Source organism: Dicentrarchus labrax, unplaced genomic scaffold (genome assembly GCF_905237075.1).
Source record: "Dicentrarchus labrax unplaced genomic scaffold, dlabrax2021, whole genome shotgun sequence".
Lineage (NCBI taxonomy): Eukaryota > Metazoa > Chordata > Actinopteri > Moronidae > Dicentrarchus > Dicentrarchus labrax.
Window position 1 is genome coordinate 23152274 of NW_026136708.1, and position 144179 is coordinate 23296452.

The 144179-nt window shown below is 40.8% G+C and overlaps 9 protein-coding genes and 2 long non-coding RNA genes across 58 annotated transcripts in view; 6 read left to right on the forward strand and 5 right to left on the reverse strand.

The window, feature by feature from the left end:
- The window catches only part of cdc42bpb (CDC42 binding protein kinase beta (DMPK-like)), a 46299-nt gene extending 42862 nt beyond the window's left edge, over positions 1-3437 (reverse strand). For 2 of the 4 annotated variants that reach the window (XM_051408969.1, XM_051408967.1), the window contains exon 1: positions 2971-3437. The gene's annotated coding sequence lies outside the window, so the exon portion shown is untranslated. The remainder of the gene's footprint in view (positions 1-2970) is intronic. The other 2 variants (XM_051408971.1, XM_051408970.1) reach the window with 1 other exon arrangement.
- Positions 1-27309, forward strand: part of LOC127368340 (NACHT, LRR and PYD domains-containing protein 3) — a 78039-nt gene extending 50730 nt beyond the window's left edge. Inside the window, exons 1-9 of one of the 6 annotated variants that reach the window (XM_051409021.1) lie at positions 16928-17068; positions 19075-19928; positions 20897-21194; positions 21359-23150; positions 23261-23434; positions 23688-23861; positions 24404-24577; positions 24670-24716; positions 25256-27309. In XM_051409021.1, coding sequence (XP_051264981.1) covers positions 19854-19928; positions 20897-21194; positions 21359-23150; positions 23261-23434; positions 23688-23861; positions 24404-24577; positions 24670-24716; positions 25256-25845 — 3324 coding nt within the window. In that variant the 5' untranslated portion in view covers positions 16928-17068; positions 19075-19853 and the 3' untranslated portion in view covers positions 25846-27309. Of the gene's footprint in view, positions 1-16927; positions 17069-19074; positions 19929-20336; positions 21195-21358; positions 23151-23260; positions 23435-23687; positions 23862-24403; positions 24578-24669; positions 24717-25255 lie in introns of those variants that run through there. The other 5 variants (XM_051409022.1, XM_051409024.1, XM_051409025.1 and 2 more) reach the window with 5 other exon arrangements.
- LOC127368425 (uncharacterized) lies at positions 9593-12914 on the reverse strand. The gene is made up of 2 exons (XR_007885770.1): positions 11778-12914; positions 9593-9932 (listed from the first exon to the last, which is right to left on the reverse strand). It is a non-coding gene; the product is annotated as an uncharacterized LOC127368425 (long non-coding RNA).
- A 1080-nt stretch (positions 27310-28389) lies between the features above and the next one.
- LOC127368388 (photoreceptor outer segment membrane glycoprotein 2-like) lies at positions 28390-35832 on the forward strand. The gene is made up of 4 exons (XM_051409214.1): positions 28390-28589; positions 29708-30712; positions 32149-32395; positions 35158-35832. Exons 2-4 carry the CDS (start codon positions 30132-30134, stop codon positions 35401-35403), a joined length of 1074 nt encoding a protein of 357 aa, XP_051265174.1. The 5' UTR covers positions 28390-28589; positions 29708-30131; the 3' UTR covers positions 35404-35832.
- Positions 35833-52063: 16231 nt separating this feature from the next.
- Positions 52064-59921, forward strand: LOC127368380 (creatine kinase B-type). Its single transcript, XM_051409193.1, has 8 exons — positions 52064-52180; positions 54476-54681; positions 56209-56363; positions 56484-56616; positions 58057-58228; positions 58752-58875; positions 58972-59161; positions 59517-59921. Exons 2-8 carry the CDS (start codon positions 54489-54491, stop codon positions 59693-59695), a joined length of 1146 nt encoding a protein of 381 aa, XP_051265153.1. The 5' UTR covers positions 52064-52180; positions 54476-54488; the 3' UTR covers positions 59696-59921.
- Positions 59922-61746: 1825 nt separating this feature from the next.
- Positions 61747-80540, reverse strand: LOC127368348 (MAP/microtubule affinity-regulating kinase 3). 25 transcript variants are annotated; one of them, XM_051409073.1, is made up of 20 exons: positions 79988-80525; positions 78367-78552; positions 78209-78262; positions 75055-75103; positions 73453-73518; positions 73247-73317; positions 73074-73151; positions 72618-72752; positions 71415-71516; positions 68391-68510; positions 67270-67369; positions 67064-67176; positions 66765-66981; positions 66456-66655; positions 64747-64844; positions 63999-64271; positions 63862-63906; positions 62453-62856; positions 62304-62411; positions 62004-62053 (listed from the first exon to the last, which is right to left on the reverse strand). In XM_051409073.1, exons 1-18 carry the CDS (start codon positions 80036-80038, stop codon positions 62490-62492), a joined length of 2325 nt encoding a protein of 774 aa, XP_051265033.1. In that variant the 5' UTR covers positions 80039-80525; the 3' UTR covers positions 62004-62053; positions 62304-62411; positions 62453-62489. The 25 variants fall into 25 exon arrangements, with proteins under 25 accessions (XP_051265021.1, XP_051265023.1, XP_051265019.1 ...); XM_051409054.1 differs by having other exon boundaries at positions 62022-62111; positions 62168-62411; XM_051409072.1 differs by lacking the exon at positions 62004-62053 and adding an exon at positions 62068-62192.
- LOC127368445 (uncharacterized) lies at positions 64271-64794 on the forward strand. 2 transcript variants are annotated; one of them, XR_007885833.1, is made up of 3 exons: positions 64271-64410; positions 64471-64580; positions 64711-64794. It is a non-coding gene; the product is annotated as an uncharacterized LOC127368445 (long non-coding RNA). The 2 variants fall into 2 exon arrangements; XR_007885834.1 differs by having other exon boundaries at positions 64471-64560; positions 64661-64749.
- Positions 80541-83727: 3187 nt separating the features above from the next.
- LOC127368414 (tumor necrosis factor alpha-induced protein 2-like) lies at positions 83728-96929 on the reverse strand. Its single transcript, XM_051409253.1, has 13 exons — positions 96775-96929; positions 92975-93064; positions 91335-91780; positions 90912-91123; positions 90717-90831; positions 89822-89944; positions 88244-88338; positions 88048-88140; positions 87763-87889; positions 87562-87687; positions 87317-87466; positions 86336-86460; positions 83728-85397 (listed from the first exon to the last, which is right to left on the reverse strand). Exons 1-13 carry the CDS (start codon positions 96818-96820, stop codon positions 85220-85222), a joined length of 1926 nt encoding a protein of 641 aa, XP_051265213.1. The 5' UTR covers positions 96821-96929; the 3' UTR covers positions 83728-85219.
- A 1797-nt stretch (positions 96930-98726) lies between these two features.
- LOC127368411 (protein LBH-like) lies at positions 98727-106834 on the forward strand. Of its 6 annotated transcripts, none has more exons than XM_051409245.1 (4): positions 98727-98869; positions 106084-106178; positions 106279-106438; positions 106525-106834. In XM_051409245.1, exons 2-4 carry the CDS (start codon positions 106128-106130, stop codon positions 106581-106583), a joined length of 270 nt encoding a protein of 89 aa, XP_051265205.1. In that variant the 5' UTR covers positions 98727-98869; positions 106084-106127; the 3' UTR covers positions 106584-106834. The 6 variants fall into 6 exon arrangements, with proteins under 6 accessions (XP_051265205.1, XP_051265204.1, XP_051265210.1 ...); XM_051409244.1 differs by having other exon boundaries at positions 98727-98865; XM_051409250.1 differs by having other exon boundaries at positions 98727-98865; positions 106531-106834.
- Positions 106835-107570: 736 nt separating this feature from the next.
- Positions 107571-117372, forward strand: LOC127367954 (neuroglobin-like). The gene is made up of 5 exons (XM_051408276.1): positions 107571-107761; positions 113733-113840; positions 114008-114128; positions 114725-114805; positions 116781-117372. Exons 1-5 carry the CDS (start codon positions 107571-107573, stop codon positions 116853-116855), a joined length of 576 nt encoding a protein of 191 aa, XP_051264236.1. The 3' UTR covers positions 116856-117372.
- Positions 117373-127000: 9628 nt separating this feature from the next.
- cep170bb (centrosomal protein 170Bb) overlaps positions 127001-144179 on the reverse strand; it is a 26310-nt gene continuing 9131 nt past the window's right edge. For 5 of the 10 annotated variants that reach the window (XM_051408973.1, XM_051408977.1, XM_051408972.1 and 2 more), the window contains 13 exons: positions 144114-144179; positions 142700-143805; positions 141767-141943; positions 141475-141592; positions 138737-140467; positions 135591-135834; positions 135313-135469; positions 134683-134724; positions 133071-133208; positions 132156-132244; positions 131367-131460; positions 131238-131289; positions 127001-131094 (listed from right to left, as the gene is read on the reverse strand). The exon at positions 144114-144179 is cut by the window's right edge. In XM_051408973.1, the coding sequence (XP_051264933.1) occupies positions 130898-131094; positions 131238-131289; positions 131367-131460; positions 132156-132244; positions 133071-133208; positions 134683-134724; positions 135313-135469; positions 135591-135834; positions 138737-140467; positions 141475-141592; positions 141767-141943; positions 142700-143805; positions 144114-144179 (4211 nt within the window). In that variant the 3' untranslated portion in view covers positions 127001-130897. Of the gene's footprint in view, positions 131095-131237; positions 131290-131366; positions 131461-132155; positions 132245-133007; positions 133209-134682; positions 134725-135312; positions 135470-135590; positions 135835-138736; positions 140468-141474; positions 141593-141766; positions 141944-142699; positions 143806-144113 lie in introns of those variants that run through there. The other 5 variants (XM_051408980.1, XM_051408974.1, XM_051408979.1 and 2 more) reach the window with 5 other exon arrangements.

Consider the following 144179-nt stretch of genomic DNA (forward strand, 5'->3'; position numbering starts at 1 on the left):
ATTTGACATTTTGGGAATTTAATAAATATTGACATGACAATCAATTTGAAACCCTTACAGTTGCATATTTGTTTTCAGGATAGGATTTTTCCTGTTAACAGGATTTCCTGTTTTTCTGACTTCCTTTTCTGACCTTATACTTACCTCAAGTTTCCTTTTGGGACATACATGCATACATACGTACAGATCATACTTGCCTGTTGAGGAGTTTATTCATACTATCTCATATAAAATCAACAATAATGATAATAATAATATTAAAGAAAACAGATCTCTGGTATCGGAATAGTATCGGTATCGGCCGATATCCAAATTCAGGTATCGGGATCGGATCAGAAGTGAAAAAATGTGGATCGGTGCATCCCTAGTATAATGTATATAATGTGTATAAGGTGTATAATGTGTACGTGTATAATGTATATAATGTGAATGTGTATAATGTATATAATGTGCATAAAGTGAATAATGTCTATGTATATAATAATGTGTATAATGTGAATAATGTGTATAATGTGTATAATGTGCATCATGTGTATAAATGTGTATAATGTATACAATGTATATAATGTATATAATAATGTGTATGATGTGTATAATAATATGTATAATGTATATGTGTATAATGTGAATAATGTGTATAATAATAATGTGTATAATGTATATATATATGTTATGTATATAATGTGTTTAATGTGCATCATGTGTATAATAATATGTATAATGTGTATAATGTATATAATGTGAAAAATGTGTATAATAATAATGTATATAATGTGAATAATGTGTATAATGTGCATCATGTGTATAAATGTGTATAATGTATACAATGTATATAATGTATATAATAATGTGTATGATGTGTATAATGTGAAAAATGTGTATAATGTGTATAATGTGCATCATGTGTATAAATGTGTATAAATGTGTATAATGTATACAATGTATATAATGTATATAATAATGTGTATAATGTATATGTGTATAATGTGAATAATGTGTATAATGTGCATCATGTGTATAAATGTGTATAATGTATACAATGTATATAATGTATATAATAATGTGTATAATGTATATGTGTATAATGTGAATAATGTGTATAATGTGCATCATGTGTATAAATGTGTATAATGTATACAATGTATATAATGTATATAATAATGTGTATGATGTGTATAATATGTATAATGTATATGTGTATAATGTGAATGTGTATAATAATAATGTGTTTAATGTGTATAATGTATATAATGTGAAAAATGTGTATAATAATAATGTATATAATGTGAATAATGTGTATAATGTGAATAATATATATAATAATAAGGTGTATAAAGTATATGTAAACATTAGCATTAACTGTAACAAACCTAAGACACTTCATCATCAACATGCAGCATTAAACTGCAGGAACATGTCTGATCTTTAATAAGAATAATAATAAGAATAATAATAAGAATAATAATAATAATAATAATACAGTATTGATTTTATCTGTTAGGATCAATAATCCTCTGTGCAGTGACAAACAATGCTGTTGATAAACTTTCACACATTTTAAAGCATCACTTATGGATTAATCCAAAATACCTACAAACTAGTAACAATGTTCCTAGAAATAACCCTAACCCTTATATTTTAAATAAGGACACAGTGGTTGATGAGTAAACGAACATAATTCTTCTCTTAGTCAGTAAAAGAAGTTTACAGTGTTTGCTGAACATACAGTTAACATCACTGTGTGTTTATTACCAACAGCTAGACCTTTTCCCTGGACTGAAATCTGCTCACAGCTCCAGTAAAAATAGACTCAACATCAGAAAGGTTGTTCCACGTCTGATGAACCTGCTTTGTGTCATACTGCACAGTCAAATACTTTTAAAATGTTCCAGGACAACACAGATTATTTCACATTACCATGACTGCAAAACTAGTCTCTACATTTCCAGGTTCTCCAGGATGCATGAAAGAAGAAAACAGGAAGGTTTATCTCCACTTTCTGTTACCTTCTGCTGTTTACAAGCTTCATTATTAGAAGGTAGGTCAGCTCAGTTTATGGGAATTATTAAGGTTCAAATCCCCTCTGCTCCACACTGTCACACCAAACTCCATTCAAAAAACGGCTGTTTTAAGGAAGTAAAACCTTTATTTCCACCATCAGTGAGACTCTGATTCTCTTCAGTCTACAGACACAATCTGCTCACATTGACTCAGTAACATCATTAACTAACCTGTGAGGAAGAGTTGGACACAGACACACACTCACTGACTGTCTGTCATTAACTAACCTGTGAGGAAGAGTTGGACACAGACACACTCACTGACTGTCTGTCATTAACTAACCTGTGAGGAAGAGTTGGACACAGACACACTCACTGACTGTCTGTCATTAACTAACCTGTGAGGAAGAGTTGGACACAGACACACTCACTGACTGTCTGTCATTAACTAACCTGTGAGGAAGAGTTGGACACAGACACACTCACTGACTGTCTACAGAAGTTCCTCTGCTGGCGGAGTCCGCCATGTTGAACCACCATGTTTCTACAGTAGCCCAGAATGGACAAACCCAACACTGGATCTAGAAAGAGACTGTACTGTAGGTTCTACTATAAATGGCCTGTACAAACGCGAGAGGTGTTCAGTTGGTTCCTGCCCATATACAGCGGCTCCCAATGGAGAGAGATGGCGGACACTGGGAACTTTTAAAAGGGGCGTGACCGTTCTGAAGACAGGAAGTGACATATGCTTTCATGTATATCCCAGAACTGTTAAAAAATGTATCCCCTGGATCAATAAAGTATATTAATAGTTATCAGTTTCACGCTTAAGTAAGTTTATACGTCAGAAATTTAATACAATGAATATAAATTAGGTATATTTTGTCTGTTTCAGTAATAATTACTCTTAAATCTATTTTTATTGATAAATCGTGATCGATATCGGATCGTGAGTATCGTTAGTTCTTACCCGCCACACAGCGTATCCCTCCGCCCAGCCTCCGAGTGCCGCCGAGTGCCGCCGAGTGCTGCCGAGCTCACCGCGGCTAGGTCGTTAGCTCCGGGAGAACATTCCCGACATTCAGCGCAGAGAGGCGGTCGGTGTGTCGGTGTGTGTCGGTGAGTGTCCGCCGGTTACCGTCGCTCCGTCCTGTTGAGAGCCGTCGGTCCGTCCGTCCTCTACATCGGCAGTTAATCCCGGTAAATCTGGACTTTCCTCTCAGGAACCGTCGACTCCGTCCGGTGGTCCTCAGCTCGGTGTATCAACTCGGTAACATGACCGGGAGCTCCGGGCCGGACTCGGGTCGGACCGCAGCGGCCGTTAGCACCGTGTTCGCCGGTCGGAGAACGGGTTTTCGGTAGTTTGGGGCTGTCTGCCGGTGTGGCTGCTCTTTGGGAATATGGCTGATTCCAGAACGGATCGTCCACAGCGGGCTGGACACTATAAACACATTTCCGCTCACACAGAGTTTCACAATAAAACACCACACACACTGTTTCACATGGTCCTGGCAGGATGTCTCTGATCCATTCAAAATATTACAAATAATTATTATTATAATACTAAATATTTACTTCAGGATTTATAAGCTCGAATAATGTTCATTTAAAATGCTATAAATATTAGTATTTATTTTAGGATTTATAACCATAATCTGATATTTTATTGGTTAATGTAACTGAGACAGCACGATCCATCTAAAATAATACATTACTATTCTTATTCTTATTATTATTATTATTATTCTTATAATTATTATTATTATTATTATTATTATTATTATATTACCATTATTACTATTATTATAATTATTATTATTGTTTTTCATTGTTGAAATTCAGCTTTGTTTTTAAAACATAAAATCATCACTCAAAACACATTACACATCTTCATATTATCGTAGTATATACAGTACATATATATATTTACTGTAGTATAAACAGTGTATATATTTACTGTAGTATAAACAGTATATATATTTACTGTAGTATAAACAGTGTATATATTTACTGTAGTATAAACAGTGTATATATTTACTGTAGTATAAACAGTATATATATTTACTGTAGTATAAACAGTGTATATATTTACTGTAGTATAAACAGTATATATATTTACTGTAGTATAAACAGTGTATATATTTACTGTAATATAAACAGTGTATATATTTACTGTAATATAAACAGTATATATATTTACTGTAGTATAAACAGTATATATATTTACTGTAGTATAAACAGTGTATATATTTACTGTAGTATAAACAGTATATATATTTACTGTACTATAAACAGTATATATATTTACTGTAATATAAACAGTATATATTTACTGTAATATAAACAGTGTATATATTTACTGTACTATAAACAGTATATATATATTGTACTATAAACAATGTATATATTTACTGTAGTATAAACAGTGTATATATTTACTGTACTATAAACAGTATATATATATTGTACTATAAACAATGTATATATTTACTGTAGTATAAACAGTGTATATATTTACTGTAGTATAAACAGTATATATATTTACTGTAATATAAACAGTGTATATATTTACTGTAGTATAAACAGTGTATATATTTACTGTACTATAAACAATATATATATTTACTGTATTATAAACAATGTATATATTTACTGTAGTATAAACAGTATATATATTTACTGTAATATAAACAGTGTATATATTTACTGTACTATAAACAATATATATATTTACTGTATTATAAACAATGTATATATTTACTGTAGTATAAACAGTATATATATTTACTGTAATATAAACAGTATATAAATTTACTGTAATATAAACAGTGTATATATTTACTGTAGTATAAACAGTATATATATTTACTGTAATATAAACAGTATATATATTTACTGTACTATAAACAGTATATATATTTACTGTAATATAAACAGTGTATATATTTACTGTAATATAAACAGTATATATATTTACTGTACTATAAACAGTATATATATTTACTGTAATATAAACAGTGTATATATTTACTGTAGTATAAACAGTATATATATTTACTGTAATATAAACAGTATATATATTTACTGTAAACAGTGTATATATTTACTGTAGTATAAACAGTATATATATTTACTGTAATATAAACAGTGTATATATTTACTGTAGTATAAACAGTATATATATTTACTGTAATATAAACAGTGTATATATTTACTGTACTATAAACAGTATATATATATTGTACTATAAACAATGTATATATTTACTGTAATATAAACAGTGTATATATTTACTGTAGTATAATTTACTGTTTATATTTACTGTAATATAAACAGTGTATATATTTACTGTAATATAAACAGTATATATATTTACTGTACTATAAACAGTATATATATTTACTGTAATATAAACAGTGTATATATTTACTGTAGTATAAACAGTATATATATTTACTGTAATATAAACAGTATATATATTTACTGTAAACAGTGTATATATTTACTGTAGTATAAACAGTATATATATTTACTGTAATATAAACAGTGTATATATTTACTGTAGTATAAACAGTATATATATTTACTGTAATATAAACAGTGTATATATTTACTGTACTATAAACAGTATATATATATTGTACTATAAACAATGTATATATTTACTGTAATATAAACAGTGTATATATTTACTGTAGTATAATTTACTGTTTATATTTACTGTAATATAAACAGTGTATATATTTACTGTTATATAAACAGTGTATATATTTACTGTACTATAAACAGTATATATATTGTACTATAAACAATGTATATATTTACTGTAATATAAACAGTGTATATATTTACTGTAGTATAATTTACTGTTTATATTTACTGTAATATAAACAGTATATATATTTACTGTAATATAAACAGTGTATATATTTACTGTAATATAAACAGTAAATATATTTACTGTAATATAAACAGTGTCTATATTTACTGTAATATAAACAGTGTATATATTTACTGTAGTATAAACAGTATATATATATTTACTGTAATATAAACAGTGTATATATATATTCACTGTAGTATAAACAGTATATTTACAGTAATATAAACAGTATATATATATTTACTGTAATATAAACAGTATATATATATATTACTGTAATATAAACAGTATATATTTACCATAATATAAACAGTATGTATATTTACTGTAGTATAAACAGTATACATATTTACAGTAACCATATACATTGTTTTTACTGTAATATATACAGGATACTGTGATATCCACCGACCTCATGTACAGAAAACAATAATGAGAAGTTTAAGGTTTCTGTCTGAAGTTGAAATCAGAATCAGAATCAGAAATACTTTAATAATCCCAGGGGGAAATTACCTAAACTCAAAGGTTGGAGCAACGTAACAGGCAGCAAGCAGCTTTCGCGCATGCGCACTTAAGATCAGTAATCAATTAATCAATTTGTTGATGAACTGATCATTAATCCCCTGACTGTAATATTAGTTCATTGTTGTCTAAAATTCAGTTTTACAATCATTTTAATATGTAAACAAACAATCGATCAGTTCATTATGAAAATAATTGATCAAATTGATTAGTAGTATAATTATTATAAGAGTTCAAGATTTATTTATAAAAACCTAAAATGATCATATTCAAATAATATTGATTTTAAAATTCAGATTTTCCTTCCAAATGAGAAGAAAATAAAGGATTGAATTATTAATTAATTAACAACAAACTCTGTAATAATAATAATAATAATAATAATAATAATAATAAACATGTTAAAACGTTTAAAGACAAAAACTCATTCAAACAAACAAAAATCTAACAGTTAAGAATCACACTTTTATTTTGAAGGCTGACGTCCTGGTACCGGAAGTGTGTTCCTGGTGCTGAGTGCTGACCTGACTCACCTGTCTGTCTCTCCCACAGGAACACCGAGGCCCCGCCTTCCTGCACCGGAAACGCTCTGGACACATGACGTCAGGCCGTGATTGACAGGAGCCGGGAGAGACTGGTACCGCCCCTCCAACCGGTGACATCATCAGTGACATCATCACAGAATACTAAAGAGTCTGTTTACTGAAACATATTGATTATAAGGTGGAATCGATCAATAAAGATATATTAACATATTGATTATTGATTGATTCCACCTTATAAAGATATATAAACATATTGATTATTGATCGATTCTACAAACAGATTTATTTATTAAAAAGATATATAAACATATTGATTATTGATCGATTCTACAAACAGATTTATTTATTATAAAGGTAAATAAACATATTGATTATTGATCGATTCCACCAACAGATTTATTTATTATAAAGATAAATAAACATATTGATTATTGATCGATTCTACAAACAGATTTATTTATCAAAAAGATATATAAACATATTGATTATTGATCGATTCTACAAACAGATTTATTTATTATAAAGGTAAATAAACATATTGATTATTGATCGATTCCACCAACAGATTTATTTATTATAAAGATAAATAAACATATTGATTATTGATCGATTCTACAAACAGATTTATTTATTATAAAGGTAAATAAACATATTGATTATTGATCGATTCTACAAACAGATTTATTTATTATAAAGGTAAATAAACATATTGATTATTGATCGATTCTACAAACAGATTTATTTATTATAAAGGTAAATAAACATATTGATTATTGATCGATTCCACCAACAGATTTATTTATTATAAAGATAAATAAACATATTGATTATTGATCGATTCCACAAACAGATTTATTTCTGTATTTCTGTGTCTGAGTGTAACTGAGGTTGAACAGTATGAATACTTTATTCGAAATATTGATTTATTGACAAAAAATAATAATAATCCTGTCTGTGTAATAATGTAAATATAATATCTGTCAGCATTATTTTGTGCAGCTGCTGCTTTCGACCACATGGTGGCGCTCATATGTTAATAAACTTCCTGACTGTTTAAATTGTGGAGTCACAACATTAATGAATGATACTTTTTATTAAAATCATTTCCTCATTATGAACATTAAAATATTGGAAATATAATCAATTATGATATTAATAAAACTGTAATAATAATAATAATAATAACAGTGAACAATAACAATGCATTTTAAATGATAAAAGTTTAATTGAAGTCACATTTCAAATAACGGATATTTACTTGCAGTATATTGTGGTATTACTTCTTTTTATTATTTAAAGTATTGATCACCTCCTCCTCCTCCTCCTCCTCCTCCTCCTTTTCCTCCTGTAATGGCAATTTTTAAGAACCTATACAACCTTTGACCTGGTCATTGTAAAACCATATGCAACTGTTAAAGAGGATATTATATGCATATAACCTTTAGCCCTGTTTCTACCTACACTCTATGTCCAGGTAAACAGCGGGATGTTGAGACTTCACTAAGAAGGACATGATCATCTCACCACACTATCTGTCTGTTTACTGTCCCACAACTCAGGAATGTGTCTCTGTGTTAGAGTGACGCTCCAGCAGGGATAAAACCATACTGCTTCTGCCAATCGGGGCTCTTCGGACTTTCACATACGAGAGTGTGTGACGGTTGCATTGAGACCATTCATGGATGACTTGAATAAAACCTTACAGAAAGACAAGATCATACTTTGCATACTTTTTTAAACAAATTGCCACCACATTCCTCCTCCAGGTCTGTCTGTTGTCAGTCTTCATTCCTTCTTCAGATCAGGTTTCAGATGAACTTCCACTGAAATCTGTGACAAGAATCTCCTCAGGGAAAACGACACAGTAAGGAGCTGTTAACAGATTTTATTGATAAATAAAGAGCCGCCATCTTTAATACCCACAATCCATCACCTGAAATCGAACCAAACACCAAATTGTCATCAACTAGTAGAACATATATTTGTCATATTTAAAGCTTATGTATGTAACATTGAACTGTAGCTAACAGCGCCACCAGTGGCCGTTCAGTGAACTGCAGTCAGCATCCTGTTGCATCATCCTGGGCATCGGCCAACAGAGACAAACACTGAACGCTGTAAAATAACTGACAATCATATTTAGAATAACGTTTCTATCTGCAATGTTCCTATATTTTATTTGGACCGTTAGCTCCATGCTAATAACTAGCTCGCCGTTTACAAATCAGCCAACACCACGAAGCAACCAACACCAGACCACACCGCACAGCCAAGATACAGTTGGACAACCCCAGTTAGCTTAGCTACATTAGCTAGCTGGATGCACCTGCCTCACATCATTCTTGGCTAGTAGAAAGCTATCGTTAGGTTTGTATTGTATTGTACATAATTTAACATTAGCAAGCAAGCTAACGTTACTCAGCTAACAGCACAATATGTTCCACATGCTTAGCAGTAATGTAAGCTTTGACTTTGGACTCTATGTTGTGGTGGGTGTCGGTTGTTTGTAGACGTTAGCGGACTCCATTTATAAGCTAACGTTAGCTAGCGTTGCCCACTGTTGGCACTGTAGGGAACCTTTGACCCTCATCCCTACATAGAAACACATAGAAATCAGTCCACAGGCAGCAGAGGAACAAAGCTATGCTACAATACACGTTTTATTGGACACTATGATACAGATATCCTTCATACCTGCGACAGATCCTCTCAGGTAACAGAACATAATCAACTTTATATTCAGTTCAGGTGTTTGCTGAATATGTAATATTCAACACAGTTATAGGTCAGACTGAGGCAGGTATAACATCATCCAGGTGAACATTTGATCAAACATGTTTCAGGTCACAAAAACATGTCTCAAGACACAGATATGTTCTATATGTTATGCAGATGATACCCAGTTATATCTATCGATCAAGCCCAATGAAATCAATTATCTAAATTACAAACATGTCTTAAGGACATAAAATCCTGGATGAGCTGCAAATTTCTGATGTTCAAAGAAAACTCTTCTTGTACTTGGCCCCAAACACCTTAGAGACTCATTGTCTAAAGATATAGTCACTCTAGATGGCATTAACTTGGCCTCTAGCACCACTGTCAGGAATCTTGGAGTTATCTTTGATCAGGATTTGTCTTTTAACTCCCACATAAAGCAGACCTCTAGGACTGCCTTCTTTCATTTACGTAATATTACAAAAATTAGACACATACTATCACAGACAGATGCAGAAAAACTAATCCATGCATTTGTTACTTCAAGGCTGGATCACTGCAACTCTTTATTATCAGGTTGCCCCAATTAGTCCATTAAAACGCTCCAATTAATTCAGAACGCTGCAGCACGAGTACTGACAGGAACTAGAAAAAGAGATCACATCTCTCCTGTACTAGCTTCTCTGCACTGGCTCCCTGTAAAATGTAGAATAGAATTTAAAATCCTCCTCCTCACCTATAAAGCTCTTCATGGTCAGGCCCCTTCATATCTTAAAGAGCTCATAGTACCCTATTACCCCTCTAGAACACTACGTTCTCTGAATGCTGGGCTACTTGTGGTTCCTATAGTCTCTAAAAGTAGAACAGGAGTCGGGGTCTGTCCGAGGTTTCTGCCTCTTAAAAGGAAGTTTTTCCTTGCCACAAGGTCTTGCTCATGGTGGTACTGTTGGGTCTCTGTAATTAATGTTTTAAAGAGTTCGATCTAGACCTGCTCTATTTGAAAAGTGTCCTGAAATAACTTCTGTTATGAAAAATAAAACAGAATTGAATATGAAGATATTTATTGTGAGGTTGTGGATGTGTTTGTCATTAATGCGGTTTCTGTCGGTCCGGTTCCTCCACTCTGTCTGATCTCTGCAGATAGTTCACTTCGTTTTCCACTGAATTACCTCCAGACAGGAAGTCGCCTCCTCTTTTATTTCTCAGGAACTTCTGTCTTAAAACACATCAGCGCCCAACCGATCAATCAGCACTACTGGCTCCTGTTTGTTCACACAACCAACATATATATATATATATATATATATATATATATATATATAATAGTTTAATAATCTGGATTATAATAAGAAGTTAGGTCTAGACCTGCTCCATTTCAAAAGTGTCCTGAGATAACTTCTGTTATGAATTGGCGCTATACAAATAAAACGGAATTGAATTTGAATTTAATTTAATTAAGATTACATTCTCAATCAATAATCTGGATTAAGATCAACCTCCATTCTCAGTAGTGTTAAGTTTTTTTATTGCCATGCATTTTGCAAGGTAAGAGAACTCCCAAGGTGCACTGAGGGTCAAGAACACATTTTCAATCAATAATCTGGATTAAGATCAACCTCCATTCTCAATCAATAATCTGGATTAAGAACACATTCTCAATCAATAATCAGGATTAAGATCGACCCCCATTCCCAATCAGTAATCCAGATTAAGATCAGCCTCCATTCTCGATCAATAATCTGGATTAAGATCAACCTCGATTCCCAATCAGTAATCCAGATTAAGATCAACCTCCATTCTCAATCAATAATCTGGATTAAGATCAACCTCCATTCCCAATCAGTAATCCGGATCAAGATCACATTCTCAATCAATAATCTGGATTAAGATCACATTCAAAGTTAGTCATGGAGTTCCACAAGGTTCTGTACTTGGACCAATACTATTTACTTTATATATGCTCCCTTTAGGCAACATTATTAGGAATCACTCCATTAACTTTCACTGTTATGCAGATGATACGCAGTTATATCTATCAATCAAACCCAATGAAATTAATCAATTATCTAAATTACAAACATGTCTTAAGGACATAAAATCCTGGATGACCTGCAATTTTCTGATGTTAAACTCAGAAAAAACCGAAATTCTTGTTCTTGGCCCCAAAAACCTTAGAGACTCATTGTCTAAAGATATAGTCACTCTAGATGGCATTAACTTGGCCTCTAGCACCACTGTCAGGAATCTTGGAGTTATCTTTGATCAGGATTTGTCATTTAACTCCCACATAAAGCAGACCTCTAGGACTGCCTTCTTTCATTTACGTAATATTAGAAAAATTAGACACATACTATCACAGACAGATGCAGAAAAACTAATCCATGCATTTGTTACTTCAAGGCTGGATTACTGCAACTCTTTATTATCAGGTTGCCCCAATAAGTCCATTAAAACGCTCCAATTAATTCAGAACGCTGCAGCACGAGTACTGACAGGAACTAGAAAAAGAGATCACATCTCTCCTGTACTAGCTACTCTGCATTGGCTCCCTATTAAATGTAGAATTGAATTTAAAATACTCCTCCTCACCTATAAAGCTCTTCATGGTCAGGCCCCTTCATATCTTAAAGAGCTCATAGTACCCTATTACCCCACTAGAACACTATGTTCTCTGAATGCTGGGCTACTTGTGGTTCCTATAGTCTCTAAAAGTAGAACAGGAGCCAGAGCCTTCAGTTACCAAGCTCCTCTCCTGTGGAACCAGCTTCCAGTTGTGGTTTGGGAGGCAGACACCCTCACCACATTCAAGAGTAGGCTTAAGACATTCCTCTTTGATAAAGCTTATAGTTAGGGCTGGATCAGGTGAGTCCTGAACCATCCCTTAGTTATGCTGCTATAGGCCTAGACTATCGGGGGATTTCCCATGGTGCACTGAGCTCCTCTCTTCCTCTCTCTTTCTGCACTCATTCATGTCCCATTAATGCATGTTACTAACTCCACTTCTTCCCCGGAGTTCTTGTGCTTTCTCGTCTCGCAGGTTCTCATGGATCCTGGTGGAGCCTCCTGCCATGGTCCTGCTTGACTGCCATTGCCAATACTGTTGTTGCTGTGCACCTGTCTGTCTGTCTGTCGCTCTCTCTCTCTCTCTCTCTCTCTCTCTCTCTCTCTCTCACCCCAACTGGTCGAGACAGACAACCACCCACCTAGAGCCGGAGGATCTGTCCTAGGTTTCTGCCTTTTAACAGGCAGTTTTTCCCTTGCCCTTGTCGCCAAGTGCTTGCTCATGGTGGTACTGTTGGGTCTCTGTAATTAATGTTAAAGAGTTCGGTCTAGACCTGCTCTATTTGAAAAGTGTCCTGAGATAACTTCTGTTATGAATTGGCGCTATACAAATAAAATTGAATTGAATTGAATTCTCAATCAGTAAATGTTGGTATAAAGCAGCAGTTCCCAACCTGAGACCCCATTACAGGTACAAGAGCAGTACTCAGTAGTATTCAATTCAATAAAATTGTATTTGTATAGCAAGACAGACAGAGAGACAGACAGAGAGGGAGAGACAGAGAGAGAAACAGAGAGAGACAGACAGACAGACAGACAGACAGACAGACAGACAGACAGACAGGCAGGCAGACAGGTGCACAGCAACAACAGTAGCAACAACTGCGCTAATAGTAGTGACTGATGATTCAATTCAATTCAATTCACTTTTATTTGTATAGCGCTAATTCATAACAGAAGTTATCTCAGGACACTTTTCAAATAGAGCAGGTCTAGACCGAACTCTTTAAAACATTAATTACAGAGACCCAACAGTACCACCATGAGCAAGACCTTGGAGACAACGGCAAGGAAACACTGCCTGTTAAAAGGCAGAAACCTAGGACAGATCCTCCGGCTCTAGGTGGGTGGTCGTCTGTCTCGACCAGTTGGGGTAGAGAGAGAGAGAGAGAGAGAGAGAGAGAGCGAGAGACAGACAGACAGACAGGTGCACAGCAACAACAGTATTGGCAATGGCAATCTAGCAGGACCATGGCAGGAGGCTCCACCAGGATCCATGAGAACCTGCGAGACGAGAAAGCACAAGAACTCCGGGGAAGAAGTGAAGTTAGTAACATGCATTAATGGAACATGAATGAGTGCAGAAAGAGAGAGGAAGAGAGGAGCTCAGTGCACCATGGGAAATCCCCCGATAGTCTAGGCCTATAGCAGCATAACTAAGGGATGGTTCAGGACTCACCTGATCCAGCCCTAACTATAAGCTTTATCAAAGAGGAATGTCTTAAGCCTACTCTTGAATGTGGAGAGGGTGTCTGCCTCCCGAACCACAACTGGAAGCTGGTTCCACAGGAGAGGAGCTTGGTAACTGAAGGCTCTGGCTCCTGTTCTACTTTTAGAGACTATAGGAACCACAAGTAGCCCAGCATTCAGAGAACGTAGTGTTCTAGAGGGGTAATAGGGTGATGATGAACATGAAAAAAATGACGATGACGACAACGATGGGGGACAATGAGCAGTGACAATAATAATAATAGTATCTGTAATAATTGAGCATAGCGTTAGTTCAGGCAGGGCACGAAGTCAGGCTTAGCTTTCAGTTACAGCTATATCATACAAGCACAGCTAGTCATAAATATACATCAGCTGATTCCTCTAAGCTTCCCATTGGATACCATACACAGTCAGCTGACAGCTCACCTGATTTCCTCAAGCATCCAATTGGCAAACATCATGCACGGCGCCTTATTTAAGCTTCTTTAGCCTGCCTGCCTATCTCTGCTGCTCCCTCTACAAGCCTTTTGCACCCACCTCCACCCCAGCTCCTCCTTTTTATGTTGTTTCTAATTAATCAATGTCATTTTCTGATTGCCATTGATGCTGCTCTGTTCTGTACCCTGGGGGGTCTCTGCTGCCGCTCTCCTTGTCTTAAACTTTTCCATGTATGCACATGGAAGGGCAGGGAGGTGTGCTCTCCCTGCCTTAAGGTTTTCCACGTAGGCACGCGGAAGGACAAGGAGGTCCCAGAACAGAGCCATACCGCCAAATGTAAATTCTGCTTGGGATATAAGATATTTTGACGAAAGTGGTCCTGACTGAAATAATAATAGTAATATATATATAAATTGTGAGTTAGGGTTAGGGTTTATTATCGAGTGAGTGGGTGAGTAAGTGAGTGAGTGGGTGAGTGTAGAGTGCAGTATTATAAGTAGTATTAGTACATTCAGGTTTTCCAGCTGTGGATCAGAAACTCGTCTGACTGGTTGAAATTTGATCGTCTGATTCTTCAGAAGCGACTGCAGGAAGTTACACAGTGAAAAATAAACTCTTTGTCCTTTAATAACCTCATTGATTGAGTGATTGATTCATTGATGGTTTAGACCGTGTATGATTCCATATTTCAGAGTGGACAGTACCACTGACACACACTGACAGCAGTGCTGATATCTGATCACTGATCAATAACAGTCTGACAACAGAAAGAAAGGTAATGGAGAGAGAGGGAGAGAGGAGAGAGAGAGGGAGAGAGAGAGGGAGGGAGAGAGAGGGAGGGAGAGAGAGACAGAGAGAAAGAAGGAAAGAGAGAGAGAGAGGGAGAGTCTGTTACTGTCTGTAGCTGTCTGTTACTCTCTGTAACTGTCTGTACCTGTCTGTTACTGTCTGTAGCTGTCTGTAACTGTCTGTAGCTGTCTGTAACTGTCTGTAGCTGTCTGTTACTCTCTGTAACTGTCTGTTACTGTCTGTAACTGTCTGTTACTATCTGTAACTGTCTGTACCTGTCTGTTACTGTCTGTAGCTGTCTGTTACTCTCTGTAACTGTCTGTACCTGTCTGTTACTGTCTGTAGCTGTCTGTAACTGTCTGTAGCTGTCTGTAACTGTCTGTAGCTGTCTGTTACTCTCTGTAACTGTCTGTTACTGTCTGTAACTGTCTGTTACTATCTGTAACTGTCTGTACCTGTCTGTTACTGTCTGTAGCTGTCTGTAACTGTCTGTAGCTGTCTGTTACTCTCTGTAACTGTCTGTTACTGTCTGTAACTGTCTGTAACTGTCTGTTACTCTCTCTAACTGTCTGTTACTGTCTGTAACTGTCTGTAGCTGTCTGTTACTGTCTGTAACTGTCTGTTACTGTCTGTTACTGTCTTTAACTGTCTGTAACTGTCTGTTACTGTCTGTAACTGTCTGTTACTGTCTGTTACTGTCTGTAGCTGTCTGTTACTGTCTGTTACTGTCTGTAACTGTCTGTAGCTGTCTGTTACTGTCTGTTACTGTCTGTAGCTGTCTGTAGCTGTCTGTTACTTTCTGTTACGGTCTGTTACTGTCTGTAACTGTCTGTTACTATCTGTAACTGTCTGTAGCTGTCTGTTGCTGTCTGTTACTGTCTGTAACTGTCTGTAGCTGTCTGTTACTGTCTGTTGCTGTCTGTAGCTGTCTGTAACTGTCTGTAGCTGTCTGTTACTGTCTGTTACTGTCTGTAGCTGTCTGTTACTGTCTGTTACTGTCTGTAGCTGTCTGTAGCTGTCTGTTACTGTCTGTAGCTGTCTGTAGCTGTCTGTTACTGTCTGTAACTGTCTGTAGCTGTCTGTTACTGTCTGTAACTGTCTGTAGCTGTCTGTTACTGTCTGTAGCTGTCTGTAGCTGTCTGTTACTGTCTGTTACTGTCTGTAGCTGTCTGTAACTGTCTGTAGCTGTCTGTTACTGTCTGTTACTGTCTGTAGCTGTCTGTAACTGTCTGTAGCTGTCTGTTACTGTCTGTTACTGTCTGTAACTGTCTGTTACTGTCTGTTACTGTCTGTAACTGTCTGTTACTGTCTGTTACTGTCTGTAGCTGTCTGTTACTGTCTGTTACTGTCTGTAACTGTCTGTAGCTGTCTGTTACTGTCTGTTACTGTCTGTAGCTGTCTGTAACTGTCTGTAGCTGTCTGTTACTGTCTGTTACTGTCTGTAACTGTCTGTTACTGTCTGTTACTGTCTGTAGCTGTCTGTTACTGTCTGTTACTGTCTGTAACTGTCTGTTACTCTCTGTAACTGTAACGGCTGTTACAATAATAAATGATTACAGACCGCAGTAGACAGGTAGAATAACTCTGCTCTGGCTCCCTCACTGGTTTCTGGTAAAACAATGTACACATTTTCTAAATGAGACCAAACTGCATCTAGCAGCAGCAAACTCATAATCAATCAATAATAAATCAATAATAAATCAATAATGAATCAATAATGAATGAAATGTTTTTGCTCTGATTCCACAGAAGGATTCTCATTACAGGAAGTTAAATCAACCTCTACTCACATTGAAGCCCCGCCTCCTGCTCAGACCCTCCGTTGGGTTCCAACAGGTGAGCAGACGTCAGACAGACTGAGAGCTTCAGAGAGTCAGTGATTCCTGCAGAGGAGCACAAAGGTAAGAACTGCTCACCTGTACACCTGTATGCCACCTATATACCTATATACCTATACACCTGTACACCTATATACCGTTATACCTATACACCTGTACACCTATATACCGTTATACCTATACACCTGTACACCTGTACACCTATATACCTATACACCTGTACACCTATATACCGTTATACCTATATCCCTGTACACCTGTACACCTGTATACCTGTATACCTGTATGCCTCTGTACACCTGTATACCGATGTACCTGTATACCTGTATGAAAGGATCAGTCAGAAAGCTGAAACATAAACAACTATTATTGTAAGTTTAAGTCTTTCATCCAGAATCAGAATCTGGTTTTCACAATAAAAGCACAAATATAAAACTATAAAACTGATGTAGAAATCAGACGTAGAAGATAAATATGTTAAATATGTGGAACATGAGGAAGCCGTTGTTGCTCTGAGGCTGTTTGTGTTGGCGTTCATTCAATCTGATAAAATCACTGAGAATATTTCTGCTCCTTTAGTTTGAATCAACAACCATAAATGACTCCAGTCCCTATTATTCTATTCTATTAGGGTGAGTTCATGAACTGCATTAGACTGTGGGACATTTTAACAACATCAAAGATGATAAATATTAATAAGAATAAAAGAGTAAAAGAGTAAATACGAACAAACTCTTATTCCACATCTTACATTTGTCTGTCTTAAGTCCACAGTTGGTTTCTTGCTCAGTCTGACTGATTATGTTCACTCCACTGTGATAGCCATTTAAGAGACAGATATTTGTACCATATTATAATACAGTTCACAGTGAGAACAGCAGATTTTACTGAAGGTAAAGCAGACATTTAAAGATAAATCACAACTTCCTCATCAGTGAAATAATACACATTTGAAATACTTTATCAGAATCAGAATACTTATTAATCCTAGCGGGAAACTGGTTGCGTTCAGTTGCTCAGGTTGCTAAACAAAGACATAAGAATAGAAATAATAATAAGAACCTTAAAATATGTACATTATATTAAAATATATTACAAAAACATATATATAAAATAGAAACGTAGAACATAAGAGGGTGTAAAAATATACAGGTATATTTATGTAAATAATTTATCTCCTGTTCTGAGCTGTCAGTCTGTGGGAGAGAAACCGGCCTCTGGTAAACGTTCCCTATGCATCCAGTGCAGCTCGATGGCTCCACCCAATGGCCTCCTGCTGTCACTGTCTGCTTCTGTATGGTAGCAGTCTTTATTTAACATGATTTGTTTTATTTCAGCTTCCTATCAAATATGTTCAAATGTATTTAACTAAAACAGGAGAAAAGTACAGAAAACAACTTACTGAGCATTGTATCAGTCAGTGTGTGTGAGATTATTTACAGCATCCTGCTGGAAGTGGACCAATCAATGCCAGGAACCAGAGTCCACTTCAACACTTCCTGTTTCCTGCTTTGTGTTTGTTTGTTCCACGCCTACATTGAAATATGGGATGTGTTTTTGTGGTGTCGAGTGGCTCTGATGGAGCGTACTGAAATCATAATACGTTCACGATAACAATCACTGTGGAAGGCGGATGAATGATGATGGTTTTCTGATTGTTATTCTCTCTCCTCTGTACACATCAGCACATGCCAATTGCGCTACAACAACATTAAAGAAAAAATGCAAAAATGATTATTTGTAGAAGAGAGTTGTGGGCATACCTTATTTAAAAAGGCCGCTCACATCGACCTCCTTTCTGTGACGCAAACAGGTTAATCACCATGTCAAACTCCACACTGCTGTACCTCACCATCAGCTCACCTTTCAGTTTCTCCCTGCAGATCACTGGCTAATGTGCACATGCAAAGACAACAAGTGCCTGGCTTTCCCAAAGCGCACTGTGCGGCTACTGACACATTATCAGAGCGCTGCATCCTGCGCGGCGTTACAGCGGCTGCAGTGGCTGCAGCTGTGTCTCGTTTTGAGAGAATCTAAGACTTGTACTTTGCAACCTGTGTGTTTGACAGGTAATCGGCTGATTGACTGTCTAAAAGAGAGAACTGGTCACCGCTGGAGTGAAGTGGGAGATTCATCGGACCCCACAGGGCGAGCTCATGTCCCCCACAAAATGTAATACAGTCAACAATCCATGATAGTGAATGCCTGTTTTTCCTTACCAGCTCATTGTGTCTCTGTACAGGATGCAGTGACTCTCATTAAGCCGACAGGGGATGTTCACTTTACCCAGCAATGACAACTTTACACTATTTCCAATGTGGCTCATGCTGCATTCCTAATTTTGTCGGATAAATGTTTCAAATCCACAATTCCTTGTTGGGTCCAAGCCGTGTCTCCTCCAAAAAGCAAACATGGGAAACAGAAAAGTGAATTCCTAGCTACACTTGCTGTTAGCCAGTCCGTTAGCTGAAACCACGTAACACAAAATTACGTCATTACGTTTGTCCTTTTGTGTTATTTGAACATCGTTTGGATGATGTGTTCCAATCTCTGTACTTCCAATTTTTCCTCCAAAGACTTCAAAGAAAATTGATTAGAAAGTAAATAATCCACCTTGTTCATGTTCATGCTAACAACAACAGTACAGCAACAACAGTAGCAACAACTACACTAATAGTAGTGACTGATGATGATGAACATGAAGAAGATGATGATGATGACGATGACAACAACGATGGGGGACAATGAGCAGTGACAATAGTAATAATAGTATCTGTTGTAATAATAATAGAAACAATAATAATAACAATAACATCAGTGATATTAGCAATGGCAGTCAAGCAGGACCATGGCAGGAGGCTCCACCAGGATCGATAAGAACCTGCGAGGCGAGAAAGCACAAGAACTCCGGGGAAGAAGTGAAGTTAGTAACATGCATTAATGGGACATGAATGAGTGCAGAAAGAGATAGAGGAAGAGAGGAGCTCAGTGCACCATGGGAAATCCCCCAATAGTCTAGGCCTATAGCAGTATAACTAAGGGATGGTTCAGGACTCACCTGATCCAGCCCTAACTATAAGCTTTATCAAAGAGGAATGTCTTAAGCCTACTCTTGAATGTGGTGAGGGTGTCTGCCTCCCGAACCACAACTGGAAGCTGGTTCCACAGGAGAGGAGCTTGGTAACTGAGGGCTCTGGCTCCTGTTCTACTTTTAGAGACTATAGGAACCACAAGTAGCCCAGCATTCAGAGAACGTAGTGTTCTAGAGGGGTAATAGGGTACTATGAGCTCTTTAAGATATGAAGGGGCCTGACCATGAAGAGCTTTATAGGTGAGGAGGAGGATTATAAATTCTATTCTAAATTTTACAGGGAGCCAGTGCAGAGAAGCTAATACAGGAGAGATGTGATCTCTTTTCCTAGTTCCTGTCAGTACTTTACTATACTTTACTATACTATACTATACTGTGTTGTGCTGTGCTGTACTAAACTATACTATACAGTACAGTCTTGGGAGATTTTTTGGGATTGTTGCAGCCTAAAATGCCTGATTTCACAGCACACAACATTTTTTACAATGAAGTTGAAAATGAATTTTTTTTGTATATTTCATTACAAATCAAAGGTAACTTGTTCCTGTGAGAATACAATTGCTAGATTAGAGGAGAAATGTGAAGCATTTTCATCACAACAAGAAACAAAGTAGTGAGTTTGGTGAAAGTGAAAGAATTGCAATGTCACGCAGAATTTACGGGGATTGGTTAAATTTGTGATCGCAACTTCCTGGAGGCACTATGTATAGATCAAAAAAGTAATGTGAGACAGTCAAAAAACAGTAGTGTGAGAAAGAAAAGATGATGATGAGACATTCTCAGATTTTCTTTGATTTTAGCAGGAATATAAGATGTCTACACCGACACGTGAAGAGCAGCTCCTGAGAGCACTGAAGGATCTAGGAGATGATGAGCTAAAAGAGTTCAAGTGGTACCTGCAAAAGTCGGAGGTCCTGGAACGCTTCCCAATAATCCCAAGGAGCCGTCTAGATAAAGCAGACCGGCCAGATACAGTTGATCAGATGCTACAGACCTACTGTGAGAACACTCTGGAAGTGACCAAAAAGGTTTTAAGGAAGCTAGACAGGAATGATCTAGTGCGGATTTTATCAGACCCAAACTCAGAACCAGTAACAGGTAAGTCGTGGGATGATTAAATCAACAACAATCTTCATGTAAGATAGATAGATAGATAGATAGATACTTTATTTATCCCGATGGAAATTCAAGAAGAATATTAGTCACGGAGGATTTACCGAAAGCATCCTCTCACAAATGTCATATGTTCTTTGTTCTTTCAGAGGAATTTGCTGAGTGCCAGAAAAATCTAAAATCCAACCTGATGAAAAAGTTTGAGAGTTCATCTGAGAACCTTAAAAAAAGAGGAAAATCTAAAGTTCAAGATGATATCTACACAGAAATCTACCTGACAATAGAAGACAGTACAGAGGTCAACATGGTACATGAGATCATACAAATTGAAACAGCATCCAGGAAACCAGTCAGAACAGACAAAATGATGAGATATGAAGACATCTTTAAAGCTTCACCTGGAAGAGATGAACCAATCAGAACAGTGATGACAAAGGGAGTGGCTGGCATTGGGAAAACAGTCTTAACACAGAAGTTCACTCTGGACTGGGCTGAAGACAAAGCCAACCAGGACATACAGTTCATATTTCCATTCACTTTCAGAGAGCTGAATGTGCTGAAAGAGAAAAAGTACAGCTTGGTGGAACTTGTTCATCTCTTCTTTACTGAAACCAAAGAAGCAGGAATCTGCAGGTTTGAAGAGTTCCAGGTTGTGTTCATCTTTGACGGTCTGGATGAGTGTCGACTTCCTCTGGACTTCCACAACACTGAGATCCTGACTGATGTTACAGAGTCCACCTCAGTGGATGTGCTGCTGACAAACCTCATTAGGGGGAAACTGCTTCCCTCTGCTCGCCTCTGGATAACCACACGACCTGCAGCAGCCAATCAGATCCCTCCTGAGTGTGTTGAAAAGCTGACAGAAGTCAGAGGGTTCACTGATCCTCAAAAACTGGACTATTTTCAAAAGAAATGCAAAGATGAGAAGCTTGTCGGCAGAATCATCTCCAACATCAAGACATCACAAAGCCTCCACATCATGTGCCACATCCCAGTCTTCTGCTGGATCACTGCTACAGTTTTGGAGGATGTGTTCAAAACCAGAGAAGGAGGAGAGCTGCCCAAGACCCTGACTGAGATGTACATCCACTTCCTGTTTGTGCAGTCCAAACTGAAGAACATCAAGTATAACAAAGGAGCTGAGACAGAGCCACAGTGGAATCCAGCAAACAAGGAGATGATTCAGTCACTGGGAAAACTGGCTTTTGAGCAGCTGCAGAAAGGCAACCTCATCTTCTATGAATCAGACCTGACAGAGTGTGGCATCAATATCAGAGCTGCCTCAGTGTACTCAGGAGTGTTCACACAGATCTTTAAAGAGGAGAGAGGACTGTACCAGGACAAGGTCTTCTGCTTCGTCCATCTGAGTGTTCAGGAGTTTCTGGCTGCTCTTTATGTCCATCTGACATTCATCAACTCTGGAGTCAATCTGCTGGCAGAAGAACAAACAACATCATGGATGTCTAAACTATCGCGGCGGAAATCAAATCTCTACCAGAGTGCTGTGGACAAGGCCTTACAGAGTCGAACTGGACACCTGGACTTGTTCCTCCGCTTCCTCCTGGGTCTTTCACTGGAGACCAATCAGACTCTCCTACGAGGTCTGCTGACACAGACAGGAAGTAGCTCACAGATCAATCAGGAAACAGTCCAGTACATCAAGAAGAAAATGAGCGAGAATCTGTCTCCAGAGAGCACCATCAATCTGTTCCACTGTCTGAATGAACTGAATGATCGTTCTCTAGTGGAGGAGATCCAACAGTCCCTGAGTTCAGGACGTCTCTCCACAGATAATCTCTCTCCTGCTCAGTGGTCAGCTCTGGCCTTCATCTTACTGTCATCAGAAGAAGATCTAGACGTGTTTGACCTGAAGAAATACTCTGCTTCAGAGGAGTCTCTTCTGAGACTGCTGCTAGTGGTCAAAGCCTCCAACAAAGCTGTGTAAGTGGATGGATCACTAGATTCCTAGTTACTACTTATGTACTAATTGAGTTTTAAAATACTTTTTAATAACTTTAAGATAAGAAATTAACCTTTATTTTTTGTTTCAGGCTGAGCTTCTGTAACCTCTCAGAGAGAACCTGTAAAGTTCTGTCTTCAGTTCTCAGTTCCCAATCCTCTAGTCTGAGAGAGCTGGACCTGAGTAACAATGACTTGCAGGATTCAGGAGTAAAGCTGCTTTCTGCTGGACTTGAGAATCCACACTGTACTCTGGAACATCTCAGGTCAGGTCCATCTGAGTGTTCATAAATTGTTTGTAAATTGTGATGCTCTAAACGCTTGTCCTGTTTGCCACTAGTCCACTTGCATTAAATATCATATTTAGCTTAAGTCGAACTTGAGTGTGAACTTGGTGGCTCACTCTGTAGCTGATGTGGGTTTGAAGGGTTTGCACAGATCTCTCTCTTTACGCTGACTTTCAAATAGATTTCCAGCAACGTATTCTTCTTTTAACATATTACTGATCTTTGTCTTCAGGCTGAGCGGCTGTAACTTGTCATGGAGAAGCTGTGAAACTCTGTCTTCAGTTCTCAGCTGCAAGACCTCCAGTCTCAGACAGCTGGATGTGAGTAACAATGAACTGCAGGATTCAGGAGTTCAGCTTCTATCTGCTGGACTGGAAAGTCTACAGTGTACACTGGAAACTCTCAGGTCAGTAATGATGATGATGATAATGTTAATCCTGTATTATCTTTATATTATTATCAGCAAATCCCACAAAGAGACCAGAATCAACCTACGCTTATTCTACTGTCTTTGTACCCACAGAAAGGGTATCTATAGAGTACACTTTTTCAGTTTGGGTAACATATTCCTCATGTAACAATTTAAACACTGTTCACTGCTTAAGAGGTAGCTAATTCAGCTGGAGTTGAAGACAGGGAATGGAGACAGTGTCAGCTAATTAGTGTTGTTTGCTTTCTGTGTTTTCTGTGTTTTGAATTGTTTATGCATGGCAGTGGAGTTCCCATTCGAAACTGTGATTGTCACAGTTGTGTTACCAACTTTCTGCTGTAAGATTTCTATCAATAAGATTATTTGTGACTATTTAATTATTTTGAAGATTGTTACCGATGTCTGTTTGGCTAATTAAAACGAACCCCTTCAAATACACCATAAAACTGAGCAGATAATTTATTCACTATTTTGTGTTGCTGATTTGCTTGTGACTGAATTTTCTCAACTTATTTCAGTCTGTCAGGTTGTCTGATCACAGAGGAAGGCTGTGCTTCTCTGGCCTCAGCTCTGAGCTCCAACCCCTCCCATCTGAGAGAGCTGGACCTGACCTACAACCATCCAGGAGACTCAGGAGTGGCTCTACTGTCTGCTGGAGTGGAGGATCCACACTGGAGACTGGAGACACTTAAGTACTGTTTCTGTCTCATTCTGAACAGAAAATTATTCAGATTCTGTAATTGTACTTTGTCAAAGACAAACAGGTCTGTGTTTTTTCCTCCAGGGTGGACCATGGTGGAGAGCAGAGGTTAAAACCTGGTCTGAGGAAGTGTAAGTGACATTCACATTAATCTACTGAGACAGAAACCAAGTTTATAAAGCAGAGGGAGAAATCTACTCAGACTATGTTAAAGGATGAAGGCTGATTCATTATTTCTTACTCTGATAATGTAAATGTTAATTAATTGTCCAAAATCAAAAGTGTCCAGAGTCCTAGAGTTCAAAGTCCTAAGCAAGTCATAATTTGACCACTGCATAGTTTTTCTTCACAAATTAAATTGTCTTTGGTATAATTTTTTCCGGCTGGCGTTCAGTAAGGTTGCACTAACATTGTTCTGGTCACTCTTGTGCCAAGACCCGTTGACTTTGACCTTTCAGGAGAGTGGAGACAATGTTAGCAGCAAAGTTTCAGTCAACAGATTCATAACTTTAGAATTGGACCATGGACTGGTACATGGTACATTTAGATCCATCTAGAGCTCCGCACACTGATGTAGTCGCATGTATAACGTTAAAACCAACTTCAGACTTCAGTCAGAGAACCTGTCAGAGAAGATAACCTGCCGCTTGTGTCTTTCTATCTCCAACAGTTGCTTGTGAATTGGAGATGGATGCAAACACTGCACACAGAAACCTGAAACTCTCCGACAACAACAGGAAGGTCAAGGTGGTAAGAGAGGAGCAGCCATATCCTGATCATCCAGAGAGGTTTGACTGCTGCTGCTGGCAGCTGCTGTGCAGAAGTGGTCTGACTGGGCGCTGTTACTGGGAGGTGGAGAGGGAAGGAAGTGTGGTCATAGCAGTGACTTACAAAAGAATCAGCAGGAGGGGGAAGAGTGCAGACTGCAGGCTCGGCTGGAATGATCAGTGCTGGAGTCTGATCTGCACTGAGGAGGATTATTCTTTCTGGCACAACAAGAGAGTCGTCACTATCCCTTTCTCAAAGTTCTCCTCCCCCTACTCCTCCTCCTACTCCCCCTCTTTCTCTTCCTCCTCTGGTAGAGTAGCAGTGTATGTGGACTGTCCTGCTGGCACTCTGTCCTTTTACAGAGTCTCCTCTGACACACTGATCCACCTCCACACCTTCTACACCACATTCACTGAACCTGTCTACCCTGCCTTCGGGTTTGGGTTTGGGTGCTGGTCTTATGACGCCTCAGTGTCTCTATGTAACCTGTAGGAGTCTCCACACACACTCACTGCAGACTGAAAATGCCGCTCACACACACATCAAACTTTTAAATTAAATATGACTGCAGACGGTCCAGTTAGCAACAATAAATACGTAACATCCAGTTAGACTTAAATAAAGCTTGCATGGTTATTGTTGTACATTTTGGTTAGGTTTAGGAAAAGATTGTAAGTTACATCACATATCCAATGTAACTTAAGTATGTTCACAAAAGTCAACCAACTGAAACAGAAGCCTCCTGAGTCTGAGCCATCCACCACTTCCATATGTGGTCTTTCTGTAGGGTCGGCTGTATCTTGGAGGTAGAGCGTGTTATCCACTAATCAGAATCATGAATGTTAGTTTCTGTTGTCGTAGGCTGTAGTGTAAAAGCGATTTGAGTGGTCGGAAGACTAGAAGGGAAACTATCCAAGTACAGTACATTTTACCATTTCTCGCTCATTAAACCAGGTTACCTGACTTTGACGGCGGGTGTGTCCATGAACCATAAGCAAGAAGTAGAGTGTACCTTTATAACAATATACATCATCACATACACCGATCAGCAGTAACACTGTGAGCACTGGACTCCCTGACTGGTCCCAAACCAACAGACTGCTCTGCACTGTGTGTTCTGACCACTTTTGATAGGTACTGACAGACCGGGAACCTCCCACAAGAGCTGCAGGTTTGGAGATGTTCTGACCGAGTCGTCCATCACAATGTGGTTCTTGTCAAAGTGGATCAGATCCTCACGCTGCCCATTTTTTTCTGCTTCTAACACATCAACTCTGTTCACTGTCTGCCTGATATTGTAAAGTTAGTATGTGCTTTTACTGATGGTTGTCAGACTGTGAGAACTGAGTGGAGCAGCATTCTGTTAAAACAGATATTTCTTTTTATATTTTTTATTATTTTTAACTGTATCTCTGAGTAAAAACTGCTCCAGGTCACAAAGATTTTACACATTATTAATCAAAGTTTTTGTTGTTGTGTTTGCTCATTATTAATTGATTATTGTAGGTAGGACACATGAAACCCTCTGCTGTCTCCATCTGGACTAAGTCATAAATAATCCTCAGAGTTTCAGTATGAACTTATTTGTTATAATGTTAGTTAACAGACAATAATATTCCTGTTTTAATCTAGTGGGGCAGAAATTCAAATGGTTTAAATGTGATAGTGTTTTTTTTATAAGATTGGGTTAAATTCATATTTTATTTTGTGTGTGTTTTTATATATTGACACAAATATCAGGATATGTAATCTGCACTAAAGATTAATGGCTCTGCATGTTTGATGGTCAGAACTGCTGGTGGAGCACTTCCATCTTTTATCTGTTTCATTTATCATGTTTGTACTGGGTTTGTCTGTTGTCTGAGCTGTTTGTTGTTTTTATATTTTTGTTAAGAGGAATGTATTTTACTGCAAACCAAATCTACCTACAGGTACAAATAAAATAACCAAACAAAATTTGTATTTTTTCAAACTACAATAAGACCCTTTATGAGATATAATGTCAGTAGAAGAAACAGCAGAGCCAGTTTGGTTTGTGGTCTGAGGTTGAATGTGAGCCAGAGGTCTGAGGATCTTTTATCTGCTGACCTCCAGTGGTCAATACTGGAAAAACATCGACTACTTCAAGAACTATAAGAAATCATGATTTTCATATAATATTGCCATTACTAATAATATCATAATAATATCATACTTAACTAAATAATGCAGACAGCAGTTTCTATACACTTTATACCATCTTTGGTGTTCACAGCCAAACAATAAATGAAGCAACCCGCTCTCTTCTGCTCAACCTTTGACATTATTTATACCTAATAAAATACATTGACAGTATTGTATTTGTGTTCTAACTGCATATGATATATGTATATGTGTCAGAATCCAAACTGTCAGCATACATGAACAGCACCACCAGACCTGGGGTAAAAGTTATTTATTCAGGGTTATTACATTCTGGGTACTGCTTATTCTGATTGAGACAATAATGGCCCTTAAGGAGGATTTTATGTAATAAATAACATTTTAACAGCTTTAAAAATCTTTAAATGTCTGTATCCTGGAGGCCACATTGCCTGATATAAAACAGGATGATCGCATATACAGGAGCTTGGGTACAATTACATAGTTATACTTTTTAAAATCTTTAAAAAACTTTGAATACAAAATATGAAAGAAAGTAGTTAATGACACTAAAGTACTCTTCTGTCTGTGCCACAGTTCAACTGAACCTGGAGCTAAAGCACTAAGTGTGGTCGTTATGTTGATCACTGGACACCAACACTGATCTCAAGGTCCATTTAGTAGCTTTAAATGACTTTGATCTTGCTGGTCTTCTGCAGTGGGACATAGCTCTCAATCCTACACTGCCAACCCCTACCAGCTTTCCTCCCCTCTGTCCCCCTTTCCAACCTCCCCCAACTGAACTAGTGTCCTTTAATGGACTCCTCTCTCAGGGTTGTACCTGTGTTGACACACTGTTGTAGACAGTGATCCTGCTGATGGTCCAGCTGGTGAATGGAGGGGGGTTGGAGATTTCTCAGCTTATTACAGGCCTGATTAGCTGTAAGGAGATTAGAAGCGCAGGTTAACAGCCGCCTCAAAACACTTTTTCTCAGCCGCAATATTTGCTTCACGGTTCTGAAACTGTGGCAGAACTCAGCCGACCCCGAGGATGGTGGGGAGTCGGAGGGAAGACCGCCAGGCAGCCAGATGTCTGACAGCTTTACGTGGACGAGGTAAAATTCTGTCTTTATCTTCAGCATCGTGGTTGTGTCTGAGCCAGCAGGTGATAAGTTCAATACTTTCTGAAGAAAGTTTATTAATCAATAACTATCAATCATTATTGGTGACTCATTAAAGATTAGATCATGTTTCCAGTTTGATCAGATTATTTCACTCTTACTAATCAATTCCTGTATCAGCCTTAAACCACAGAAAGATTCACTGAACACTGTCAGAGGGCTCAAATAACAGAAGCAGAGGACCCTGAAATCCTCATGTTTTATGTTAGTTAGTTAAAACCTTTTTCTTTATAAACAAACAAGGACCAATTATCTTTGTAGTTAGATTTTATTTAGAAAGGAAGTGTAACAGATTAACTCAAATATATGGTTGATGAAGGGACCAAATATTTCTCTGAAAATGTACAATCTAAAATCACTATTCAATGCAAATGTATTTACTCTACTCTTAAAAGTGACCAACATCAATTCAGCCTAAGTTCTACTTAATACAATGAATATGAAGATAAATGGAAAATCTCAACTTTTTGTTTTAGAAATCATGAAATCTCAAAAGCACTTAATGGGATAATAACCCAGTGCGTATTTTAGACTGAGCATGCTCAGAAACAGAAATAATTATACAATAATATTTCTTTCAGCACTAACTGGGAACTGGATGGGAATAAAAAGCTTTATGTGCATCTTGATCAGGTTCAGTCAGTCCCTCCTGGATGTCACAGGCTTTTTTAGGTATTGTTGAGGCCCAAGATTCCTGATTTCAGAGCAGCTTTCTGAAAAATATTCAGGGAAAAATTGAAAACTGCAAAGCTGTGATTCATATTGTCTTTGTAGGATTCATTACAAATCAAAGGGAACTTGTTTCAGTGAGAAGTCAATTGCACTGTTTAGACCGTAAATGTGAGATGTTCAAGTCGCACATGTCTCCATCTTCACAACTAGAAACAAGGAGGTGAATTTGGTGAAGTAAACCGCATTGTTTTGTGCAGGGGACTGTAATAATTGGTCAAATTTGCACAAAAGTTGCAGTGATTGGACAAAGTTGGTTAATAGTTGTGGTTCCTGGATCAGCAGCGGGTTTATTACACTTTGACCTTCTTGCTTCCCGGCAGCACTCACATCCTGGTTGTGTCTTGGAGTTGTGGACTGCAGTCAAGAGAACCTAAAATACCTCACTAAGCTCCTTATGTCGCTGTGCAGAGAGCAGCCACCGGCCTTCCTCCTCTGTCCTCCAGCTTCCCTGTGAAGAAGCCCACCCTGGACCCTGACCTCTGAGCCTCTCAGACCCCTGCAGACTGGATGCAAGGGCAACGACACAGATTGTACGAGCAACCAGAGCCAATAAATACCAAATATGGGCAGCAGGTGAAACCGGATTGGGTAAAACCATTTGGGAAGGACCAACCACTCAAGAGTTGATGGGTTTTTAATGCAGCGCCTAGTGGTCATTAGTGGGACAGCACCTTAAGGAACTCCCATTTTTGGCCATGTTTACGGCCACTTGGACGTGACACACGTAAGAACCACAGGACCGACATGGCAGTCGGTAAAGTGACCTTCACCAAGGTGGAGCGGGAGAAACTAGCTGAGGTCCTTTGGCTGCTCAACTGGATATCTGTGCTGACGGGGGCGATCCTCTTTGGTCTCGGTTTGTTCCTCAAAGTAGAGATTCAGAAATGGCAGGAAGTGATGTCAGAGCAGGGGATCCTCTACGTGCCACATACGCTGATCACCACAGGCCTGGCAGCCTGCTGTATCAACTTCCTGGGGGGGAAGATCTGCCTGGATTGCGCAGACACCAACAAGTTCCTGCGCTGGAAGCTGGTGATGATGCCATACGTCGTTTGCACCTTCTTCTTCACCTCCTGTGTCCTGGCGGGGGCCCTCATGTGCTACAGCATCCGCAGCCAGCTGGAGGAGTCGCTGTTCCTGGGTCTGAGGAACGCCATGCGGTACTACAAGGACACGGACACGCCAGGCCGCTGCTACCTGAAGAGGACTCTGGACTTGCTGCAGATTCAGTTCCAGTGCTGTGGGAACACTGGGTACCGGGACTGGTTCCAGGTCCAGTGGATCAGCAACCGCTACCTGGACATGACCAGCAGCACTGTGGTGGAGTAAGTGGAACCAGAACTGTTGGGATTCTTTTGGAGTCTGTTTTGGATTGGAGAGGATCCTTGTTTTTTTTTTAAGTATATTTTTTGGGGGGCTTTTATTGCCTATAATTGATAGAGACAGCCGAAGGTAGACAGGAAAGGGGGGCAGAGAGAGGGGATGACAGGCAGCAAAGGGCCGCAGGTCGGGCTCGAACCCTGGGCCGCTGCAGCAAGGACTCAGCCTCGGTACATGGGTCGCCAGCTCTACCAACTGAGCTAACCGGGCACCCGAGAGGATCCTTGTTGATCCCAGTAGACCCTGCTGGACTCTAGCAGATTCTCTATAGTAAATTGCAACAGTTTCTAGTGGATCCAGGGTTCAGTTGCATTAAACCACCTAGGTTAAGGTTGCCCTTAAATTTTCATAATAATGCCTTAGAAAACCACAAGTTACACAAAACCACCGTAAGGATTCAGGATGTTTGATCTGTCAGTGTCCTTAGCTAGCTTCAGTTTTCCATTTTGTGTCACTAGTAAACTTAACATTAGCATTATCGATTCACTGACACTCACCAGTTGTTGACTTGTGTCCATGTCTCCTTTCTAATATTTTTTATATTTCTTCATTGTTGATTTTGTCAGTTAGCTTCTTCTGTCCACATTTTATTTGTTACATCTGGGTTAAATTTACGTTGGATTGTGCGCTTGTGTTTTCCAACATTCAACAACAACAACAGTGTAACCATAGTAACAGTGCTGCACGTGTGCTGTATTATGACAATAACTGTACCCTGAACTCCCACTACAGCTCAATTCAGCTGAAGGTGGTATATGTAACCAGGCTCCCTGAATGTACCTAGAACCCCCCCAAAAAAATGAGTAAATTCTAGCTGAATCCAGTTGTTTTGGAGGTTTTAGTGGTTCCTCTTTAAGGCAGATTCTAACTCTAAAGCATACTTCTTAAAAATGATTAAGAACCAGAACAATTTCCACCATTAGCAACAACCTCAGTGTTTATTTGTCCCTAAACATGTGATTGACCGATGAAAATGTGAGTAAATAGAAATGCTGGTGATAATCTTTCACCGTCAGCAGACATTAAACTGTATTTTCAGATTGAGGCCACTGGTCCACTGCAGTTGAGGCTGAAAGCTACTGGGGTCAAAGATCATGGGATTAATGAGGATTAACCAACGGGGTTCCAACATAGAGACTCAATATAACCTGTCTGCAGGATTTATACACAATCTGTTTTACTCTATTTAACAACAGAACAACAACACTTTTTGTTGCATCATCCTTTGCTTTCATATCAACACCTAGTTTTATCCTGGAGAAAGCCCGGGGCATCTTACTCAACTGCAGAACTAGTACTACTACTACTACTACTAGTAATAGTAGTACTAGTAGTAATAGCAGCAGCCACTTTCAGCCGGCTAACTGTTCCTTCCTTGCAGTCGTCTGAGGAGTAATGTGGATGGGAAGTACCTGATGGATGGCGTTCCCTTCAGCTGCTGCAGCACCTTCTCCCCTCGGCCATGCATCCAGCAGCAGGTCAGCAACAGCTCAGCCCACTTCAACTACGACCAGCAGAGCCAGCAGCTGAACCTGTGGAGGAGGGGCTGCCGACAGGCCCTGATGGACCACTACACCAGCATCATGCAGTCCATCGGCCTTACCGTGCTCCTCATCTGGCTGTTTGAGGTACTGCAGCGTCTGTTGATTAGATATCCGCGAGAGAGACACTTTCTGAAAATTCCATACTAGGGCTGACACTTAAGCATTTTTCAACATAGGATCGCTCCATTAACAATGAATGGACGCACTCAAACGGGAATAACTCCCAAACCGAACGTCGTAGACAGTTGGAAACCGGCTCCGCCTGCCATAATTCCACCTAAATTATTTAAAGAAATAAAAACAAGAGGAGTTCAACATAAAAATCTAATAAAAATTAAAACTAACTCCTCAGTAGCACAAAATAAGAGAATGAAATGTGGACTGTTAAATATCAGGTCTCTGTCCTCTAAAGCTGTTTTAGTGAATGAATTAATATCAGATTATGATATTGATTTACTTTGTCTTACTGAGACCTGGTTGTCCCACGAGGAGTATGTTAGCCTAAATGAATCCACCCCCCCCAGTCATATTAATACTCACATTCCTCGAGGCACCGGCCGAGGAGGTGGAGTAGCAGCCATATATGATTCAAGCGTTTTAATGGACCCTAAACCTAAACTAAATTATAATTCATTTGAAAGCCTTGTTCTTAGTCTTTCTCACCCAAACTGGAAAACACTGCAGCCAGTTCTATTTGTTATAGTGTACCGTGCTCCTGGACCGTACTCTGATTTTATATCTGAATTCTCAGAGTTTTTATCAAGTTTAGTCCTTAAATCAGATAAAGTAATTATTGTAGGTGATTTTAATATTCATGTGGATGTTAACAATGACAGCCTTAGTAATGCATTTATATCATTAATAGACTCAATTGGCTTCTGTCAGAGTGTAAATAAACCAACTCATTGTTTTAATCACACTCTTGACCTTGTTCTATCATATGGCATTGATATTGAACATTTAATAGTCTTCCCACATAATCCTTTCCTATCTGACCATTATTTAATAACTTTTGAATTTATATTATTAGATTATAAGCCATTAAGCAAAACTTCCTACAGCAGATGTCTATCTGACAGTGCTGTAGCTAAATTAAGGAGGAGATTCCTTCAGTGTTTAATTCAATGCCATGTCTGAATTTAAGTCCTATAACGACTTTAGTCCCACTGAAATTGATAATCTTGTCGATAGTGCTACAGGCAAGATATAGTTACTCTAGATGGCATTAACTTGGCCTCTAGCACCACTGTCAGGAATCTTGGAGTTATCTTTGATCAGGATTTGTCATTTAACTCCCACATAAAGCAGACCTCTAGGACTGCCTTCTTTCATTTACGTAATATTAGAAAAATTAGACACATACTATCACAGACAGATGCAGAAAAACTAATCCATGCATTTGTTACTTCAAGGCTGGATTACTGCAACTCTTTATTATCAGGTTGCCCCAATAAGTCCATTAAAACGCTCCAATTAATTCAGAACGCTGCAGCACGAGTACTGACAGGAACTAGAAAAAGAGATCACATCTCTCCTGTACTAGCTACTCTGCATTGGCTCCCTATAAAATGTAGAATTGAATTTAAAATCCTCCTCCTCACCTATAAAGCTCTTCATGGTCAGGCCCCTTCATATCTTAAAGAGCTCATAGTACCCTATTACCCCACTAGAACACTACGTTCTCTGAATGCTGGGCTACTTGTGGTTCCTATAGTCTCTAAAAGTAGAACAGGAGCCAGAGCCTTCAGTTACCAAGCTCCTCTCCTGTGGAACCAGCTTCCAGTTGTGGTTCGGGAGGCAGACACCCTCACCACATTCAAGAGTAGGCTTAAGACATTCCTCTTTGATAAAGCTTATAGTTAGGGCTGGATCAGGTGAGTCCTGAACCATCCCTTAGATATGCTGCTATAGGCCTAGACTATCGGGGGATTTCCCATGGTGCACTGAGCTCCTCCCTTCCTCTCTCTTTCTGCACTCATTCATGTTCCATTAATTGAATTGAATTGAATTGAATAATTTGCCAACGCTGAACACGCAGGACTTGTCCCCGAGTCTCTACGACCCGATCATCTCTGGGTCATCCCACCGTCCATTGGCGGGTTTGGTGGTTGTACCAAGGTGCAAGTCTCCTATGTTTTAATATTTTCCTTTTTATAGGGGCGATAGAGTCTAATGTTGATCGTAGTGAGCCTGCAGCACTATTAACAAGATGAAGTCTAGTTTGGTATTCTTCACCACCATTGGCGTCATTGCAGTCAGCTTCTCCCGGTTAGGATTCCTTCAGTGTTGGTTCAGGAGGTTTCTGCTGGGAGCCCAATTATCCTCAGAGGTCTCCTCCTCTCCAAAACAAACAGACCCACTGATTAAAACAACTAAACACACTGAATAAAGCAGTTCCACCTTAAAAATCACTGCTTCTCCCACGCTGTTGGGCAGACAAAAGAAGTCCCGGAGGGGCTACGAGCTGAGCTGCTGCTAACGTTAGCTCAGCTTGTTTCTCTGATAACTTAAGATCCAGACGTCCGATGACTAAAACCCTTCATCTGGTTCAAATCTAGAGTTAAAAAGCACCAAGATCTAAGCAGTGGATGGTAAACAGTCAATGTATGACAGCTTTGATTATTAATTGAATCAGCTACATATAGAACATAGCTCTAGAAGTTATGCTCTGTTTAATGAGGAAGTGTGACACATTATAACAACAAAAATCTATATCAGAATAAAACAACAGGACAGAAATAAAACTCACCTAAATCGTTTTTTCCAACAATTGCCAATGTTACGTTAACGTACGTTCACTAACAGCTGCTACTGACAGGCTCACCATGTTCTTCTTCTCCCACCAGCTGCTGGTTCTGACTGGAGTCCGCTACCTGCAGACAGCCATGGAGAACGTTCTGCGACTGGGTGATCCGGACTCAGAGTCTGATGGTTGGATTCTGGAGAACAGTCTAGCAGAAACGGCGCGGTCCAACTTCAACGTCATCAAGAACCTGGGGAAGTGTTACCAGGTCGATGACGATCCCAACATCAACGTCCCGACCGCTGCCGCCGAGCAGGAGTTGCCATCCCAGCAGGTCCAACCCCTGTGACCAGCCAGCATCCAGCCTGAAAGACCAGGACGAGCTGGAAAATCTCGGTTCAGGGTCTGAAGTGATGCTCTGTTGATCTGGCTCCTGGAGGAGCAAAGATTTCTGCCTTTTATAAAGTTTCAAAAAGTTTGGAATGAACTATGATGAACTACCAGATTTGTACCTTTTGGTGTTTTTGGTGCTTTTGAAGGTTAGATTTGCAGCAAAGGAAACAAACAGCACTCTGCTTCCTGTCTCGTGGGGATGCAACCACAGTGACCATTAGTTTGCTCGGTCTCATCAGTTCACATTTTATATCAGAGTCATATGCATGCATACAGTACAGAGGTCCAGTACATGGTTAGCCTAGCTCCATTTAATAAATCAATCAGTGTGAGTGTGTCTGTTGTCTCTGATTTCTCTGAATAAATATCACAATTCAGTACTCCCTCCGTGATCCCTCCGTCCAGTCTATTTAATTCAGTTTTATTTGTATAACAGAAGTTATGTCAGGACAGTTTTCAAATAGAGCAGGTCTAGACCAAACTCTTTATAACATTAATTACAGAGACCCAACAGTACCACCATGAGCAAGCACTTGGCGACAAGGGCAAGGAAAAACTGCCTGTTAAAAGGCAGAAACCTAGGACAGACCCTTTGGATCTAGGTGGGTGGGAGAGAGAGAGAGAGAGAGAGAGAGAGAGAGAGAGAGAGAGAGAGAGAGAGAGAGAAAGAGAGAGACAGAGAGAGACAGAGAGAAAGAGAGGGAGAGGATGAGAGGAGCTCAGTGCATCCCCCGGCAGTCCAGGCCTATAGCAGCATAACAAAGAATTCGTTCGGGACTCATCTGAGCCATAATGAGTTTGTTGAAGTTGTCGATCCATCATCAACCATTCTGTCTGTCTGTCTGTCTGTCTGTGTCTGTGTCTGTGTCTGTCTATCTGTCTGTGTCTGTGTTTGTCTGTCTGTCTGTGTCTGTCTGTCTGTCTGTGTCCATCTGTCTCTCTGTCTATGTATGTGTCTGTGTCTGTGTTTGTCTGTCTGTCTGTCTGTGTCTGTCTGTGTCCATCTGTCTCTCTGTCTGGGTATGTGTCTGTCTGTCTGTCTGTCTGTCTGTCTGTCTGTCTGTCTGTCTGTGTCTGTGTCTGTCTGTCTCTCTGTCTGTCTGTTACATTGTTCTTCCTGTTTTTATCCACCAGAGGGAGACAGAGTATTTTCTCTGACATTCAGTGTCTAATCAATAATTATTACTTATCAATAAATATGATTTTTCAGACAGAGATTGTATCTGATTATACTTTTCTAACAGGAAGCAATCCGCAGCCTGCAGTTCCTCCAATGTCCACTAGATGCTCCAGCTGTGAGTCAGCCTCCACAAGGCCGGAGCCAACCGCTTCACAGTGGATGTTCACTGATAATCAATAATCTGTGATCAATTCACTGATAATCAATAATATGTGATCAGTTCATTGATTTTAAATCTCTGGATGGCCAATCAGCTGCAAATTTGAAGTGAGAAGGGGACGAATGGAGAGCTGTGATTGGTCAGTGTTTGTCTCCTCCTGTTGGTCTGCAGCCAATCACAGAGGGAGGAGGTTGTCATGATAACGACCTCAGTCCTCAGTGCCCTAGATTACTCTGTTGCTGCCCCTCCCTCCTTTACTCCTTTGTTCTCCTCTTTCACCTCCTTCCTCCCTCTCTTCCTTCCTTGCTTTCTCTTTCCTTTCGTTATTCATCCCTCCTTTGTTTCTACCTTTCTTTCCTTCCTTCCTCCTTTTGTTTTCATCTATTCATCCTTTTATTTTTTCTCTTTCCCCTTCTTCCTCTCTCTCCTTTATCGGTGCCTCCTGTTATGTAACACCTCCTCCTCATCCTCCTCTTCATCGCTAGCCTCCAGCTGAACAGCCAATCAGATTACTACTGTAGCAGTGACCTCACAGACTGGGGGCGTTGTCTGCTGTGTGTGAGCAGGTTGCCGTGGTGATGGGGATTAAACACTCAGATTTACATTTGTTTCTAAACGACCGCAGTCACCTCTTCATGTCCCAGCATGCACCTGGAGGCAGCGACAGGCTGTTACATAACAGCCGATCACAGTGTGATGTCACAGACATTTCAACCTATTCATCAATAACTAATAATGACGATCAATAGACATTAATATATCTACACACAGTGCACAGACAGAGAGAGAGAGACAGTAGCAATACCTGTTCATAACGCGGCAACAGTTATTATTGGAGTTTAATCAACGATAGCATAAAATAATGTGAGCATAAAAAAATAACATCTACTGTTAGCCACCAACAGGTAGGTCTGAATTCAGGTCTTTTGGCTGTTTTTTGGAGCCATAGTCCACTTTTTTCTTTCATTGAATCTGTCGTTCTGCACCTGAACGCATCAGCATTTTCTGCATCAGTCAAAAGTACACCTGTGAACGCCTCACGTCACATTCACACGACCAACAACAGTCAGACTTTACAGAATCTTTTCATTTTGATAATATCACGTTTACAATGAACAAACAGTTTTAAAATTTTAAATTAAAGAAATAAAAACATTGTGTGACTTCAGTTCTTTTACTAAAACGGAAGGGTAAAAGTTCCAACGATCATGAACACACCATCTATCATGAAGGTCAGACGTCTCTTTCTTTCTTTCTTTCTTTCTTTCTTCAGTCTCCAGATGAATAAAGCAGTCATGGTTGCCGGCTGCTGGTTGCCTAGTAACGAGTCCTGGGAGAGCAGCGGCGCTGCCAGGAGGCCGGCAGAGGCCCGACGTCCAAAAGAACGAGGAGACAGTGAACGCTGCGTCTGCCAAAAGGCTTCATTCAAACACACAAAACTTTATTTAACATTCAGAGCGACAGCTCACAGTGAGGAACTAAAGGTAATAATGAATGTTAGTGACTGTAAACAACAAACAAAAAACACAGTAAACAGCTGTGATAAACAACTAATAAACACAACTAATAAGCAACTGTAATAAACAACAAACAATTGTAGTAAACAACTGAAATAAACAACAAACAACTGTAGTAAACAACTATGATATAAATTATATTAAACAAAAGTAATAAACAACTGTAATAATCAACAAATAACTGTAATAAAGAACTAATAAAAACAACTGTAATAAACAACTGTAATATACAAGTGTAATAATCAACTGTAACAAACAATTGTAATAATCAACTAATAAACAACTGTCATAATCAACTGTAATAAACAACTGTAATAAACAACTGTATAAACAACTAATAAACAACTGTAATAAACAACTGTAATAAACAACTGTAATAATCAACTAATAAACAACTGTCATAATCAACTGTAGTAAACAACTGTGATATACAATTGTATTAAACAAAAGTAATAAACAACTGTAATCAAATAACTGTAATAAAGAACTATGAAATACAACTGTAATAATTAACAAATAACTGTAATAAAGAACTAATAAAAACAACTGTAATAATTACCTGTAATAAACAACTGTAATATTCAACTGTAATAAACAATTGTAATAATCAACTAATAAACAACTGTCATAATCAACTGTAATAAACAACTGTAATAAACAACTGTTATAATCAACTGTAATAAACAACTGAAATAAACAACTGTTATAATCAACTGTAATAAACAACTGTAATAAACAACTGTTATAATCAACTGTAATAAACAACTGAAATAAACAACTGTTATAATCAACTGTAATAAACAACTGAAATAAACAACTGTTATAATCAACTGTAATAAACAACTGTAATAAACAACTGCCATAATCAACAAATAACTGTAATAAAGAACTAATAAAACCATTGTAATAATTGACAAATAACTGTAATAAAGAACTAATAAAACCATTGTAATAATTAACAAATAACTGTAATAAAGAACTAATAAAAACAACTGTAATAATCACCTGTAATAAACAACTGTAATATTCAACTGTAATAAACAATTGTAATAATCAACTAATAAACAACTGTCATAATCAACTGTAATAAACAACTGTCATAATCAACTGTAATAAACAACTGTAATAAAAACTGTAATAAACAACAAATAAACAACTGTAAGAATCAACTGTAACAATCAACTTTAATAATCAACTTTAATAAACAACTGTACTAAAAAACTGTTATAAACAACTGTTATAAACAACTGTAATAAACAACTGTAATAATCAACTGTAATAAACAACTGCAATAATTAACTGTAATACCTTCAGTTACCAAGCTCCTCTCCTGTGGAACCAGCTTCCAGTTGTGGTTCTGGAGGCAGACACCCTCACCACATTCAAGAGTAGGCTTAAGACATTCCTCTTTGATAAAGCTTATAGTTAGGGCTGGATCAGGTGAGTCCTGAACCATCCCTTAGTTATGCTGCTATAGGCCTAGACTATCGGGGGATTTCCCATGGTGCACTGAGCTCCTCTCTTCCTCTCTCTTTCTGCACTCATTCATGTTCCATTAATGCATGTTACTAACTTCACTTCTTCCCCGGAGTTCTTGTGCTTTCTCTTCTCGCAGGTTCTTGTCGATCCTGGTGGAGCCTCCTGCCATGGTCCTGCTAGATTGCCGTTGCCAATACTGTTGTTGCTATGCACCTGTCTGTCTGTCTGTCTCTCGCTCTCTCTCTCTCTCTGCCTCTCTCTCTCTCTGTCTCTCTGCCTCTCTCTCTCTCTCTCTCTCTCTCTCTCACCCCAACTGGTCGAGACAGACGACCACCCACCTAGAGCCGGAGGATCTGTCCTAGGTTTCTGTCTTTTAACAGGCAGTTTTTCCTTGCCCTTGTCTCCAAGGTCTTGCTCATGGTGGTACTGTTGGGTCTCTGTAATTAATGTTTTAAAGAGTTCGGTCTAGACCTGCTCTATTTGAAAAGTGTCCTGAGATAACTTCTGTTATGAATTGGCGCTATACAAATAAAATTGAATTGAATTGAATTGAATTGAATTAATAAACAACTGTTATAAACAGATCAATAATGTCTATGTGAGCAATCAATAGTCATTACTTAATTGAGCAGTAATCAGATTACATTACTAAAAGTAATTAGTTTACTAAAGACTTGTGTGTTGTGTTCAGGGTCTTCACTTCATGAGGCGTTTACTGACCTGTGGCACGTGAACCCCAGCACTCAGTTGACATTCTCAGCCAATAGGAGGAGCCTGAAGCTGAGGAAGGCTGTGATTGGTTGCTGGTAGGGTCGGGTGAGCTGACATCACTGATGACACAGTAAAACCCTGTAAGTCTGGAAATAGGAGGTTTACACAACTGGGACATACTGGTTTTACACTGGTTTTATACTGGTTTTATATTGGTTCTATACTGGTTTTATATTGGTTATATACTGGTTTTATATTAGTTTATACTGGTTTTATATTGGTTTTATATTGGTTTATTATTGGTTTTATACTGGTTTTATACTGTTTTACACTGGTTTTATATTAGTTTTATACTGGTTTTATATTGGTTTTATACTGGTTTTATATTGGTTTCATATTGTTTTTATATTGGTTTTATATTGGTTTTATACTGGGTTATTCTGGGTTTATACTGGGAGATACCAAGTTTCCTGACCGGTGTAGAGAGAGATACCCCTCCCTCCTCTTGTCTTTGTCGTCATTTTGTGTTGGGTCATGAATAAATGACAGAGAAAGGAGGAGGAGGAGGAGGAGGAGGAGGAGGAGGAGGAGGAGTGCTGAGTCGGGCTGCAGCCTCTCTAAATGCTGATGGAGGATGGGGGAGGGGAGTGAGGGTGTGAGGATGGAGAGGGGAGGGTCTGGTGGGACAGGTGGGGGAGGGGTGGTGTATCTGGTTTGTATTCAGCTCTCATCACCCGACCGTCTGCATCTTCTCCTCTCCCTTTCCAGGTACCGTCCTCATGTTCGGTCACTCCATTATCATACTATATAACAATATAATAATAATAACAATAATAATAGTTAGTAATACTGAGGCATCAGTGTTAGAACAGCATTAAACTACTTTACATACAGTTAGCTGTTTAGTCCACTGGTGCAAACATAAGGGTTGTGGCCCTCCAGAGGGTCACCAGATAATCTGAGAGAGGACAGAAGAGCTGAGGCTGAATGAAGTCTGGTTACTGAAAACAGCCTCTGTGACTGCACCCACCTGTCACTACAGTTTACCATTGACAGTATATATAATGACAGTATATATAATGATAGTGTATATAATGACAGTGTATATATAATGACAGTATATATAATGACAGTATATATAATGATAGTGTATATAATGACAGTGTATATATAATGACAGTATATATAATGACAGTATATATAATGATAGTGTATATAATGATAGTGTATATAATGACAGTGTATATATAATGACAGTATATATAATGATAGTGTATATATAATGACATATATGACAGTATATATAATGAAAGTATATATAATGATAGTGTATATGACAGTATATATAATGACAGTATATATAATGATAGTATATATAATGACAGTGTATATATAATGACAGTATATATAATGACAGTATATATAATGATAGTGTATATAATGACAGTGTATAGATAATGACAGTATATATAATGATAGTGTATATATAATGACAGTATATATAATGATAGTGTATATATAATGACATATATGACAGTATATATAATGACAGTGAATATAATGATAGTGTATATGACAGTATATATAATGACAGTATATAATGATAGTATATATAATGACAGTATATATAATAACAGTGTATATAATGATAGTGTATATATAATGACAGTATATATAATGATAGTGTATATAATGACAGTATATCTAATGACAGTATATAATGACAGTATATATAATGACAGTATATATAATGACAGTGTATATATAATGACATATATGACAGTATATATAATGACAGTGTATATAATGATAGTGTATATGACAGTATATATAATGACAGTGTATATAATGACAGTATATAATGACAGTGTATATAATGACAGTGTATATAATGATAGTGTATATGACAGTATATATAATGACAGTGTATATAATGACAGTATATAATGACAGTGTATATAATGACAGTATATATAATGACAGTATATATGACATTATATATAATGACAGTGTATATAAAATGACAGTGTATATAATGACAGTATATAATGACAGTGTATATATAATGACAGTATATATAATGATAGTGTATATATAATGACAGTATATATGACATTATATATAATGATAGTATGTAATGACAGTGTATATATAATGACAGTGTATATATAATGACAGTATATATAATGACAGTATATATGACATTATATATAATGACAGTATATAATGACAGTGTATATATAATGACAGTATATATAATGATAGTGTATATAATGACAGTATATATGACAGTGTATATATAATGACAGATTCAGTGTATATATAATGACAGTATATATAATGATAGTGTATATATAATGACAGTATATATGACATTATATATAATGACAGTATATAATGACAGTGTATATATAATGACAGTATATATAATGATAGTGTATATATAATGACAGTATATATAATTATAGTGTATATATAATGACATTATATATGACAGTATATATAATGATAGTGTATATAATGACAGTGTATATAATGACAGTATATATGACAGTATATATAATGATAGTGTATATAATGACAGTGTATATAATGACAGTGTATATGACAGTATATATAATGACAGTATATAATGACAGTGTATATAATGACAGTATATAATGACAGTATATATGCCAGTATATATAATGACAGTGTATATAATGATAGTGTATATGACAGTATATCTAATGACAGTGTATATAATGACAGTATATATAATGATAGTGTATATATAATGACAGTATATATAATGATAGTGTATATATAATGATAGTGTATATATAATGACAGTATATATAATGATAGTGTATATATAATGACATATATGACAGTATATATAATGACAGTGAATATAATGATAGTGTATATATAATGACAGTATATATAATGATAGTGTATATATAATGATAGTGTATATATAATGACAGTATATATAATGATAGTGTATATATAATGACATATATGACAGTATATATAATGACAGTGAATATAATGATAGTGTATATGACAGTATATATAATGACAGTGTATATAATGATAGTGTATATGACAGTATATATAATGACAGTATATAATGATAGTATATATAATGACAGTATATATAATGACAGTGTATATAATGACAGTGTATATATAATAACAGTGTATATAATGATAGTGTATATATAATGACAGTATATATAATGATAGTGTATATATAATGACAGTATATATAATGACAGTATATATAATGATAGTGTATATATAATGACAGTATATATAATGATAGTGTATATAATGACAGTATATCTAATGACAGTATATAATGACAGTATATATAATGACAGTATATATAATGACAGTGTATATATAATGACATATATGACAGTATATATAATGACAGTGTATATAATGATAGTGTATATGACAGTATATATAATGACAGTGTATATAATGACAGTATATAATGACAGTGTATATAATGACAGTGTATATAATGATAGTGTATATGACAGTATATATAATGACAGTGTATATAATGACAGTATATAATGACAGTGTATATAATGACAGTATATATAATGACAGTATATATGACATTATATATAATGACAGTGTATATAAAATGACAGTGTATATAATGACAGTATATAATGACAGTGTATATATAATGACAGTGTATATAATGACAGTATATATAATGACAGTATATATGACATTATATATAATGACAGTATATAATGACAGTGTATATATAATGACAGTTGTATATATAATGACAGTATTAAGTTATAATTATATATAATGACAGTATATATGACATTATATATAATGACAGTATATAATGACAGTGTATATATAATGACAGTATATATAATGATAGTGTATATATAATGACAGTATATATGACAGTGTATATATAATGACAGTATATATAATGATAGTGTATATATAATGACAGTATATAATGACAGTGTATATATAATGACAGTATATATAATGATAGTGTATATATAATGACAGTATATATAATTATAGTGTATATATAATGACATTATATATGACAGTATATATAATGATAGTGTATATAATGACAGTGTATATAATGACAGTGTATATAATGACAGTATATATGACAGTATATATAATGATAGTGTATATAATGACAGTGTATATAATGACAGTGTATATGACAGTATATATAATGACAGTGTATATAATGACAGTATATAATGACAGTATATAATGACAGTATATATGCCAGTATATATAATGACAGTGTATATAATGATAGTGTATATGACAGTATATCTAATGACAGTGTATATAATGACAGTATATATAATGATAGTGTATATATAATGACAGTATATATAATGATAGTGTATATATAATGACATTATATATGACAGTATATATAATGACAGTATATATAATGATAGTGTATATATAATGACAGTATATATAATGACAGTATATATAATGATAGTGTATATATAATGACAGTATATATAATGATAGTGTATATAATGACAGTATATAATGACAGTATATATGACAGTATATATAATGATAGTGTATATAATGATAGTGTATATATAATGATAGTATATATAATGACAGTGTATATAATGACAGTATATAATGACAGTATATATAATGACAGTGTATATAATGACAGTGTATATATAATTACAGTGTATATATAATGACAGTGTATATATAATGACAGTGCATATAATGACAGTATATATGACAGTATATAATGACAGTGTATATATAATGACAGTGTATATAATGACAGTGTATATAATGACGGTATATAATAACAGTGTATATAATGACGGTATATAATGACAGTGTATATAATGGACAGTGTGTGACGGCCAGCAGAGGGAGCTCCACTGACTGCAATATAAACTGATCCCATTCACTGTAATGGAGAATGAGTTCAGTAAACAGTTTCCTGATGAGTTTCTGGTCTCAGTCTCTAGTTTCAGTCTTCTTCCATACAGCATGATGTTCATTTAGTAACTGATGGTCCCATCTAGAGTAAAACAGACCATAAAGCAGGGTATGCTTTAGGGCGGGGCTACCTTGTGATTGACAGCTCATTATCAGTGAGTCCGTCCAGCTCAACCAAACTCAGATCAAACTGTCAAACAGTGCTGATCAGATATGGATCCAGATTCTGTTGTTGACTGTTTCTCTCCTCAAATCTTTTCACAAACATATTTTACTGTTTATCTGGAATACCAGATCCTGTGTGAGCAGGAGAGCCGCCATTGTTTCCAAACCAAGAGCAGCCAATGAGAGCAGAGAAACCTGCTGTACGTGACCTCCGCTGGCTGCGATTTACTGTCATGGCGACGGCCAAAACGCTGAATTTGAGACTTCAGAGCGGTTCTCCACGAACCGATGTGTGATGATGGGTTCACAGTTTCTGTGTACAGATAATATTCCCTACTGTCAATCAGAAATGTTCATTACAGTTTTATTTTGTTGTATTAATCAATAGTCAATAACCCTCAACCTCCTGTATGGTCCCAATCAGCTGCTCAATCATTGTCCATATAGCTGATGATTAATGCTAATTATGCTAATTGTCAAACATATGTGGTGAACGTTGGGGACCCATAGTGTGTATTTGTAATATCAGTTAAAGAGGTTGTACAATGGTCCACAGAGCAACAGGTTAATATGGAGCCTCTGGTGGCCGCTAGAGGAGCTGCAGGGTTAATGACTGCAGGACGATGCAGCTCTTCTAACCTTCACTGCTCCGGTTTAACAGTCAGAACCAGACCAGTGAAATAACCTCAGTGTGATCAGCCAATCAGATCACTGCCAGCATTACGAGTCACAGTCAGACGCTAATGAAATCCTTCCTGTGTGAGCTTTAATCCAGCAGCAGGAAGATTATGTAATCTGGAGGAATCCTCTGCAGTACAGCTGACCTTCACTAAGGTACGGAAACACAGGAGGGACATTAACCCCCACAGCAACCGAAGGCTTTAATGTAATGGCTCAGGGACACACACACACACACACACACACACACACTAACACACACACTAACACACTGAAACACACACACACTGAAACACACACACTGAAACACACACACACACACACACACTGAAACACACACACACACACACACACTAACACACACACACTAACACACTGAAACACACACACACACACACACACACACTGAAACACACACACACACACACACACACTGACATACACACACACACACACACACACACACACACACACACACACACAGCCTCCTGTAGGTGATGAACAATTTAAACCTGCAGGAGAAACTGCTTCGTCACCACAGATCCCCCCCCATTGCTACACACTGTGAACTCACCACAGACACTGTCCCACTGTTATTACAGACAGTGAACTAACCACAGACACTGTCCCACTGTTATTACAGACAGTGAACTAACCACAGACACTGTCCCACTGTTATTACAGACATTGAACTAACCACAGACACTGCACTGTCCCACTGTTATTACAGACAGTGAACTAACCACAGACACTGTCCCACTGTTATTACAGACAGTGAATTAACCACAGACACTGTCCCACTGTTATTACAGACAGTGAACTCACCACAGACACTGCACTGTCCCACTGTTATTACAGACAGTGAATTAACCACAGACACTGTCCCACTGTTATTACAGACAGTGAACTAACCACAGACACTGTCCCACTGTTATTACAGACAGTGAATTAACCACAGACACTGTCCCACTGTTATTACAGACATTGAACTAACCACAGACACTGCACTGTCCCACTGTTATTACAGACAGTGAACTAACCACAGACACTGTCCCACTGTTATTACAGACAGTGAACTAACCACAGACACTGTCCCACTGTTATTACAGACAGTGAATTAACCACAGACACTGTCCCACTGTTATTACAGACATTGAACTAACCACAGACACTGCACTGTCCCACTGTTATTACAGACAGTGAACTAACCACAGACACTGTCCCACTGTTATTACAGACAGTGAACTAACCACAGACACTGTCCCACTGTTATTACAGACATTGAACTAACCACAGACACTGTCCCACTGTTATTACAGATATTTAACTAACCACAGACACTGTCCCACTGTTATTACAGACATTGAACTAACCACAGACACTGCACTGTCCCACTGTTATTACAGACAGTGAACTAACCACAGACACTGTCCCACTGTTATTACAGACAGTGAGCTCACCACAGACACTGTCCCACTGTTATAACAGACAGTGAACTCACCACAGACAGTGCACTGTCCCACTGTTATTACAGACAGTGAACTCACCACAGACACTGCACTGTCCCACTGTTATTACAGACAGTGAACTAACCACAGACACTGTCCCACTGTTATTACAGACATTGAACTAACCACAGACACTGCACTGTCCCACTGTTATTACAGACAGTGAACTCACCACAGACACTGTCCCACTGTTATAACAGACAGTGAACTCACCACAGACAGTGCACTGTCCCACTGTTATTACAGACAGTGAACTAACCACAGACACTGTCCCACTGTTATTACAGACATTGAACTAACCACAGACACTGCACTGTCCCACTGTTATTACAGACAGTGAACTAACCACAGACACTGTCCCACTGTTATTACAGACAGTGAACTAACCACAGACACTGTCCCACTGTTATTACAGACATTGAACTAACCACAGACACTGTCCCACTGTTATTACAGACAGTGAACTAACCACAGACACTGTCCCACTGTTATTACAGACAGTGAACTAACCACAGACACTGTCCCACTGTTATTACAGACATTGAACTAACCACAGACACTGCACTGTCCCACTGTTATTACAGACAGTGAACTAACCACAGACACTGTCCCACTGTTATTACAGACAGTGAATTAACCACAGACACTGTCCCACTGTTATTACAGACAGTGAACTCACCACAGACACTGCACTGTCCCACTGTTATTACAGACAGTGAATTAACCACAGACACTGTCCCACTGTTATTACAGACAGTGAACTAACCACAGACACTGTCCCACTGTTATTACAGACATTGAACTAACCACAGACACTGTCCCACTGTTATTACAGACATTGAACTAACCACAGACACTGCACTGTCCCACTGTTATTACAGACAGTGAACTAACCACAGACACTGTCCCACTGTTATTACAGACAGTGAACTAACCACAGACACTGTCCCACTGTTATTACAGACAGTGAATTAACCACAGACACTGTCCCACTGTTATTACAGACATTGAACTAACCACAGACACTGCACTGTCCCACTGTTATTACAGACAGTGAACTAACCACAGACACTGTCCCACTGTTATTACAGACAGTGAACTAACCACAGACACTGTCCCACTGTTATTACAGACAGTGAACTAACCACAGACACTGTCCCACTGTTATTACAGATATTTAACTAACCACAGACACTGTCCCACTGTTATTACAGACATTGAACTAACCACAGACACTGCACTGTCCCACTGTTATTACAGACAGTGAACTAACCACAGACACTGTCCCACTGTTATTACAGACAGTGAGCTCACCACAGACACTGTCCCACTGTTATAACAGACAGTGAACTCACCACAGACAGTGCACTGTCCCACTGTTATTACAGACAGTGAACTCACCACAGACACTGCACTGTCCCACTGTTATTACAGACAGTGAACTAACCACAGACACTGTCCCACTGTTATTACAGACATTGAACTAACCACAGACACTGCACTGTCCCACTGTTATTACAGACAGTGAACTCACCACAGACACTGTCCCACTGTTATAACAGACAGTGAACTCACCACAGACAGTGCACTGTCCCACTGTTATTACAGACAGTGAACTAACCACAGACACTGTCCCACTGTTATTACAGACATTGAACTAACCACAGACACTGCACTGTCCCACTGTTATTACAGACAGTGAACTAACCACAGACACTGTCCCACTGTTATTACAGACAGTGAACTAACCACAGACACTGTCCCACTGTTATTACAGACAGTGAACTAACCACATACACTGTCCCACTGTTATTACAGACAGTGAACTAACCACAGACACTGTCCCACTGTTATTACAGACAGTGAACTAACCACAGACACTGTCCCACTGTTATTATAGACAGTGAACTAACCACAGACACTGCACTGTCCCACTGTTATTACAGACAGTGAACTAACCACAGACACTGTCCCACTGTTATTAAAGACAGTGAACTAACCACAGACAGTGTCCCACTGTTATTACAGAGAGTGAACTAACCACAGACACTGCACTGTCCCACTGTTATTACAGACAGTGAACTAACCACAGACACTGTCCCACTGTTATTACAGACAGTGAACTCACCACAGACAGTGTCCCACTGTTATTACAGACAGTGAACTAACCACAGACACTGTCCCACTGTTATTACAGACAGTGAACTAACCACAGACACTGTCCCACTGTTATTACAGACAGTGAACTAACCACAGACACTGTCCCACTGTTATTACAGACAGTGAACTAACCACAGACACTGTCCCACTGTTATTACAGACAGTGAACTCACCACAGACAGTGTCCCACTGTTATTACAGACAGTGAACTCACCACAGACACTGCACTGTCCCACTGTTATTACAGACAGTGAACTAACCACAGACACTGCACTGTCCCACTGTTATTACAGACAGTGAACTAACCACAGACACTGTCCCACTGTTATTACAGACAGTGAACTAACCACAGACAGTGTCCCACTGTTATTACAGACAGTGAACTAACCACAGACAGTGTCCCACTGTTATAACAGACAGTGAACTCACCACAGACACTGCACTGTCCCACTGTTATTACAGACAGTGAACTAACCACAGACACTGTCCCACTGTTATTACAGACAGTGAACTCACCACAGACACTGTCCCACTGTTATAACAGACAGTGAACTCACCACAGACAGTGCACTGTCCCACTGTTATTACAGACAGTGAACTAACCACAGACACTGTCCCACTGTTATTACAGACATTGAACTAACCACAGACACTGCACTGTCCCACTGTTATTACAGACAGTGAACTAACCACAGACACTGTCCCACTGTTATTACAGACAGTGAACTCACCACAGACACTGTCCCACTGTTATAACAGACAGTGAACTCACCACAGACAGTGCACTGTCCCACTGTTATTACAGACAGTGAACTAACCACAGACACTGTCCCACTGTTATTACAGACATTGAACTAACCACAGACACTGCACTGTCCCACTGTTATTACAGACAGTGACAAACACACTGCCCACTGTTATTACAGACAGTGAACTCACCACAGACACTGCACTGTCCCACTGTTATTACAGACAGTGAACTAACCACAGACACTGCACTGTCCCACTGTTATTACAGACAGTGAACTAACCACAGACACTGTCCCACTGTTATTACAGACAGTGAACTAACCACAGACAGTGTCCCACTGTTATTACAGACAGTGAACTAACCACAGACAGTGTCCCACTGTTATAACAGACAGTGAACTCACCACAGACACTGCACTGTCCCACTGTTATTACAGACAGTGAACTAACCACAGACACTGTCCCACTGTTATTACAGACAGTGAACTCACCACAGACACTGTCCCACTGTTATAACAGACAGTGAACTCACCACAGACAGTGCACTGTCCCACTGTTATTACAGACAGTGAACTAACCACAGACACTGTCCCACTGTTATTACAGACAGTGAACTAACCACAGACACTGCACTGTCCCACTGTTATTACAGACAGTGAACTAACCACAGACACTGTCCCACTGTTATTACAGACAGTGAACTCACCACAGACACTGTCCCACTGTTATAACAGACAGTGAACTCACCACAGACAGTGCACTGTCCCACTGTTATTACAGACAGTGAACTAACCACAGACACTGTCCCACTGTTATTACAGACATTGAACTAACCACAGACACTGCACTGTCCCACTGTTATTACAGACAGTGAACTAACCACAGACACTGTCCCACTGTTATTACAGACAGTGAACTAACCACAGACACTGTCCCACTGTTATTACAGACAGTGAACTAACCACAGACAGTGTCCCAGTGTTATTACAGACAGTGAACTAACCACAGACACTGTCCCACTGTTATTACAGACAGTGAACTCACCACACACACTGTCCCACTGTTATTACAGACAGTGAACTAACCACACACAGTGTCCCACTGTTATTACAGACAGTGAACTAACCACAGACAGTGTCCCACTGTTATTACAGACAGTGAACTAACCACAGACAGTGAAGTATGAACCTGTATTTTCCACCAGACAGTGAAGGCAGCAGACAGTTGCTCAGAGGCACTGCGGTAGAGCGGCACCTGCTACAGCAGAGAGAGAGGGGCACGTGACCGTCCTCGGGCTGTCCGTCCAATGGAATGAATGGACTGTAAATAGGAGCCAATGGGGAGCGGGGGGCGGGTATAAAAGCCTGAGAGCCGCTTTAATCCGCAGCAGCAGCAGAACCGGATCCTCCAGACCACATCCCAGCAGACTGAACGGACAGGTAGGAGCTCCTTTAATCCGGACCAATCACAGCCGCTGATCAGCTCATCGATACAGCCGCTTATTGGTAATGATGCGGGGAGAGGAGCGCGCTGTGCGGGGGGTCAGACAAAAGAGAGGGCGGCAGTGGGCCGATGGGTTTCAGAACAAAGGAGCAGGCTGCAGGCTGTTTACTGATGTTTACTGATGTTTACTGCTTGTTTACTGCCTGTTTGCATGCATATAGCTGCAGAGAGCCTGTCTTTCTGCCCCTGTCTGTCTGTCTGTCTGTCTGTCTGTCTGTCTGTCTGCATCCCAACGACCTTGCAGTCCGTCCTGTCTGCAGGTGTTGCGCAGTCAGCAGCGGACAATCTGCGCGCGCTCTCCTCGTTAATACTAAAAACTGCAAACAAACAAACAAACAAACAAATATAATGAACAGAACATCAGTCTGAGGGTGATCGATGCTCTGAACAAAACCACCTTAAATCAGTAATCAATAAATAATTCCACCTTAAATCAGGCGTTAATAGAAAGCTTTCATCTGCGCGAGGACAAATTAGATAATCGATTATCAGTTATTGATCTCTTCCATCCGACAGATTTTATGTTATTGTGGAATCAAACGGCGCATGCTCAGTTGGATTGGAATATTTCTGATATTTAACGGAATATTACCGGATAGTGTTCGTTATTCCGCCGCTGCAGCGTCATTCTGCGGATTTATAAAGACCCCGTTCACGATGAGTCGGTCTGAACAGCCAGAACCCGGTTCTGAGCTCGGTTCTGGCCCCGTTCTGGTCCGGTTCCGTTGGTTGAAGGTGACCGGGGCGTCGCGGTGCAGCAGCCGCTCTCTGAAGGGTTAAAGTCGGCCTGCTGCTGCTGCGTCACTCCGGCGGCCTCCCGCACTCATAATCAGCCTCAGAGTCCAGGTTAAGACTCTGATCCCCTAAAGGGCTCCCTGATCCGAGCCGAACCGGGCCGAGCCGGGCCGAACCGGGCCGAACCCAGACGGTCAGTAGGACCGCAGATTGGTCCTGATCAGGGTTTTAATGATTCTGACCTGAGAACAGGAATAAATACTAATTATCAATAATATTAATGTGGAGTACTTTTACTTCTGATACAGCAGAACATCACTGCTGAGTACTCGAGTATATAATATCTGAGTACTCGAGTATATTATAATATCTGCGTACTCGAGTATATTATAATATCTGAGTACTCGAGTATATTATAATATCTGAGTACTCGAGTATATAATATCTGAATACTCGAGTATATTATAATATCTGAGTACTCGAGTATATAATATCTGAGTACTCGAGTATATTATAATATCTGAGTACTCGAGTATATAATATCTGAGTACTCGAGTATATTATAATATCTGAGTACTCGAGTATATTAAATCTGAGTACTCGAGTATATAATATCTGAATACTCGAGTATATTATAATATCTGAGTACTCGAGTATATAATATCTGAGTACTCGGGTATATTATAATATCTGAGTACTCAAGTATATAATATCTTAGTATTCGAGTATATAATATCTGAATACTCGAGTATATTATAATATATGAGTACTCGAGTATATTATAATATCTGAGTACTTGAGTATATAATATCTGAATACTCGAGTATATTATAACATCTGAGTACTCGAGTATATAATATCTGAATACTCGAGTATATTATAATATATGAGTATTCGAGTATATAATATCTGAGTACTCGAGTATATGATATCTGAGTACTCGAGTATATAATATCTGAATACTCGAGTATAATACCTACAGTTACTGTTAATATGAATATAAAATACGTATTTTATATCTTTATGATGTTTAATTTTAAGGATTGCCTTAATATTTAAATTAATTCAATTCAATTCAATTTTATTTGTATAGCGCCAATTCATAACAGAAGTTATCTCAGGACACTTTTCAAATAGAGCAGGTCTAGACCGAACTCTTAATAATAGAAATATTACTATGAATAATAATAATCATAATAATGATTATTATAATTATCTTAATTGTATTTAGAATAATAAAAGTAGTAGTAATAATAACTATATATATTAACAATAATAATATTATTAATATTAATAATGATAATAATAATATTACGATTAATAATACTAGTAATATTGTTGATAGTAATAATAATAACAATATTAATAATCATAACAATAATAACAATACTATTAATAATAATTATAATAATAATAATAATAATAATAATAATAATAATAATAATAATATTGATTGTTTGTCTGAAGCTGCTGTGTGTGTCTGTAACTGTTCCCAGGTCAGCGGCCATCATGCCTTTTGGAAACACCCACAACAAGCTGAAGATGAACTACTCCTCGGAGCAGGAGTACCCCGACCTCAGCCAGCACAACAACCACATGGCCAAAGTGCTGACCCCAGAGCTGTACGCCAGCCTGCGGGACAAAGAGACACCCAGTGGGTTCACCCTGGACGACGTCATCCAGACCGGGATCGACAATCCAGGTAATTTCCCCTGACAAGGGTAACTGCCCCCAGAACTGTCCTCATAACTGCCACCGACATAGGTAACTGCCCCCGGCACAGGTAACTGACCCAGATAACGACCCCCATAACAACCCCAACCAACTAACAACCCCCATATCAACCCCAACCAAGGAACAACCCCCATTACAACCCCAACCAACTAACAACCCCAACCAAGTAACAACCCCCATATCAACCCCAACCAAGGAACAACCCCCATTACAACCCCAACCAACTAACAACCCCAACCAAGTAACGACCCCCATTACAACCCCAACCAGGTAACAACCCCAAACCAACTAACAACCCCAACCAAGTAACAACCCCCATTACAACCCCAACCAAGTAACAACCCCAAACCAACTAACAACCCCAACCAAGTAACAACCCCCATACAACCCCAACCAACTAACAACCCCAACCAAGGAACAACCCCCATTACAACCCAAACCAACTAACAACCCCAACCAAGTAACGACCCCCATTACAACCCCAACCAAGTAACAACCCCAACCAACTAACAACCCCAACCCAACTAGTAACCCCAACCAAGGAACAACCCCAACCAAGTAACGACCCCCATTACAACCCCAACCAAGTAACAACCTCCATTACAACCCCAACCAACTAACAACCCCAACCAAGGAACAACCCCAAACAAGGAACAACCCCAACCAAGTAACGACCCCCATTACAACCCCAACCAAGTAACAACCCCCATTACAACCCCAAACCAACTAACAACCCCAACCAAGTATCAACCCCCAACCAAGGAACAACCCCAACCAGGTAACAACCCCCAACCAACTAACAACCCCCAACCAACTAACAACCCCCAACCAACTAACAACCCCCAACCAAGTATCAACCCCCAACCAAGTATCAACCTCCAACCAACTAACAACCCCCAACCAAGTAACAACCCCAACCAACTAACAACCAACTAACAACCCCAACCAACTAACAACCCCCAACCAAGTAATAACCCCCAACGAAGTAACAACCCCCAACCAGGTAACATCCCTTAACCAGGTAACAACCCCAACCAAGTAATAACCTCCATCACAATCCCCAACCAAATGACATCCCCAAACCAGGTAAGTACCCCCCACCAGCTCAGACCAGGTACCTGGTGGCCCCTCAGGTAAACAGATCCTGGAGTTGTTTGTCACCTTCACACAGAGCTGTTCTATTCTGGCCTTTTTAAACTCTTTAATTGGATTGACTCATCAGATCAGGTTAATTCTCCTGCAGGGACCTGATGTTTACTTCTGTCTGACGCTTGATCCTCCTCATCAAAAACAACTTAATTGATACACAAACATTCACACAGAAACCAAACCTCAGTACATAGTTACAGTTCATGATATCACCATGGTAACCACAGTGGAAAATAAAAACAAACATAAAACACATAACCCGGTAATAAACATTTTATATTAGGTCATCAGCCCAAAATGGCTGCCAGATGGTCAGGAAGTGATCTGCCAGTTTGTGTCACTGCAGGTCACCCGTTCATCATGACGGTGGGCTGCGTCGCTGGAGACGAGGAGACGTACGAGGTCTTCAAAGACCTGCTGGACCCGGTGATTGAAGACCGCCATGGAGGATACAAACCATCAGACAAACACAAGACGGACCTAAACTCTGAAAATCTGCAGGTACCCAACAACACATGACTCAATGTTTACAGGAAACTATAGAACTGTTGCCCAGGATTCACAGGGATTGGTTGAACCTATAGTCCAACCTCAGACGGTCTGGTTCTGGTTCTGTTTCAGGGTGGAGATGATCTGGATCCAAACTATGTCCTGAGCTCTCGGGTTCGGACGGGACGGAGCATTCGTGGATTCTGTCTGCCGCCGCACTGCAGCCGCGGAGAACGCCGCGGCATTGAAAACCTCTCCATTGAAAGTATGACATCACTTCCTGTCTGTTTGTATATTTTACTACCTATAGAATGTACACTATATTACACTATATATTAATATATATAACACTGTATATTAATATATATGACACTATATTACACTATATATTAATACATATAACACTATTAATATATATTACACTATATTACACTATATATTAATACATATAACACTATTAATATATATTACACTATATATTAATACATATAACACTATTAATATATATTACACTATATTACACTATATATTAATACATATAACACTATTAATATATATTACACTATATTATACTATATATTAATATATATTACACTATATTACACTATATATTAATACATATAACACTATTAATATATATTACACTATATATTAATACATATAACACTATTAATATATATTACACTATATATTAATATATATAACACTATATTACACTATATATTAATACATATAACACTATTAATATATATTACACTATATTATACTATATATTAATATATATTACACTATATTATACTATATATCAATATATATATTACACGATATTACGCTTTGTATTAATATATATTACACTATATTATACTATATATTAATACATATAACACTATTAATATATATTACACTATATATTAATACATATAACACTATTAATATATATTACACTATATTATACTATATATTAATATATATTACACTATATTATACTATATATTAATATATATATTACACGATATTACGCTTTGTATTAATATATATTACACTATATTATACTATATATTAATATATATATTACACGATATTACGCTTTGTATTAATATATATTACACTATATTATACTATATATTAATATATATATTACACGATATTACGCTTTGTATTAATATATATTACACTATATTATACTATATATTAATATATATTACACGATATATATTAATATATATGGTGCATTCAGGGACACTCTAAGGCAGAGGATGAACACTCTTCAGGCTGTCTTTATTTAGATATTTCCCATCATGCCTCAGTGAGCCTGAGTGAGCATGTCAGTGAATGCAGTGTTACGTAAGTGTGAGCCTGCTGTGGTCCTGCTGAGACTCTTAATGAGCCTCTGAAACCTCCTCTTTCATATTCAAATCACACTAAACCGGACTGAACTGGACCGCCTGAACAATATTCTTTTCTTATATATTTCTTATTTCATAAATCTAAATCCTACATATTATATTATTATATTGTGTATGTATTATTATTATTATATTATATGATATTGTATATATTTATTTACTATATACCATAATTAACGTTACAACAGTTTATGGTGTTAGTGAACCCTGAGTCAGGACTGTCAGGCTGCTCCCTCTCAACCTTACAGTCCTGATGTTGGGTTTACAACCTGTCACCTCTGACCTCCTGTGCGCTGCAGGTCTGGACCTCCTGGACGGGGACCTGAAGGGGAAGTACTACGCTCTGAAGAACATGACGGAGGAAGAGCAGCAGCAGCTGATCGATGACCACTTCCTGTTTGATAAGCCCGTTTCCCCACTACTGCTGGCGTCTGGCATGGCCCGCGACTGGCCCGACGGCCGCGGCATCTGGTCAGTACCTGTAACAACCTGACCTCCGACCTGTCCTCCGACCTGTCCTCCAACCTGTCCTCCGACCTGACCTCCGACCTGTCCTCCGACCTTTCCTCCTACCTGACCTCCGACCTGTCCTCAAACCTGTCCTCTGACCTGACCTCCGACCTGTCCTCAAACCTGTCCTCCTACCTGTCCTCCGACCTGACCTCCGACCTGTCCTCCAACCTGTCCTCAGACCTGTCCTCAGACCTGTCCTCAGACCTGTCCTCTAACCTGACCTCTAACCTGACCTCCGACCTGACCTCCGACCTGTCCTCCGACCTGACCTCCGACCTGTCCTCAAATCTGTCCTCTTACCTGTCCTCCTACCTGTCCTCCTACCTGACCTCCGACCTGTCCTCCGACCTGTCCTCCGACCTGTCCTCCTACCTGTCCTCTGACCTGATCTCTGACCTAACCTCCTTAGTGACCTCCGACCTGCTGTGGAGCAACGATGGACTTCCTGTGTGTGTATTTAACCATCCACTCTTGCCTGCAGGCACAACGACAACAAGACGTTCCTGGTGTGGGTGAACGAGGAGGACCACCTGCGTGTCATCAGCATGCAGAAAGGAGGCAACATGAGGGAGGTCTTCACCCGCTTCTGCACCGGACTCACCAAGGTTGACCCCTGACCCTCACTTCCTGTTTCACTGTGACATCACCGCAACCACGTCATCAGCTGACCACCTGTCTCTCTCTCTCTCTCTCTCTGACAGATCGAGGGCTTGTTCAAGGAGCGAGGTCACGAGTTCATGTGGAATGAACACCTGGGCTACGTCCTCACCTGTCCATCCAACCTGGGGACCGGACTGAGAGCCGGAGTCCACGTGAAACTGCCCAACCTCAGCAAGCACGACAAGTTCGGAGAGATCCTGAAGAGACTGAGGCTGCAGAAGAGAGGCACAGGTAAAGAGAGAGACAGGTAGAGAGAGAGACAGCCAATCAGAGCTCTCCTTGCTGTGACAGAGAGACAGGTAGAGAGACAGGTAGAGAGACAGGTAGAGAGACAGGTAGAGAGACAGGTAGAGGTGCAATAATGGAATTACAAATTAAAAGCCTTTTTAAATTAAATGAATAATTTGCAGTTTATTATTGTACAGTATTGATAACGCTGGAACCGTCTATAATCAATCAGATTATTGATCTGTTGACAGTAAATTGAACATTCTGTTTATGAAGGAGGGTGGACAAAAAATCAGAAACACCTCTCAATAAAGGTGTACCTGTCCCCTTGACATCACTTCCTATGTGTCTCTGCCAGGTGGCGTGGACACAGCGGCGGTGGGCGGAGTCTTTGACATCTCCAACGCGGATCGTCTGGGCTTCTCGGAGGTGGAGCTGGTCCAGATGGTGGTGGACGGCGTCAAACTTCTGGTGGACATGGAGAAACGTCTGGAGGCTGGAGAGAGCGTCGATGACCTGATGCCCGAACAGAAGTGAACTGTGTCACTGTAACCTCTGACCTCTGACCCCCTCTCACCCCTCACCCCCCTCCTCACCCCCCCTCACTGTAACCAATCAGAAACCGTCCTGAAGCTGTGGGACGTTTAGAGCCGCTCAGTTAGACTCAGTCTTCCAACATGTGAAGGATTTTCTATTTCCTGTCTGCACCTGTTGGACTCATCTAACACCTGAATATAATAAAGTCTGTGTGGCCCCGAATACACCTGCTGCTCACCTGTCATCATTACACACACACACACACACACACACACACACCGTAACACACACACACACACACACACACACACACTGTAACACACACTGTAACACACACTATAACACACTGTAACACACACTGTAACACACACTATAACACACTGTAACACACACACACACACAAACACACTGTAACACACCCACACTATCACACACTGTAACACACACACACACACACACACACACAATGTAACACACTGTAACACACACACACACACACACACACAGTAACGCACACTGTATCACACACTGTAACACACACACACACACACACACACACCACCAACACACACACACACACACACGCAGTAACACACACACACACACCGTAACACACACACCGTAACACACACACCGTACACACACACACACACACACACACACACACACACACACACACACACTGTAACACACACTATAACACACTGTAACACACCCACACTATCACACACTGTAACACACACACACACACACACACACTAACACACACACACACGCAGTAACACACACACACACGCAGTAACACACACACACACACTGTAACACACACACACACACACACAGTAACACACACACACACACACACACACACTGTAACACACACACAAACACACACTGTAACACACTGTAACACACACTATAACACACTGTAACACACACACACACACACACACACACTGTAACACACCCACACTATCACACACTGTAACACACACACACACACACACACACACACACACACACACAATGTAACACACTGTAACACACACACACACACACACAGTAACGCACACTGTATCACACACTGTAACACACACACACACACACACTGTAACACACACACAAACACACACACACACTGTAACACACACACAAACACACACACACTGTAACACACACTGTTACACACTGTAACACACACACACACACACACACACACTGTAACACACACTGTTACACACTGTAACACACACACACACACACTGTTACACACACACTGTAACACACACTGTGTGGCCGACTCACTCTGACATCATACCTACGAGATCTGTTACAAACAATAATAAAGTTTATTTTTATGAACGTGGTTTACTACAGACAGCCTCCAGATGACCTGTCTGTCTGCAGCTGTCTGTCTGACTAAATGTAGTTTGGTCCTTCAGAATAAAACTTGTTATCTATAACCAATCATTTATCATATTTATGAGCTGTAACCATGACAACACCATCAACGACCTGATGTTGTGACCCTTTGGGCTTCCGTAGCTAGATCGGAAGTGGTGCTGCGTTCACTGACACACGGACAGGAAGCGGTGCTGCGTTCACTGACACACGGACAGGAAGCGGTGCTGCGTTCACTGACACGGGTCTCACTGACACACGGAAGGAAGCGGTGCTGCGTTCACTGACACACGGACAGGAAGCGGTGCTGCGTTCACTGACACACGGACAGGAAGCGGTGCTGCGTTCACTGACACACGGACAGGAAGCGGTGCTGCGTTCACTGACACACGGACAGGAAGTGGTGCTGCGTTCAGGTGTTTAATGATGATCAGCTGATTGTTCACAGTACAAAAGAGGAAACATTAATCCAGGTGAGTCTGTCAAAATATTTACATTCACAAACGTAACTCACATGACCCCGCCCACTATCGAGTTGACCCCGCCCACTATCGAGTTGACCCCGCCCACTACCGGTGTAGCCCCGCCTTTCAAAATAAAACAAATGTACATCAGCAGAACAGTTCCTGTCCAACACTGGACTCCAAGTCCCATGATCCTGTGCAGCAGTCAGCTGCCCCTGCTGTGCTAGGGGCAGGAGAGGGAAACCCCATACAGACAGATTGCTAGACAGTGACACGATTACATCCTGCTGGTCCCTGTCTGTCTCTCTCTCTCTCTGACCTGTGTCTCTCTCTCTCTCTCTCTCCCTCTCCCTCTGACCTGTCTCTCTCTCTCTCCCTCTGACCTGTCTCTCTCTCTCTCTCTCTCTCTCTCCCTCCCTCTGACCTGTCTCTCTCTCTCTGACCTGTCTCTCTCACTCTCCCTCTGACCTGTCTCTCTCTCTCTCTCTCTGACCTGTCTCTCTCTCTCTCTCTCTCTCTCTGACCTGTCTCATTCTCCCTCTCCCTTTGACCTGTCTCTCTCTCCCTCTCTCTCTCTCTGACCTGTCTCTCTCACTCTCCCTCTGACCTGTCTCTCTCTCTCTCTCTCTGACCTGTCTCTCTCTCTCTCTCTCTGACCTGTCTCATTCTCCCTCTGACCTGTCTCTCTCTCCCTCTCTCTCCCCTCTCTCTCTCTGACCTGTCTCTCTCTCTCTCCCTCTGACCTGTCTCTCTCTCTCTCTCTGACCTGTCTCATTCTCCCTCTCCCTCTGACCCGTCTCACTCTCCCTCTGACCTGTCTCTCTCTCTCTCTCTCTCTCTCTCCCTCTGACCTGTCTCTCTCTCTCTCTCTCTCTCTCTCTCTCCCTCTGACCTGTCTCTCTCTCTCTCTCTCTCTCTGACCCGTCTGTCTACAGCTTGAGCTCGTTGGCGATCTTGGAGGCGATGTTCTTGAAGGCGATGGAGGTTCCTGAGATCCGTTTGAAGCGGACTCCGTTGAGCGAGAGGCGGGGCAGTTTGCACACCTCCATCTCCCATTGGACGAGGCTGTCGGCGAGCCCGTCGCCATGGACACACAGCAGCAGGAAGCGCTCACGCTGCTCGTAGTCGCAGTTGCTGGCGTCCAGGACCTTCCTGATCTCCTTCATCATGTCCTGAGGATCCATGGAGGACGTGGTCTTCATGCTCCACGTGAACCTCAGGGAACGAGGCTTCGACTCCTTCAGAGGAGGAGCAGGAGATCCAGGTTCCTCCTTCTGATCGCAGGACACGCTGCGACTGCAGGGAGGAGAGAGGGGGAGAGAGGAGAGGAGAGGAGAGGAGAGATGTTTAACATCCCTTTATTGGACTTTTTCATCACAATCACATCATCACTTTAGAGCTAAACAAAACAAACAACACAAATAAATAAATATAAAAACAACTACTATGTATAAGTTAGCTGTGTAACAGATAATGGAGACTCCATTGCTCCTTTAAAGTTCATACGCTACAATAAAACACATCAGTGTATTAACACATTTCAGTTCATTCATACCAGAGACTGAATTGGTAAATTGAAGTTGTTTATTGGTCACAGTGAATCAGTGTCTGAATCAGTGTCTGACTCAGTCAGTGTCTGATTCAGTGTCTGACTCAGTCAGTGTCTGATTCAGTGTCTGACTCAGTCAGTGTCTGACTCAGTGTCTGATTCAGTCAGTGTCTGACTCAGTGTCTGACTCAGTGTCTGACTCAGTGTCTGATTCAGTGTCTGACTCAGTCAGTGTCTGAATCAGTGTCTGACTCAGTGTCTGACTCAGTGTCTGATTCAGTGTCTGACTCAGTCAGTGTCTGATTCAGTGTCTGACTCAGTCAGTGTCTGACTCAGTGTCTGACTCAGTGTCTGACTCAGTGTCTGATTCAGTGTCTGACTCAGTCAGTGTCTGAATCAGTGTCTGACTCAGTCAGTGACTCAGTGTCTGACTCAGTGTCTGACTCAGTCAGTGTCTGAATCAGTGTCTGACTCAGTCAGTGACTCAGTGTCTGATTCAGTGTCGGACTCAGTCAGTGACTCAGTCAGTGACTCAGTCAGTGTCTGATTCAGTGTTCAGTGTTCAGGTTCTCTGCAGCCACAGAGGCCTGTTGCTCCTCAGGGTTGTTCTGTTCTACTGTAGCCAAATCACTAGTGTTACAATGTAACCAGTGGAACCGGCTGCTGGACCAAGAACACCAACATCTGCCTCGGGCACAGGCAGGGACACACAGGCTACAGGAGGAGAGAGGAGGAGAGAGTGTGTGACTCACCTGGAGCCCTCAGGTCTGCCGTTCCTCTCGACCTCTGAGCCCCCTCTGCCAGCCAGGAGGAGACAACAAAGGAAGAATATGAGTATGCAGAAAGGACATACTGACTCAACCTCCCATGATGCTTTGCGTTGGCGTACCTGCGTGTGAGTTTGGAGGTGAGTTTGGAGAACAGGTTGGTGGATCCTCTGGCTCGTGATTGAGTTAAAGGCGTGGCGTCATGTGACAGGCTGGGCGAGGCAGGGGGGCCATTGTAGGTGGCGGTGCGTCTCTCTCGGAGCTGACCGCCGTGGAACGTGCTGCGGCTCGCCGTCCCCCGTGGGAACCGCAGTCGGTCGGGGGGAGTGGCCCCACTGCTGATGCTGTGGGTGGAGGCTCCGCCCACTGACCTCTGAGGGGGGGTAGAGGCTGAACTGTAGGAGGGGGGGCAGCGTTACATGTGACATCACTGTATATGCAAAGGTGGACTGAAGTGGACTGAAGTGGACTGAGGTGGACTGAAGTGGACTGAGGTGGACTTTGGTGGACTGAGGTGGACTGAAGTGGACTGTGGTGGACTGAAGTGGACTTTGGTGGACTGTGGTGGACTGTGGTGGACTGAAGTGGACTGAGGTGGACTGTGGTGGACTGAAGTGGACTTTGGTGGACTGTGGTGGACTGTGGTGGACTGAAGTGGACTGAGGTGGACTGTGGTGGACTGAAGTGGACTGAAGTGGACTGAGGTGGACTGAGGTGGACTGAAGTGGACTGTGGTGGACTCTGGTGGACTGAAGTGGACTTTGGTGGACTGAAGTGGACTGAGGTGGACTGTGGTGGACTGTGGTGGACTGAAGTGGACTGAAGTGGACTGAGGTGGACTGTGGTGGACTGAAGTGGACTGTGGTGTACCTGTTCTCTTTGCCGTTCTGGATCACAGGGGGTCGCTCTGTGGAGTTCCTCTCACTGCACACATACGTGTTCCTCCTCGTCATGCTGGACGTTCCACTCTGACACACAGGTCACATGATTCAATCACATGATGATGAACATTAATGGATCATATTGATTTGTGTAAATTATGTAAATAAAGTTTATTCAAACAAACACGTATGTATAATGTATATATATATGGTTATAGTTATGGTGTATGTATAATGTATATATATAGTTATGGTGTATGTATAATTTGTATATATAGTTATGGTGTATTATAATTTTATTATAGTTATGGTGTATTTAATTTGTATATATATTTATGGTGTATGTATAATGTATATATATAGTTATGATGTATGTATAATGTATATATAGTTATGGTGTATGTATAATGTATATATATAGTTATGGTGTATGTATAATGTATATATATAGTTATGGTGTATGTATAATGTATATATATAGTTATGGTGTATGTATAATGTATATATATAGTTATGGTGTATGTATAATGTATATGTTATGGTGAATGTTATGTATATATATAGTTATGGTGTATGTATAATGTATATATATAGTTATGGTGTATGTATAATGTATATATATATAGTTATGGTGTATGTATAATGTATATATATAGTTATGGTGTATGTATAATGTATATATATAGTTATGGTGTATGTATAATGTATACAGTGCATACGTAAAGTATTCACAGCGCTTGAGGGTGGACCCACTCCTGGTGACCTGGATTACGGACTACCTCACGGAGAGACCGCAGTAATTATTAGTAAATATCTAGGGCTAGAGCTGGACGACAAGCTGGACTGGACAGCAAATATGGATGCTTTACACAGGAAAGGGCAGAGCCGTCTGTACTTCCTGAGAAGGCTGGGGTCCTTCAACATCTGCAAAAAACTGCTGCAGATGTTTTACCAGTCTGTGGTGGCTAGCGTGCTCTTTTATGCTGTGGTATGCTGGGGAGGAAACAGCAAGAAGAGAGATGCCGGTCGACTGGACAGACTGGTGAGGAGAGCTGGCTCAGTAGCTGGCACAGAGCTGGACTCTCTGGTGACAGTGGCAGAGAGAGGGACCCTGGACAAACTGCTGTCCATACTGGACAACACCCACCACCCTCTGCACAACACCTTCACCAGGCAGAGGAGTGTGTTCAGTGGCAGACTGCTGTCCCAGTCCAGCTCCACCAACAGACTCAAAAACTCTTTCGTCCCCCATCAGACTGTACAACAGCTCTCAGTAAAGGCAGAGAGGACAATAGATAATAGACAATGGACAATTTCTATCTGTATTTTGCACATCCATTTGCACTGTTTTACTTCCATTTGCACTGTTTACTGTTTGCACCGTTTATTGTAGCTACTGTTCATTTTATATATTATATATATATATATATATATATATATATATAGACTAGTGCAGTGCCCGTGAATACCTATGTACAAGTGATTTCTTCATTTTTTATTTTTAATAAATTTGAAAAAAATCTCAAACCTTTTTAAGTTGTCATTATGGTGTATTGTGTAGAATTTTGAGGAAAAAAATGAATTGAATCCATTTTAGAATAAAGTTGTAACATAATGAAATGTGAAAAAAGTGAAGCGCTGTGAATACTTTCCGTATGCACTGTACATAATGTATATAGTGTAATGCTCTGAACTCACGGTGGGTGCGGCCGAAGTCTTTCTCCGCTCTGGGATGTCGGCCATGTTGGGGTTGTTGGCGTTCCCAAGCAGAGGACTCCCTCCCTCCACAGGACTGCACTTCCTGTTCTCACCTCCCACCTCCTGCTTCACCTCCTCCTCTGCTGACGCTGCTGCCTGACTCCTCCTGGAGGGGGGAGCGGCTGAGGAGGCCGGACACACTGGAGGGGAGAGAGGAGGAGTTATAGTCTGTGAACGTACCTTGGTCACTGTACCTCCTCGGTTTGAAGAGAGGAGGAGGAGGAGGAGTAGGAGCACTTTGGTACGTACCTTGGTCACTGTACCTCCTCTGTTTGAAGAGAGGAGGAGGAGTAGGAGCACATTGGTACGTACCTTGGTCACTGTACCTCCTCTGTTTGGAGGAGGAGGAGGAGGAGGAGGAGGAGGAGCGCTGGTTGAGGAGGTGAGCAGGAGACTGGCTACTGCTGGACGGACGAGGTTTGAGGAGGGGCACGCTGCTGGAAGACGAGGAGTCACTCACCTCCACCTGAACGACAGACACAAACACTGTTACTGCTCCCTACCTGTGTGACTTCACACCTGTTGTTACCACGGCAACCACCTCTGACCTCAGCGGCCCTGCGCCCCAGCAGCAGGTAGGTGGCGGTGATGTCATCATACTTCCTGTTGGCGAGTGATTGGTTGATCTCCTCTCTGGAGTAGGCCATCCCCACCATCAGGTCTGAAACAACAGCACAGTGATCAGCCTCCTAATTGGCTGCTGGTCCTGTGACACTACAGGAAGTGCTGGGTCCAGGATTTAAAGAGAGAGTACCGATCCGGTTCTGGTCCCTGATGTCCAGCTCTGGCTCCACAAACGGCTTCAGAGCCTCCTCATCAGAGCCTGCATTGATCCAACGGTCCCTCATGATTTGCTGAGGATGAAAAAAAACACACCAATCAACCGATCAATCAAATACCAATCAGCAGATCAATCAAACACCAATCAGCCGATCAATCAAACACCAATCAGCCGATCAATCAAACACCAATCAGCAGACCAATCAAACACCAATCGGCCAATCAATCAAACACCAATAAACCAATCAATCAAACACCAATCAGCAGATCAATCAAACACCAATCAGCAGATCAAACACCAATCAGCTGATCAATCAAACACCAACCAGCAGACCAATCAAACACCAATCGGCCGATCAATCAAACACCAACCAGCCGATCAATCAAACACCAACCAGCAGACCAATCAAACACCAATCGGCCGATCAATCAAACACCAATAAACCAATCAATCAAACACCAATCAGCAGATCAATCAAACACCAATCAGCCGATCAAACAACAATCAGCTGATCAATCAAACACCAATCAAACACCAATCAGCAGATCAATCAACACCAATCAACAGATCAATCAAACACCAATCGGCAGATCAATCAAACACAAATCGGCAGATCAATCAAACACCAATAAGCAGATCAATCAAACACCAATCAGCCGATTAATCAAACACCAATCAGCAGATCAATCAAACACCAATCAACCAATCAATCAAACACCAATCAGCAGATCAATCAAACACCAATCAACCAATCAATCAAACACCAATCAGCAGATCAAACACCAATCAGCAGATCAATCAAACACCGATCAATCAAACACCAATCAGCAGATCATCAAACACCAATCAATCAAACTCCAATCAGCAGATCAATCAAACACCAATCAACCGATCAATCAAACACCAATAAACCAATCAACCGATCAATCAAACACCAATCAACCGATCAATCAAACACCAATCAACCGATCAATCAAACATTCTGTCCACTCAACAGAAACACTGAAGTGAACATGAGGATCAGTGAATCCATCCTGTGGTCTCTCTGTGGCATTGATCAATCATTGATATGGGTTATTGATCGGTGTTCTGACCTCCAGAGTTCCTCGTTTCCCCGGGTTCAGAACCAGGAAGCGTTTCAGCAGGTTCTCACAGTCAGTAGACATATAGAAAGGAATCCGATATTTACCACGAAGAACCCGCTCCCTCAGCTCCTACAGAGAGTGAGACAGACAGAGTGAGACAGACAGTGAGTCAGAGAGTGAGACAGAGAGAGAGACAGTCAGTGAGTGAGACAGACAGAGAGTGAGACAGAGAGACAGACAGTGAGTGAGACAGACAGTGAGTCACAGAGTGAGACAGAGAGAGAGACAGTCAGTGAATGAGACAGACAGAGAGTGAGACAGAGAGACAGACAGTAAGACAGACAGTGAGTGAGACAGACAGACAGAGAGAGAGACAGACAGACAGAGAGTCAGAGAGTGAGACAGAGAGAGAGAGAGAGAGAGAGAGAGACAGTCAGTGAATGAGACAGACAGAGAGTGAGACAGAGAGACAGACAGAGAGTGAGACAGAGAGACAGACAGTAAGACAGACAGAGAGTGAGACAGAGAGACAGACAGTAAGACAGACAGAGAGTGAAACAGAGAGTGAGACAGACAGTGAGACAGAGAGTGAATGAACCGTCACAGTACGGGTGTCACGGTTCGGTGCACGCAGTCATAAAAGTGACTGCAGTGAGTTTAAAAAAAATAAGTCGAGTCCTCAGTTTAATCCAGGTGGCGGTAATGAGCCTAAAAGCTGCCAGAAACAGTCATTACAGAAGAAGAAGTAGTTACAAAAAAGGACGAAGAAGAAAAGTGATGGAAAGTGTGGAGTTGGAGGAGCCGCCGGCTTCACTTAAATCAGCTGTTTGGAGCGCTTTGGCTTCCCAGTACAATATAATGGTGATGGCATGCGAGTGGTGGACCGGACAAAGACTTTCTGCCGGCGATGTTTCACGGAGGTGCAGTATGTTGCTGGCAACACCTCAAACATGCTAACCCACATAAGACAGCATCACCCCAACATATCTGTCACTGGTGCAACAACTTATCCCCGCTGCTTTTAAGCCACCTCTTGACATTAACACTGACAGGGCCAAAAACATCACAGAAGCAACGACAAAGTTGCCAGTTGGCAAGAAGTGCTACCTGACTACCTCAGTCTATCTTTTCCTCTGTATTAACAGAATGAGAACCCTCCTAATACATTAGTTTTATGTTTTATTCTATTTCTTTTTTACTTTTATAACAGGAGAGGGTTTTTTATTTTCCAGTCAATTGGTCAGTTCAATGAAAAAAAGCTAGTCTTCTATATGTGATTTCTTTTTTTCGTTGTACCGAACCCATACCGAGGTACGTACTGAACCGTGACTTGTGTGTACCGTTACACCCCTAGTGTACAGTGTGTGTGTTACAATGTGTGTACAGTGTGTTATAGTGTGTGTTACAGTGCGTGTGTTACAGTGTGTGTTACAGTGTTAGTTACAGTGTTAGTTACAGTGTTAGTTACAGTGTGTGTTACAGTGTTAGTTACAGTGTTAGTTACAGTGTTAGTTACAGTGTGTGTCTTACAATGTGTTACAGTGTTAGTTACAGTGTGTGTTACAGTGTGTGTTACAGTGTGTGTTACAGTGTTAGTTACAGTGTGTTACAGTGTTAGTTACAGTGTGTGTCTTACAATGTGTTACAGTGTTAGTTACAGTGTGTACAGTGTGTGTTACAGTGTGTGTTACAGTGTGTGTTACAGTGTGTTACAGTGTTAGTTACAGTGTGTGTCTTACAATGTGTTACAGTGTTAGTTACAGTGTGTACAGTGTGTGTTACAGTGTGTGTTACAGTGTTAGTTACAGTGTGTGTTACAGTGTGTGTTACAGTGTGTTAGTTACAGTGTGTACAGTGTGTGTGTTACAGTGTTAGTTACAGTGTGTACAGTGTGTCTTACAGTGTGTGTTACAGTGTGTTACAGAGTGTTAGTTACAGTGTGTTACAGTGTTAGTTACAGTGTGTGTTACAGTGTGTGTTACAGTGTTAGTTACAGTGTGTGTTACAGTGTTAGTTACAGTGTGTGTTACAGTGTTAGTTACAGTGTGTGTTACAGTGTGTTACAGAGTGTTAGTTACAGTGTGTGTTACAGTGTGTACAGTGTGTGTTACAGTGTGTGTTACAGTGTTAGTTACAGTGTGTGTTACAGTGTGTGTTACAGTGTTAGTTACAGTGTGTGTTACAGTGTTAGTTACAGTGTGTGTTACAGTGTTAGTTACAGTGTGTGTTACAGTGTGTTACAGAGTGTTAGTTACAGTGTGTGTTACAGTGTGTACAGTGTGTGTTACAGTGTGTGTTACAGTGTTAGTTACAGTGTGTGTTACAGTGTGTTACAGAGTGTTAGTTACAGTGTGTGTCTTACAGTGTGTTACAGTGTTAGTTACAGTGTGTACAGTGTGTGTTACAGTGTGTGTTACAGTGTTAGTTACAGTGTGTGTTACAGTGTGTGTTACAGTGTGTTACAGTGTTAGTTACAGTGTGTGTCTTACAATGTGTTACAGTGTTAGTTACAGTGTGTACAGTGTGTGTTACAGTGTGTGTTACAGTGTTAGTTACAGTGTGTGTTACAGTGTGTGTTACAGTGTGTTAGTTACAGTGTGTACAGTGTGTGTGTTACAGTGTTAGTTACAGTGTGTACAGTGTGTCTTACAGTGTGTGTTACAGAGTGTTAGTTACAGTGTGTTACAGTGTGTGTTACAGTGTGTTACAGTGTGTGTTACAGTGTGTTACAGAGTGTTAGTTACAGTGTGTGTCTTACAGTGTGTTACAGTGTGTGTTACAGTGTTAGTTACAGTGTGTGTTACAGTGTGTTAGTTACAGTGTGTACAGTGTGTGTGTTACAGTGTTAGTTACAGTGTGTACAGTGTGTGTTACAGTGTGTGTTACAGTGTGTACAGTGTGTGTGTGTTACAGTGTGTGTTACAGTGTTAGTTACAGTGTGTGTCTTACAGTGTGTTACAGAGTGTTAGTTACAGTGTGTACAGTGTGTGTGTTACAGTGTGTACAGTGTGTGTTACAGTGTGTGTTACTGACCTTGAGGTTCTGTCCATCAAATGGTAAAGATCCACTAACAAGAGTGTAGAGAATAACTCCTAAACTCCACACATCCACTTCTGGACCATCATACTTCTTACCCTGAAACACACACAGTATATACACACACCCACACCCACACACACACACACACACACACACACACAGATTACAGATTACAGATTACAGTTAGATGTTCTGAAGTTAGTAGGAGGTGTTACAGGTTGTCTGAATGACTTCAGGACATCAGTAGTCTCTCACACTGGTTGTGCTGTGGTAGTGCTGTGGTTGTGCTGTGGTAGTGCTGTGGTTCTGGTCCACTCTCTTCCACGGACTGTGACTGTAGTGGGTTTGGTACTGGGTGTAGATGATCAGGACTCTGGGCTTTCATTATGTCAATGTGTTCAGTATCAGGAAGCTTTACCTGTCTTACTGTGTGAGGAGGACATTGTCCTCTCTTGTGTTTGTCTCTGTGGTCTAAAGTCATTGGGGCTTTGTTGAGGAATTGTGTTAAGTTCTGGTAGTTTACTTTTGACCAGATAGTCTTTAGGTTTTTGTTCCTCTTGTAGGCTGAGATTATTTTATACTCCTGGAGCATGTTTGTGTTCTTCATGTGTTTGTTTGCTGCTACGCTATATGTGGAGCAGGTGGTGATTAATGGGAGGATGTTTCTCCTGTCCTCTGGTCTCGTGGTGAGGAAGTCCTTCCTGATTGGATGTGAGGAAGGACCTGGAGTATCCCCTGGTTTTAACGCCCTGAAGAGGGTCTGAGTGGCCTCTTTAAAGTCCACTGTTTGTGTAGTAGCAGTAGTAGTTGGGATTTAATTAGTCCTTTAAATGTGTGTTTCTGGTGGAGGCTGTTGTTGTGTAGAAGTGCATGTGTGTGTCTGTGTCTTTAAAATAAACTTTAGTGCCTAGTGTGTGTGTTTGGGTGAATGTGTGTTATGTGTGGTGTATTTAACTTGATTGAGCTATGGTGTGTGTTTAGTATCTCTATAAATTGGTGGACTTCCTCTAGGCTATGTGTCCATGTTCCCCATATATCATCTAAATATCTGTAGTAATGAGCTGGAAGTTAGGGGCTCATAAACAGTCTCCACCAAATGTGCCATGGAAATGTTGGCGTAGGCTGGAGGCCGTGCCTTTAATCTGTACATAGAGAGAGAGAGAGAGAGAGAGAGAGAGAGAGAGAGAGAGAGAGTACCTGGAAGAGTTCAGGAGCAGCATACGGAGGAGAACCACAGAAAGTGTCCAGTTTCCCACCGACAGTGAACTCATTACTGAACCCAAAATCTGCTATCTTAATATTCATATCAGCATCCAGGAGGAGGTTCTCCGCCTGCAGGAGGAGAGAGGGAGAGAGGAGGAGGAGAGGGAGAGAGGAGGAGAGACAGCGAGAGAGAGAGAGACAGAGAGAGAGAGAGACAGAGAGTGAGACAGAGAGAGAGAAAGAGAGACAGAGAGAGAGAGAGACAGAGAGAGACAGAGAGAGAGACAGAGAGAGAAAGAGAGAGAAAGAGACAGAGAGAGACAGAGAGTGAGACAGAGAGAGAGAAAGAGAGACAGAGAGAGAAAGAGAGAGAGAGAGAGAGACTAGGATGAATGCATTTTGATGGTGCATTCAGTATCAGCTGGGAAATGAGAGTTCAGTGCGTGTTACCTTCAGGTCCCGGTGAACGATGTGCTTCTGATGGCAGTACTGCACTGCAGACACAATCTGCAGACAGACAGGTTCAGACTGCGGCATTATGGGATGTGGGTCCCTACAGGTTGTAACCATGGTAACAGCAGTGTGTGTGTGTGTGTGTGTGTGTGTGTGTGTGTGTGTGTTACCTGTCTAAATTTAGCTCTGGCCTCCTTCTCCTTCATCCTGCCGTGAGCTACGAGGTAGTCAAACACTTCACCTGCAGCAGAGAGAGGAGGTCACCTGACGCTGAGGTCAGAGGTCAGAAACCTGGTCTAAGCTCAGACGGTCCTGGTCCAGGTGAACCTGGTTCAGGTGTTACAACTAGTTGTGAAGGTAATGAATGTGGACTGACCTCCACTGGCGTACTCCATCACCAGGTACAGAGTCTTCTCAGTCTCTATCACCTCAAACAGCTTCACTGCAGACAGACAGGTACAGAGAGACAGACAGTCAGAGAGAGAGACAGGTACAGAAAGACAGACGGTCAGAGAGAGAGGTACAGACAGACATAGACAGACAGAAAGAGAGAGGTACAGATAGACAGACAGTCAGGTACAGACAGACAGACAGACAGACAGAGAGACAGGTACAGTCAGTCAGATAGAGAGACAGGTACAGACAGGTACAGACAGACAGTCAGGTACAGACAGACAGTGAGAGAGACAGGTACATACAAACAGTCAGAGAGACAGGTACAGACAGACAGTCAGAGAGACAGGTACAGACACACAGTCAGAGAGACAGGTACAGTCAGACAGTCAGAGAGACAGGTACAGACACACAGTCAGAGAGACAGGTACAGACACACAGTCAGAGGGAGGTCAGGGCTCCAGACTAACTTTTTGCATTGGTTGCACTGGTGCGCCTAACTTTTTTTTTTTTTAGGTGCACCAGCACAAAATGTAGGTACACCCAAATTTTTCATTGCGTCACCTTTAACGCCATAAGGTCACCTTTTTATCGCTCTCCATTACTTTCATATAATGTGAATGATTTTTAAACAAGAATAAGTTGTAGAGAAATGCTTGTCTTTATTTGAAGCACAATTATATATAAAAAGAAATATAAAGTGTTTAAAGTGCTTCACTGAGCTGAAGTTGAGCATTTTAAATTAAAAGAGGACCTGATTACTACTACCTGCCGCTGAAATGCAGCTGGGAGAGGGGCCACTTTCTCTACACACTTGTCACGGCATATCGTGTGTTTTTTAGACACGTTATGTTTTTTTAAAGTTTTGATACGAAATGTTGTTGACCCGCTCACGAATGCACTATTTCCGGCCATATTCTGACCGCACTCCTGACAGTACACGCAGTGCATTGCGTTACGTCCTTTGTTGAACCTCAGCCAGGGAACTTGTTTCAGCCAGTCCTGTCTGAAGGAATATATTTTGACCTTTTTAATTTGGGTCTCGGAGCTGGGCTCTATCCCAGACTCGGTTGTCTCCTCCTCTGGTTCCGAGTCTGATGCTGTCGCCGAAGGACCGGGGATCGGCAATTTTTAAACACACAACTTAGCGCGATGAACAGGACCACAGCCAATCAGAGGCAAAGACCCGCCCGAGCTCTGTCTCTTATTGGTTTAGAACCCGATATGATCCTACCATGAGTGTGTGAGTTCACTCACAGGAGAACACAGAGAGATGATGTGCTTGCAAAATAAATGTATGTTTCACCCGGGCAGCGTCAGGTGCACCAGTGCGACCTAGAAAATTATTAGTCGCACTCTTAAAAATTTTGGTCGCATGTGTCGCACTCTGGAGCCCTGGAGGTACAGACAGTCAAGTACAGACATACAGGTACAGACAGACAGTCAGGTACAGTCAGACAGAGACAGACAGACAGGTACAGACAGACAGACAGGTACAGACAGACAGACAGGTACAGACAGACAGACAGGTACAGTCAGACAGAGACAGACAGACAGGTACAGACAGACAGGTACAGACACTCACCAATGTTTGGGTGATTTAAGATCTTCATTATTCTGACTTCTCTGAAGAGCTGACAGACAGACAGGTGTGGATAAGAGTGAGACAGGTAAATCCTCCAGACTTTATTGACACTGACAGACTCAACTGGGTCAGACTGATCCTGGACCCTGGATCCAGACTGTGTCTCACCTAGTGTTGCACGGTGCACCAATACTTCAAAAGTATCGCGATTCTCGGAAATTAAAGCCGTCACAATTCCTAAATGTATTAGTGTCGATACTTTAAAGAATGACCGCGTTCCAGATTCGTAAGAGATGTATTTCATGTTGGTGTGTGCAACGTATGCTTCCAGTGCCTCCCCATGGACGTCTGTGTTTTTTCTCCTCACGCACGCAGCAAAGAAGCTGCAGCTGTCATGTGACAAACACTATAACAAGATCGCTGCATGTGCGAGCACAAGTGATACTGTGGCTGCCGGTCCACGACTGGTAGAAAAAGATGACGCGAGGAGTGAAATTCAATTCAATTCAATTCAATTTTATTTGTATAGCGCCAATTCATAACAGAAGTTATCTCAGGACACTTTTCAAATAGAGCAGGTCTAGACCGAACTCTTTAACATTAATTACAGAGACCCAACAGTACCACCATGAGCAAGCACTTGGCGACAAGGGCAAGGAAAAACTGCCTGTTAAAAGGCAGAAACCTAGGACAGATCCTCCGGCTCTAGGTGGGTGGTCGTCTGTCTCGACCAGTTGGGGTGAGAGAGAGAGAGAGAGAGAGAGAGAGAGAGAGAGAGAGAGAGAGAGAGAGAGAGAGAGAGAAATATGGAAGTACTTTGCCTACCTTACTGACAGTGAGGGCAAAGCTACCGATAAGTCCAGACCTGTTTGTCGTCAGTGCTAACGTTACAAACGAATGTAAACAAAGAGAGCCGACACCTCGAACCTGGAGAAACACTCGGCCGACAAACACGCCGAGTTGTACAAGGAGTTTAAAGACCGAGAGTTAGTATGTGAAAGATAACACAACCACGTTCATGCCCTTAAATAAGTCAAATGAGTAGGCTATGGTTTATTTTGCACCAACGTAGTTTGACGAGGCTATCTAGAGAAATAGTAGACTGACTATGGGCATTATCCTCATGGCTGACCAACAGCCTGCCTACGGCTAGTTCAACGTCTCTGAAAACTTTCACAGATAACGTTAATCATTTGCAAGCTGCTAAAATAAAGCATACAAACATCAGCTAAAATGATCTATAGGCTATATGATTATAATCAGAGTATGTGCATGTTTGTCAGTGATTTATTTCTATTAGGTTATTACAGCATTTAAAGAGCACAGACCGCAGAGGAGGAGGTGTATTTGTGAAACGCCTTGTAAGAAATGATGGACTCAAATGTAAAGTTAACCATCAAAGAAATCAGACGTTGAAGTACAGGAAACATTAGCCTATATTAATCCATATATCACAGCTTAAATAACATTAGGTCAACTCATTAGTTCCTATTATTAATTATGATAATGTTATGGTTAAGTAAATGTTAGCAGTTATCACTATAACCACTGCATATAGAGATTAGAGTTGTTCCGATTCCGATACCAGTATCGGGAATGCCTCCGATACTGCCGAAAATGCTGGCATCGGTATCGGCGAGTACTGGAGTCCAGGCACCGATCCGATACCACATCATTTATTAGAGTTAGGAATCTATTTACTGGTTAGCTCTGTAAGCTCTGACACAGTTCTTCTTCGCTGCTCTTAAAACAGTTGTGCTGTGGCAGCTGCTGTATTAGAGGGGCGAAGAAGAATTGATCACCTGACGCCTGACACCTGTTAAAAGGAGCTAACATTAGTGCATCATGTCGGCGGTTTGGCAGTACTTTACAGTGGATGTTCCCACCAGTAAGACGGCGACATGCAACATATGCAAAGAAGCAATTTCGAGGGGTTTTCAACACACACACACACACACACACACACACACACACACACACACACACACACACACACACACACACACACACACACACACACCTCCCTCACCTGTAGTTCTACATGCTTGAAAAATGGAGCGAGATCGACAGCCCCAGAGGAAAGGTGGAGCAGAGAGAGAGAGGCTTACAAAGCTAAAAGCACTGACCACAGATCAGCGAAGTGCTGTAAAATAACTGACATGTTTGTCAGTAAGGGAGCAGGTCAGACATTAAACACTAATGGTGACAACAGACACACAACCAGAGCCTATCCAGCACCACCAACTTAATGAGGAGGTTAGTTCCTGATGGGGATAAAACTGATTTAATAAAACAAATGTTTTAAGTTGTAACAAAGGATATTGCAAATTTCTTTCTGTGTGTGTTTGAAGTTTCCTTGTTTAATGTAACAGAGAATAAACCTACACATCTGCATCTTTATTTAATTTACTAATGTGCAGCCTGCACATTTAATAGTGTAGTAGTAAATTAAATAGAATAGAAATTATGTGATTTGAGTACAGGTTATTGCAGCACAACAGAAACATTTATTTTGTAGGGGAAAGAAAGTCCGCCCCTGTATCTCAGTCATGCAGGCGTAGTATGATTATTATTATTTTTTTTAACACACACTGGTATCAGTATCGGTACTCGGTATCGGCCGATACCCACAGCACGAGTATCGGAAGGGAAAAAATGGTATCGGAACATCTCTAATAGAGATGCTAAGTTAGTCACAAGTTATTGTCACTATCACACATAAACTATTTAGGTCCTCTGTTATGACAAATTTATCACCATCATATTTTAAATATTTCCATTTTCTTCTGCTACAGAAGTCTGGAGCCGCGGGCTCAATGGCTGAGTTTTCTCCTCTGAAAGGAAAGGTTGCACAACTGACAGAATAAGTTACAATATCTGAGATATTGCTGCTAAATTTAATTTTAAGTTCAGAATCAAGATAAAGTTATGTTTTCTCTTATGTTTCTTATGACAACTGAGATAATGCTGCTAAATTTTTTTTTTTTTACCTTGTTTAATATATCTGCTGTTCATATGATCATTCATTAGTGTGCTATATGATTAAAATCTTGTCATGGTTTCAAAATAAAGCACAGCAATGATATTTGAGATATCTTGACTTGGTATCGGTATCGGAACAATAATTTTGGTATCGTGACAACACTAGTCTCACCTTCTGTAGGCTGGTGGGGTTCAGTTGGGTCTTATCAATGATTTTGATCGCCACCTGTGAGACACAGAGAGTTCAATCTGTATCAACAACAGCCCGATCAGTATATCAATAACCCATATCCAGCTGTCTGTCTGACTCCCCCCCTCCCCCTGTCTCACCTCTCGTCCAGTGGGGATGTGTCGAGCCAGTTTCACTTTGGCGAAGTTTCCCTTTCCGATAGTTTTCAGCAGTCGGTATTTCCCGATGTGCGGCGTCTCGTCAGCGGCGGACAAAGAGTTCTTACAGCGAGCGGAGCGGACAGAGCGGGACGATACCTGACCACGCCCATCGTCCACTGAGGTATGCTGGGAAAATAACCCATCACACAGACCGTCACGTCCATTGATTAGTTTACAGCAGCTAATCAATACATGATCAAAGGTTTGACTCCAGGTACCGATACTAATCAATACTGACATTGATCACCATGAGACAGCCGTCTGCTGTAAACGGTTGCCCTTTGTGTTATTAATGAACTCTGGGATCAATACATTGATTATCAATAACTCTGGGATCAATACATTGATTAATAATAACTCTGGGATCAATACATTGATTATTAATAACTCTGGGTTCAATACATTGATTAATAATAACTCTGGGATCAATATAATCAAGTATGTATAACTAATAAATATTAAATATGAACTAATAAATAATAAATATTAAGTATTGACTAATATATAATATTTATTAAATATGGACTTATATATAATAAATATTAAGTATTGACTAATATATAATATTTATTAAATATGGACTTATATATAATAAATATTAAGTATGGACTTATATATAATAAATATTAAATATGGACTAATAAATAATAAATATTAAATATGGTCTAATAAATAATAAATATTAAGTATGGACTAATAAATAATAAATAATAACTATGAAGTATGGACTAATAAATAATAAATATTAAGTATGGACTAATAAATAATAAATAATAAATATTAAATATGGAGTAATATATAATAAATATTAAGTATGGACTAATATAGTATGGACTAATATATAATAAATATTAAATATGGAGTAATATATAATAAATATTAAGTATGGACTATATAATAATAAATAAAAAAATGATAAATATTAAGTATGGACTATATAATAATAAATTATAAATAATAAATATTAAGTATGGACTATATAACAATAAATAATAAATATTAAGTATGGACTATATAACAATAAATAATAAATATTAAGTATGGACTATATAACAATAAATAATAAATATTAAGTATGGACTATATAATAATAAATAATCAATATTAAGTATGGACTATATAATAATCAATAATCAATATTAAGTATGGACTATATAATAATAAATAATCAATATCAAGTATGGACTATATAATAATAAATAATAAATATTAAGTATGGACTATATAATAATCAATAATCAATATTAAGTATGGACTATATAATAATAAATAATCAATATTAAGTATGGACTATATAATAATAAATAATCAATAATCAATAATCAATATTAAGTATGGACTATATAATAATCAATAATCAATATTAAGTGTGGACTATATAATAATCAATAATCAATAATCAATATTAAGTGTGGACTATATAATAATAAATAATCAATAATCAATAATCAATATTAAGTGTGGACTATATAATAATAAATAATCAATAATCAATAATCAATATTAAGTGTGGACTATATAATAATCAATAATCAATAATCAATAATAAGTGTGGACTCACGTTCTCGGCGTCCCGCTCGTTGACGGTGGGTAGGGGGGTCCTGGTGGACATGTTACCCGGGTCAGAGTGAGGGAGGTTCGGTCATGAAGCCGCTGTCCGCTCCGGAGCTGCTGGATGAAGTTAGCGGACTGCTGAAAGTTCAGCTCGGGTCTATTTGGGCCGGACCTTAACCGGCATCCCTGGTTCCGGTCCGCCTGCAGGAGCGGACTGTTACCTGTCGGGTTCGGTTCGGTTCGGTTCGGTTCGGCTTGTTTTCCGGCAGTGAACCGCACAGAGAGCGAACCGGAGCAACAGTTCCTCTGTACCGGCGGAGTTAGCCAGAGAGTTAGCCCGGCACGAGGACCGCAGTGTGGCCCTGTTTCTGGGACCACAGCGGGTCCAGATCTGCCTGCTGGACTCTGGTCCGGGTCGGTTCTGAGAGACAGACCCGGTTCGGTTGGTTCAGGATCTCCTCAGCCGGTCTGGAGACACTCTATGCTAGCCGCTCCGCTAGCCGCAGCCAAGATGGCGGACTAACCAAACCCAGCGCGATGACAGGTCGTGACGTCAGGAACAGCATGCGATGTGATTGGTTGGTCAGCGGAGCGACGGCGTTTGTTGTTGCTAGGGTGACTGGACAGAAATACAACGTCACCTCAGAGCCAGAGATAGAATACATCAATAATAATAATATATTGATATATATATATCGATCCGAACGGCTCTGATCGCCGATGATAGAATATATAAAATAATAATATATTATAATATATCGCCGATGATAGAATGTATCAATAATAATAATATATTGATATATATATATCGATCTGAACGGCTCTGATCGCCGATGATAGAATATATCAATAATAATAATATATTGATATATATATATTGATCTGAACGGCTCTGATCGCCGATGATAGAATATATCAATAATAATAATAATATATTGATATATATATATCGATCTGAACGGCTCTGATCGCCGTCAATAATAATATATTAATATATATATTGATCTCAACGGCTCTGATTGTCAGATAAGGCCATTTCTTAACAAACAAAATGACAAATAAAAAATATAACAATGTATTTATCATAATTTAGAGTTAAAAATGATCAAGGCTAAGTTTCGTCTTATTGTTTATGTTAAAAATAAATATAACTTTTGACCTGTTAAAACTACTGAAGGGTATTTTTGTCTGATTTGAATTATATTAAATATAAATGCTCCAGTAAGGGTTGTGAGGGTAGATGACCAGCAGGGGGCAGCGCAGGTTCACACAGTCCTGGTCAACATCTGGTGGATGTCAGAGATCAGAGGTATTGATCCATCTGGAACTGATTGATGAGCTCACAGCTGGAAGCGCTTACTGAAGGTTGCTGTGAGTTCAGGAATCTGCAGCACTCTGAGCTCACTGATATTGATCCTAATCAATACAAAGGTTCACACTTATTTACATAGACACATTTAATAGAGAGTTAAAAGACTCTGACATCATAGTTTTACAGGAGACATGGTGCAGAGAAGATGTTTCCACTGGTCGTCCTCATGGCTACACTGAGATTATTATACCATCAACAAAACATCCCACAATAACCCAAGGCAGAGATTCAGGAGGCATGATTATATGGTGTAAATCAGAACTGAGCCAGTCCATCACAGTTATTAAAAAAGAAGAATCTTATATATGGTTGAAATACCTCCATCAGAATCCCCCTACTACAACCCAGATATTTTCTCTGTTCTTGAGGAGGAAATTAACCATTATAAAACCATGGGAAATGTATTACTCCGTGGGGACTTGAACGCTCGAACAGGGGAAAGAGCTGACACTATGAACACCCAGGGAGACAAACACTTACCTGGAAGCACCTGCTTTCCCCCTCCCTGAATGTCCTACTAGAAAGAGCTTTGACAAGCTTACTAATACAAGCGGTATGCAGCTTTTACAGCTCCGCCGTACACTGGGTCTGTACATAGTCAACAGCAGGCTACGTTCCACGGCACCTGGCCTCACCCTGAACGACACAGAGATCAGAGGTCTGCTATATGCAGATGACTTAGTGTTGCTTTCACCTACTAAAGAAGGTTTGCAGCAGCACCTTAATGAATTTGACAAATGGGACAAAACAATCATAGAATCTTTCCACAGCGAGTTCTGTAAGAGCATCCTGCAGGTGCAGAGAAAAACACCAAATAATCTGTGCAGAGCAGAGCTCGGTCAATACCCCCTCCTACTAAAAATACAGAAAAGATCAATTCAATTTTACAATCACTTAAAATCAGTTAACCCCCAGACATACCATCACAAAGCCCTAACATACCAGGAGCTAAAACCAGAGAAGAGTCCCCTCAGCCAGCTGGTCCTGAGGCTCTCTGCAGTAACATGTCCCCAACAGCCTCAGGACAGCAACACCAACTCAATCAGACCAAACCAAATTATCAACAAGCAAAAAGAAAAATATATTGAATACTGGAAAGAAACAACCACAACACAAAGTAAATTACAATGTTATCTGACCCTAAAAAGAGGATTCACACTGGCAGATTACCTGATCACAATAAAATGTCCTGAACTAAGAACAATGTTGACAGTGTACAGACTGAGTGAACACAGCCTGGCCATAGAAACGGGTCGCCACAGACAGAACTGGCTACCAGAAGAGGAGAGACTCTGCTCCCAGTGTGACAGAGGACAGGTAGAGACAGAGCTGCACTTTCTAACCTCATGCCCTAAATTCTAAACTTTAAGAGAAAAACAATTCACAAACATTTCCCAAATATACCCCGAATTCAAATTTATATCAGACACACAGAAACTCCCCTATTTACTGGGAGAAATGCCCAAAACTCAAATTATTGCAGCAAAATATGTCTCCTCATGCCACGAACTGAGGACAACCAGTGGAAACTCTGATAAATGTATAAAATAATTGACTGTTTTAGTTGTTTTTTGTTGTTGTTTTGTAATATATATATATATATATATATATACAGACACACACACACACACACACACACACACACACACACACAGGTTTACAGTTTTATCTATTTTATTTTAATTTTAATATATTTTAATATTATATATATTATATATTATATTTAATAATTTGTGTTACAGTGTTACGTCATGTCAATAAAGCCATTTGAATTGAATTGAGAGAGAGTGAGACAGAGAGAGAGACAGAGACAGAGAGAGAGACAGAGAGAGACATACAGAGAGATGGTTCAGGACTCACCTGATCCAGCCCTAACTATAAGCTTTATCAAAGAGGAATGTCTTAAGCCTACTCTTGAATGTGGTGAGGGTGTCTGCCTCCCGAACCACAACTGGAAGCTGGTTCCACAGGAGAGGAGCTTGGTAACTGAAGGCTCTGGCTCCTGTTCTACTTTTAGAGACTATAGGAACCACAAGTAGCCCAGCATTCAGAGAACGTAGTGTTCTAGAGGGGTAATAGGGTACTATGAGCTCTTTAAGATATGAAGGGGCCTGACCATGAAGAGCTTTATAGGTGAGGAGGAGGATTTTAAATTCTATTCTACATTTTACAGGGAGCCAATGCAGAGTAGCTAGTACAGGAGAGATGTGATCTCTTTTTCTAGTTCCTGTCAGTACTCTGTAACAGTAATCTGTTCAGGAAAACAACAACCTCCCTCTCAGCACACATTATATCCTGGGACCTGTTAGCTTCAGCCTCAGTCTTTAATGACAGTAATACCCTCAGAAAGCAAGAAGACATCAGACCACAGCAACTCCACTAAATAAGCCATTTATTGAGTTGAGTCTGGTGACAGAGATCACACTGATGGAAATACAATATGATGAAAATCAGGTAGTACGGTTCTGCAGTGAAACATGAAGTATATCCAACACTACTGTATGTACCGACATCATCACTGCTACATTGAATTATTATGTTATTTATTATTATACTACTTTAATCAGAAATCGGTCAGCAGGTGCAACATTTAACTCACAAACTGCAGCAAATCTGATTTTAATCTTTCATTAACATTCACACCATTCAAGTTTTCAATTTCCATCACTGAGATAATAATCTACTGACCACCAACGCCAGGAAGCGTCAAGTACTAAAGTTTAATAAACGTCAGGGTCTTCAGCATTTAGAGACTGACAGAGGCTAAATATGTTTGACAATTAGCATCATTAGCATTAATAATCAGCTATATGGACAATATCTCAGCAGCTGATTGGATGATTGGGACAATAAAGGAGGTTTTGGAGATTAATGAGGACACTGAATCCATTTCTGACATTTAAACAAGAAGTGTCTATATTTCAACCCCCAGTGGGCTGATTTTGATTCATTATGCGGTTATTGGTATGATGAGTAGGACCTGCATTTTAGAATCAAAATCAGCCCACTGGGAGTTGAAATATGGCTGCTTGCCAAATAAACTTGCCTTGTTACTGTGGCATTGGCTGTCAGAGACCTGATATTGTTATTGTGTTATCAGAAAAAACAGCTGCTTGGAGCCAAAAAGTGCTTCACACACACACACACACACAGACTCAGAGTGGAGGACAGAGACAGTGGAGACAGCTGACGATGGCTGCACTGTGCCTGACAGCTGACGTAAAACAAAATAAAGCTCAATATAGCCGATCCCAATCAATGAGACCAGGTCCAGGTCTACGAGGGTGTAGAAACATGCACTGCACCCTCAGTGACTGTGTGACAGCTGTTCTGATGATTAAATGCTGTGTTTACTTCAGGAACTGTGTGACGCTTCAGAGCGCCATCACCACGAATACTCTGATGATCTCACGCACCCACTGACTTCAGACGCAGCCTGAACGATCACACAGAGACACTAACAGCCGCCGCAGCTTCAGAAACATCTGGGCAAAGAGCGTCGGGGAGAGAGGCTGCACGTGCAACCGGGTGATCAATAATAACCGGGACAAAATAAAGCGCATTGACGCAGACGTCGAGCTCTAGAACTTCATTCAAAGAGTAGATAACGGAGTTTGCCCTCCACTACGTCCTGCTCACTAGCTAACCTATTTACCAGCATAGTAAACAGCATCAAAACAGGATGGAAGTGATAAAGAGTAAAGCCCGCCTTTTGCTTAATGTGATTGGCCGCAGGAAAACGGCGGTTTCACTGTGTTTCTGTGTGATCGACCCCTCAGTCACTGACTGTAACCATGGCAACGGCTTTCAACATATAATACACATAAAATACTGTACTGACCACTAACATGCTGACGTGCTGACTCACTAACACTGTTGGCTAAACTTACTGATCCATTTGACTTTGACCTTGGAGAAGAACGGAGGGCTGTGATTGGTGGAGCCTCCGAGGAGGCGGTTCTCCCCCACGCTGCGTTTGATGGAGCGAATGTCGCCTGCTGATAGGCCGGTTTTCAGAGAGAGCAGCGCTGACACGTGAGCGTCACTGTGGAGAGACAGAGATCAGATATCACCTGGTGGACAGGTGAGAACAGTGACTGACCCTGAATCAGCTCTCAGACAGGTAGGTCTCTCTGATGCTGCAGGCTTTCAGTATTTTTCCGCTCTCTTCACACACCTGTGACACCCGAACCCCACCTGACCACACCCACCGTATCCCACGGCAACCAGGTGTTCTGTCCTACTGCTGAATTCAGGTCACAGCTCCAGTGAATAGGAGGACATGTTAACCCACAGACACACCTGTGAAGAGCTGTGGTTGTGAACTGTAATAATTATAAAGGTGTTACACTGTAAAAAACTATTTGTCCTGTTTTTATGTATTTTTTAAATACGTGAAAGTATTAATACAATTACAAAAATAGCCTGTAATGTAAAATAACATGAAGAATCAAGTCATGGAGTTTTATTCCATATTTGATCGTAATCTTTAATACAGGTTTTTACCGTTTACAGACTGTAATATAAAGCAACGACTTTATTCTGTGTAAATTCATTTAAAAAGCCTTCAAAATAAATGTTTTATTCTGCGTTCACATTCAGACAATCAATGCTGACAGCTAGCTATCCTTGTTGTTCAACACGCTATTGTGGTGTCCGTGATCAAAACTAAGAGCCAATCAGCTCATCAGGCAGCTGTTTCCCATCATGCTTTGGGACTTGCAGTCGGTGGAGAGGGTTAAGGTAAGGGCTCTGAAAGCGGCGGCCAACTCGATCTCGTGTTAGATCTTTTTATTCCCAACGAGGAGCTGATTGTTCTTAATATTCACTGTATGAATCAGCTCTGTACAGAGAGTTCAACCTGATATCAGATCAATTATTACCATCTGTATCCATTAAAAACAATCAATGCTTTAAGAAAGGTAATTCATCAATGAATATAAAACATTACTTTAACGACAATGTGCGTAGTTCTGGTTGTACCTGAGGTCACTGAACTTTCTGGCCATGCTGACCATCTCCAGCTGAACACTTCCAGGATCCTGCAGACGGAGGATCTCAGCCAGACTGCAGAGGATCTCCCCGAGCCACAAAGACTCGCTGCAGCCCTGAGGACACACATATTCAGTTAGAGCTATCATACTGCAGCACCACTGTGGATAATGTTAGTGAGACAGGTCTCACAGAGTCTGTGCTGTGACTGTATATATAATGAACAGAGCTTGTAAAGGCCAGCAGCTCCACTCTGATAGTATGGAGTCTTATAGAGAAGTTGATGAGCTCAGTAAACAGTTTCCTGATGAGTTTCTGGTCTCAGTCTGTAGTCTCAGTCTGTAGTATCAGTCTGTTGTATCAGTCTGTAGTATCAGTCTGTAGTATCAGTCTGTAGTATCGGTCTGTCGTTTCAGTCTGTAGTATCAGTCTGTAGTATCAGTCTGTAGTATCAGTCTGTAGTATCAGTCTGTAGTATCAGTCTGTAGTATCAGTCTGTAGTATCAGTCTGTAGTATCAGTCTGTAGTATCAGTCTGTAGTATCAGTCTGTAGTATCAGTCTGTAGTATCAGTCTGTAGTATCAGTCTGTAGTTTCAGTCTGTAGTATCAGTCTGTAGTATCAGTCTGTAGTTTCAGTCTGTAGTATCAGTCTGTAGTATCAGTCTGTAGTATCGGTCTGTCGTTTCAGTCTGTAGTATCAGTCTGTAGTATCGGTCTGTAGTATCACTCTGTAGTTTCAGTCTTAGTATCTTTGGTATCTGTCTGTAGTTTCAGTCTGTAGTATCTGTCTGTAGTATCGGTCTGTAGTTTCAGTCTGTAGTATCGGTCTGTAGTTTCAGTCTTCTTCCATACAGCATGATGTTCATTTAGTAACTGATGGTCCCATTGAGAGTAAAATGTGCTCAGTGACAGATTCATGGTGGAAGACACTGACCACACAGCTGGAACCAGAACTACAGAAGTCCTCTCACCCCCTCGCTGAAGAAGCCGTTGATTTTTCGGGCATCTTCAATCATCCTCTTAGCTCCTCCCACCTGCTGCTCTCTGCTCTTCATCCTGGTCTTCATCATCCTCTTCACATACTGAATAACCACATCCTGATGGAGGACGCACAGCAGAGACTGCAGAAAGACAGACAGGTAGTCAGTCAGACAGACAGACAGACAGACATACAGGGGGTAAACAGACAGGTCAACAGACAGGTCAACAGTCTTACCTGTCTGCAGGCTGGTTTCAGGTCAACCAGGTCTCTCAGGTGTTGGTTCAGAGAGCCCAGCAAAGAATCAACGACAGGAAGTGACCCGTCCAACCAGACAGACGTCCACAGCTGAGTGAGACACACCTGAACACAGACACTGATTACTGATTATCAAATGTGATCAGTTACTGCAGTACCGTGAGTACACACAATACCTACCTTCAGTTGGCTGTGAATGGGACAGGTGAAACACCTGTACCCACAATCCCTCAGGGAAGTCAGAGCATCCAGGCAGCGATGTCTCTGCTGCTCCATCAGACTTCCTGTTTGAGCAGTGATGTAATCCCTGAGGACAGTCACAATGAACCAATCAGCAGCAGAGCAGGAAAACACAGCGTCCAATCAGTGCTCACCTCCTTCTGTCTTGTCCAGCCTACAGTTCCCACAATGCTTCAGGACAGGACATTACAGAGCAGAATGGTTGTAGTATCTAGGTAATCGTACCTGAGCTGCTGCTCACAGACCAGGTGAGCTTTGACCACTGAACGGATGTTACCATGGTTACCCTTCACAAAATTCTCCAAACTCTTCTTATAGCTGAAAAAATATTTCAATACACAGACAGGAAACTACGGGCATCAACAGGTAACAGGTGAGAGGTAACATTAATATTCACAAATGTACAATGGGCGGGGCCTACCTGCAGAGGAAGCTCTCCAGGTGAGCTGTGATCCTCTCAGCTTTCTTCTGGTCTCCGATCACACAGCTGAACTCAGTCAGGGAGCCATCTATCACCTGGAAACACCAGAACCACCACATATCCATCACCCTGAACCCAACAGGTTGTCTCAACTATATCTCACCTGCACTGACTGTATCTCACCTGCACTGACTGTATCTCACCTGCACTGACTGTATCTCACCTGCACTGACTGTATCTCACCTGCACTGACTGTATCTCACCTGTACTGACTGTATCTCACCTGAACTGACTGTATCTCACCTGTACTGACTGTATCTCACCTGTACTGACTGTATCTCACCTGCACTGACTGTATCTCACCTGTGCTGACTGTATCTCACCTGCCTGACTGTTTCCTGACTTTCCCTGCACTGACTTTTCCTTAGCTGTTTACCTGACCTTCTACCTGTACTGACTGTATCTCACCTGTACTGACTGTATCTCACCTGTACTGACTGTATCTCACCTGCACTGACTGTATCTCACCTGTACTGACTGTATCTCACCTGTACTGACTGTATCTCACATGCACTGACTGTATCTCACCTGTACTGACTGTATCTCACCTGCACTGACTGTATCTTACCTGACTGTATCTCACCTGCACTGACTGTATTTCACCTGTACTGCCTGTATCTCACCTGCACTGCCTGTATCTCACCTGTACTGACTGTATCTCACCTGTACTGACTGTATCTCACCTGTACTGACTGTATCTCACCTGAACTGACTGTATCTCACCTGCACTGCCTGTATCTCACCTGTACTGACTGTATCTCACCTGTACTGACTGTATCTCACATGCACTGACTGTATCTCACCTGTACTGACTGTATCTCACATGCACTGACTGTATCTCACCTGTACTGACTGTATCTCACATGCACTGACTGTATCTCACCTGTAATGACTGTATCTCACCTGCACTGCCTGTATCTCACCTGTACTGACTGTATCTCACCTGTACTGACTGTATCTCACCTGTACTGACTGTATCTCACCTGAACTGACTGTATCTCACCTGCACTGCCTGTATCTCACCTGTACTGACTGTATCTCACCTGAACTGACTGTATCTCACCTGCACTGCCTGTATCTCACCTGTACTGACTGTATCTCAACTGAACTGACTGTATCTCACCTGTATTGACTGTATCTCATCTGTACTGACTGTGTCTCACATGCACTGACTGTATCTCACCTGCACTGACTGTATTTCACCTGTACTGCCTGTATCTCACCTGACTGTATCTCACCTGCACTGACTGTATCTCACCTGTACTGACTGTATCTCACCTGTACTGACTGTATCTCACCTGTAATGACTGTATCTCACATGCACTGACTGTATCTCACCTGTACTGACTGTATCTCACATGCACTGACTGTATCTCACATGCACTGACTGTATCTCACCTGTACTGACTGTATCTCACATGCACTGACTGTATCTCACCTGTACTGACTGTATCTCACCTGCACTGACTGTATCTCACCTGTACTGACTGTATCTCATCTGCACTGACTGTATCTCACCTGTATGACGTCTATAGCTAGCGGGCTGAAGAGGTATTGGTCGATGACTTCAGGTGTGCTGCCGCTCAGCCAGCTCTCCTCCTCTTTCTTCAGAGCGGTGTTCAGCCACAGTTTCATTTGGTCCTGAAGGAAAACGAACATTCACTTTAATAATCCTTCAATAGAAATATTAAACGATGCCACTGTGATCAATATACCTCATGTGATCAGTTTATTAATAAAACTGAACACACCTTTCACTTTCAGTTTGTATATTAAAGGAAAACTGCACTTTAAAGAAGCTGCAGATTTGCTGCTGTTACATTAGATATTATACATTATTATTATAGATAAAAGATGAGATATTGATGAATATTGGTCGATCTGCAAGCAGTTACGTCCTTTAACGCACAGATAAAGAACACATATGTGATATTTCCAAATATTCCAGAAACACCAGAACATTATATTTACAAAACGTCAGAAAGTCTGGACATACATTCATCCACCTGACCTTCTCTGAACCCTTAAACCCCCCTTTCCACCAATGTGACCCTTGTAATGTGTTCTGGTCTGGTCCTAGTTCTGGTTCAGAGTTAGTCCAATTTGAGAACCTTCTAAGAGATGGTTTGCTTTTCCACAGGTTAGAGAACCACATCAGTATGTCACTGTATATGACTCCAATGTTTGCTACTGTTACTAAGGTTACGCTAGCTAGCTAGCTCAATGTTATGTTTATGTTACGTTAGCAACATTGATGTGAGAAATTGTAGCTTGTGAAACGGATAAGGAAGACATATCCGTCTGGGTACAAAGTGCTCCGAGTGTTGGTGCTGCACTGGAATCAGTTTTCCTGGCCGAGAAAGATTCGCCACCAGGTGGAAAAGGGGTCAAAGTCGATTCAAAAAGCAATTACCTCTTTGTGGGTCAGGTACTGGTCCTCCAGGCGGTTTAGATGGTCCTGCAGCAGCAGAGAACCCAGACAGGCCGTCTTTATCTTTCCCTCCAGCTCTTCATGGTTCAATATTTCACTGGAGAAGGAAACACAAAACATCAGACTGGATCCAGATCTCTGGATCACGACCTCTGAACTGAGTCAGCTGGGACTTACTGTGGGTAGTACTGGTTGACCCAGAACAGCAGGTAGCTGCAGTCCTCAATGTCAAGACCAGAATCAGCGAGTTCCCTCATTCGGACAGAGAAGCACTGATGGTACAGTCCAGCATACAGGTTCAGGATGTCCACCTGTGGAGGGTAGCAGGCCTTCACGGTCCTCACCACCGTCAGCAGGTCCTCCTTCACACGCTTCCCAATTCCACACACCTGCACAGGTACGTTAAGGATATATACCACATTGGTGACATATCACACACCAGGTTCAGGTACACCAGCACAGGTTTGTTAGCAATATAAATTCTCCATACCACACACCTGCACAGGTAAGTTACGTTCTCCTTAACAGACATACTTACGTACTCTTACAGGTACTTACTGTTGGTCTCCTGTCCCAGTATTACTGTGGTTCATGACTCACCTCCTTTTTCACAGGTGAAGACAGTCCGTCGGTTCCACTTGGTTCCTCCTCTGAGCCCTTCCTCAGTCTGGACTGCACCATGTTCTGCAGCAGACTGTTGTGAATGCTCAGACACTTCTGAGGACGCCACACCGGGACTCTGTTCTCCAGACGCCCCACCCACAGCCGGTCCTGCTCCTCCTGCTGCTGGATAGAGACCACAGCACTTCTCAGGACCTCCAGGTGCTCCAAGGAGGAAGATGAGGAGGTGAAGGTGTTGTCAATAGCCATCCATATCTTCAGTCTGAGAGCCTCAAAGTCTCTCTGAAGCTGGTCCTCCTCCTCCTCGCTGGGGGTGTCCTGACTGAACAGCTGCTCCTCCCTGATGATCAGCCCCCTGCTGACCTCCTCCAGCTGCTCCTCCTTCTCCTCCTGTTGCTGCTGCAGAACCTTGTCACACTCATCCTCTGCAAGAACCAGAACACAGCGTGGTTCTTATTTTATACACTAATGATAACGTAAATCTGACTGTTATATTCTGGTTCTGATGATAGAACCTCCTCACAGCCACATTCATCCTCTGCAGGAACATTATCAGTTCTGGTCTGATAATGTTCTGTTGGTTCTAGTCTGATAATGTTCTGTTGGTTCTAACCTAATAATGTTAGTTGGTTCTAATCTGATAATGTTCTTTTGGTTCCAACCTGATAATGTTCTGACCTGATAATGTTCTGTTGGTTCCAACCTGATAATGTTCTGTTGGTTCTAACCTGATAATGTTCTGTTGGTTCTAACCTGATAATGTTCTGACCTGATAATGTTCTGTTGGTTCTAGTCTGATAATGTTCTGACCTGATAATGTTCTGTTGGTTCTAACCTGATAATGTTCTGTTGGTCCTAGTCTGATAATGTTCTGACCTGATAATGTTCTATTGGTTCTAACCTGATAATGTTCTGTTGGTTCTAACCTAATAATGTTCTGTTGGTTCTAGTCTGATAATGTTCTGTTGGTTCTAACCTGATAATATTCTGTTGGTTCTAACCTGATAATATTCTGTTGGTCCTAGTCTGATAATGTTCTGTTGGTTCTAACCTAAAATGTTCTGTTGGTTCTAACCTAATAATGTTCTGTTGGTTCTAGTCTGATAATGTTCTGTTGGTTCTAACCTGATAATGTTCTGACCTGATGTTGTTCTGTTGGTTCTAACCTGATAATGTTCTGTTGGTTCTAGTCTGATAATGTTCTGTCCTGATAAAGTTCTGTTGGTTCTAACCTTATAATGTTCTGTTGGTTCTAGTCTGATAATGTTCTGTTGGTCATGGTCTGATAATATTCTGTTGGTTCTAACCTAAAAATGTTCTGTTGGTTCTAACCTAATAATGTTCTGTTGTTTCTAGTCTGATAATGTTCTGTTGGTTCTAATCTGATAATGTTCTGTTGGTCATGGTCTGATAATGTTCTGTTGATTCTAGTCTGATAATGTTCTGTTGGTTCTAATCTGATAATGTTCTGTTGGTCATGGTCTGATAATGTTCTGTTGATTCTAGTCTGATAATGTTCTGTTGGTCCTAGTGAGATAATGTTCTGTTGGTTCTAGTCTGATAATGTTCTGTTGGTTGTAGTCTGATAATGTTCTATCTAAGGTTCTGTTGGGTCTGACCTGCAGTGTCGGTGTGGTTCTGTTGTCTGAGCTTCTTCCAGATCTTTGCAGGGTTCTTCAGTTTCAGCTGTTTCCTCCTCTCTTCTCCTGCTGAACATTGATTCATCATTCTCTCATTAGTCCGGTCTGGGTTCTGTTAATGTTTATTCTGGTCTGGGTTCTGATAATGTTTGTCATGAACTGGCACTATACAAATAAAACAGAACCAGGGTTCTGTGGAGAACTTAATTAAAAACATGTGACTTTAAAAAAACAGGTGAAAGGTGGAATCAGTGACTTTTAGGATTTAAAATATGAAATCTTTTGAATGGAGTTTGGTTTGAGTTGTAAAGATATAGATATATATATAGATAAAGATATAGATAAAGATATAGATATAGATATAGATAAAGATATAGATATAGATATAGATATAGATAAAGATAAATATAGATAAAGATATAGATAAAGATATAGATATAGATATAGATATAGATAAAAATATAGATATAGATAAAAATATAGATAAAGATAAAGATATAGATAGGGATATAGATAAAGATAAAGATAAAGATAAAGCTATAGATAAAGATAAAGATGAAGATATAGATAGGGATATAGATATAGATATAGATATAGATAAAGATAAAAATATAGATATAGATATAGATAAAGATATAGATATAGATATAGATAAAGATATAGATATAGATAAAAATATAGATAAAGATAAAGATATAGATAGGGATATAGATAAAGATAAAGATAAAGATAAAGCTATAGATAAAGATAAAGATGAAGATATAGATAGGGATATAGATAAAGATATAGATATAGATAAAAATATAGATAAAGATAAAGATAAAGATAAAGCTATAGATAAAGATAAAGATGAAGATATAGATAGGGATATAGATAAAGATATAGATATAGATAAAGTTAAAGTTAAAGATATGGCTATAGATAAAGATAAAGATATAGATAAAGATATATATATATATATATATATACAGTCAAGCCTGAAATTATTCATACCCCTGAATTACTTTTATTCAACCAGCAAGTTTATTTTGGACCGGAAATGACACAGGCATCTCCCAAAAGATAATAAGACGATGTACAAGAGGCATCATTGTGGAAAAAAATATTTCTTAGCTTTTATTTACATTTGAACAAAAAGTGGCATGTCCAAAATTATTCATAATCTTTGCAAACTGTCACAGTCATCATTCCAAATAGTCCAAGCTGTTCTGAAGCATCCTAATGACCCTGATTCATTGGGAACAGCTGTTTTTTTTAATCAACTCAACAGGTGAAAAACAGCAGTTCTCTGCAGTTGGTTTGTGGACAGTCACAGCTAGCCTGTGGCTGCACATTGTGGCTGCTCATAGGTCAGGAAAGGACTATAAGGCCATATCTAAATGTTTTCAAGTTCCAGTGGCTACAGTGCAAAGTATTATTAAAAAATACAAGACATTCTGCACTGTGGGAAATCTCAGAGGACTTGGTCGGAAGCCTACAGTGACACCTGTGCTGGCCAGGAGGATAGTGAGAGAGGTGAAAAAGAATCCAAGGATCACCACCAAGGCCACCCTGGTGAATCTGGGCTCTGCTGGTGGCAACATATCAAGGCAGACAGTTAAACCGTCACTGCACACTGCTGGGTTCCACGGACACAGACCAAGGAGGACACCATTTCTCCAGATAAGGCACACAAAAGCCAGCTTGGCCTTTGCAAATGCTCATCTGGACAAAGAAGAAGACTTCTGGTCTTCTGTTTTATGGTCAGATGAAACAAAAATTGAATTGTTTGGCCACAATGATTCATTTGGCGTAAAAAAGGAGAAGCCTTCAACCCTAAGAACACCATCCCCACTGTCAAACACGGTGGTGGGAACCTAATGCTTTTGGGGTGTTTTTCAGCCAATGGACCACAGAACCTAATCACAGTAAACGGCACCATGAAAAAAGAGCAATAGATCAAGATTCTCAACAACAACATCATCAGGCAGTCTGCAGAGAAACTTGGCCTTGGGCACCAGTGGAGATTTCAGCACGACAACGACCCAAAACACACAGCAACAGTGGTGAAGAAATGGTTAGCGGACAAACACATTAACGTTTTGCAGTGGCCCAGTCAGAGTCCTGACTCGAATCCAATTGAGAATCTGTGGAGGGAGCTAAAAGATCAGGGTGATGGCAGGGAGACCCTCCAACCTGAAAGAGTTGGAGCTCATCGCTAAAGATGAATGGGCAAAAATACCAGTGGAGACTGAAGCTGGTCAGCAACTATAGGAAGCGTTTGATTGCTGTAATAGCCAGTAAAGGCTTTTCTATTGATTATTGAGAAGGTATGAATAATTTTGGATGTGCCACTTTTTGTTGAAATGTAAATAAAAGCTGAGAAATATTGTTTTCCACAATGATGCCTCTTGTACATCGTCTTATTATCTTCTGGGAGACGCCTGTGTCATTTCCAATCAAGAAAAAACTTGCTGGTTGAATAAAAGTAACTTTAAGTCACAATTTGCCAGGGCTATGAATAATTTCGGGCTTGACTGTACATATAGATATAGATAAAGATATATAGCTATATAGAGATATAGATAATGATAATAATAATGATAATAATATTATTATAATAATAATATGGCGCAGACAGAAAACAACCTGGAACAGCTAATCAATAACTGACGTCAAAGCCGACGGAACACTGAATGCGTCACTCCGCTCACGACCAAACGGATCAATAAAGCGTTCATATCATATCCGGTGATTATCAGGTGATGATCGACACAAGTTTAGTGTTAAAAGCAACTTCCTCCTACCTTTCATCTCCTCTCGTTTGATTCACTGGTGGAGCAGCCCGGAGGAGGGGCGGAGTTATATACGATGATGTGGAGCCTGCCTGTCTGCCTGTCTGTCTGTCTGCCTGCCTGTCTGTCTGCCTGTCTGCCTGTCTGTCTGTGTGGCTACAGCTGATCATCATTCAGTGCAGATCAATATCAATAAAGACTACAGTAACACACAACCAGCTGTTTGTGGATCGTTTCCTGATGATGATGATGAAGATTAAACAGGCCTTTTATATCTTTTAGTGTTGATTGTATTTACTTAATAACTAATACATTAATAATAATGTTGTATATGTGTAGAACAATCTCATATTAATGCTGAATAGAAGAAAGTAGATCTCCTGGTCAACAGCGCCTCCTGCAGGACAATAGCTCACACTGCAGCTCCCTGTCACATTCATTATTATTATTATTATTATTTTTAATTATTATTATCCTTATTATCATTATTATTATTATTGTTATTTTAAAATTCTTATTACTGGCTGCTCAACACATGACCATTGGACATCATCATCATCTTCATCAATATTTCTATCATCATCATCACCATCATCCTCTCTTGTTCTCCACCATCATTATTATTATTATTATTATTATTATTATTTATCATTATTATTATTTTTAATATTATTAGTATTAATATTATCATTATTAATATTGTTATTTACTGTTATTAACAATAACACTACCATCACGTCATCAGTACTATTACCACCATCTTGCAACTACAACTTCTTTGCACCTTACCCACCTATTTATCTTTTTTTATTAATAGTATTATTATTTTTGTATTTAAATGTACCTGGCTGCTATCTATCTATCTATCTATCTATCTATCTATCTATCTATCTATCTATCTATCTATCTATTACTGGCTGCTCATCACATGACCATTGGACATCATCATCATCTTCATCAATATTTCTATCATCATCATCACCATCATCCTTCTCTTGTTCTCACCTCCACCGTTCTGCTGAGTCTTGCTGGACCTCAAAGTACCCCACATGATCAGGACTAGGATCCACCTCAACCAGAACCTGCAGTGTCTTTAAGAGCAGGGTCCAGATGATCCAGAATGTGGATCACTGCAAAACTGTGTCAGAGGGTGTGAACAGTCCGAGTGTGTCTGAGCATCTGAGAGCTGGTTTCACTTTCACTTTCACTTTCCTTCCTCCTCTGCATCCTCCTCATCCTCTTTCTCTGTGGTTCTCAACCTGAGGGTCAGCACCCTAAAGGGGGTCAGGAGATCATTTTCATCAAATTAAAGAAGTGATTGACAGACAGGAGGGATTATGAGCAGTACTGACAGACTGCGGACACTGTGTTTAATTATTATTACATTATTTTTATATCAGACCTTCACTGTATCCTCTGTACAGCATTCATATTTTTACAATATTCATTCATAAACATCAAAACTCCAATGTTTACCTGTCCAATGTTTACCTGTCCAATGTTCAGCCTGTGTTTCGTTGTTCTGGGAGTTCGGCCCGTGTATTGTGGTTCTGGGAGTTCGGCCCGTGTATTGTGGTTCTGGGAGTTCGGCCCGTGCATTGTGGTTTTGGGTGTTTGGCCCATGTATCGTGGTTCTGGGAGTTCCCTGTGTACCAGGATGAGCACTGTGTGAGAGAGTGTGTGTAAGTCGATCATTGGTCAGCTGGTAATAATTGATGCAGCTGTGATAGATATATGTCAATAATAGATGGAGGAGTCTGATCAGGTCAGAGGTCACAGAGCAGAGTTAAGTGTCTGTCTGCACAATGTCAGCTCACCTATCTCACCTGTCTCTCTCAGAGTTGGACGAATCACAGGGCTTTATCTAAAATGGGGCGGGTTTTATCTGATGACTGGACAGAGGAGAACAACCTCATTGGCTTTTGAAGTGTATTATAGTATATTATAGTTTATTATAGAACATTATAGTGTATTATAGTATATCATAGAACATTATAGTATATTATAGTACATTATAGAACATTATAGTATATTATAGTACATTATAGTATATTATAGTATATTATAGAACATTATAGTATATTATAGTACATTATAGTATATTATAGAACATTATAGTATATTATAGAACATTATAGTATATTATAGTACATTATAGTATATTATAGAACATTATAGTATATTATAGTACATTATAGTATATTATAGTACATTATAGTGTATTATAGTACATTATAGTATATTATAGTGTATTATAGTACATTATACTATATCATAGTACATTATAGTGTATTATAGTACATTATAGTATATTATAGTGTATTATAGTACATTATACTATATCATAGTACATTATAGTGTATTATAGTACATTATATTATATTGTAGTTTATTATAGTGTATTATAGTATATTATAGAACATTATAGTATATTATAGTACATCATAGTATATTATAGAACATTATAGTGTATTATAGTATATTATAGAACATTATAGTGTATTATAGTATATTATAGAACATTATAGTATATTATAGAACATTATAGTATATTATAGTACATTATAGAACATTATAGTGTATTATATTACATTATAGTTTATTATAGTATATTATAGTACATTATAGTATATTATAGTACATTATAGTATATTATAGTACATTATAGTATATTATAGTATATTATAGTACATTATAGTATATTATAGTACATTATAGTGTATTATATTACATTATAGTTTATTATAGTATATTATAGTATATCATAGTATAGTAGTAGACAAATAAACTGAGACGACTCTGAAACCAAATCACACCAGATTGATTCAAATCAGGATGACATGCAAAACCACACACACACACACACACACACACACACACACACACAGAGAGAGAGAGAGAGAGAGAGAGGAAGAGACACCTGAATTTGAATTGAGAGGAACTGAACAGCAGTCAGTCTGTCTGTCTGAACACCAACAAGCTTCACTTCTCTGAGGATTATTATTGTTTACTGCTTCATCATCATCATCATCTTCACCATCATCATCATCATCTTCACAATCATCATCATCATCATCATCATCATCATCATCTACAGTAGGTACTACAGCGTGTACTACAGCGAGTACTACAGCTTGTACTACAGTGTGTACTAAAGTGTGTACTACATCGTGTACTACAGCGAGTACTACAGCGTGTACTACAGCGAGTACTACAGCTTGTACTACAGTAAGTACTACAGCGTGTACTAAAGTGTGTACTACAGCATGTACTACAGTGTGTACTACAGTGTGTACTACAGTGAGTACTACAGTGTGTACTACAGTGAGTACTACAGCGAGTACTACAGCGAGTACTACAGCGAGTACTACAGTAAGTACTACAGCGTGTACTAAAGTGTGTACTACAGCATGTACTACAGTGAGTACTACAGTAAAATACTGCAGTGTGTACTACAGTGTGTACTACAGTGAGTACTACAGTAAAATACTGCAGTGTGTACTACAGTGTGTACTACAGTGAGTACTACAGTGGAAGTACAGTTTGTACTACAGTGAGTGCTATAGTGAGTACTACAGTGTGTACTACAGTGTGTGTACTATAGTGAGTACTACAGTGAGTACTACAGTAGAACTACCGTAGAACTACAGTAGAACTGCAGTGAGTACTACAGTAGAACTACAGTGTTTACTATAGTAGAACTACAGTGAGCACTACAGTGAGTACTACAGTGTGAGTACTACAGTGAGTACTACAGTGTGTGTACTACAGTGTCTGTACTACAGTAAGTACTACAGTGAGTACTACAGTGTGTGTACTACAGTGTGTGTACTACACTGAGTACTACAGTTTGTACTACACTGAGTACTACAGTGTGGACTACAGTGAGTACTACAGTTAGTACTACAGTTTGTACTACAGCGTGTACTACAGCATGTACTACAGTGTGTACTACAGTGTGTACTACAGTGAGTACTACAGTGTGTACTACAGTTTGTACTACAGCGTGTACTACAGCGAATACTACAGCGTGTACTACAGCAAGTACTACAGTGTGTACTACAGTGTGTACTACAGCGTGTACTACAGCGTTCAGTACTACAGTGTTCAGTGAGTACCAGCATACAGTGAGTACTACAGTTTGTACTACAGCGTGTACTACAGCGAATACTACAGCGTGTACTACAGCAAGTACTACAGTGTGTACTACAGTGTGTACTACAGCGTGTACTATAGTAAGTACTACAGTGTGTACTACAGCGAGTACTACAGTGTGTACTACAGCGTGTACTACAGCGAGTACTACAGTGTGTACTACAGTAAGTACTACAGTGTGTACTACAGTGAGTACTACTGCGTGTACTACAGTGAGTACTACAGTGTGAACTACAGTGAGTACTACAGCGAGTACTACAGTGTGTACTACAGTGTGTACTACAGTGAGTACTACAGGAGAACTACAGTAGAAGTACAGTTTGGACTACACAGTGAGTGCTACAGTGAGTACTACAGTGTGTACTACAGTGTGTGTACTACAGTGAGTACTACAGTAGAAGTACAGTAGAAGTACAGTAGAAGTACAGTGAGTACTACAGTGAGTACTACAGTGTGTACGACAGTGAGTACTACAGCGTGTACTACAGCGAGTACTACAGCGAGTACTACAGTGTGTACTACAGCGAGTACTACAGTAGAACTACAATAGAACTACAGTAGAGGTACAGTGAGTACTACAGTGTGTACTACAGTGTGTACTACAGTGAGTACTACAGTAGAACTACAATAGAACTACAGTAGAGGTCCAGTGAGTACTACAGTGAGCACTACAGTGAGCACTACAGTTTGTACGACAGTGTTTACTACAGTGTGTGTACTACACTGGGTACTACAGTGTGTGTACTACAGTGAGTTCTACAGTGAGTACTACAGTGAATACTACAGTAGAACTACAGTAGAACTACAGTAGAGCTACAGTGAGTACTACAGTGAGTACTACAGTGAGCACTACAGTTTGTACTACAGTTTGTACTACAGTGAGTACTACAGTGAGTACTACAGTAGAACTACAGTAGAGAACTACAGTAGAGACTACAGTGAGTACTACAGTGAGCACTACAGTTTGTACGATAGTGTTTACTACAGTGTGTGTACTACACTGGGTACTACGTGAACTACAGTGGTACTACAGTGGTACTACGTGTGTGTACTACAGTAGAACTACAGTGAACTACAGTGAGCATTACAGTGGTACTACAGTAGAACTACGTTTGTACTACAGTGGTACTAGTGTGTGTACTACAGTGGTACTACAGTGTGTCTACAGTGGTACTAAAGTGTGTAAGTAGAACTACGTGGTACTACGGTGGTACTACGTGTGTACTACAGGGTATATTGTGTGTCTACGTGACTACGTGAACTACGTGTGTGTCTCAGTATTCTAGTGAACTCGCGAACTCGTGAACTACAGTGTGAGCACTACAGTTTGTACTACAGTTTGTACTACAGTGAGTACTACAGTGAGTACTACAGTGAGTACTACAGTAGAACTACAATAGAACTACAGTAGAGGTACAGTGAGTACTACAGTGAGCACTACAGTTTGTACGATAGTGTTTACTACAGTGTGTGTACTACACTGGGTACTACAGTAGAACTACAGTGAGTACTACAGTGGTACTACAGTGTGTGTACTACAGTAGAACTACAGTAGAACTACAGTGAGCATTACAGTGAGTACTACAGTAGAACTACAGTTTGTACTACAGTGAGTACTACAGTGTGTGTACTACAGTGAGTACTACAGTGTGTACTACAGTGAGTACTAAAGTGTGTACTGCCGTAGAACTACAGTAGAACTACAGTGAGTACTACAGTGGTACTACAGTGTGTACTACAGTGAGTACTATTGTGTGTACTACAGTAGAACTACAGTAGAACTACAGTGTGTGTACTACAGTATGTACTGCAGTAGAACTACAGCAGAACTACAGTAGAACTACAGTGTGAGTACTACAGTGTGTACTACAGTAGATCTACAGTGTGTGTACTACAGTGAGTACTACAGTAGAACTACAGTGAGTACTACAGTAGAACTACAGTGTGTACTATAGTGTGTACTACCATAAAACTACAGTAGAACTACAGTGAGTACTACAGTGGTACAACAGTGTGTACTACAGTGAGTACTATAGTGTGTACTACAGTAGAACTACAGTGAGTACTACAGTAGAACTACAGTGTGTACTACAGTAGAACTACAGTGAGTACTACAGTGGTACTACAGTGTGTACTACAGTAGAACTACAGTGAGTACTACAGTGAGTACTACAGTGTGTACTACAGTGAGTACTACAGTGTGTACAACAGTGTGTGTACTACAGTGTGTGTACTACAGTAGAACTACAGTGAGTACTACAGTAGAACTACAGTGTGTACTACGGTAGAACTACAGTGAGTACTATAGTGGTACTACAGTGTGTACTACAGTAGAACTACAGTGAGAACTACAGTGAGTACTACAGTAGAACTAAAATGTGTACTACAGTGTGTACTACAGTAGAACTACAGTAGAACTACAGTGAGTACTACAGTAGAACTAAAGTGTGTGTACTACAGTGTGTACTACAGTGAGTACTACAGTAGAACTACAGTGAGTACAGTAGAACTACAGTAGAACTACAGTGTGTGTACTAAAGTGTGTACTACAGTGAGTACTACAGTAGAACTACCGTAGAACTACAGTAGAACTACAGTGAGTACTACAGTAGAACTACAGTGTTTACTACAGTAGAACTACAGTGTGTACTACAGTGGGTACCAAAGTGAGTACTACTGTGTGTACTGCAGTAGAACTACTGTGTGTACTGCAGTAGAACTACAGGAGAACTACAGTGTGAGTACTACAGTAACTACAGTAGAACTACAGTGTGAGTACTAGAGTAGATCTATGGTAGAACTACAGTGTTTACTACAGTGAGTACTACAGTAGAACTACAGTAGAACTCTAGTGTGAACTACAGTGTGTTCTACAGTAGACCTACAGTGATTACTACAGTGTGTACTACAGTAGAACTACAGTCGAACTACAGTGAGTACTACAGTGTGTACTACAATGTGTACTACAGTGAGTACTACCGTGTGAGTACATTAGTGTGTACTACAGTAGAACTCCAGTGAGTGCTAGAGTAGAACTACAGTGTGTGTACTACAGTAGAACTACGGTAGAACTACAGTGAGTACTACAGTGAGTACTACAGTGTGTACTACAGTGAGTACTACAGTGTGTGTACTACAGTAGAACTACAGTAGAACTACAGTGTGTACTACAGTAGAACTACAGTGAGTACTACAGTGGTACTACAGTGTGTACTACAGTAGAACTACAGTGAGAACTACAGTGAGTACTACAGTGAGTACTACAGTGTGTACTACAGTGTGTGTACTACAGTAGAACTACAGTAGAACTACAGTAGAACTAAAGTGTGTGTACTACCCTGTGTACTACAGTGAGTACTACAGTGAGTGCTAGAGTAGAACTACACTGTGTGTACTACAGTAGAACTACGGTAGAACTACAGTGAGTACTACAGTGAGTACTACAGTGTGTCCTACAGTGTGTACTACAGTGAGTACTACAGTGTGTACTACAGTAGAACCACAGTAGAACTACAATGTGTGTACTAAAGTGTGTACTACAGTGAGTACAACAGTGAGTACTACAGTGTGTGTGCTACAGTGAGTACTACAGTAGAACTACTGTAGAACTACAGTAGAATTACAGTGTGTACTACAGTGAGTACTACAGTGAGCACTACTGTGTGTACTACAGTAGAACTACAGTAGAACTACAGTGTGAGTACTATAGTACCTACAGTAGAACTACAGTGTGAGTACTAGAGTAGAACTACAGTAGAACTACAGTATGTGTACTATAGTAGAACTACAGTAGAACTACAGCGTGTACTACAGTAGAACTATAGCGTGTACTACAGTGAGTACTACAGGGTGTGTACTACAGGAGAACTACAGTAGCACTACAGTAGAACTACAGTATGTGTACTATAGTAGAACTACAGTAGAACTACAGTGTGTCCTACAGTGAGTACTACAGTGAGTACTACAGGGTGTGTACTACAGTAGAACTACAGTGTGTCCTACAGTGAGTACTACAGTGAGTACTACAGGGTGTGTACTACAGTAGAACTACAGTAGTATTACTACCGCTATATAAACTACATAGAGACTTTGAGTGGAGGATTTGTTCATGTTTTCTTACTTTTTGTTCAAATTATTTCATGGTGAAGTGAAGCCAACATTTGTTGTTGACAACAGGAAGTTAATCTAACGTGCAAGTCGTCATGGTAACAGAGCTTTTGATGTGTTCAGGGTTCGTTCCTCCAGTGGAAAAAAGGACTCATTAATGGTGTTAAATAATCCAGGAGTTTCCAGGTTTATCTTACTGATCCAATCTGATCTCAGTGGACTGACTTCACTTTTCCTTCTGTGTGTTCACGGATCAACCTGCAGAGAACATATATCTGTTTATTTACCTGTCTGCAACCCCTGGAACCCTGGACCCTTGTAAGAATCCCTGGACCCTTCTGAGTAAACTGAGGAACCTCTTCCAGGACTTCCTGGCACCTCAAGGATTGCTTGAACTACATCTTGACCACCTGAAAACCTCTCAAGTAATGTATGAAAGCCTCTCAGGAGCTGCTGAGGAAAACTGTTCAATGCTCTTTAGTACTTCTTGAGTCAACACAAGAACCTTTTTCTCTGAACCCAGTAAAGAACTCTTGAACTCTTCTTTCCAAAGGCTAAAACACACATAGATAGATTAAGAAGTAAACAGTTCAGGGTGAGGTTACAGCACTGCCACCTGCTGTTGTAAATGTGTAATAGCACTATATTATCACAGCAGCTCCAGGAGAATGATGCACTGCAATTGGACTGGGACCGACCCTGACAGTCCACCAAGAACTCTAAAACCCTGTAAAGAAAGTGCCTTAATGACAGATCAGATCAGACAGACTTTACTGATCGCACAGTGGGGAAATTGCTCATTACAGCAGCTCCAGATACAATAAGAAGGTATAAGATGCACCTTAAATAAAAAGAGAATATATACACCAGAACTGAACCTTTCAAGGACCACTGAGGCCTCACAGCAAGAAGGTGCTGGATTCCATTCCCAGCTGGGGCCCTCCCTGTGTTTGCATGGGTTTCCCCCACAGTCAAACATGTATGTTAGGTCCATTCTACAGTCAGTGGCATTGAACAGTGGTGCAGATCTGGAGCCTGTGTGCTGCTCTCATTGTGTATGACTGTATATGGGATCATCAAGTAGATTCTATTCCTATAAATTCTGTCACCTGAACTCATTTTCTCCTGGAAGGGAGTTCTTGATGAAGGCCTGTATCTGATCGCACCCTCAGATTGCAATCATGGAGGAAGTTAGTTTGGAAGATGAAACATTGAGCAGGTGGAAATATTCCATTACTTTGAGAAGCAGAAAGTAATATAACAGGTAGAGTAACTAATTACTGTTGGCAGGGAGTAATAAGTAAAGTAGTAATATTACTTTTGAAAGAAAAATAAATTTTTTGAGTAACGAGCCTGACACTGGTCAGGAACCACACAAGAACAACAGAACCTTTCTGGGAACCACTGCAGCCTGTCAGGAACCGAAACCACAGAACGAGTCAGTTGTTCCTGGCAGTCAGCACTGACGGTTTGAGGTCACACACTTGTTTGGGTGATGTCATGTATCCCAGCATGCCACGGGCAGACTGAGCTCATTTCCATGGATTTGACTGCACACTGAGTCTGAGCATCAGGCTGGATCAAACCGGAGAAAGGACCTCACACTGCCTTTACTCCTGGTTCAGGTCAGAGGTCAGAGGTCAGAGGGCAGAGCATATTGATAAGAGATCAGAGAATACAGGTCAGAGGTCAGAGGTCAGAGGATAGAGGTTAGAGCATATTGATAAGAGGTCAGAGGATACAGGTCAGAGGTCAGAGGTCAGAGGATAGAGGTCAGAGGTCTGAGCATATTGATAAGAGGTCAGAGGATACAGGTCAGAGGTCAGAGCATATTGATAAGAGGTCAGAGGATACAGGTCAGAGGTCAGAGGATAGAGGTCAGAGCATATTGATAAGAGGTAAGAGAATACAGGTCAGAGGTCAGAGGGCAGAGGATAGAGGTCAGAGGTCAGAGGTCAGAGCATATTGATAAGAGGTCAGAGGATACAGGTCAGAGGTCAGAGGATAGAGGTCAGATTCTTTATTTTGTAATTTTATTTTGTCTGCTCTCAGCTTCCTGTCTCCTGCCGTCTCTGCATTCTGATTGGCTGAAGGAGATGAACACCTGTGACTCCACAGTGGGCGGAGCTTCTGGAGAGGACTTCCAGGTGAGGCACTACCTGTTAGCGCGACCATCCATTTAAGTGAGTTCAGGTACCAACAGGTGAATCTGTCTCAAGCTTTCTGATTGGTCTGTTCCTCCTCCAGGTGTTCAATGACTCCTCGGAGCGTTTTCCAAAACTTTCCAGGCGCCTGCCGTCCATCGTGGTGGAGCCGACAGACGGAGGAGAGGTGGAGAGTGGAGAGCTCCGCTGGCCTCCTGATGATGTCAGCAGTGATGTCACAGAAGGTCACCCCCAGGTGACAGGTGACTTCCTGTTTTATTATAACTTAGTGTTTGATCAGCAGTGTGTACCTGAGCTGCAGTGACATCATCAGGTGTTTTTGTTCCAGGGTCAGGGGTACTTGTGGAGCAGGCGGAGCCACAGGAACAGGTGATGGGCGGAGTTTAAAACCTCTTTACTCTCAGCCAATCAGTGTGAAGGTCTCTGTGATGATGGGAGGGGCGGGGCCAGCTCACATGTAGCCCCTCCTCCAGGCCAGGGGCGGAGTCAGATCAGGACAGACTGAGCGAATAAACGACGAGAAGATCCAAACGAGAAAATTTGATTAGTCGTCTGGAGGGTCGAGGGGCCCCGGAGGATTCTGGGACGGCGATCTGGATATAAACATATATGTGATTGTTTGTATGAAGGTTATTGATCTGAACTCCATAAAAACATGTTAAATCAATAAAAAGTGTTTTAAACTTTATTTAAATCAGCAGTCATTAAAAACATAAAGAAGGTTAAAATATTAAAGCTGCAAACAGTCCAGCTTTAAACTGATGAAGGCTGACGTCATCTGTAGGCTGTGTGTGTGTGTGTGACTGTGTGTGTGTGTGTGTGTGTGTGTGTGAGTGTGTGTGTGTGTTTGTGTGTGCGTGTTTGTGAGTGTGTGTGTGAGTGTGTGTGAGTGTGTGTGCGTGTGTGTGAGTGTGTGTGTGAGTGTGTGTGAGTGTGTGTGTGTGTGTGTGTGTGTGTGTGTGTGTGTGTGTGTGTGTGTGTGTGTGAGTGTGTGTGAGTGTGTGTGTGTGTGTGTGTGTGTGAGTGTGTGTGTGTGTTTGTGTGTGTGTGTTTGTGAGTGTGTGTGTGAGTGTGTGTGAGTGTGTGTGTGTGTGTGTGTGTGTGTGTGTGTGTGTGTGTGTGTGTGTGTGTGTGTGTGTGTGTGAGTGTGTGTGTGTGTGTGTGTGTGTGTGTGTTGAGTGTGTGTGTGTGTGTGTGGTGTGTGGTGTGTGTGTGTGTGTGTGTGTGTGAGTGTGTGTGTGTGTGTGTGTGTGTGTGTGTGTGTGTGTGTGTGTGAAGTATCCGGACACACACTCATTCATTTGCTGCTGGTTCTCTCAGTCTGTGGCCGCTGCAGCAGTGCTGCGTTCAGGAGCTGTTTGCGGTGTGTTTAAGATGGGCTGCTTTCCCTCGACGGAGGCTCCGGGCTCCGGGCCGCCGGTTGATGAGGAGAAGGAGGAGAAGGAGGAGGAGGAAGGTGAGGCAGTCCAGGTGAGTCTGAGTGCAGAGAGCCGACAGGTGATCAAACAAAGCTGGAAGGAGATCCAGGACGACATCAGCAGGGTTGGAGTCATCATGTTCATCAGGTGGGTCCAATATTATCGATTATTGATCAGTCACTGATTACGGTCCTGTTTATGTAATTTTATCATTAAAACATCTGGAGAAATATTCACAAAATATTACATAAACATAGAAATTACTAATCAGTAAATTACTAATTATTATTATTATAAACATTCATATTATAAATAAACAGTATTATTATATAAACATTCATATTATAAATAAAAAGTGTTATTATATAACCATTAATATTATAAATAAACAGTATTATTATATAAATATTAATATTATAAATAAACAGTATTATTCTGTAAACATCAATATTATAAATAAACAGTATTATTATATAAACATTAATATTATAAGTAAACAGTATTATTATATAAATACTATATAAATTTAATTCATTAATAAAAGTTGATAATGAGGCAGAAAGCTCTATATAAAGTTTCAGTTTGAGAAGACTACAGTTGTTTATATTGATGGATTATTGATTATTAACTGAAAAGTGTGCCTCCTCTATAAATAGACTTTACATGCTAGTAAACAACAACAACAACAACTGTAAACAGCAAAATCAACCAACAACCAACAGAAAGGGGGGGGGGGCTGTTGGACAGTCTGCTGGTGTTTATCATCATCATCGTCACTGGCATTCACTTATATATCCACCTCTCTCTGTGCACAGTGGGATTCTGGGTAATGAGAGTGCGGGTGTGGCTGCTCTGTAGGATGCTCATGGTGTTTTTATGTATAGACACAAACACACAAACACAGTGTGATGAAGAACTAATAAGGTCGACCTTCAGATCAAAGTCAGCGGACACTGGGACTCTGTGGTCCCCCGTCGGTCTGTGGGGCTCTGTGGTCCCCCATCGGTCTGTGGGGCTCTGTGGTCTCCCATCGGTCTGTAGGGCTCTGAACCTCCAGCTGGGCTTTATGGCCGTCTCCTTGTTGGTGTTCAGCAGCGACCACCTTCAGTTACCTTCAGTCCTAAAAGCACAATAACACATGGAAATACATTCTGTTATTACTGCGGGAACTGGGCCTGGGCTGGTAAACAGACTGTACATATATATATACATATATATATATAGAGAGACGCAGACTACCACACGGGAGGTCGGGGTTTGAATCCCGGTTGGGAGCATATATGATGTAATTGCTGCCAGTGAGGGGAAAATACAACTGCATCCAGTGAGGATCCTTGGGCAAGATCTTTCAACCCTTGGTACTTTTCAACCTTTTCGTGTTCCTTCTTTCTGATGTTGGCGTCTGCTGGTATGGCCACATCTATCACCACCGCCTTCTTCTGCTCCTTGTCTACCACCACTATGTTTGGTTGGTTAGCCAGGACCTGTTTTTCAGTCTGGAAGTTGAAGTCCCACAGTACCTTGGCCCTGTTGTTCTCAGCCATCTTCTGTGGTGCGGCCCATTGGGATTTGGGTGTCTCTATTCCATACTGGGTACAGATGTTCCTGTACACTGGATGGTGGCCTTGATGCTCACTGGTCCTCGGCCTCCCTCTTTCCGCTTAGCTTGGATCTTGTTCCTGCCATTCAGCTGACTTTTCAGGACCTAAGGGACTTCATCCAGAACTCGATGGGAATGTGGAAGACAACCCTAGAAGCCGACTCAAAGCCAATTGCCCAAGTCAACATCAAATGCGGCATATACCAATCACCACTGCTTTTCTGCATAGGCCTGAACCCCCTCAGTCAGATCATCACAAAGAGTGGTTACGGGTACCAATTCCGAAGTCTGGAAGCTGAAGTCCCACAGTACCTTGGCCCTGTTGTTCTCAGCCATCTTCTGTGGTGCGGCCCATTGGGATTTGGGTACTTCTATTCCGTACTGGGTACAGATGTTCCTGTACACTGGATGGTGATCTTGATGCTCACTGGTCCTCGGCCTCCCTCTTTCTGCTTAGCTTGGATCTTGTTCCTGCCATTCAGCTGACTTTTCAGGACCTAAGGGCCTTCATCCAGAACTCGATGGGAATGTGGAAGAGAACCCTAGAAGCCGACTCAAAGCCAATTGCCCAAGTCAACATCCAGAACAGTTGGCTCAAAGAACAGCTGGAGCAGATGTGGAAGGTCAAGGCGAGCGTGGTCCCCGTGGCAGTGACCCCAAAACTGGGGGAGTGGCTCCAACAGATCCCAGGAACAACATCAGAAGCCTCAGTCCAGAAGAGTGCAGTCCTAGGAACAGCTAGATACTGCGCAGAACCCTCAAACTACCAGGCCTCTGGTAGAGGGCCCAAGCTTGAGGATGACACAGATACCACCCCAAGAGGGTGAGAGGGAAGTTTTTTATATAGACCACTCAGAGCTCTTTTGTCTACACTCACATTCTATGTGCGCATGCGCGAAAGCTGCAAGCTGCCTTTTACGTTGCTCCAGCCTTTGAGTTCGCTTTTTTAAATTTTCTTAACTTTTATTCTCTTTTGTCTGTTCTTGTTTCTTCACTGTAACTCTGTGAAGTTTTGTCCTCTCTAACGAGGTCGTTTTCAGAGAGTTTTCGTGCTTTTTTTGTGTTGTTTTTATCATGCCGCTTCCACCGGGACACGCTGCCGTTGTTTACTCTGGAGAACAGCTGATCGCACTAATGCCGGCCGGCGTAGTGGCCAGACCAGCTGATATACAACCTGAACTCTGGAGGAAAACACACGAGGTTGCAGAGGAGGGAAGCAACGTTGGGGGATGAAAGGAGGGTCGAGACGGGACGGGCTTATGGAGAGGAGAAGATTTAAGCTGTGTCTCCCCTCTGTTGTTATGGTGGATGTGCGGTCTCAACAAAATGGACGAGCTAACGGCGCTGACGCGGACCCACCCGGAGTACTGTGAGTGCAGTCTGATGTGTTTCACAGAGACATGGCTGCACAGGGACATTACAGACCAGATCGTCTCCGTTGATGGCTTCCACACCGTCCGGGCGGACCGGGATACCGAGAGCGGTAAGCGGAAAGGAGGGGGCTTGCTGTTCTAGTAAACAGCAGATGGTGTAACCCTGGTCATATCACCATTAATTAACAGCTCTGTAGCCCAGATGTTGAACTGCTGGCCGTTGGACTCCGTCCATACTATCTACCTAGAGAGATCCTGCATGTCACCATCGTTGTCCTGTACATCCATCCCTCTGCAAACCCAACATCTGCCTGCAGCATCATACACACCACCATCTCCAAACTTCAAACTCAACGCCCAAGTGCCCTCATCATCATGTGGGGAGACTTTAATCACGTCACCATGGATAGAGTTCTGCCGACTTTCAAACAGTACGTGAGCTGTCCTACCAGAGAGGAGAGGACCGGACCTGATGCTAACATTAAGGATACATACCTCTCCTCTTCTCTCCCCCCTCTGGGCAGGTCAGATCACAACCTGGTTCACCTCAAACCCTGCTATGTGCCTCTGGTGAAGAGGAAGCCTACGACCACAAGGATTGCGAGGAGGTGGTCGGAGGAGGCTTATGAGACACTGCAGGCCTGCTTTGAAGTGACTGACTGGCCTGCACTCTGTGAGCCCCAAGGGGAGGACATTGACGGGCTCACAGAGTGCATCACGGACTATATCAACTTCTGTGTGGACTGCAATGTCCCAGCTCGGACTGTAACCTGTTACGCCAACAATAAACCTTGGTTCACTAAGGACATTAAGGCCATCCTGTATCAGAAGAAGAGGGCGTTCAGAGATGGCAACCGTGATGAGGTGAGGAGAGTTCAGGGGGTACTCAAACTCAAAATCAGGGAGGCAAAAGACAAATATAGGAGAAGCTGGAGAGTAAACTCCAGCGAAACAACATGAGGGATGTGTGGAGTGGCATGAGAACCATCACTGGGTTCCAGAAGACTGGTGGCATGGGGTTGGAGGGCCATGTCGACCGGGCCAATGAACTGAACCTATTTTTCAATAGGTTTGATACTGCGGCCCATCCCCCACAAGTCTCTGCTGCTGGCTACCCAACAACTGCCACTTTATCTCCCCCTACTCCTCCTCCTTACAGACCCCTTGTCTGCTCCTCACCACCTCAATTCACACCCACCTACTCCACCCCTCCCCCCTGCTCTACATCATGTCCTCCACAACCTGAGGACCTCACCCCTCCCCCCACTGTCACCTGGACCCTGGAGAGGCTCGTCCTGGAGCAGCTAAGGCCTATGGTCAGGCCCTTCACCGATCCACTGCAGTTCGCCTACCAGCCCCGCCTGGGAGTTGAGGACAGCATCATCTACCTGCTGAACAGAGTCTACACTCATCTGGATAAGCCAGCGAGCACTGTGAGAGTCATGTTCTGCGACTTCTCCAGTGTTTCAACACCATCCGTCCAGCTCTACTGGGTGAGAAGATGGCTGCGATGCAGGTGGAGGCCCCCATCGTGTCCTGGATTGTTGATTACAATCATTTGTTGATGGGCAGACCACAGTACGTACGCCTACAGAACTATGTGTCTGACAGGGTGGTCAGCAACACTGGGGCCCCACAGGGGACTGTCCTCTCTCCCTTCCTCTTCACCCTCTTCACCTCAGACTTCAACTATTGCACCGAGTCCTGCCACCTTCAGAAGTTTTCTGATGACTCAGCAATAGTTGGCTGCATAGATAAGGGTGATGACAGTGAATATAGGACTGTGGTGGGCAACTTTGTCACTTGGACTGAGCTGAATCATCTGCAGCTCAACGTGACAAAGACTAAGGAGCTCATAGTGGATCTGAGGAGGGCAAAAACACCAGTGACCCCTGTTTCCATCCAGGGGGTCCCTGTGGACACTGTGGAGGAGTATAAGTACCTGGGGGTGTACTTTAATAATAATCTGGACTGGACTAGAAACACTGAGGCGGTCTACAAAAAGGGCCAAAGCCGACTCTTTTTCCTAAGGAGGCTGAGGTCCTTTAACATCTGCCGGACGATGCTGAGGATGTTTTATGAGTCTGTTGTGGCCAGTACGATCTTCTTCGCTGTCACATGCTGGGGCAGTGGGCTGGGGGTCACAGACAACAACAGACTAAGCAAACTGATCAGGAGGGCCGGTGATAATGTTTTAAAGAGTTCGGTCTAGACCTGCTCTATTTGAAAAGTGTCCTGAGATAACTTCTGTTATGAATTGGCGCTATACAAATAAAATTGAATTGAATTGAATTGAATTGAATTGATGTCGTAGGGGAGGAGCTGGACACCCTGACGACCGTGGCAGAGAGGAGGATGCTGTCCAGGCTTCAGTCCATCTTGAACAATGTCTCACACCCTCTCTAGGACACACTGGCCCAGCAGAGGAGCACCTTCAGCAGAAGACTCCTCTCACCCAGATGCACTACAGAGCGCCACAGGAAATCATTCCTGCCTGTGGTCATTAATCAGGCAGTTTTTCCTTGCCCTTGTCTCCAAGGTCTTGCTCATGGTGGTACTGTTGGGTCTCTGTAAATAATGTTATAAAGAGTTCAGTCTAGACCTGCTCTATTTTAAAAGTGTCCTGAGATAACTTCTGTTATGAATTGGCGCTATACAAATAAAATTGAATTGAATTGAATTGAATTAAATTGAATTAATCTTTACAACGCCTCCCTCAGAGAGTCAGTATATATATATAGTTATATATATATACATTTATATTTTTTGTGCTGAATGTTGTATTTATATATGTTGTATGTATGTTTGTATATTGGAGTGTTGAATCAGAAATACGAAAAGTATTTCTGATTCTGATTCTGATTCTGATTCAGTCATTCACACACTCATACAGTGGCTCAGCATCAGGAGCAGTTTGGGGTTCAGAGTCTACAGCCTGTAGTTTGCTGTGTTTAAAGTCATTAAACGGCTGATATCTCTGAGATCTGTTCAGGTTGAGATCCACGGCTGTAGAGCACAGTGGATGATACACATAAGTGCAGTGTACTGTGTACTACGTACGTGCTGTGTTAGTTGGTACTGTCTAATAAGTAGTTTCGAATACAGCTACTGTGAAGGTTAACAGATCTCTTTCTCCTCCTTCCAGGCTGTTTGAGACCCATCCAGAGTGTAAAGACGTCTTCTTCATGTTCAGAGACGTTGACGATCTGGAGACTCTGAGGACCAGCAGAGAGCTGAGAGCCCACGGACTCAGGTACTAAAGCAGTATATATATATATACTGCAGATCTACAGTACATATAGTGCATTATATACTGTACAGTATTTATATATGTATTTAAATAATATATATATTCAGAGCGGTGCAGCAGCGCCCTCTGCTGGTTCACTGCAGTCTGTGATCCAGTTCTGGTCTCTGCAGAATCATGTCCTTCATTGAGAAGACAGTTGCCAGGATTGACCAGGACGAACGTCTGGACCAGCTGATCCTGGATCTGGGCAGGAAGCACCACCGCTACAACGCCCTGCCAAAATACTACAAAGTCAGTGTGTAACCAATGGCAACAGGAGGCAGTGAGGGACAGGTGTACTGCAGGACACTGTGACATCACTGCTGGTGATCCTGGTGGAGCCTCCTGCCATGGTCCTGCTAGATTTCCATTGCCAATACTGTTGTTACTGTGCGTCTGTCTGTCTGTCTGTCTGTCTGTCTCTCTCTCTCTCTCTCTCTCTCTCTCTTTCTCTCTCTCTCTCACCCCAACTGGTCGAGACAGACGACCACCCACCTAGAGCCGAAGGATCTGTCCGAGGTTTCTGCCTTTTAACAGGCAGTTCTTCCTTGCCCTTGTCTCCAAGGTCTTGCTCATGGTGGTACTGTTGGGTCTCTGTAAATAATGTTATAAAGAGTTCGGTCTAGACCTGCTCTATTTGAAAAGTGTCCTGAGATAACTTCTGTTATGAATTAGCGCTATACAAATACAATTGAATTGAATTGAATTGAATTGTGGTTACACCTCTGACCACAACCAACACTGGTGTCCAAAATAAACCAACCCTCTCAGTGTCTGTCAGACAGTGCTGCTGAAGTCCTGTAGGTGTGTTTGATTCACGAGTGAGGGTAACAACTCTGTCTGTCCAGTTTGTAGGGGCGGAGTTTATCCGAGCTGTGCAGCCGGTCCTGAAGGAGCGCTGGAGCTCAGATTTGGAGGAGGCCTGGAAGGTAAACAGATCTGCCTGGCACCAGCTGTTTGTTTGTTGTTTGTTGGCTGTTTGCTGGCTGTTTGTTGGCTGTTTGTTGGCTGTTTGTTGGCTGTTGGCTGGCCGTTTGCTGGGTGTTTGTTGGCTGTTTGTTGGCTGTTGGCTGTTTGTTGGCTGTTTGCTGGCTGTTTGTTGGCTGTTGGCTGGCTGTTTGCTGGCTGTTTGTTGGCTGTTTGCTGGCTGTTTGTTGGCTGTTGGCTGGCTGTTTGTTGGCTGTTGCCTGGCTGTTTGCTGGGTGTTTGTTGGCTGTTTGCTGGCTGTTTGCTGGTCCTTCAGAACAGGCTGAGAGGAAATGATAAAGTTAATGGGGTAGAGTTTTGTTTATATGTTTTATATATATATAGTTTTATATGTATGTTTTATATATATAGTTTTATGTTTTATATATATAGTTTTATATATATGTTTTATATATATAGTTATAGTTTTATATATATAGTTATATATATATGTTTTATATATATAGTTATAGTTTTATATATATAGTTTTATATATATATGTTTTATATATATAGTTATATATATATGTTTTATATATATAGTTATAGTTTTATATATATAGTTTTATATATATATGTTTTATATATATAGTTATATATATATGTTTTATATATATAGTTATAGTTTTATATATATAGTTTTATATATATATGTTTTATATATATAGTTATAGTTTTATATATATAGTTTTATATATATAGTTATATATATATGTTTTATATATAGTTATATATATATAGTTTTAGATATATATGTTTTATATATATGTTATATATATATATATATATATGTATAAGATGGAGAAAGCGGCAGAGGGGTATGATGGATAAAATCAGGATCCTGTCTATTACCTGGTTTACCTGCACAGCTCCTCTCTTCAGACACTGTTGTTCAGACTCACGTTGGCCCTTGCTGGATCTATTCTGCATCGAACCCTGTAGTAAAACACTGTACACCAGGTCTTCTTCTCTTCTTACTGTACCTTTAAAGGGACAATCCGTAAAAACTAAACACTTACAATGTGGATTAATCCGCCACCAACAGAACACCAGAGTTACTTTAAGGCATTTAGAGACATGACTTTGTATTTATTATTGTTCTAAATGATAGAGAGGATGTTAAGCTTTCTGTGCCGTCCCCTATCAGAAAATACTTGTCTCACTGCCGTCATTCTAAAACTCAACACTGTTCAGCTACAGACAGTTCACACAGGAGGCAGCTTTAAAAAGAAGATTATTTATTGTTGAGTGTCAACAGAACTGGTTCAAGAACCAGAGCTAATTTGGTGGAAAGCATGTCTTCCTGGTCCACATTTCACTTCCCAATAGTTCCAGTTTGAAGCCACGACTGCAGTGTTTATGAACCATTCATATGACCTCCAACCACTATCTTACAGTACAGCTCCGTACTGATCATGGATATGTGATTCATGAATGTGACAACGTAGCAGGCTTAAACTAAATATTACAGCAAATGCAAAACTTTTGACAAAGACAATTAAGTTACATTACATAGTTTAAGTATTTTCATTCCAAATAGTAGTATTTTAATAGAGAGATTTCTCTGTTACCACTAGAGGGAGCTTGTGTACTATAGTTTGAAAGGGTTCTAACACTGACCCTGTGGTTGTGTTCTAGTCTCCAGTGTGTCACATTAATATAATATTCATGGTTTCATTAGTGTTTAATCAGCTAAAAATAAAAATCCTTGTGTGTTTGTTACCTTAGAATGAAACGTTTTATCTAGTCCACCATGTTGAACCGCCATGTTTCTACAATAGCCCAGAACAGACAAACCAAACTGGATCAGACAAAGTTGTTTGTCCGACTTAATCTGAGTTATTATTAATAATTACCGTATTAATGTTTACAAACACACTCTTTTTTGAGACTTTTGGTCTGGGGGCTGCCCCCCATGTGTCCTGGACTTTGTTGTAGATCTTGTTCCTGTACATCAGCCGCACCATGAAGAGAGGCTTCCAGCAGGAGGACAGAGACCAGAGGGACACCTGAGAGAGACACCTGAGAGGGACACCTGAGACACCTACGCAGCATCAAGGAGACGCTTCATCGTCTGTCCATCTGACCATTGATCAGTATGTCCATCGATCAGTATGTCCATTGATCAGTATGTCCATCGATCAGTATGTCAATCTGTCCATTGATCAGTATGTCCATCAGTGTATCGATCAGTATGTCCATCGATCAGTATGTCCATCTGTCCATCGATCAGTATGTCCATTGATCAGTATGTCCATCGATCAGTATGTCAATCTGTCCATTGATCAGTATGTCCATCGATCAGTATGTCCATTGATCAGTATGTCCATCAATCAGTATGTCCATTAACAGGCAGTTTTTCCTTGCCGCTGTCTCCAAGTGTCTTGCTCATGGTGGTACTGTTGGGTCTCTGTAAATAATGTTATAAGGAGTTCGGTCTAGACCTGCTCTATTTGAAAAGTGTCCTGAGATAACTTCTGTTATAATGTAATTGGTGTTATACAAATAAAATTGAATTTAATTGAATTGAATTTTTTTTCTGATGGTGCTGACGTGCAACGGTAAGCGTAGTCATTTCCGGTGTAATTCCTGCTCTGTGTACAGTGTTTGCTGCTGTAACTCTGTCCAGTGAACGCTAAAAACAAACTAGTTTTACTCGTTACAGTGGTTATTTACCCGCTTAACATTTAAACGTAGACTAGTTCTACCTAAACACTCAGAGCTACTTCCATTACAACGTTTTCACTCATGCTAGCTTCATTAGCAACACTCAACGATGGCTTCTCCCTCTTCCTCTGCTGCTCTTTCCTGCTCAGTGTGCCAGATGTTCAGTTATTCCTCTGCCTCCTTTAGTGATAATGCTACCTGTATTAAATGTAATTTATTCACTGCGCTGGAGGCGAGGTTCAGTGAACTAGAGGCACGGCACGGCACGGCACCATAGAGATATTTTTAGCCACAATAGCTAGCCCCAGTGTAGCTTCTGCTAGCCGTCCCCCGGTAATTTCCCGAGCAGCCGGGTAGCCAGGGAGGCCTGGTGACTGTCCGGGGGAAGCATAGCTGCAAACCCCAGAAGCCCACAGTTCACCACGAACAGGTTCATGTTTCTAATAAATTTTCCCCACCCGCTGAGGAACCAACTCTGGTTATTGGCAGCTCCATAGTCAGAAACGTGAAGTTAGCGAAGCCAGCAACCACGGTTAAATGTATCGCTGGGGCCAGAGCGGGCGACATTGAATCGTATTTAAAACTGGTGGCTAAAGATAATCGTGAATATGGTAAGATTGTTATCCACGTTGGCGATAATGACACCCGTTTACACCAATCGGAGGTCACTAAGATTAATGTGGAGTCGGTGTGTAATTATGCTAAAACTATGTCGGACTCCGTAGTTTTCTCTGGACCCCTCCCCAATGTGACCAGTGATGACATATATAGCCGCATGTCATCATTCCACCGCTGGCTGTCAAGGTGGTGTCCAGCAAACGATGTGGGCTTCATTGATAACTGGAAGCCTTTTTGGGGAAAACCTGGTCTGATTAGGAGAGACGGCATCCATCCCACTTTGGATGGAGCGGCTCTCTTATCTAGAAATATGGCGAAGTTTATCTCTAAAACCTGACAGTCCAGAGTTAGGACCAGGAAGCAGAGCTGCTGTCTTAAACACTTCTCTGTGCTTTCTTTAGAACAGTCACCCACCCAAAACCCCATAGAGACTGTCTGTCCCCCGACCACCTAAATTATTTAAAGAAATACAAACAAGAGGAATTAAACATAAAAGCCTAATAAAAATTACTAAACTCTTATTAGTATGAAATGTGGGCTGTTAAATATCAGGTCTCTGTCTGTTAAAGGGGAACTTGGCAACTCTAGCCATTTCTTTGCTGGTTTTCACTTTTGTCGTCGCATGTTTTCTCAACGAGCTCCCCCTACAGCTCTGGGATGTATATTTCAAAACACTATCGTAAAAAAGCTCACTTGCGGCACCCTCCTCCCCCTTCTACCGCTGGTGGAGTAGCAGCCATATATGATTTGAGCGTTTTAATGGACCCTAAACCTAAACTAAATTATAATTCATTTGAAAGCCTTGTTCTTAGTCTTTCTCACCCAAACTGGAAAACACTGCAGCCAGTTCTATTTGTTATAATGTACCGCGCTCCTGGACTGTACTCTGATTTTATATCTGAATTCTCAGAGTTTTTATCAAGTTTAGTCCTTAAATCAGATAAAGTAATTATTGTAGGTGATTTTAATATTCATGTGGATGTTGACAATGACAGCCTTAGTAACGCATTTATATCATTAATAGACTCAATTGGCTTCTGTCAGAGTGTAAATAAACCAACTCATTGTTTTAATCACACTCTTGACCTTGTTTTATCATATGGCATTGATATTGAACATTTAATAGTCTTCCCACATAATCCTTTCCTATCTGACCATTATTTAATAACTTTTGAATTCATACTATTAGATTATAAGCCATTAGGCAAAACCTCCTACAGCAGATGTCTATCTGACAGTGCTGTAGCTAAATTTAAGGAGGAGATTCCTTCAGTGTTTAATTCAATGCCATGTCTGAATATAACAGAGTCCTATAACAACTTTAGTCCCCCTGAAATTGATAATCTTGTTGATAGTGCTACAGGCTCACTACGATCGACATTAGATTCTGTCGGCCCTATAGAAAGGAAATTATTAAAACATATGGGATTAGCATCGTGGTACAACCACCAAACCCGCCAATTAAAGCAAAAAGCAAGGAAATCTGAAAGCTCTTCGAAATGATTAGAACGTCGCTCAATTTTGCAAGATAATCTTAAAACCTATAGAAATGCCCTCCGTAATGCCAGAGGAGCCTATTATTCAGCACTAACAGAAGGCTGACAGAGAGTCACAGCTCTATTGAGCCACATATCCCCATAAACTTAAGTAGCAATGATTTCATGAGCTTCTTTTATAATAAAATTATTAGAGAAAACTAATCACCAAATGCCCTCAACAGGTATCACTGGCTCTCCAAGTTCAGGAACTTTAACTAATGTAAACTTAGATATATATTTAGACTGTTTTTCTGCTATCGATCTTCATCAATTAACTTCAATCATTTCTTCATCGAAGCCATCAACCTGTCTGTTAGACCCGATCCCAACTAGGCTGCTTAAAGAAGTTGTTCCCTTAATTGGCACTTCTTTACTGGATATGATTAATCTTTCTTTATTATCAGGATATGTACCACAGTCCTTTAAAGTAGCTGTAATTAAACCCCTTCTTAAAAAGCCCACTCTTGACCCAGGGGTTTTAGCCAACTATAGACCGATCTCTAACCTCCCCTTCCTCTCTAAGATTCTGTAGAAAGTAGTCGCCAAACAGTTGTGTGACTTTCTACATAACAATAGTTTATTTGAGGATTTTTAGTCAGGATTTAGAGTTCATCATAGCACAGAGACAGCTCTTGATAAAGGTAATATTGACCTTTTGATTGCTTCTGACAATGGACTTGTCTCTGTACTTGTATTATTAGATCTTAGTGCTGCATTTGACACCATTGACCATGATATTCTTTTACAGAGACTTGAGGATCAAATTGGCATTAAAGGAACCGCACTAAGCTGGTTTAAGTGGTTTAAGAGTTCCACAAGGTTCTGTACTTGGACCAATACTATTTACTTTATATATGCTCCCTTTAGGCAACATTATTAGGAATCATTCTATTAACCTTAATTGCTATGCAGATGATACACAGTTATATCTATCGATCAAGCCCGATTAAATTAATCACCCCAACTGGTCGAGGCAGACGACCACCCACCTAGAGCCAAAGGGTTACACTCTATTTTCAATTTTTTTTAATACACACACAGGCCGAAACGCACACTCATGCACATGCAGGGGCTTGTGGACATGCAAACAGGGAGAGAGATGGTGGAGTGATGGGCTCGTCTCGTTAGTGGTGCCCATGAGCAGTTTCTTGGGGTTATGTTGCCTTGCTCAAGGGCACCTCGGCAGGAGGTGAAACTGGCACCTCTTCAGCTACCAGTCCACACTCCATATTGTGGTCTGTGGGACTTGAACCGGCGATCCTCCGGTTCCCAAGCCAAGTCCCTACACACTGAGCTACTGCTGCTGAAGAAGAAGAAAAAATAAATAAATAAATAAAAAAAATAAATAAAATAAATAAAATATATATATATAAATAAAAAATCAATCAACCAAGACAAACCACAGAAAACAAAATACATCTGTTAAAACAGCCAAATGTTTGATCTAAATCAGCTTTAAATCAGGAGTCTTTACGGTATTTGTTTAGCGGATCAGGAAGCTCACAGACCAATCGCATGCTAGTTAAGCCATCCCACGTGATGCTGCTCAGCCAATCAAATCTGTTTAAACAGCGCGACTGAATACAGAGATGAGAGCGATGAGAGAGGAGAGACAGACAGAAAGAGAAGTCACAGATACATGGAGAGGAAACGGAGAGATGAGTGAGCGAGAGACAACAGAAGATTTATGGCGCTCTCTAAGAAGAGAAAAGTGGATAGAAAATCGAGCTTTTAATGGACAGATTCATTCACATTCATTCTTCCCACTGGGAGCACATAACCAGTGTGTCTCATGTTCAGAGACCGTGGCGCTGATTAAAAGTGCCAGTGTGAAACGCCACTATGAGACAAAACACAAAGTTTTCATCAAACATACCCACTCAAGTCTGAACAAGGTCTCAGAAAATAAGCAGGCTCAGATCCCAATGTGATCACTCAACCAGTATCCTGACCAGTGTTGGGAGTAACGGCGTTTAAGTATAACGGCGTTACTAACGGTGTTATTTTTTCAGTAACGGAGTAATCTAATTAATTACTTTTCCCATCGTTGTAACGCCGTTACCGTTACTGAGAATGTAAAGTGGCGCGTTACTTGCGTTCCTACAATGTGGTGAATGAAGTGCAGCAGTGTCAGGCTTTCTGACAGCCACACATCAGCTGCCAGCAGAGGGCAGGGTGGTGATGATGACACCGTTGCAAATGCGATGATGATTGGCTGGGTGGGCGGATGCCAAGACAGAGACAATGGCGACGAGCTAGGGAAATTCAAAGGTAGCGATATCAAACTGGAAGTACCGACACTACTACTCGCTTACTGAAGTTAAAGGCAAGAATGTTTATGTAACATGTGTGAATTTTATTTTCAATATTTATTTTGTATATATTTTTATTTCTATGCATATGGCTGGCTGTAATCTATTGAGTTCAAATAAATACCAAATGTTCTAAAATACTGTATATAGTGTTTTTATTCTTTATTCAGTGATTATAAACATCTTTGACGTTATAGAAGATGTTACAGAATGGAATTATAGACCATAAAAAATAACGTCACAGTTACTTTGCTGAGTAACTAATTACTTTTACAATGTGGTAACTGAGTTACTAACTCAGTTACTTTTTGGGATAAGTAATTTGTAACTATAACTAATTACTTTTTTAAAGTAAGATGACCAACACTGATCCTGACCCATTCATTCACTGCCCAACGAGGGAGAGAGGTTAGAGCTCAATTCTCTCACTGAACAACAGAAAGTGTATAGAAAGATATAAAAGGGAAAGAAAGAGAAACTGTTCAATTGTAAAGATGTGTTGATATTAATTTATTCTAAAATGTGTTGAACCTGTTAATCAAGATATGAAACAGTTAACAAAGAAAAAGGGAAACTCAAGCTGCTGCTACACTTTATTTTTCAAAGTTAATTTTTTAGACTTAGCAGAGGATGTGGAAGCAGGAGCTGCTGACCCAGAGCATGTAGCGAGTACTACTATGCAGCTCAGCTGAGATCATTGGCTTGCCTTTGCTCACCAACTTACTCGGCAGGATGGAAAGACATAGAAAGCACGATGGTAGAAGATATTCCACTAACAGCCCTATTGGCAGATAATAAACTACAGGGTGAACTGATGGTCTCTGAAGTCCTGGCAGGAAACAGCCCAACTCTGCAGACTGGGTGATTCATACAAACTCCTGAGGTGGTGTGCCTATGACTCAGATTTTGCACACAATAAAACTAATGGTAGATTTAAGACCTGGTCCTCTAAGGGGTTAACTACCTATTACTCATTTACCCTCAAGGGGGCATTTCAGAAGTTTGAAGATCTACAGAACAAACATGGTCTAGGAAAAGATGATTTTTATAGATACTTGCAAGTTAGGCATTATTTTAACCAGAACCTGAAAGAGTCTGCAGTGAAAAGTGGACCCGAATTCCTGCAGGTGTTCTTATCATTCTTTGAGACAAGAACTTGCACCAAACTAATATCCAGACTATATAATGGCATCCAACAGTCCAAACGACAGACCACAGAATACATAAAGAAAAAGAGTGAAAAAGAAGCAAATGTAACGATTCCTATGGAAAATTGGGAGAAAATATGCCAGCTACAGTGGATCTCAACAGGGTCAAATATGTGGCGAGAGTTTGGTTGTAAAAATGTTGTGAGATTTTTTGTCACACCAGCACAAAAACGACATCAGGGTATAGGGGATGCCTGTTGGAGACCCTGTGGTTCTACAGAAGCCAATCAGTTCCACATTTTCTGGAATTGTAAGGTCAGACATGCTTACTGGAAAGGGATACATACACATATAAACAATATATTTGGCACCAAGGTCCCTTTCCAGTGGGAAACTGTATATCTGGCTTATATGAATTTTGACAATTGGAAAACTAACGACAAAAAATTACTTTGTATACTACTGACTGCAAGCAAAAAAACAATAACAAAAAAATGGTTAAAGGCACAACCACCAGCTTTCACCTTTTGTGTATATAATGTGTGTGTCATTAAGATAATCAGTCAGTAAGCTCCCCAGTTCAACTCTGTTCTGTTGATTGCTAACACCAACTTAAAAATGGAAAATGGGAAAAGCAAAAGACGTAATGCTGTAGTAAATTGTATGCAACTGTAATGTTTTGCTTTTTCAAATAAAGAGAAAATTAGAATTTTTTTAAAAATCAGGAGTTTAGGAGCGCAGATTTAAAAGAAAATAAAAGTGTAGAAAGACATTTGTGTGAAACGTGGCCGCTGTACACTGTAAGAAATGATTCTGTGGTCATGTAGATTTGAATTAATGTATTAGGTAAAATGTATTCAATATGATTGTGTTTTAGATTTTGAGGCAAATATTTAATTATATTTCAAATAAAAATGTTTGGAATAAAATCCACCCATTGTAGTTAAATAAAACATAAGCATTATATTTACCTAATCCCAAATAGAGAGAATATTGAGTGAATTCAAATTAATGTAATCAGGCAAATTTTAATTGAAAAGCACTTCCTGTCAAAGTGCGCCTTTTTTAAAATGCAGCAGGCTATCATCTAGTCACAGGACATTGGAAGAGACTACAGACAGTGAATGTCTGTCTTCTTCCACATTGCTCATCTTGCAAATGTAACTGTTTGACTAAGGTAAGAAAACTTCTTTTGTTATCATGTAGTGGAATATTACAATATAAAATGAGCTATCACAGAAAAAGAGACTCAGCAGCAACACAAAGTTGGCTTCTGTTGGCAAGGCTATGTATTAATGTAGTAGTGTGATTTTGTTGCGCTATAATATCAACAGCATTATACATTTTGGAAGAATTCATATGTATCTAAGTCAAACTTTTATTTTGAAGGATGCAGGTTAGCATTTCCGCTATCATGATTCCTACGTCCTTTGTGTGTTGATATATCCTCAGTATGTTTTTATGAAATTGCGTAAATAAGTACATTGGGTTTAATGTTAATGTTAGACACGTTTCCATAAAGAGAAATATTGGGGTTATCGCTGGAAGAGCATCTTGTATTTCTTCCGTTAGCTTTACTTCCTGTGTGTCGAGCTCGTCTTCCCGGGCAGGTAACGTAACTTCTCTCTGTTGTTTCACTGTTTTGTTGCAACATGAAAATGTGAAGGTAACTTACCTAAACACACTTGAAGTCAGTCTATTAACAGTGCTACGTTTTAGAGCCGCAATTTTATTTCTTTTCATACATAAATCTGTTCATTTTAGTGTGGTAATGTCCGTCCACAGCGGTTAGCACTTAACGTAACGTTAGCAGGAGGGGAGGAAGCTTAACACGGCACAAACTTTCTCATTTTACAGATAAACCGTACACTAAAAGTTTCTGAAAACATTTTAGGAACAGAATTCTGTTTCATATCTGATTAGCGGTGTTGAGTTTGATAGTTGGAGTTTCGTGAGCCGGCCGCCGAACTCCATTGGAAAAAATGTCAATTTAACATAAAGATGACTGGTGATGAATGGCTTGTTAACTAGTCATTTAAGTTCCATTTTTACCGAAATAAGTCCACATTTACCCACAAAATAGTTGCTGAATCAAACAGTGGCCTCCACCGTTACTTTATTCTTTAAAATATCATCATGTTGCTCGTCCTGAAGGCGCATTTCAATTTGTGTATTTTTATTGGGGAGTTTTGTGTGACTTTAGGCTTAGTGGCTGTAATTCTGTGCTTTCGGCGCCTTCAGCGTACATGATATGGTTTTTCCACAAAATAAGTTCAATTATATCATTAATATCCTTGAAATGACATCAATTCCTTTTCCCTCATTAAAAAATCCAGGATCTATAAATATGTAAATATTTTGCATGAATTAATTTCATTTTTTCACAAGGGGATGATTTTCATCTGTAGAAATGTGAAACTGAAAGGCACTTCTCATATCTAAAACTTGGTGTTCCAAGGTGCTGCCAAATGAGATGGCAGTGTAAAGTCTGTGGATTCAGAGCGACAACAAGGGGTGATCTTCTGCAGCATTACAGACTACAGCACAGGACGTTTGAGATTGGAAATTCGGTACCTTGTCTCGGTTATAATTGTCCATGCCCCTTTAAAACATTAAGGGCCCCTCGCACACATTTGTCACTGAGAACTTGGAGGAACTTGAACAGCTCATAATGGCCATTACTGTGACCCCAAAGCCTGGAGCTTCTACAAGCAACAGCCCAAAGAACATTGGAATCGTCATAGAGGGCGTGGAAGTCATCACAGGACTTGGAGATGTTGCAAGGGCTTGCTCTGTCCTCCTTGGCTTGACCTACGCGCTGAATCTCGATTATCCCAGACAGCTGAAGTACACCTTTTGAGGTATTCCAAAAACTTTTTTTGGAACTGGAAGATTCAAAGCTGTCAAACAAAGTCCAGTCCCTCAAGAGCAAACTTCTGGCTTGAAATGAGACTGTAGTTGCAGTGCAAACTTTTGTGCTACACAATGTCCAGCTTCTACAGAGCTTGAGAATTGCACATTTGAAAGTGCTACGTTTGTAAGTTAGCACTGATTTGTCACCCGAATGTCATGACATTTCAATTGTGGTTAGTTCAAAGTATGAAATGTTTTTTACTCCGTACAAATTAAACTTTTCTTCTTTTGTTTTGGTACATGCACTTCTGGAGGATTTTTCTTTAAGATCATTATTGATCCAATTTAGTGGCTAAGTGAGGTGAGAAAGCATGGAAATACATGTTTATGGACAAATCACCATTCTGTAATATGGCATTTATTTTTGTTTTTACAAAATAGTTTGAAGTCAGCATTCTGTCCTTTCCAAATGTCTGGTTTGAAATGCAAGAGCAAACTTCTGGCTTGAAATGAGACTGTGGTTGCAGTGTACACTGATGTGCTACAATGTGTCGAAAGCACAAAAGTGAATTGTTAATAAAATTCTTATTTGAGTATTTGTTAAGTTCTGTACTTTCTGGGCCATAGACTAGTTATTCATAAGAAAGAAGAATATTTAGATTTAATTCATTGCATTGACTAAATTCAAATCAATGTGCAGATTAATGTAGATGATTATTACTCAATTATATATCATTGATATGTAGAACATTTTTATTAGTACTATTTACACATTAGGGAGTTTATCTTTTTCAAATCAACTCAATATTTTTGTTTAGGTTATAATTTTGTACTGTTTTTCTATTCAAATCTACTCATATTAAATGGATAACTATTAAGGGTCTCATTTAATTAATATTTACTCAATACCAAACATTGTGAAATTTAATTAATACTATTGCTTGTAATCTGTTGCCTCATTTTTATTGAGTAGATATGGTGTATCGTTTCTTACAGTGTAGAAAGAGATATTAACATCAGAGTGCATGAAATCAGTTTATTACAAATGACATGGTGATACAAAGAAATCCTGCTGACGGTGAACACATGAGAGTCCAGATATCTGAAGATCATTGGAACTTAATGAATAAATCAGGAAGGTTATACTCCATTAGAAACACAGCGGACTGCAGATTGATCGGCTGCAGATTGATCGGCTGCAGACCTTCGTATGATCAATGCATAAAAAAGGTTTCAAACAGGAAACATACAGCAGAAATATGAACAGTTTGGTTTGCTTCGTCTATTCAGCATGTTTCTACAGCTCGTCTGCTTCACAGTTGCATGCACTGTAACGAAAGAAAAACACAAAATGCAAGTAGCCCAAATGACCAATCACCTGTAGCAGCAGCAGTTACATCATCACAGCAACGGCCAATCAGGTCTGTGTTGTGGGCAGGTGACCAATCGATACATTCTCAATGGCTGCGTAGCACAAAAAAGCTGTTCTCATGAGGTGTTTGTCAAATGAAAAAGTGCACATTTGGTGAACTAGCCTCAAACTCTCACCTGCCTCAAGCTACAGGAAACATGCACTTTACAAAATAAAAGACTAAAATATCCTGTCTCTCCAGCCAAACACTTTACAGCAACAGTTTGGTGAAATCATCTTGTCTTCTCCAGAGTCACATGTTCAGTTTGGTCTCTGGGTGTCCAGGATGTGTTTAGCTTAGCTTAGCACAAAGGCTAGAAGCAGGGGGAACTGCTAGCCTAGCTCCTTCGAAAGTGAAAAATTCCACCTTCCAGAAGCTTCATATCTGTCCGATTTACAGTTTGTATGTTGGTTATTGAACAGGAGTAGAAAAACAGAAATGTAAACATAGACATGGCGTTCAGCAGTTAACATTTGAGCTATTTGTTGACCAACAACCTCTAGGCGCAGGAAGTGAACTATTGTGATTTTCTATACATGAATGCAATTAATTCTTGTTTCACTTGAACGTCTAATGTTGCTGGTTTTCTACAGACAGTTTGACATTTATATTTATTTGTTTATATTAAATAATTGACATTTTTTTATATCTGACCAACAATTAAGCTGCTAAGCAAGAGTTAGCTTCAAAGGCAGAGAGATAAGCTAACCTAAAGCCTGGAGGCACAAGTTAAAGTTATGTTGCTTTTCAGTACAACAACTGAACTACCTGCTAGCTAACATTCTCAAACTCCAGAGAAATAGCAACCGCAGTAAAAACACAGTCCACTCTACTTTTAGAAAACATTGCGTCCTCAACATATGTTATGTATGGATCAATGTTTTGCACAACTGACTGCTATAACTGGACAAATCTGCAGAAAAGTTGTGGTGATCAGACAAAATTGCAAGGTCCCGCAGCATTCACAGGGATTGGTTAAATGTGTGTTTATCGGTGCGATCGCAACTTCCTGGATGGACTGACTGGTTAATCAGACAGACTTTTCGAGATTTCTTCTCTTGATGAGGTAGGCTATCAATTTCCCCCTGCATCCAGTCTTTGTGCTAAGCTAACCACATCCTGGACCTGTAACTGACATTCATCTGAAATGTGACAATGAATAAAGATAGCTAACACTCTTACTTACATCTGTACAGCGCTCTCAAAGGAAGTTAAAACACACACACACACACACTTTATTTCCCACCCTTTGCTGAGCAGGTCGTTCCCACAAGGTAAAACTGTAAATACTTTTTTTATAAAGCACTTTTCTAACTTGTGGTGGGAATGTAATTATGTATTTAAAAGCCTGTTTATTAAGGAGGATGAAGGTCTTTACAAGAAGGTCTAAACAGTAGCTAACGAGCGAGGAAGTTCATTACTGACTGGAACTAAATAATCTGTCCATTTATGATATGATTTTTCCAGAACTTGCAACCACATCTCACACTCATACTCATTGCCTCGTTGTCATGGAGATGGTTCAGGTGTGTTCAGGTATGGGGAGATGCTGTCTGATGAAAGACGGTCACTGTGAAATCTGTGAGATGCAGCTGAAAGCTCTGGATAAAGATAGTAAGTTGTTTTCTCAAATTTAGATAATAAAGTGGTAGTGGCTTCTTCCCCTGTTGATATAAGTCAGGTTTTAGGAAGTAAACATACTGACAGAAGGTCAACTACAGTGATAATGTTTGAATATATGAGCTTGTTGTAGTTGGGTTAGGGTTATCATTGCGTCTCTGTACAGTGGACGGTTGTTTGATCGATTGTTGGATTTTTACAACTCGTGAGTAGAAAACGCAACAGCGCATTTCTCATGATAATTATGACATCTCATAGGATCCTAAGAAATCTTTATCTCATAAATGAAGAAAGCGTCTCCGTTTGCCCAGAAAGTGGAATTAGTTTCGAAATGATCTAATGGCATTAACTGATGTCATCACTTACGTTTCTGCCTCTAAAACTTCTGAAAATAAAACCAAAGCTGTGTGCTTTGTGTGTCGGTCTTGACGGGGAAGAAACAGTTCTCACAAGTGCAACACAACATGTCGTGTTTCTTGGGTTTCATTCACTGTGACTCAGGAAGGTGATGTGTTTAAGGACCTGTAGGAGGTCGCATTTTAGTTAAGCTGATTTGTTCTCTCTGACATTCAGCACTCACAACATTCAACTACAGCAAACCTGAAGCAGTTTCACAGTTATCGCACAATCACAGCGAGATGGCAACAGAACATTCAATAAAATATAACATTACATCTTTTTACTTTTACGAGTGTTTCCTGTCCATGACACTGAAGTAGCAGAGGACCCTCTGATGGGAAAATAGCTACAACTCTCTCCTCATAAATACAGACAGAAAAGACACAATCTATCATCTGTTCAAATGCAACACAACAATAGATTATCAAAGCACAAATGTATCAATATACGTTTGAACATCGTCCACGTACAGTACTACTGTGGCGCGAGCAGCTGCTGCTTTTTGTAGCTTTGACTAAATTTTGTTCAGCTTGTGCGATGTAGAAGCAGTTCTACATAGTTATATTGTTTCACTCAAAATGCATTTGTTCTTATGAATCACTGGATACAAATGAGACATTTGTTTTGGACAGTTTGAGTGCATCCACATCACCGGCAGCTTTCTACAGTGAGAAAACTCAGTGGCTGTCGAAATCAAATGGTAGACAACAACCAACTGAATGTTACTCCCGGTCCCGGTCTCTGTGCCCCCTTTTAGGGGCCAATTCTCTCAACTTTTGAAGGTTGTGAAGTATAAAAGTACTTTTGTGCCTCCTTCCTTTTACAGAAGATTCACCACAAAGTTCAGCCAGTTCCTGCTGCCAACCTTGCACTTCTTTACTACACACTGCACGACCGCTGCTGATGATTTACTGCCAATACCAAACAGTAATACCAAACCCTATTCTATGACATTAGGGTACATACTGTATATTGGTATGAAGTATGGAATTGGGACACTGGCACACAATGAATTGTGGGACACTGAGGACCAAAGAATTAACAAATTTTCTCCTTAGAATAAAGACAAACATATACTTAATTTCTCTGACTCTCCAGACAGACTCCACCATTTGAACCATTGAGACATTCACAATCAAAATAAAGACTTTGAAATAGATGTACTCCCAAACATGACATGATGGATGAGCACTCACGAGTTAAAGTCAGACTAGAAGTTCGTCTTTACAAATGCCTGCTGATCTCTCTGAAAAACATGTGTTCATAATGGGGTTCTTGCTCGATTCAAGTGGCCAGCTACACAGTAAAAGCTGATCTCTGTTGAGCTACAGCTCCCGACAAGCTCATCTAGAATAAAAGAAGATGCCTCTCTGGGTGCTACAGCCAGTAATCATCAGGGTCGGACCGATCATTGGACAGAGGTGGGGCAATATGGCTGCAGGCGGTGTGGATGCACAGTTACTATCCAGAGGTGCTACGGTGGCCTGTTCAGGCCATGTAGTGGGCCCCATCGGGTCCACGAGGTGGTCTTTTGGTGCTTTCATTGGCGTTGGAGGTCGCAGGGGCGCCACGGGGTTTGGCAGCGGATTTCTTCTCCTTTGATGACGTTCTAGTCTGACTGTGAGACGATGTCGCGACAGCAGTAGTCTGGAGACTCCCACCGGGCTCCACGATAGTGTTTATAACTACAGCAATAAGAAAAGGACATTAATGATCACACCAGATCAAACTAAATCCAGTTCAGATTAAGTCTTAGATTGTATTATTTTTCTGTGAAAATCTGTCCTGATTAAATAATGTCAGATATAAAAGCTGAGTCTGCTCGTACCTTCAAGCTGTCTCTGGACTCTTCTCAGCTCTTTCAAAATGGAGGTAATTTCCTGCAAGATGAAACACATAGTTCCAGCTGTGCTCACATCAGAGTTATTTATAATTATTAAATAGCTTGCAGAAGAACCTTATTGGAGGTTTTCAGGATGGGGACTTCATTCTCAGCATTGATCTTTGCCTCAATCTCCTCCCAGACACCTGCCTTGTTCTGGAACAGAACCCTGAGAATGGACAAACACACTGCAGGGTTAGTACCCACGCAAAATTAAAGCACAGCAGATGGATTCAAGAAACTGTACTGACACAATAAGAACTTCTGATATATCTATCCAATAAATGTTCCCTCCACAAACCTCCAAACACTCACCCCCCCACAAAACCGGACCTTATTCTGAAGTTTTAGCACTTTATTGTACAAGATGCAATTTGCAGTCTCAGCTTTGTTTTTCATATCAAATGCTAAACCCAGCAAATTGTGAATATGTTCCACATGCACATATCTGGGCTCCCCTTAACCATCTATAAAGCCCTGCTATTCTCCAGACAGGATCTAGGTAGTCTCCAGTTTTCAGATTCAGTTCTGTCTAAAGATCTCTAAAACACAGACAGTCCCTCCAGGATTTCGTGGGCTGTTTCTGGGATTGTTGCAGCCTAAAATTCCTTTTTATAAAGAACTGTGAGGCATGCATCAATGTTTCATTTTTTTGCAATGAAATTGTGAGAGAAAGTGAAAATTGCAAAAATAGATGATTTTTTTGATTGATTTGTGAAAGTTGCAAAGATTTCACAGGGATTGGTTGAATCTGTGTTAACTGTTGGGAATGTAACTTCGTGCAGGGACTGCACAGAGGTGCAGTCTATGTAAACGCAGTAACTACATTTATTACAGGGAGAGTGTCATCAAGAGCTTCCTTACTTCATCTTTTCCGCCAGCTGCTCTGTGTTCTCCCGGATGGCCTGAGACAGCTGAGACACTGGATTCAGCATCAGGTTGTCCAGAATCACCTGAAAGAGTTCATTCAGAGTCAAAAAATTAACCAGATGAACTCTGAGCAGGGACCAGGAACGTGACATCAACACTGACATGAACAGATGTTTACATCCTGATTTCCCAGCACACCAAAACTAACTGCAGCAGTTGCAGTCATGTTTAGTTTGTTTAGGATACGTTCACACTGCAGGCTGTTTCCATATGTCCTTTATCCTCCCTTATTTGTCATTTCAACAACTACTTGTCAGATTTCCAAGAACTTTACTGATCCCATTCTTGCTCCCTTTAGCAGCAGGCTAGACTTTTAGTGTTCAGTCACACCAGGAAGTGCCCTGCCATTCACCGGCATATCTCTACAAAACAGGTAGTGCTAGACACTTGGTGACGTAGTGAATACTTGCAGAGATATTTGGTAAAATACTATCTAATAATAGGTAAGACGCTAGCTAGCTGGGAACATTCCTGCTTTCCACATTAGCCCACCAAGTTACGAAGTTACCTGGAAAATAAGTTAAAATAAATAATAAATATTTGTACTATTGAGACACAATGAGAAAAACACTGATCAGACACAAATAAGTTTTGTTTCATATAATTAAATATCAAATGCTTCCAATTAAGTCAATCTTTTAAACCATTAAGTCATTTAGGGCAGTTTTGGGTCTAATGTGGTTATGTATATTTGTAGATTCAATACTTCATTCTCCATCCACATCGTCCAGATCAAGACAGTAAAACTGTTCAAACTGACTAAAACCATCTTGTGTCACATTAAACCTTCAGATCTGGGACACACTGAGCTGCTGTGTGAACGTAGCCTCAGCGGGATTAGACAGTGACCTCTTCGCGGTTCCACGGACGGCGTTGCTTAGAACCGGGCTCCGGCTCATTCATGTTTGCGTCCAGGTCCGAGACTGCAGCAGAACCTGGAGGAACCTTCTGGTAGTTTAAACTGGCCTCAGGGATATGTTGGACCAGCTGGAAAGAGAGTAGAGGGAGCCGGGCTCCGGTGATCCAACCACTGAATATTTGTCATCAAACCAACGAGCAGCCGGCCGGTGATGGCGGTGCTCCGTGTACGCATGCATCAAGTCAACATGCAGCTGCGATGGTGGAGGGCAACGGTGTATGCAGTGAATTTTAGTACTGCTGGGATACAGCGTGTTAACAACAACGGGGAGACACAGGAGTGCAGGAGGATCCAACTGGTCACCAGCTACAGCTCCATGAACTGTCCCAAAACCAGTAAAACCAGTTCATAAAAGGTGCAGGGAAATGAAAAGTTATTTATGGCAAAACTTCTGAGCAAGCACAAATAAAATCTAAGCAGGAGCATGAATGAAAATAAAGATCCGATAGTGAGCAGGGACAGAGTCTGAAGTTCTGATAAAAGAAACTGTTGTACCAAGGACATTTAAAATACTCCTTTATCACTGGCTGGTGAGCAAAACCCGATCCATTAAACTACTATAGCATTCTGACCAACTTTAAGTAGGGATTTGTAAAGCAAAACCTTTTTGGTAGAAAATAATTCCTGTATAAAGAGCTTAAATACAGCACTGCATCATCACTGTCTGATTTATTGAACAACAACCTTGTAACTGTAAGAGCATGATGCTTTTTTCTTCTTCTGTGAGGTTCTATGGCAGTTGACAGTTAACGATTGCACTGAAAATGGGAATATTACATATAAAATGTGGTTTATTGAACGTGCATTTACGTTATTTATTACAATCTCATGTACCCCTTGCAGTACTCCAAAGTAACCCTAGGGGGATGCGTACTGCCATTGAGGAACAGTGGAATAAAGTATGGTTGGGTGGGGTATTTCAGAATAGAACTATGTTGAGCACAGTGGGGTAGAGTAGAGGCTGGGTTGGGTATAGTAGGATATATTTAGTTTGAGTAGTGTACAGCAGGGTCGGCTCAGGTAAAGTAGGGTAGAATTTGGGTGGGTAAAGCTAGGTCAGGTACAGTATCAGAGTTTGGGTGGGTATAACAAGCTGAGTTGGTTCAGCTAAAGTAGGATATTCTGGGTAGAGTAGATCAGGGCAGATATGGGTCGGGTACAGACGAGGTGGTGGGCCAGGAATAAAATAACCTAGTTGGGTCAAGCAGGGTAGAGTTGTCTTAGATACAGTAAGTTAGGCTTGGATCAGGTAGAGCTAGGTCAGGTTGGGGTCTTAAACTGGTTAACTTGTTTGGAACAGCATTCAAAACCTTGACCCTGCACACTGATTCCAGCTTGTGTTTGTTGTGCTAACTCAGTAATTCTGCTGTTAATAACCTTTCATACCGGACCACTCAATCAGACAAATCTCAAAATCAAAAAAATCGAATGTGCTTCAGAACAATCCAACACTGGTGAGAGGGGAGTGTTAGGATCAGTGATGGGAGGTGCAGGATGGTGGAGGAGGGGAACCAGGAGGAGTGATGAGTCAGAGTTAGACACCTGAGATGGTCGAACCCCACAGAAGTATGGATAAGATGGCCCCTGTGCAGCAGAACAGAGAAATGAATCATGAGAATCCAAAGCGTGATGAAGCTGCTGTCAATCGACCTGCAACCTGGAACTCCTGGCACATTTCTGATGTTACCAAACTCTGGCTGTCATAACTGATAGAGATGATAAAGAAAACTACTGTTTTATAAAATATTTAAACTGAGAAGACACTGGAAGAATTTTCAAATAAGAGTCAACTACTGTTGCCTCTATTTAGATTGGGGACTCAGCTCAAACTGCAGGATCACACAGATTTCTCCAGATGCCAACTGAAAAAGTAAACATGTTTGTTTCTAAATGCAAAGCAGACCTATTCACCTGTATTAAAGTATTGGATCAGGACTCGGTATCAGCAGATAATCAATATTAATATCGGGGACAACCCTATTTTTTACAGTGGTATCAAATTGGGTAATAAGAATTGTGCAATTTCACTGGTACTTTTCTAGTGTCCACTGTCAACCATCATATCGGTCAAATCCTGGTTCTAACCACGGTTATAAAACTTATGTGTTCCCAGTTTTAGAAGCTGTGGTATGATGGCGTGGGGGGTGTTTGATGGTCCGCAGCATTGCCCACCTCCTCCCTGGCAGAGATGGTGGAGGCCGGCGTGTTGGGCAGCGAGCTGGGTGAGATGGTGGTGGCCATGCCAGAGCTTGGCGAGTCTCCGTCCCCGGCAACATCGTGAATTTCCTTTGCCAGGATAGCCAGATCTTTGGCCAGGTCCTGACTGAGCCTGTGGGGAAAAAGGTTTGGAGCCACTGTGAAAGAAAGACCAGTCACTACGAAACAGACAGATGTGAGTCTGGTTACTCTTTGAATTAAAGGTAAGTCTGGATACTGCAAGGCTTTTTTACTTTGCAATCTCAGCGCTGTGCGTGGACCAGTTCTGGTAGGGGTCAACCTCGTTCTGGTCCTCATCCTCCTCCGTCTCTAGGGAGACAGACTTGGATCTGGTGGCGGCTGTCCGGTGGCCGCGTGGCGTCTGGGCGGACGTGGAGGGATGGGAGGAACGTTTGGCTTTGAGAGTCCCGGCATTCATCTCGTATTCTTCCTCAGAGGATGAAGAGAAGTCTGAGCCCTTCTGTCTGCGACGGGAACCTGAAAATATTTGAATTTCATTTTATTGAAGAAGATTAAGAAAACTATGGAAAATATGAGGCATCAATACCTCCTGCAGTATCAGTTCTGTAGATCTGTTACCCTGTTAGTATCTGTTGGATAATTTCAGCGCTGTGATGCACATGAATCGACCCTGGTTGAATCACCAGTACAAAAAACACTGGGCTGAAAACATCTTCATTAAACAAACATTGTACCTCAAAGAAACTTTATTACCACCATTTATGTGATGTCATCTTTTTAGTTCATTACAATAAACTACAATACAAGAGAAACAATAAAATTGTATTTCAAGGAAGTATTATTATTATTATTATTATTTTTATCTGCAATGAATTGCCTTTTTGTAGGCCTTATCATATCCGAAAACTCATGAAACTCATGAAAGGAATTGATGGGATCAACTTCAAATTTGGTCAGTATGATGTAAACACCATCACGATTAAAAGTTGTGCTTGTTGTGAGTTTTTGCCGAAGGGTGTGTCTCTGGCGTGGTGCCAAGATTTGACATTTCACCATGAAACAGGAAGTTGTCACACCTTCAGTGTACTTTGTCCAATCTGCACCATAATGCACGTGTCTGATAAGAGTCTTGCCCTGAACTCATCTATGTGATAATATTCAGTAAAAGTGGTAGCGCTACCTTGTGGTAACCACAAATATAATTTATGACATCTTATGAATCCTATGAATTTTTATTGAACCGTGTTGCCATAGAGACGCAGCGAATATCACCTTGTCATTTTAACATTTGATCGCATTTTGCGGGGGCTAAACAGGCTCAACGAGTCATGAAACTTGGCACACAAGTCCTATATGGTAGCATTTTACATTTCATCTGGGTGTTGCACGTGGGTGTGTCAAAATGGCTCGATGGCGCCCCCTACAAACTTTCAAAAAACTAACCCTGGCATCCTGTTTAACTGGCATATATGAAAATCGGTTGGAACCTGTATTATGTAAAGATGTACAAAAAAGCCTCTTAGAGCCACATCCTAAACAAAAATTTCTGGCGCCATTTGCGGCAATTTCAGGGTCCATGGCATGCCTTCAAAAATTAGCCTTGACATGACAATGGAAACCCTAACCCTACTGCTAAACCTGACTGCATTACAGATTCTCCATTTGGACCCAAACTTCACAAGTTTGTTAAGAGCCCTTTCCTAAACACATCTAAGTGCCAATGTTCGCTGTCATAGCGAATAGCTCCGTGTTGTCATGATATACTGGTGCATGACCCGAAGGTAGCACACCCCAACGTGCACCAAGTGCGAGGGCCCGATCATCACTGCTTGCAGCTTTAATTATTATTATTATGAAGACTGTATCCAAAACAATTTTTGGAGAGAAGTCAACTATGAGTCCCAGAGAGCATTGCTACAGCAAACATCCAATCAGAGCTTAAAACTTGCCATGTGGCCGTTGATCTTTGTGGAGCTTTTTGGACACATTCAGACAGAAGTGAATCAGTGAAACTGTGGATTTTGGATGAATTCAGCAGCTAAGTAAAACGTAATTTTATTGTGAATGTGATGCAACTCTGATGTCACAGCTCTGGATTAAAGCATCTCCATGGCGACAGCTGCTGAAGCTGATGATTGATTAGAGCAGCGACAGACAATTCTTTCCCACAATATCCTAATATTGCTTTGGCATTTCCCCTCAGTTACAGTTTCAGGATACAGAGACACCCAAACCTGGACCCAACATGAGAGAGAGTGATGGAGAGACTGTGAAGCTGTGTTTCCATGGTAACAGCAGCAGAGTCCAGCGGCTCGAACACAGCAAATCACCAGGGACAGAAATCAGACGTGATCCACAATGATAGTAAAAGGGCAGCAGAAGAATAACGCATCAGCAGAATACTAAATCAAAGCCTGATGTAGTAATTAAATAACGATGTGTTTGTTGTGGGTGTTCATCAGGGGGAGGGAATTACAACACAGCTGGGTACTGAGACTGACTGGAAAGTATCTGTCTGATAAGACTGATTCTTATTGACTTTTTGATCAGATTTACAAAATATATTTTTTTCATTTTTTAATTTTATTATGTTTTTTGAGAAAGTTCTTGTCTCGTATCAACAGTATCAACTTTGGCATCTTTTATTTAATGAAATTTTTTTTTGGTAGAAATACAAATGTTTATATTGTGTGAAGTAAATGAAACAAGTCCGCAGCATCACATGAGTCATCTGATGTCCGTAGAGGGCTAAAACAAATTTATTTATCATTATTTTTACAGATATTGACATATGGTAATGATTAGTGGGATGATAATTTTTCATTTTCACTGAAAAAAATATTAAAATCATGATGATGTGACATTTGTTTGTACCCCATCTAGAGAAGTTGTAAGTCAGGGAATCTCTGCAGAACTTCATTATAATGCCATTTGTCACATTTGACCTTTATCAAAGAACTGCTGCTTCTGTGATTTGGATTTTGCACTTTTGCAGACAGAAGTAGAAGTGCAGGTACAGCAGCAACGATATGATAAATATTGCTCACTGTCGGGATGCAGGCTTACACAGAAACAATGGGTGCAGGGTATCGTTTTGGTATAGGTGCTGATATCAAATGGTAGGCAGCCTTGATGAACAGAAGCACGAGATTCAACAAACCTTCTGGTGATACCATTTGATCACCATTTGCATCAAGCTGGCAAATAATTTTACCACCTATGAAACCCGACTAGGCGACAGCAGAGACCTCAATTCTTCATCCCTGATAATCAAAGATTACATTGGATAGATGATGAGGAGGTTAAGGGCCGATACCCAGACACTAACACAGTCCGGTAACCACATATTGCAGAAGAGAAGCAGGTGAAAAGGTACTCTATGTCTACATTTGAAAACACAATTCTAGCCAGGACTCACCAGTGCTGGGGTACTTGGCTCCGCTGGACCGGGTACGGGTCAGTGGTTGCTTCCCCAGAGCTCCACCCCCTTTGGTAGCTGCCTGCCGGGCATCGCCAACAGAAGTCTTCCTAGTGGTGACAACAGACTCAGAGTTCCGATTAGAGTAACCCGGCCGGCCCATGGAGGATGTCTCATTGTCGCTGGGAGCTGTGAAGGAGCCGGTTCTCTTCCTGGGCATCGCTAAGATGTCAAGCCTGGACAGCTTCTTCGCCTCGGCAGACACTTTGGACGGTGCAGGGATATGGTCTGAGTTCTGGGAACCCCGATCAGTCTCAGCACCTTCATTATCTGAGGCCTCGCCCAGGCGTGCACGGCGAAGCATGGACGCCCGGGTTGGCCGTGGCGCTGACAGGCTATTGGAACGCGTCAGGACCTGCTGAGTTGCCGTCTTGGCCGTCTTTCCATTATCTTCTTTCTGAAGAGGGGCGATGACTTTCTTGTTACGGCTGGACGGACGGGAAATTTCATGGTCAGATGATGTTGTTTCGGTCCAGTGTGGACCAGAACCCTGCTGTCCCTCGGACAGATCCAGAGACCCACGATTGCCCGCACTGCGGCGCATCTGGAAGCGCTTTGCTGCCTCTGCCTTGCTGGAGGCATCTGTTGTCACCTGGTTGCGGCGTTTCTCAGAAAGCCGTTCACGGGCGGTGAGTTGCCGTCCCTTCTCTTGGATAGATGGGCTGGAAGAGGACTTCTCCTTTTGAAGGCTGCTGATGGCAGGACGCTTTTTAGAAGAAGAGCTGACCGGAGTGTTTTTGCTACTCACCTGGCTTACGGTGCTTGCTGTGTCCACATCCGACTCACCAGAAAGGGAGTCATCCATGTGCGTGGAGGAGCCTCCTTTCTTTGAACTACGACAGGAGCCAGATGATGGGAACTTGGTGTCCAGAGAGGACAGAGTCCCCTCTGCCTCCTGAATGAAGGACTGCGTGTCCTGGATGTTCTCCCTCCTCTGCTCCATATCTCTGAGGGATGGGTGGCTGGAGATGTGGGGAAGCTTCTTCATCTGGACGGTGTCGCTGGGCCGGTCTTTGGTGAAGCTCTCCTGCCGGACGATGGATGACATGCAGCTGTCTTTAGTGGGGACAGAATCCTTGTCCTGCATTTGGAGGTTTGGAGCAGAGCTATTGGGTTTGACACCTGTCCTCCTGGGTTCGTGTCCACTCAGGTGTCGGATCAGGACGGTGGTAGGGGGAGTTTTTGCTGGGGGGTCGTGTGTCCTCTCAGACTGTACTGGGCTCCGGGCCTGGTCAGGTTTTCCTGGACTGTCTTCAGAACCAATGTAGAAGGAGGTGGATTTGGTGGAGGGAGACACTTTCTCTGGACCCTTGAACTGAGGACCAGCGCCCCCAGGAGACACAGATACAGTCCTGGCCTGATTCGTCTTTGTTTTCTCCAGAACTGGTCCGTCATCTGAGCGGCTAGCGTCACTCAGACTGTCTGGGTCCACATCATCCTGAACGGACAGGCACTGGGTGGAGTCCTGTGGGCGGGGAGGACCAGAGACTCTCTCCAGAGATTCCTGACCCTGGTAAGGTTCATGGCGAATCAGGATACTCGGGGGAATGCTATCCAGCTTTTCTGGAGGCACCTGGGGCAGAAGCCTTCTTGTCCTGGAGCTGTGGCTGGACTCTGACTCAGAGTTATCATAGCTGTAATTCCCCATCGACCGGCTCATGAAGCGTAGATCTACAAAAACGATTAAAATTCTCAGTTTTCACATGACATAACACTGACCATGTGAGTCAATATCAGAATTTATTCAATTTTTTTTAAAAGTCCCTTTCAGTACTTCCTCACTGCTTTGAACACAAATTGGATGTTACTCTCGTTATGTGATCTGTATCAGGAACAACTCATTAATTTAGGTGCAGTACAGTGGTTGTCAACCTGTTTTTTTAAGCCCGATTCAGCTTGTCAAATCACCAGGGGCTGGTTTTAAAACGTAAGGCATGTCACCTATCTCAACAGCCAATCAGGTTGTAGCAAAGTCAGCTGGTCAAGTCTGTTGCAAAGTGTCAAACTGAAATGGGTTAGAAAAGCCGGCAGTAAGAATGAAAGTACAAAGAGTTATTGGTTGGTAAGGAGATTATACACTGTCTCATCTAGTTATATTGGTGTGAACTCGTTGTTCTTTGGTCTGAACTGGGCTTTAGATGACAGCCACAGCACAGTTCAATTAACTTATCAACAACACCATTTATGGTCCAAATTTTTTATTTGAATGAATTTCTATAACTCAAACATAAATCACTAATCATACTAAAGTGGATATAATAATGGATGCATATATTTTCATACATTGGAACTGTCAGTGTTTATTTCAGTTTGGTCAAGTATGCATTTGTACTACAACCACATTTTTACCTGCTTGCTAACTAGTTTTCAGTTCCATTTAGATTCCATTCAATTCAATTCAATTTAATTCAAATTGGCTTAACTGGCATGGGAATATGTATAGGGTTAGGTTTTTAAATCATTAATTAATTCATTAAATTTTTTTAATCACTCTACAATCTCTCCATGTACCATCCTCGCTAACCCCTGGGGCACCATACAAATACCCCTTGTTGGGAATCACTGGGTTAATGCAAGGTGGAAATGGGGTCAGACAGTGTGTGCGTTTGATACCCAGCTCTGTAAGTTTATATCATTCTCTGAAAAACTGCACAGATTGTTTATAAGTTTATCGGCACCTTCCAGACATTCCCCTTGAGGTGCAGTGGAACCAGGTTCAGCATAGCTGTCTGCCAGACTGGCCCAACGGGAAACCCATTTTGGTCCCTCCAGACCTGCTGCATGAGCAGGTGGAACCTAGACAACAAAACAACATGATGAACAACATTAGCAGACAACAGAAATGTGGGACCAAGGAGCCCAACAAGGCTTGACAGAGTAAAGTATGTAACAGGAAAAACTGAGGGAGTAACAGCACTAGTCTGCATGCACTGGGATTAAAACATGCCACACAGGTTCAGTGTTTTTTACCTGTATGGGGCCTGTTGGGGGGCCGCTGATAGCAGCTGGGATAAAGCCATGCAACGGGTCCATAGTGCTACCATCGCTAGGAAGGTTAGCTTGCTCATCCTTGCCATCATTTATTACAGGTCTATACACTCCTGTGTTCACACCACTGTACTCTGGAGAGTCGAGGACACCAAACACCTGTCAGAGCACAGGGCATGCATGAGGAGGGGGCGCAGGATCATGGCAACAAGAAGGAGCAAGAAGGACAAGAGGTTTCATGCATCCCTAGAGCTGCCTATTTAAACATGAAAATAATTCCAATTTTCAGATATGTATAACGCTGACATTGAAAGGCAAGGATCCCCTACTTTTTGTTTATATTGGCAATTCTATTGTAGACTTTTGTTAATTTGTAGACTTTTGTTAACTAGCTGAGGGCCACACCCACAACAACAATGGCTTCAACTTTAGTAAATAAACCATGTCTTTTCTGTCTCTCAGTGCAGAGCAACCTCCCCCAGTTATTTCACCATGTGCAGTGATTCTCGAGTAGTTTATTTTGGTAACGGTTCCACTAACCACAGTAGTTTTTCAGGGAGTTGTTGCACTCTCATGGGCCAATCACACAGAGATGCATCACTCCAGGTGCAGCCACTTCAAAAACAAAGGCAAAGAGCGTTGTTAAAAAGTGCCTGTGGAGCAAGGCAGCATCCGCAACCGGACGGTCAGATAAAAATGAACAGAAAAAATGTATTGAGGTAGACGTCGAGCTCTAGATGAGTAAACTCTGACAATGGAAATAACGGTTCTGCAGATGAGACGTTTCTAGCGGTGTATCTCTGTGTTATTGGCCCCCAAGTGGTCTGAACTGTAAAGGGATTTGTTTACATGAGCAGTTTGAACCATCAATGCTGCGTCACACTGGGTCTAACTTTATAGACACTGTGAGTTCACCTGGTCGATCATGTTACGAGCCTCCTCCACCTCTTTGTCCTGGGACTCTGTCTCAATGGTGTAGGTCCCAGCATCGCTCAGGCTGTCGTCTTCCTCGTTCCTCATCATCCTCTGGGAGCATTTGGGGTCTGCTGCACGGATGCCCTGGGGCAGCATGGGGGACAAGGGAGGCCCAGAGGAGTGGACCGGAGATGCAGTCTGGCCAGCAGGATTGGTGGGGATTGACAACTTTGACATTGCTGGAGGCTGCAAGGGGGAAGTGGGGTAGGAGACTGAGGAAGGTGCTGGAGGTTCCTGGGGGGAGGGAATTCTGGCTTGAGGAGGCGACACCATCACCGGCGGTGCAGACATTGGGGGCAGGGATGACTTGTCACTGGTGGGGGATGAATCCTGTTGACCAGAATCCTTCAGGAATTCAGCGGCAAACTCCTGGGCAAGCTTGGACTTCTTTCCGACACTGCCGAAGGGTCTGATGATAATACCTGAGGAAGAGCGAGAGGAGGAACCAGAGGAGGCCACCTCCCCCTCCGTCTTCTCCCTCTTAAGAGAGCTCGACCTCTGGGGGCCGCCGTGGCCCTGACCTTTCAGAGGAACCGTCACCTGCTGGGTGGGAGGGATGTGGCCATGCACAGATGCAGGCCTCTCGCCACCTTTCCGCCGCTCCAGCTTGGCCTTCAGGGCAGAGTATGAGTCAGCGTGGGCAGGGTTGTGCGTGAAGGACTGCGAGCGTTTTTTGCGCGGGTTGTCATCGAAGAACTCAATGATAAAGGCCTGCTGGGTGAGGTGCTCAGGGGGGGCCTGCTTGGGGGTTTCTGTGGTGGGGGAATGAGCTTGAGGAGGACTCTGGGACAGGGGCCGCTCTGGGGCTCCAGGTGAGGCTGGGGCCGGTCTGGGTGGAGAGTGCTGCAGTGGCTGGTGGAGTGTCTCTGTTGGAGCAGGCGGCTGGCAGTGGACAGACTGAGCTGACTGAACGGTCTGCTGTGAGGCCTCAGACTGCTCTGATTGGATCGAGTGCTGAGACTGGACAGAGTGGTGGGATTTACTCCTCCTTCCTTTGAGAACTGGGTCCTCAGAATCGCTCTGGGTTCCATCCTCATGATGATGACCTGACAACAAGAATAAAAACATCAAATCTCTCTATGTTACTCAATATGAACCTTGGAGTTGATTTCTCTTTATTTGACACATCCTAAGTACTAGGAGCAGTGGGCCACCACTGTGTAACTCACGGGAACCAACTCCAGACCTGAGCCAGTGCTTTGGTCAAGGGTACTGACTGCAGAATTTACCTAACATACATGTTTTAATGGTGTGGGAAAATGAAGCACCAAGAGGAAACCCATGCAGACACGAGGAGAACATGCAAACTCCACACAAAAAGGTAACAGTGGTATTCTCCTATAATGTTTCTGACCTTTGAGGGTCTTGATGTTCATGGCGAGGTCACTCTTGGTGCTGTAAACATCTTCACATGTTGGAC

Bases quoted from the DNA above. Each gene is read 5' to 3' on its own strand.
- LOC127368380 (XM_051409193.1), top strand. From the start codon at position 54,489: ATGCCTTTTGGAAACACCCACAACAAGCTGAAGATGAACTACTCCTCG. The intron at 54,682-56,208 runs GTAATTTCCCCT...GTGTCACTGCAG, and splicing joins GACCGGGATCGACAATCCAG to GTCACCCGTTCATCATGACG. The intron at 58,229-58,751 runs GTCAGTACCTGT...TCTTGCCTGCAG, and splicing joins CCCGACGGCCGCGGCATCTG to GCACAACGACAACAAGACGT.
- LOC127368388 (XM_051409214.1), top strand. From the start codon at position 30,132: ATGGCAGTCGGTAAAGTGACCTTCACCAAGGTGGAGCGGGAGAAACTA. The intron at 30,713-32,148 runs GTAAGTGGAACC...CCTTCCTTGCAG, and splicing joins ACCAGCAGCACTGTGGTGGA to TCGTCTGAGGAGTAATGTGG. The intron at 32,396-35,157 runs GTACTGCAGCGT...TTCTCCCACCAG, and splicing joins TCCTCATCTGGCTGTTTGAG to CTGCTGGTTCTGACTGGAGT.
- LOC127368411 (XM_051409245.1), top strand. From the start codon at position 106,128: ATGAACACCTGTGACTCCACAGTGGGCGGAGCTTCTGGAGAGGACTTC. The intron at 106,179-106,278 runs GTGAGGCACTAC...TTCCTCCTCCAG, and splicing joins CTTCTGGAGAGGACTTCCAG to GTGTTCAATGACTCCTCGGA. The intron at 106,439-106,524 runs GTGACTTCCTGT...TTTTTGTTCCAG, and splicing joins AGGTCACCCCCAGGTGACAG to GGTCAGGGGTACTTGTGGAG.
- LOC127368348 (XM_051409061.1), bottom strand. From the start codon at position 80,038: ATGTCCACCAGGACCCCCCTACCCACCGTCAACGAGCGGGACGCCGAG. The intron at 72,753-73,073 runs GTAACACGCACT...CTCCTCCTGCAG, and splicing joins TCGTTCACCGGGACCTGAAG to GCGGAGAACCTCCTCCTGGA. The intron at 64,272-64,746 runs GTACACCACAGT...CCCCTCCTACAG, and splicing joins CAGAACGGCAAAGAGAACAG to TTCAGCCTCTACCCCCCCTC.
- LOC127368414 (XM_051409253.1), bottom strand. From the start codon at position 96,820: ATGTGGGGTACTTTGAGGTCCAGCAAGACTCAGCAGAACGGTGGAG. The intron at 90,832-90,911 runs GTAAGTCCCAGC...TTCCTTCTCCAG, and splicing joins GTCAACCAGTACTACCCACA to TGAAATATTGAACCATGAAG. The intron at 87,890-88,047 runs GTACGATTACCT...GACTGTCCTCAG, and splicing joins GTCTGTGAGCAGCAGCTCAG to GGATTACATCACTGCTCAAA.
- LOC127367954 (XM_051408276.1), top strand. From the start codon at position 107,571: ATGGGCTGCTTTCCCTCGACGGAGGCTCCGGGCTCCGGGCCGCCGGTT. The intron at 114,129-114,724 runs GTCAGTGTGTAA...CTGTCTGTCCAG, and splicing joins CCCTGCCAAAATACTACAAA to TTTGTAGGGGCGGAGTTTAT. The intron at 114,806-116,780 runs GTAAACAGATCT...ACTTTGTTGTAG, and splicing joins ATTTGGAGGAGGCCTGGAAG to ATCTTGTTCCTGTACATCAG.